The sequence below is a fragment of the Dermacentor andersoni genome, chromosome 7 (genome assembly GCF_023375885.2).
Source record: "Dermacentor andersoni chromosome 7, qqDerAnde1_hic_scaffold, whole genome shotgun sequence".
NCBI classification, from domain to species: domain Eukaryota; kingdom Metazoa; phylum Arthropoda; class Arachnida; order Ixodida; family Ixodidae; genus Dermacentor; species Dermacentor andersoni.
Genome location: NC_092820.1, coordinates 99,403,627 through 99,535,721, shown reverse-complemented (window position 1 = coordinate 99,535,721; position 132,095 = coordinate 99,403,627). Strand labels below are relative to the sequence as shown.

Below are 132,095 nucleotides of genomic sequence, written 5' to 3'. Positions count from 1 at the left end.
CGTTTCTTTCCATGTGGTGACAGCATATTTCATGATAGCGACGATGCCTAACAATTGTTGTGTACCTACGCGTCGGTCCAGTTGCAAGGCCGCCTACTGACCTAACTAACGCACCTTAAATAACTCAATACCTAATCGAATGTACTTATTTAGCCTAACTTAGAAACTGATTACCAACGTGACTCTCCTAACTAGACTACCTTAGCAAATATTGTTAACTATTGTATCTAAACATCTAACCTACTAAACTAGCAAAATAAACTAATGTAATTGCTAACTATCAGAAACAACTACCTCTAACTAAAGAAATTAAATATTTATCTTTGTAAGCACTAATTAAACGAATGACTAGCATTAAGGCGCCCTGAAGCCCTTTTTGGATCGGACTTGCATGAACGGACTTACTTTAAAGGACGTCTTCTCACGACGCTCATGCCGCAAATATATTGAGTACGTCAAAGCACCCGCCGAAAATTGAGTGTCGGGGCGGTGCAATGGCTCGTGGCGGCACCCCGTGGTGGCCGCGGTGGACTACGATACGCAGCAAGCCACTGCCAACTCCGAAGCAACGTGCAGCTGACTCAGCTACGCGCAGTGCAAAGATGAAATAACGTTTCTGCTTCGTTTACACCACAAACATGTACATGTTTCATTTATTTCACTTCAAGTTAGCAATTATGTATTTCTGGGAAAGATCTCGCGATTGCGAAATCTGCCAGAAGCAATGGTGGGTTGACCTACTTTCTGTGCCGCTCCATGACGGCATTGCGGAAGCGGAAGTAAGCAACATATAAGGCGAAATCCTTATATGCCCCACAAAGCGGGAAATCTGGCGAGCGTCCGGCGTTCAGATTCCTATGGCGAAAAACCCACGTTACCAAGTGATGACGCCACGTTCCCGGCACTGGACATGCTGCCGGTTGCACTGCGAAATCCCGCGGTGAAAACCCCCGGCGTCGGACGGACGCCATGACACAACTTCAAAAAAAAAAAAAAAAAAAAGTGCCCAGTTCGCAAATCGAGTTGACCCACGTTCAAAACCGACTTAATCTACTTCTAAAATTGACTTGGCCCAACCCCAAATTGACTTTTCCCAAGTCGAGCACATGCTCAAGCGGGAAGTTATTATTACCCTGTTATTAATTGACCTAGGTAAACGTGCTCCTTCACAGACTCTAGATGCTGACTCGCGATCTTGAACTCTTCCCTTGTCCGGCTATTCCTCATTATCTTTCTCTTCTGCAGATTAAAGGGGACACTAAAGCGAATCAACAAGTCAGTTTAGACTAATAAAGCATTGTTTGGGAACACTGCAGGCAGTCATTTCGAAATAATAGTTTGATTATTAGATGAGGAAATGAAGGCCGAAGTATCAGCATTTGAATTTCGCGCCGAAACCCCGACGCCGGTACGTCAGTATGACGTCAGGGATTCCAAAGTGTGTTTTCGCATTTGGGTCGCGTTGGCTGAGCAAAGGTTCCCGAAACTTGCCATGTTTAATATTTGGCTCCTTTAGGACACAATGTAGTCAATCTGTACCGCTATACAATTAATTAGGCCGTAGAAGATGCAATCAGAGTCCATGATGTTACAGCGACCAGGCGCGGGAACTTCAAGGAGGCGTCGCAACCCGTCTATCGTTCTTGCGCTTTTTTCTGGCTTACCAAGCGTCTTATCGTAGTAAGAGTGGTGTTTTTGGTCTCCTAGAGAGGTAATTTACTGATGCAGAAGAAATAATTTTTCTCTCTAGTGTCCCTTTAAGCTTCAACCCAACTCTTACATTTTCTCTGCTGAGGTCCTAAATCATTTGTTGTAACTCGTCTGGATTGCTGCTGAATAGAACAACGTCATCCACACACCGAAGGCTGCTGAGATATTCGCCGTTGATCTTTACTCCTAAGCCTTCCCAGTTTACTAGCTTGAATACTTCTTTCAAGCACGCAGTAAATAGCATTGCAGAGATTGTGTCTCCCTGCATGACCCCTTCCTTTATAGATATATTCGTGCTTTTCTTGTGTAGAATTAGGGTAGCCGTAGAACCTCTATAGATATTTTCCTAGGTATTTACGTAAGCGTTCTGTACTCCTTGATTAAGTAATGCTTCTATGAGTGCTGGTTTCTCGACTGAATCAAATCCCTTCTCGTAATCTGTGAAAGCCATATAGAGAGGCTGATGGTACTCTGCGGATTTCGGGATAACCTGAATAATGACATGGATGTGATCCATTTTAGAGCATCCCTTCCTGAAGCCAGCCTGTTCCCTTGGTTGACTAAAGTCCAGTGTTGCCCTTATTCTATTCGATATTTTTTTGGTAAATTTTTTTTATATAATCCTTACTCCTTAGGTATCCTTACTTCTCTGGGTACTGTACAGGTCAGTATAGAGTTTTTCCGCTTCTTTTACTATAGCTTCGAGATTGCTGATAGCATTACCCTGCTTAATTTTCAGTGCACACATCTTGGTTTGTCCTGTGCCAAGTTGCTTACTCACTGATTTAAGGCTGCGTCCATTTTGACGGGTTCTTCAGTCTTTCTCACGTTATAGTTTCAAATATCGCCTATTTTCGCCTTTTTGGTCAATTTTGATAGTTCCGCGAATTCTTGGACACTTTCATTCTTTGCCGTTTCTTTATTAGGCCCTTTGTTGCTTGCGAGAGCTTGCCTAGTGGTTGCCTTGATGCCTTGCCTCCCAGTTCAATTGCTGCCTCTGAAACCAGCCTATTTATGGTTTTATTCATTATCTCTATGTCATCTTCATCTCTCAGCTAAAAGCTGCATATTTGTTTGCAAGTACGAGCTTGAATTTGTCTACATTTACCCTTACTACCTCTAGGTTGACTTGTTTCTTCTTGACCAATTTTACTCTTTCTACCTTCAAACTGAGGTGAATCCTAGCCCTAGCTAACCTATGATCACTGTACTTTATCCTGTCTATCACTTTTACATCCTGCAGTATGCTGGGATCAGCAGAAAGTATGAAGTCAATTTCATTTCTTGTTCCACCATTTGGTCTTTTCCAGGTCCAGTTTCTGTTGCTACGCTTCATGGAAAAGGTGTTCATGATGAGAAGGTTATTCCTTTCTTCGAATTCTACCAGCATCTCTCTCCTAGCGTTGCTAAAATCGACGCTGTAGCTGCCAATTGCTTTTTCTACAGCCTGCCTTTTCCCCACTTTTGCATTGAAGTCATGCATTACCACAGTATAACGAGTTCGTACTTTTCTCATCGCTAATTCAACATCTTGATAAAACTGATCTACGTCCTCATCATCGTGACTGGATGTTGGAGCGTAGGCTTGTCCTAAGCCATACCTACTATTAAGTTTGAGTACGACTACCGCTACCCTCTGATTATAGCTGTAGAATTCGCCAATGTTGTCCGCTATATTCATATGGATTAGGAATCCTACCCCATGTTGCTTCTTATCTGGTAGAGCTCTATAGCAGTGGATATGGCCGTTATTAAGCAATGTATAAGCCCGACCAGTTCTAATCTCACTAAGGCCGACGATATCACGAACAATGTCTGATAGTTCCTCAAAGAGTCCTGCTAAGCTAGCCTCACTCTATAGAGTTCGGCAATTAAAGGATGACAGACTCAGTTTCCATTGGTGGCTTGTCCAGAGCCAATGATTTTTAGCACCCTCCCCTGCGTTATAGGTCTGACCGCCGCCTTGGTCAGGTGCTCCGCAGCTGCTGGGGACTGAGGGCCATAGGTTTATTGAATGAATTATTTGGGAGGTAGTGGGCGAATACTGCACCAGGGAGACCAATTCCTCTTCTGGTGAGGCAGTGTCTATGTCGAAGTTTGTGGGCCTTCTTAATTTGGTTGTACCTGGTTTAGTATAGCCCCACTCGCTCTCGGCATCTTTTCAGAGTGTCAGGCGTCACTACAAGCCTGCAGATGTAGTGTACTGGAGAAGGAGAAATTCACGCTCACCGTCGTCAGATTTAAAGCGAGGAACACCGAAGAGTTCACGGTCTCGGCTGCCTGTGTCATGCATCGGAAAAGTCTTACCGAACGATACGGACCTGGTAGTGATGCGCCGCGCAAAGCTGAGACGTTGGATGTGAGGAGGGTGCATTGACAGAGACTTTCGCTCAAAGGTGATTCCTCAGTGGTGAGACGGGCCGCCAAAGAATAATTCTAAGCAGCGCGTAAAATAGGCGGCCTTCGAAGCCGCCTTCCTCTATGGCTGGAAAGCGCTTATACGACGCCTCCTTAAAGCTGCATCATAAGCTTGTTCCTGTGATCAGTTCAACATTGTTTTTACAGTTCGCGCAGGAAACCCATTGACGCCCCTTTTGGCGCCCAACTTGCAATACATGCCATTTAGCAGTTGCGGATACACGCGCGTTATGAACAGGAGCACAAACAGAAACGGCTATATATATATATATATATATATATATATATATATATATATATATACACGCGCGGAAGCTGTCGCTCCCGAACGAACCGGAAGACTCCTCCACCGAGGTCTCTGTGACACAGAGCGCTTACCGTATCTCGCGTTTAAAATAATAATAACGTGTACGATGTGCTCGCTTCCATCACAAAAAGGGGGACATCTCAGTACGCACATATCAGCCGCGCGTCTCTGACATTTTCGCAGCCCATTTCGTAAATCTGACGTTCCCAAAAACTCATTGATGAATCCGCGATAGATGTTTTCCTGATCGGGATGGGTAACTCAATATAATCGATTTCTAAACGGTTCTGGCCTCGTAGTTCCGGTATCTTACGTGGCCAGATGGCCGTGAACTCGGCTAGGCGAACCCTACAGGCGTACCGATGACCTTTCAGAGTTGCGAATACACGCTCGTGATCTACAGGAGGGCAAAGGGAAAGGCGCCAAAATGAATATAAGTGCAAATGAAGAAATAACTGGATGCAATGCACGACTTTTTTTACTTGATGAAGATCCCTATGTGAACTTTGCAACTGTTGTCACTATGTTATTTTTTTATTGTTTGCGTGCTGCTGCAAACCTCCTCATCACTTTTCTTTCTCGTTTTTTTTTTCAGATATAAAGTGTAATTTCTATCATCTGCAAAACGTACTCTTGTTTATCCTAAACGGATGTTTCGAAGCAGGTATAATCCCGCAGGGTTTAAAGACCTCAGTAATTACACCAATTTAAAAGAAAGGTTGTAAATCAGATAAAAATAACTATAGCCGAGTTACAATAATAAACGTGTTAGCGCATGTAATGGAGAAATTTATTTACACTTGCATGGTATCCTTTCGCGATAAATTTGTTATTTTAAGTCCCTCCCAATACGGTTTTAGACGTAGGTTAAGTACAGTCGATCTGCTTGAAGAATGTAACGATTATATATGTAAAAATATTGATCAAAATAATGTTGTACTTAACCTTTTCTTAGATCTGAAAAGAGCTTTTGAAACCATAGAACACAACATCATGATGTACAAACTAGAAAATATTGGTCTCCATGGTCCTTATTCGAAATTCTTTTCCAATTATTTTTCAAACCGTATGCATGTAGTTTCTATAAAAAATACATATAGTGATTTTACATCAGTTAGATATGGTGTACCTCAAGGATCGGTCCTGGGACCTCTTTTATTTAACATTTAGGTAAATGGCATCGCCAACATACAAATGAATGCTGCAATATTTCAATACGCTGATGACACTGCGCTACTTATATCACAGGAATCGTATTCTGCAGCCGTAAAACTATTTCAAGAAGACGCAACACGTGTGATTGATTGGTTAAATGCTAATTAAATATATTTAAACAAAAACAAAACCACCATGATATGTTTCGGAAATCTTCATAAGACTGTTAGCCTAGACCTGTCCATTCAATTACATGGTTCTCAGTGTTTAAAATGTTGTTGCCTGTCTCTACCGCTATCCTCTTCTGTTAAGTACTTTGGTCTTCATTTTGACGACCGTATGTTGTGGGATGTCCACATTGACTACATAATGAAGCGTTTACGAACGGTAGCAGCTCAGTTATACACGCTTAAATTTAACACGCCTGTTATGTTGCGAAGGTTAGTTTTTAAGGCTCTAGGTCAGTCTGTGCTCAGATATGGTATTTCAGTTTTGGTTCCTGCTCACAACCGAAAATAGATCGAGTGGATAAGCTATTGCATAGGATAGCTGCGAGCATACTGTATGGTACCACTTATGATTGTTCAGGCAATGACGTAAGAAGTAATATTGCTGGTGTTGAGTTCTCTTCGGATCTGTTCTTACACATCATCTACTTACACCAACTCCTCTGGTACTACGTTCTATGAACTATGTATGTATGTATGTATGTATGTATGTATGTATGTATGTATGTATGTATGTATGTATGTATGTATGTATGTATGTATGTATGTAATCAGATTAGGCAACAGAGATAACCAACTAATTAGCTAAAATAGCGCACTGCACTAATTATCTTACCAATAAGAAACTAAGTTATTAAATTAACTAATTACTAACCTACCTCTAATGTGTACAGGAACATAATAGCTTACTTACCTGAATACAGAATGTTGCAAATAGAGAGAGTGGACACAAACTTTTGGTACGAAGAATGGTACTTGGGGGGCTGGGGGTAGGGTATGCCAACTATACGCGCTGCTCTGTATAGTTTAAGGAGAAACCCATCACACCTTACGTATTTTGCCAAAACCTCCTGTTGTATGCTCAGAAAACATGCTATTATAGATGTGGGAGAGGCGCCTTTCCTGGTAAATTTTTACACGATTGAGCTGCCCAGCCTTCATTCGTAGCAAACTCATCATCTACTTGCACCAACTCCTCTGGTACTACGTTCTATGAACTTTCGAGGATGTTTCGTGACCAGAAAGCATAGAAGGACCCTGTTCGAAGAAACGGGCTTTCATGAGTATTTAGAATAATAAAACAAAGTTGCCATACCTACACGGCCGATCCTGACCTCAGCCCTGTTACTTAAATCAAATCGTCCCAGCATTTGAATATTTGGCCTGTAAACAAAAAAGTGGATGTTTGCAAAGCACAAATAAAAATAAACAAATCTTACCTTTGTTCATGGCAGTCGTATGATCGGTTGAATCTCAGATACAATGTGGTGGCACGTCGCACAAGATCCACCTTGCAGGTTTTGTCTGTACGTTCCGTAGTGTTGTAGGTCCATATTGGTTGCCCCCTTGAGACAAACTGAAAGAGAAAAGTTGAGGCATATCAACACTGCGTCGGCATTTTATGGCCTGTAAACGTGGTTGACTATTTTTCAGGCACCAGAACAGCTGCGAAGTAATAAGATAGAGCAGAGGCCAAACTAAAGAATTATCTACTGTTAGTACAACTAGAGTGCATTGGAGAAATTTTGAAATTGTCCGCCAGAGAGGCACAGAATGATATCTCTTAATCATTCTAATGTTCCTGGCGTAATACAAAGGCCAAATAGCATCAATTTACTTAGTAAAAGCAACCTGGTGTCACCCTTTGTCTGGGTCCACTTACCGATCGCAAACCAGCGTATGAAAAACAGGCAGCGGATTGCAGCCACCGATTATATCGAGAATTTGAGCTAGCGGCTACACATCGTTTTTAGTGGCTGCGTTAAGTCTCCTATAACTGAGACATGTCAATGACTCATCCTTGTTATTAATCAGTGTTACTGGTGCTGCCTACGAATTGGAAGGCACTTTGGACATCACCTTAATGTAATTGGCCTGCTCAACGGTAACTGTCCTTTCTGTCAATGACACGCAATAAGACTTCTCCGATGGAGCAGGTAGATTAGGTAACAATTCTGTGATGAGCAGGAAAACGTGAGTGTCAAGCGAGCTGGTCACCTTGTGTGAAGTCGAATACAGAAGTACGTACGAGAACAGTTCTTGTGAGAGTTTGGCGCTCACTAGAGCAGAGATACTTGCTGATAATTTTGTTATTGGAAAAGCAATTATAGGAACACTCCAGGTGCATTCTTGCCGTCGCCTTCGTAATGAAGTTCTGTATAAAGTTCAAGGGCGACAACACCGTCCCTGTGAGCCGTATGCTATATGTGCGAGGCAAGCACGCGAGGGGAGCTGATGAGCGCGGCTCGGTTTGACGCACGTGCGGGAAGAAGAATGGATGCATGGATGCTATGAGCGTGCCCCTCGAACGAGGCGGTAGGTTGCGCCACGAAGCTCTTGTTATATCTCAATGCGTTACCTAGGCTAAAAATGAAAAAAATAATGAAAAGAATGCGCGATGAATTTTCATAACCAAACTTTCTTAACCCCGATTGTGAGCTTTGTTTTTGTACACCTCCGCAGTTTGTCGTTTTCCTACTTTTGTTCCATTAATCTTCCAATCGCCTTTTACTAATCACTACTGCGGGAATGCTTCTTTCGCCCTGCTCTCGCTGAACCGAGGGGCTTCAAGGTGGCCTGAGGTGCCTAAACCGACCGCTCGGCAGATATCTTCACATTGTAATAAAAGATTGCTCCATTATTTCCCTAGCTTTACCGCAGCAAGCACATGTTCCTTCTTATATCTCACTTTATAACAGCCCGTTCTAAGGCATCCCGATCTCGCCTCGAATAGTAATGAGATTCCCTTTGAGTTGGGATCAATGGTTTCTTTCCTGATGTCGTTTTTTCGTCCAAAGTATTTACTCATAGGGAGTTTCTTTTCCATTGTCGCCACCCATGGGATTATCTCAGCCTCTCTGACTTCCCGCTTGACTTTGTTTATTGCCATGTTACTCACCGTATAGACCACATACTTGCTGGTAAGCTTGCTAGTTATTTTCCTTTACTGAGAATCAATGTTTTCCTGTACCAATACCTGAACACTAACCCAGTCCATTTAATTTACTCCATATTCCCTCAGTCGTTCTTCATAATCAATTTTACTGTAAGCTTCCCTTACTTCAGACGTTGGCCAGCTCAGATCAACCTGCACAGCTGCATTTGTACTCTTCGCATGAGCGCCAAGCTCCAGGCGTCCCGCTGACCTTTGCTTGGCATTGAGTCCTGATTGTACGCCTGATTTCAAGCAAATATACGCAGTTCCAAAGAGAAGTACTAGAACCTATATAGCTTCCCACGTACCCCAGAGCATCTCGTACCTATTGTATCCGCATAGCGCACTGTATTTCATTATGGTCGCATTTCTCTGCCCCTTTACTGTTACCGTTTTTTCCTGTGTTTTCATGTATCTATTGCTTTCGTTTATTCATGTACCAAGGTATTGTTACTGTAATATTGCTCTAGAGGAAAATCGATGAAGAAGAAGCTTTTTATCTAGCGCGCACATTTGACCGCATGGTTCAGTACTTGCTCTCGGACGGACGGAAAAAACTTTAATGGACCTCCTTGTAAATATATTGTAAATACGTTTCCCTGTTGTGTGTGACTCCAGGTAACATCGCAGTGGAAGTGCTGAAGGTCTGACGTAAAAGTGAGCTCCGGAGCGATCGCGGATTCGCCACTCTCGGCGTGTCTTACGGGAGTGAAACTGCGTCAGCGGCGGCCGCCAGGCCAGCCACCACCCTTGCTCCACCCCGTGATCCTGAAAACTTTCCCGGCGCTGACGGCGACGATGTCGACGACTGGACTCCACTATGAGCGCGCAAGCGCACATTACAAGTGGGGCCCAACCTTGATGCTGGCGAACGTACTATTTTATTGAAACGGAACTGCGAAGGCCTGGTTTGATAAGAACGAAGGGGAGCTCACAAGCTGCAGCGAATGTAAGGTGAAACTTCGTGAGTTGTTTGGTCAAATTACAGGATGCCAGCGCATACAAAAGTTGCCTCGCGTGTGCAGAAGTGTACCGAACCGCACCTGACGCACAATAACGATGCGCTGACCTTGTGCCGAAAGGTTGCCGCTAGAATGACAGAAACCGATGAGGTCGCGCACGTACTTCCGAAAGGAACAGCCAACGTGATTACTGCTGCATGTCGACGCTTGGAAGATGCTAAAAGCCGACGCATCACCCGCAACTTCCCCCGATTTTCACACACGGCATCGACATGAAGGTGTGAGCACGTTCGTATAGCGACTCAGCCTTCAACGTCAGAGGCTATTGTTCGTCAGAGCCCGAATCGTTCGACGCGAAAGTCGCAGCCGCATCACCTCCACATTTCATGGGAGGGGAGCACAGTGATTCCAAACCGACTATATCGCTCATAGAATATGTTGTTCGCCAAGGAATGGCAAACGTGGCCTTTCAAACGATCTGTTCTGTGAACCATCCTGACATTTACCCTTCGGCTAGCTTCAATCTTCTCCAACGCCATTGTCCTACTCCCAATTATCGCGATCTGAATGCGTGGAGGACGCCTGACGACAGGCTCAGTGGCTTCCGATGTGGACATGTCGGACAAACTTCATGGCACTGTGGAAGTCCTTGGCCGGCGCCTTATCGAACAAACTTCTGCAACTTCCGCTATCCACGCCGATTCCAGCACCAGGTACCAACCCCGCTCGACCCAGAAATATTTACGACCGCCACGCAGTACAGCCGCTTGCCCTCATCACGACGCCGACCTTCTCGTTCATCTTCCCCACAAGCTCCCCGTCTATATACTCCCGGCGCTTTCCTTCAGAAAACTGGCGGCTGCATTTTATGGAGGCGACACTGCTATTACGAGCTGCCCTGAAATTACTCTGTTGACGCTCGGTACCAATCAGAACCTGATTGAAGTTGAAGTGCATGGCCTACGTGTTACAGCTTTGATCGACACCGGTGCCCATATTTCTGTTATGAGCTCTCACTTCCATCATGAGATGAAGAAAATTGCGACCCCTGTCGCATCACGTACTGTACGTGTCACTGACTGTGGTAGGTCTCCCGTTATACCAAGGGGAAAAGGGGGCTCTAGGCTGACACCACGCCACCTCCACGGGAGCATAGCTTTGTGTCTAAGCCTTTACGTGAATGAAAATTTCAGTTTGGTCTAGTTGGTGTTTACTGCATATCATATTGACCACAAATAAAGACGAGGACAGCGGAAGAGAGCACAAGAACAATACCGCCCGTGTTGTTCTTGTGTTCTCTTACGCTGTCGCCGTCTTTATTTGTGGTCAATATGATATGCTTTACGTGAATGCCCCGCTCAAGAGAAAAACCACTGCACCGGCGTCAAATTTTCGACAAGAAAACACAGACAACAAGCGCACACAGAAAAGCAGAAAAAGCTCACCAGCCTGATATCCCACGGACTGGGGTATGTTCTCGAGGAATTGTGTACTTGCGACTGTGAAAATAATGGAAATGAGAATGGCTGCGAAAATGTTTTCGTACGTCATGCTCTAGATCTTCATGCCAGAGGTCCCGTTGTGCTAAAGACAAAGCTTCAGCTGTGACTTTTTTCCATATGATACTTTTTGCTAATTTCGCGGGCGCGAGCTGAATTGCAAGCCGTTTCTTGAACAGTTCTCAGCCATTACTGTTGCGGTGCAACTTTCTTCAGTTGGCCTTTTTTATTTTTTGAATGACAGCTCTGAGCTAAGTATTGTAGAAGAAGAAAGGATGAGTGATGCGCTTTTGAAACGCATGATCGACTTGCGTTGTTCTCCACGTATCGGCCGCGTGTTCGTCAATGTTGGCAAGCACAAAGAATAAACAAGCACTTTATATTTGCATGAATGTGATGCAATTGACTTCAAGAGAAAAAATATGTTTAGGCTGTTGTTTGAAGACATAATTCTTCTGTCATTCTGAACCAAATGTATTTTGCGATGTCAGTGATATAAATATAGGCTTCACGATGACCGATGCATGGGCTGTCCATGGTTCGCTAAATTCTTGGGATGAAAGGAAGCTGCCATAAGATTTTGCTGGAGTGAGAGGTGTTTCCATGTGACGTCCTTTTCATGTTGTGCCCACCTGCTGCACGGCTGATAGGTGTGGCCATGGTCACTTTAATTCAGAGATCAGAGATAGCGTTGCACCAATGAAGAATTGACTGAGAAGCGCACATAAGAGTTATATCAGCAGCGAATGAGCATGTTAGCGAAGTCATGGAACCTTTCAAATCAGGTTTAAAAAGGCGATACTTGAAATAGCGTGGTTCGTATTGCAGTGCAAAATATACTTCAAACGCCGGTGCTTTCGGTAGCCTCTGGGCAAACATAAAATAAGTTCCAAGCACTGACAAAAGCAACCGTCGTTTTTGTATGAGTGGCTGGAATGTTTCCAAAGCACGTAATGAGCAAGACTTGCAATACTATGAGTTCTACCACTAAGGAAACAGAAGCTAATGAAGAGTGGAATACGGAATAAAATCGCCATATTGCCGGACCATAGGACGTGGTGTCTTAGCAGTGCAGAATGAGAAAACTAAGAAGTTTTGATAGGAGAATTTACCTTGCTCTTGACAGCAGCTGTACCAAAGGAAGAATACATAAGGCTGCCGCATCTATTTTAACGTAAAAATATTGCTTAACGTTCTTTTTTCTTAGCCAAGGTTATCAGCTTTATAAAGCTAGCAGTTCTAACTCGAGGGTACTCTCCAAAAAGCAGTTCATTTTGTCGGTCTAAGCGACGTTTAAGTGGTTGTTGCATCTCAGACCTTGATATCCGACTCTACATCAGTAGATGCGATGAGTTTGACAGATTTGGATGAAGGTACTGAACGATCTTCGATGGCAGATATGAATTCATGGTGCTCGTTACTATCAAATAAATGTATGCAACTAAGTATCCTATTTTATTTTTTGCAGGCAATGTCTCGTATTGCTTACGAAACAAGACTCAACGAAAGAAACTCCTCCCTGGGCCTTCATTTTACATGGAGGAGTTTTAGCATTGAACCTTCAAGTCTGAAAAATAACAATGCCGTAGGCCTATCACTCGTAGGTATGAGGCTCATGAAAACATGACAGCAGGTATATGTATGCGGACTGTCAACAATACGCAATGAAGCAATAGAAAATACAGAAGGTCTTGTATGGACAAATTTAACGTAAAAAATTAGCAAACAGTCAATGAAAGTAGAACACGCTGCACCAGTAACAAAAACAGGTGAGAAGAAAAAAAATTAGGCAAGGTGCTCCGGCTTATACAGAGTCGAGGAACGGTACTAGGACTTAAAGATTGCTGAAAAAATAGGCACATAATTTCCAATTTGACAAGCGGTGTATTTAAATAACAAGAACAAGCACCCTTGAAATTTCATGTAATTGGATTTTTTTATGAAGTGGATCATTATTTGGATATGTCATGCATAGTGACCTAATATGACTTTATTAGCGCAGACTGCTGCATACTTCTGGGCTAACTAATTTCTGATGATCCATGTTGCTATTCCAGAACTGAATCTTGCTCTACTCTGATGGCTGCAAACGCCCAAATTCGGGTTTGCCTTCTTCTTCAGTGCCGTCTATCCTTTCATTGCGTTACGCTGACGACGACATTTGTCACCAACGATGACACAAAACAGCAATTTCTGTGCATATCAGGTGGCCTAATCATCATGAGCGTCGCCTTTGACACAGCGTGCCGAAACAGAGAACTAGAAGCCTGGCTCCACGGGAATATGAACACGTCAATGAAGCAATGTGAATGGCGGGGTCTAATGCACTAATTGTGGAGATGCAGCGCAATAACTGTGCTGGACACTTAGTGCAAGGATTTTCGGCACACACAAACTCTGCGAGTAACCAGCATCTGCAAAAGTATTTTGGAGTCTAGCACGAGAAATACTGTAGTGCCCAAAACTGCAGTTGGTGTATAGCTCTGCCGGAGTGTTTGTGTGCAATTCTTCGTTGCCGTGTTCGTGTAAACACAATCGATGACACAATTGACGGTGTTTTACCATAAAATACCACCAACTCGCCCAAGTTTCTCTACTAGAACACAATTGAGGCTTATGTTACAATAATTACCGTAAACCCGAGACATAGGTCCCATACCTACAGTAGAGGATGTACATAGAATAAGGTGATTGCTGGAAAACGAAGTCGCAAGTGTCAACAATGTACTATGGTAGCAGCGACGTTGCAACGACGACACACAGTAGCTCAGAAGATTCACAGCTGAAATGCTCTCTAAATATCAGGACTACAAACGTACAGGAAAAATCTAATCGCTGAAATCCTAGAGCTGGCTTTGAATCAATTTACTCAAGACCTGAGTAATATTTTAAGGTAATGAACGCTTTTGTTGCCACTAGAAATTTGCTTATTTGCGGTGCTAGTATGTTTTGCCATATTATCTCACGCCCTACCGTAGCCGCAGTGTATACTTCCACACATAAAATTAAACCCTGATGACTGGTGTTCTGAATATATGTGTCAGAGTAACAATTGCTAAGACAATTTAAGTGAATTCTTCTGCAAAACGATATAGAAGCCACTTTATAGAACACGAATGAAATTAGCAATTTCCTACTTTTAGTATAAATATGCTGAGAAAAATTATCTGAATTATACAAAATATGCACTTGGTTTTCAGTACCCGGTTTTTCTAAGTCAGATTCCCCCCCAAAAAAGAAAACAAAATTTCCTGAAGATTTGTTGGCGTCAAAGCTGATCATAGAGATGCCCACGCTATGCGGGAAAGCAGTAGATTCGCATATGTGAAAACAGGTAAGTTGCTATTGTAAAGGCAGTGTTTGTTTTTGCTCGCGCAGTGAAGCACCTGGTTTGTGTTTCACTCCATTATTTAGGTTCGCGAAGCAATGGTTGTTAAATCAGGGAACATCCAGAGGCCTCTTCATGTTGGATTGTTGCATTCGATCAGCATTTCTGTGCAAGCAAGGTGGCCTAGTTTGCTTTCAACTGGCGCTTGAGCCTCCACATGCTTTGTTCAGGTCGAGTACAGTAAAGCGCAGCGTTCCACATTATTCTACATTATCGAATAAGGGCATTCGCAGAGGCTGTGTTCAAGATATAACAGATTAGACAGCTAGTCAAGCATAGGTATAAAGTGGGTCTGAAACCTACTGCGTGCTCCTCTGTGAGAGTGAAAACGCCACACGACGGGAACAATGCACTTAATATGCTCTAATATGCGCATATGCTGTCAAAGCGCTGAAGCATAAGGGCTGCTCACTATGGGGAAAATCGAGTTGCACTTTATATTAGCAGAACACAGTTACAAAAATGACACGGGCTCATTAGCATATACCGCTGCTTGAGACATCGCTAAATCAGCCCCTTGGTCCGATCAGAAACTTAACTGCCCAAAAGAAGCGTCTTTGTCGTAACTGTTGGCATCATCAAATAATTACGCTGCGCGTGGACAAAGCGCAATTTGTGCGCCTTTTTATTTGAAAAGTTCTAGGAGCACTAGGCGTTTGTTTCTACAATAGGTCCACTCAAAGTTTTATTTCCTTTCGGACTCTCCAATCGGCCAAGTTCTATCAAATCTCACAAATAGTTAAGGTTCAGTCGTTGTTTCAGACGGTACAATATGTTGCTAGTAGAAGAACTCCAACGGAAATGTTTAAAAAACACGCACAAAGGCTGTCGATCAAATAATCAAGTTCTATAGGCGGTACAACGAAAGCGGAAATCCTAAAAAGGGAGCTTGAAAACAAGAAATCCAGCCTGAAAACAAGACGTATTTAACACTGTAACTATGTATTCTCAGCTGCAACCTAAATATAGATTTGCACAAAAACTAGAAGTATATAAAGTGTAGGAGGACATCAACTGTGACGGTCATACCAAATGACACGCTGCAGTCACGTCTGAGAAGTAGTTGCTTGAACTTTCTATAGTGTATGGCGCAAAAATGGGGCTGTTTTACACAACTTCTCGAAAATTTTTGCACCAACCACAACAACTTATCATCATGATAGCACACAAAAGAAACGAAAATAAAGATGATGAACCAAGAGTATCTGAACCTAAATGCATTGAAATAGGAAAATGTCGAACCGCCTTTAAAGAAAAAAATTATACGCATCCATTTGGCACTTTCAGCCTTTGGACGAACCCCTCCGAATATTACGTATCATAAAGCTATAAATTTCATCTAAATAAATTGAACCTACTTAGACATGGGCAGTGCGAAAGTACTAGTCTTTTCATAGATGTAAATTGAGGTGCATAACACGTCATATGGGCAGGAAAATGTGTACATCACTAACAAAAAATATCGAAGCCTACTCAACTTATTCGTACTAACATTGTTCTGCTATCACACCAACATACTTATCTTCCATATGTTAACATAGGTATATAGTTATCGTGATTGAAATTACTACATTATTCTACGACAGCAACCCTACCCACTTACCAACAGCCCTATTACCACTTTGTTCTTGTCGACGCAGTAGGGACACGTGAGTTCATAGTTCATTTACTGCTGTGTAGCGAATGAATACAGAGCCGAAGAAATCGCTGAGATATGTTCTCCTTTCCATTACATTTGATTGCGATAGCAATTATATGAACACTTCAGGCGCATTTCTGCCGGCGCCGTACGCCATGTCCTGTACGTGCGAATGACAGCGTGCGAGGGTGAGCCGGCGATCGTGGCTCAATCCTGTGCACGCAAAGGAGAAAAGCGGGGAGGATGCGCGCCGTCTTCTATCGCGCGCAAGGATCCGAGGTGGAGGGTATGGAGGGGGTGCGTTCTACTGCAGGCAGCCCTGGCGGCGGTGTGAGCCCGTTCGGGCCGCTGCATCTTGAGAGCCATCTGCGACGGGAAGAGAGTCCGCCGCGCACTGTGTTTTCGCGGCTCAGTTCGCGGTGAGGCGAGACGCAGCTTGAAGGACAATTCGCTCGCAACGGCTGCCGCGCTTCCTCACTCCAGCGTTGTGACAGCATGTTTACACGGTCATCGAGTGAGATGTGTTGATGTTTGCTTTTGCTCGCATGACAACATGCTTGTTAATTTGGTTAGTATGCCTATGTTTACAAGTTTGTATGGCCGATAAAACTACTGTCCTTACCGCGCATAGCTAGCCGTCCAGTACTACACTATTGCAATGGATGATTCGCCTTTCGCGTGATACTGCGAAATTTTTATATATACTAGGTACACCGATTAATTCTTTAATATTCTATAAATAGGGGCAACTTTGTATGTTTTATCTTAAGAGGAAACTTTAGCTCGGATGCCCGTATCTAAATACACGTAAAAGGAGAATTCGTTTTTCTCGGCAACCACTGCACCAAATTTGACGAGGCTTGTTGCATTTAAAAGAAGAACTCAAAATCTAGTCATTGTTTGTTTCCTAATTTTTGAGTTAGGTTGGTAATTTTTTATTAAAAATTGGCAAAATCAAAAATCTTCAAAAAACGAAACAGTCAAGTTTACAACTCTGTAACTCAACAAAAAATGATAATACAATTGTGTGAATTGCATCTAATAGTACATCTAAAGCGGACAAAATTGATATGTCACACATGAATACAAAAAATTTACTAATAGGGAAATACAACGTTTGCAAAACCCTTGTAAACAATGTAACAAATTCACGTAAGATGTAAAATGACATATTGAATTTGTCCACTTTGAGTGGTCTAATGGACGCCTATTACAGAACCGCGATATAAGTTTTTGATGCAGAGCTATGAATTTGTAAACTTCGTGCTTCTATTTTTTTTCAGACGGTGAAATATTTGAAAATCGTTCTAAGAAAATTCAAGCCATATATAGAAATTCGGCTGCCAACAGTCACTAGAATTTAACTTTCTCTTTCAAATGCAACAAATTTCATTAAAATAGGTCCAGGGGTTATCTCATAAAAATGTTTTTGCGTTTTACATGTACTTGAATAGGCCGCGTCGGAGTTGGGCCCAAGCTAAAGCTTCCTCTTAAGGAACGTGTTTCTAGACACAGATACCCAAATATGCCTGTTGCTCGCCGCCCTAGCGGAAACATGACTTCAATATCAACAATAAAACGTGTACTCTAATCAGTGATGGGAGGATTCCAAGAGTAGTAATTTGGCAAGTAGGTGATTGTGGGGGACGCGGTCGAAGGCCTTCGAAAAGTCTACGAAGATGGCGTCAATTTGTAGATGATCGTCCATGTGTTGTGAGATTTCATCGGTGAATTCCGAGAGCTGAGTTTTGCAGGAAAATTGTTTTCTAAAACCATGCTGATATGAATAGAAGAAGTTATTGATTCAACGTAGTGTATTAGATTGGTTGCTATGATATGTTCCAGCAGTTTAGAGGGGATACTGGTTAGAGAAATTGGACGATAGTTACATGTTTTTGTTCGATCACCAGATTTATGGACGGGAATGGCTTCAGCCTTTTCCAATCGTGGGGAACTTCACCAGCACTGATTGATTGCTGGAAAAGTAAGCTGAGTATTCCGCTTGACAGGGAACTAGTGTTTTTAAGTAATTTGCTGCTGATTTGATTGCAACCAGCCGAGGAGGATAATTTTAGAGCCTGTATTAGCCCAGCTATTCCATCAGCGTTAATCTGGATATCGGGCATTGTGGTCAGCGAGTGGTACGGTAATTCGTCAGAAATGAAGTGTATAGCAGGAGAAAATACTGATGTGAAGAAATTGTTAAGGGCAGTAGCACATTTTTCAGTTTGAATTAGTACGTTGTCGTCGTCTGATAGCTGCGGCTGAGTTTGGCGCTTAGGCGGGCAGATAATCTGAAAGAATTTATGAGGGTTAGGCCGAAAGATTGATAAGAGGTCAGTTGAAAAAAATTTGTTTTTGGAAGCTTTCAATTCCTTGATGTATTTATTGACGATTAGTTCGTACCTATCCCAAGCTCTGTGGTTATTAGTTAACTTTGCTTTCCGATAATGGCGTTTTTTCTTATTAGGTAGACGTTTTAGGTGTTGCGTAAACCACTGGTTATTTTTGTCGGTATTTATAAGGATAGTAGCGATATATATGTTTTTTAAGCTTAGCATAGCGTTTTTATATAATTGGCGTTGACCGAGCGAGCAGTGTGACTGTGGAAAATCTTCGTAGAAAAGTGCAAATTCGCGCTTAAATGCGTCGAAGTTAGCTTTCTTGTAATCAGTGATTCATTTTTGCGTGGGGGCTTTCTTTTTTAATGACAATGAAATGTCGATATGAAGTACGTTGTTGTCGCTAAAGCCAGGGAGCGAAGTCAATTTTTTTATGTTTTCCGGGCTAGATGTTATTAAGAGATCGAGGGTGTTGTCGCCCCTAGTTGGGCATGTTATTGCTTGGTGGACGTTACAGCCTAGTGTTAATTCAAGAAACTCTTTGGGTTCACTACAGGGTGCTCTCTTGGGTACTGAAAGTAGTGGCCAATTGATGCTGGGATGATTAAAGTCTCCAAAAAGGAAGATAGGTGCAGCGGGCATATTTTTTTTTTGTTTGTTTTAAAGAGAGGCGTAAGAAATAGCATAATGAGGGGTTACTATCTGGTGGACAGCAGCAGATTCCAAACACTATTTTGCCAATTGTACTGTGCAGGCTTACCCATGTTAGTTCGATGTTGTCGTCGCGATTTATCAGGGATTATGGTAAACTGTCTTTAACGGCGATTAGTACACCTCCCCCTCCCCTATCATGCCGATCGCATCGGTAAACTGTAAAGTTAGGGTAAGATGGAAAAACTTCGTGGTCGCCGACGTCCATATTTAACCAGGTTTCCGTTAGTAAAATCATATCGTTCTGTTGTTATTGGGAAATAAGATTTAGGGCCAAACAATGAAATCTTCCTTGCCTCAGTAAGGAAGCCTCCATTGCGGTGAGGCCACCTTGTGTCACTCTGAAAGCTTCCTTACTGAGGGTCCCTCAATGAAGGCTTCATTGGTGCTTCCTCTGCGTAAGGTAGCTCCGAAGCTACCTTCGTGCTTCGTACGCCGCTCCTGGTCCTGAACGAGCGCTTCACCTAACTGCTTAGCCACGTGGTGTTTGCTTGCTCATGCGCGCTGTCGCACACTTGCAGAGAAGCGCGAACACGGTACGTCTTGCCTCGGCTTGAGTCCTAGACGTCGCCGGCGTGCCAGCGTTGCTGGAGCACATCAAATTTTAAACGCTCCAGCAATGGCCGCGATAGACGTATCTTTGTTGACAAAATGAGCCGAAGTGCACTTAGATTTCGCAAACCGCCACTACCATTTGCAATTCACAGAGATTTTAAAATATAGGTTATAGCTAAATTAGGCATAATTAGTACAAAGTTGGAATCTTTGCGAAGCTTTGCTGAAACTGTTAAAACTCCTGTTTAAGTAAATTAATGCAAACAATTGTGTTTGGCTTCATCCACTTAATGTGTACAGTATTGATGTTTATAAATGCGCTGGTACAGCTTTAGAGTCAAGCAATGTCAATACATTTGAACACTATAGCGTTCACAGTCTATGCCTAAGTGCAAACAGCAGTTCAGAATACAAGCTGTGACACAGGGGCGCAGCGATTTCATAGTGACAAAGGCAAAGTTTAGTGTCTGCCGAGAAAATAGTAAGGAGAGGTGTGTGACAGAGAAGTATGACCGATATTCAAATATACGCGTATTTAAGGCTTCTGTAACATTTCTGTCACATTGACGCTTACCCATTCCTGCGTATTCTGGAACTACTACATCGATTACGACTCGGTGTGGCATACACTAGCCGATACCTTCATAAGATTGGACGGAAAAGGGACTATGACTGTTGCGTCTGTCACACTCCCGAGACAATCAATCACTTTGCGTGCGCCCTCAGTATGCGTTTGAGCAAAGGACACAGAATATTAGTGTCCACTGTTTGGACTTCCATTTCTTCTCGCATAAAAAAGTTTGGAAACATGGAGACAAGTTGATAATACCCAACGCGTCACAACATCACTCCTGAATATTTTACGTGGCACTGGATTAGTCGCTAGTCTCTAGAATCTGCCTGGCGTGAAAACTGTGCAAAATGTGTTTAGCAATCAAGTTTTGTCTGGAACAGATTACGCCAATGTGCATAGCAGCTAAAGTGTACCTTCGCCTATTATACAGCCTGTGTGAATAGTAGCTCGTGGTACTATATCATAGTCACGTGCCATCGACGTCTCTCTTTCCATGTAGCTTCTACTTCCCCTTACGCCAGTAAGGAGCAGCTGGCTACAGACATGTTCTCCAGGCCAATCTCTCCTGCTTTCTCTTCCATAAAACCTCCTCTTCTGAAATCTTTAAAACAATAGTTCTCTTCAGATACTTTAGCCAATTTGGATGGTTGGGTAACAGCGACGATTAGGATGAAAAACTGGAGTAATCGGAGTAGATTTCCGCATGTGCGATACATATGTAGGTACTGTTGAAGTATCGAGATATCACGCTACAACACGCTTGTCACATCAACGTTAGAGCTCATTCCATCATGCTAGGCAGACATCGTGTCAGTGTTGCTTTCTGCACCAATATATTTATTTTCATCACTGCCTAAATAAAGACTCACCTCACGCTTGCTATGAATCTGTTGTCATTGGTACCATATGTTCGAGCTACTGGGTCTACCTTCATGTCTCGATCCCGCCCAGCTTTATGTTATTCTGTACATCAAATCAGTGCAGCAGATGTGAAAACAATAAAGGATCCCAGCCAATGGGCTAGACGGAGCGTTCTCGACAGGTAACTCCTTGTGCACTTGATTTAGGCAACCAAGTTTTAATTTTTCCACCTAAAAAGTGCAGTTGCGTGTAAACTCACATATTTCTTACAGATGTTCTCCACAGAAAGTGAAGTGAAAGGTAGTCGATAAGGCCTGAACAGAAGGTTGGTGCTGTAGTACAGGAAAATAAAATTGAGGTATGCTTCTTAATTAAATTCATCTTGCGTACTGAACTGTAGCCCTTTAAAGGCAATCTTGCGAAGGTGCAGGCGCATTTCCATGTTTGGTGGATTGGCTCTGCGTTCTCTAAGGTCCAAGACGCTAGATTTTGTGTATTACTAAGGTTGCGTCATAGTGGTGACATTTCAGTCGGCAATTGTGTCTTGCTGTTCTCACATTTCCTTCGTTTGTTTTTTGTTACATGTTTTTAAACCCAAGAAGGTAAGTTGCCTCATTGTAAAAAGGGACTCTGAATACGTCGGTGTTTCTGTGATGGCTAAATAGAATGAGCCCAGTGATAGTAAAGAACACGGTCATCCGAACGACACATTTGATATCGCATTGCCTTCTTATTGAGCACTTCAGGGAACAAAAACAGTGAGTTGAACGCGCACTATTAATTTAAGAATACCAGTGTAGGCGAAATTCATACCACTCTACTGCAACACGAAATTAGGCTTCGATCATCTGTAGCATCTGGACAAGCGGCGTGCATTGATGCGAAATGTTAGGTTCATCAGCTTATCACTGCAATAATCAGATAACCTGCATCAGATAACTGATTAATATGTCAGAAAAAAACGTAACATGCAGGATTCCAGATGTGGCCATGGTCATAGCATGACGCTTAACATTACAATAAATTGGCCACGTGATCAACAATTTACTAAAGTCCCTAAACAAAGCAAAACAGGCTGAAGCAAAGTTTCGTCAAATTCCCATTTTATAGGCTGAATCATTATATTGCCATACTAATTACAGGAAAAGGCCACTTATATAGAGAAGTGTTAAAGGCCTCACTATTATCATACTCAAAAGAAAGAGTCACTGACGTCTTTTATACTGAAGGAATGCGTAAACTGTCGAAATGTGTACTGGCAGCCAAGGGTCCGGGCTTAGAATCACAAGTACGGCTAATAATATTTTTTTGTGAATCATGCTCCGTCCTTAAGGTTAATAATATGAGTGCGCGCGAAATCTTACCATTGGCCTGTTCTATATTGCAGAAAATTTCTTTTCGATCCCCTAGGGAAATGATGACAGATGTGTAGTATCTTTGCAGAGTGTGCAACAGTAAAACGACGCTGTATAGCATTGTTCCCGTCATTTCTTTTCATGACGATATGCAATACACACAAGAGTTATAGAATATGTCTCTGTATTGTAAGTCAAAGATGACTGATGTCTTTCTGGCTATATTGAAGTGAATGTATTACTGACGGCTTGCTTCTGCCAGGTTAGTTCACTAGGCGAGACACGTAAACTAGAGAATAATATTTGAAAACTGAGGGTTTATCTTAATTTCTATGGCAGATTGTGAGTGGTAATATTGCCACGTAGTAGAGACGGTGAAGAAAGCGGAAAAACTGAGAATAATGAAACAAGCGTTTTATCGGGCGCACTTGTGCCCTCGAAAGCAGGGTCCACTCAAAGAACTGCGACAGCGGCCAACACAATCGGCGATTGTCGAAAATATGACCAGCGGGTCCAGCTCTGTCGGCTTTTATGCGTGAGCAACCAAACGTTCCAGAATAATTGCTGGTATACGCGTCTCTTCCAGAAAGTTCTACAGAAATCACGTACCACACGCAGAGTACACTAGCTTGGGTGACAACAGACGGCAGAAAGAACAATTGATTGCATTCGAGGAACCTCCAATACATGCGGGTGCGTCCCGCGCTCACTGATAACATTTGTTATACGGTGAAAAGCGGTCACCCGAAAAAGATTTACAAGTACACGCGTCAGTGCCCCCTTCTGAATAAGCATCGTCCCGATGCTACAAACATAACAGGAGAACGAAAAACACAAAAGCACACTTACTAAGAAAAAGTAACCAAACAACAAAAAAAGTCCAATGTAACAAAGTCCAAAGTAAGTCCGAAGCTCAGCTATACAAAGTCCTAAGGTTCGTTAGCGCTGGTAAAATGGCTTAAGTCGCACAGCATAAGCTATTTTAGATCGTGAGCAGCGGCGCTGTGATAGTGAAATGCCATCTGGCACGACCTCATCGTCGAGTGCACCCATGCGTCGGATGATCTTGCAGGGTCCGAAATAGCCACGTAAAAGCTTCTCGGTAAGTCCTTGTCGGCATATCAGGGACCAAACCGAAACCCGGCCACTGGGCTGGTATTCCATCTGGCGTCGTCAGAAATTGTAATGCCCGCTGTTGGTCCTCTTCTGGTTCTTCATGCACAGGCGGGTGAGCTGTGGGTCTTCTCGGCCTTTTGGCTAAGATCAAAGTGTAGTCGAGCAAGGTAACATGATATCACCAATAGAAGTGTACCGGTCTTGTGCAATCTAGGACAAGGCCGATCTAAATAGGTGGGGAATTATAGAACGGAAAGCGTGACCTACCTGGGCGAAATTGGTACTTGCCTTTTCCTATCTCTCTCTCCCTCCAGCCTTCGTTTTTCTCTCACTTTTCATCTTTCCTGTCTTCTCCGACCTTCCGCTTACTTCCAAATTTTCCAGGCAGCAAGGGTTAACCTTGTCTGAATAGCCAACCTAGGTTATCTCATATTTGGTTATAGGGACAACATACAGCTGGCGTTTGCAGGACCTGTTTTTCAGTCCCTGTAGCGTCCCCTTGTAGGGCTCCAAGGTGGGTGGCGCGCGTTATTGCCGAAAATTACATGATTCTATGGCAAGCTCCTTCCCTCCCCTCCCAGATCGCCCTCAGAAAAGAGGGCGCACCAAAGATTTATTTCAGTTCTTTGGACGACAAAGGCCCAACTTACCGCAATTTCACGTCATTCACTCGGAAAAGTAAGATTAACAGGCACGCACAATCTCCCCATTTCTAGTTTCGAAGTCTTTAACTGAGGCACTTGGTCCAGGTTACAAGGCATCAAGGATGGGAAGTGGAGATCTCCTTTTGGAGCTCCATGATCTGAAACAATTCGAAAAGTTACCCAATCTAGTGTCCTTTAGGGACGTTCAAGTGACGGTGACTCCGCACAGCAGTATGAACACTACCCGCGGCGTTGTCTCACATGATGATTTTCTGCAGCTGACAGAAGGAGAGCTCTTGGAGGGCTTCAGTGAGCAAAATGTTGTCAATCTGAAAATAATAAAGATGAGGCGGGATGGTAAAGAAATTGCGACCGAACACCCCATTCCCACCTTCAATTCAAGTGTCGTGCCCGAATCAATCGAGGCCGGGTACATCAAGCTCCGTGTAAGGCCGTACGTGCAAATCCGATCTGATGTTTCAAATGCCAGCGTTTCGGCCACAGTTCTCAGAGCTGTCCAGGCCGCCAAACTAGCGCGAAATGCAGTGCCCACGAACCCACCTCTGAAGCTTGTGAGAGCGCTCTCCACTGTGTAAACTGGGATGAGGAGCACACCGCGTACTCGCGGTCATGCCCATCCTGGAAAAAATAACAAGAAATTGTCACAATCAAAGTCAAAGAAAACATATGTTTCAATGAGGCGCGCAGGCGGGTATCTTACCTGCCCGAGAACACTTTTGCCGATGTGGCGCTTGAGGGGGCAGCGCCACAACGGCCTCCGAGGCTGTCCGGCCCACACACAGTGAGCCGGCAGTGACGTCATCCCCCCCCCCCCCCCCTCCCGGCTGTTGCAGCTAGCGCTGCTCCGCTAGCCCAGCAGAAGGGGCCATCCACCTCCGGGCAGGCGGCGTCAAAGGCCTCGTCCAACGTGCAGAGGCCTTCACGCCTAACCAAGCGTGTCCAGCGCGTGTCCGGCGCCTCGCAAGAGGCTGTGGACACAACCACAAGAGAGACGGTGCCTCCTGCGCCTAAGGAGAGGGGAGCTTCTCTCAACCGCTCCAAAAAAGAAAAAAACTCCCGTCACGGCGCCTGCAAAGCGCCCGTGAGCTAATCCCCGTCTCTTCAACACACAGCACCTAACACATATAGCATAACGGATACACAAATACTACAGTGGAATGTTAGAGGACTTCTCCATAACCTCGATTACATTAGAGAACTCCTTCACAAAGATAATCCAAAGTTGCTGTGTGTTTAGGAGACGCATCTAAAACGCACACAAACAAACTTTCTTCGCCAGTACATCATTTTCCGCAAGGACCATGATGAGGCTAACACCTCGTCCGGCGGTGTAGCAATCCTTGCAGACAAGTCCGTAGCTTGTCGCCAGGTAGCCTTACAGACGCACCTCGAGGCAGTGTCAATTAGAGGCATTCTTTTCAATAATTTGGTTACTGTCTGTACCATATCATCATCATCATCATCATCAGCCTGGTTACGCCCACTGCAGGGCAAAGGCCTCTCCCATACTTCTCCAATTGCCCCGGTCATGTGCTAATTGTGGCCATGTTGACCCTCCAAACTTCCTAATCTCATCTGCCCACCTAACTTTCTGTCGCCCCCTGCTACGCTTCCCTTCCCTCGGAATCCAGTCCGTAACCCTTAATGACCATCGGTTATCTTCCCTCCTCATTACATGTCCTGCCCATGCCCATTTCTTTTTCTTGATTTCAACTAAGATGTCATTAACGCGCGTTTGTTCCCTCACCCAATCTGCTCTTTTCTTATCCCTTAATGTTACACCTATCATTCTTCTTTCCATAGCCCGTTGCGTCGTCCTCAATTTAAGTAGAACCCTTTTCGTAAGCCTCCAGGTTTCTGCCCCGTACGTGAGTACTGGTAAGACACAGCTGTTATAAACTTTTCTCTTGAGGGATAATGGCAACCTGCTGTTCATGATCTCAGAATGCCTGCCAAACGCACCCCAGCCCATTCTTATTCTTCTGATTATTTCACTCTCATGATCCGGATCAGCAGTCACTACCTGTCCTAAGTAGATGTATTCCCTTACCACTTCCAGTGCCTCGCTACCTATCGTAAACTGCTGTTCCCTTCCGAGACTGTTAAACATTACTTTAGTTTTCTGCAGATTAATTTTTAGTCCCACCCTTCTGCTCTGCCTCTCCAGGTCAGTGAGCATGCATTGCAGTTGGTCCCCTGAGTTACTAAGCAAGGCAATATCATCAGCGAAGCGCAAGTTACTAAGGTATTCTCCATTTACTCTTATCCCCAATTCTTCCCAATCCAGGTCTCTGAATACCTCCTGTAAACATGCTGTGAATAGCATTGGAGAGATCGTATCTCCCTGCCTGACGCCTTTCTTTATAGGGATTTTGTTGCTTTCTTTATGGAGGACTACAGTGGCTGTGGAGCCGCTATAGATATCTTTCAGTATTTTTACGTACGGCTCGTCTACACCCTGATTCCGCAATGCCTCCATGACTGCTGAGGTTTCGACTGAATCAAACGCTTTCTCATAATCAATGAAAGCTACATATAGTGGTTGGTTATATTCCGCACATTTCTCTATCACCTGATTGATAGTGTGAATATGATCTATTGTTGAGTAGCCTTTACGGAATCCTGCCTGGTCCTTTGGTTGACGGAAGTCTAAGGTGTTCCTGATTCTATTTGCAATTACCTTAGTAAATACTTTGTAGGCAACGGACAGTAAGCTGATCGGTCTATAATTTTTCAAGTCTTTGGCGTCCCCTTTCTTATGGATTAGGATTATGTTAGCGTTCTTCCAAGATTCCGGTACGCTCGAGGTCATGAGGCATTGTGTATACAGAGTGGCCAGTTTTTCTAGAACAATCTGCCCACCGTCCTTCAACAAATCTGCTGTTACCTGATCCTCCCCAGCTGCCTTCCCCCTGCGATTACTATAACCTCATAAATCAGCTCCCGGAACCTTACATACTTGTGGGCGATTTCAACGCCCACAAGACGTTGTGGGGAGACGCGCGTTGCGACACAAGAGGCCGACTTATTGAAAATGTTATTTTCACCTCTAGTGCCTGCCTGTTTAATAAGAAGGAACCAACATATTACAGCCTTCAACACAATTCATATTCACCCGTAGATCTAGCAATAGGCTCTGCTTCCCTTATGCCTCATCTTGAATGGAATGTGATTAAGAATCCATTTGGAAGTGACCACTTCCCTATAACTTTAAAATTAATAACGCAGCATGACAGCCCTCCCCGATTTTCATTTCTAAATCAGCATCGGCTGACTGGGACCATTTTAAAGAGCATTCCCTGGTGGAATGATGACTGTAGAAATGCACGAAAGAGGCAGAATAGGGCATGGGCAATATTTCGTAGGTCGTCGAATGGAGAAAATCTTATTGAATTTAAACACATAAAGTCACAGGGAAGGCGCATACGGCGTCAGGCGAGGAGAGAAAGCTGGGTGAGTTTCCTCTCAGGTATCAGTTCTTACACACAGGAGGTGAAAGTTTGGAATGGCGTAAGGAAGCTAAAAGGGCCGCAAATAAATACGTTGCCTTTGGTGAATGATCAAGTAAATACCTTAGAAGAGCAGGCAGACACCCAAGGGGAGCACTTTGAGCGTGTGCCGAGCTCAATCCACTATTCCCAATTCTTCCCTAAACATAGAGAAATAGAGGAACGCATGCCAATCATACGAAAATGCAGACAGAATGAACCGTATAACCGGCCTTTTAGTATTGTCGAGTTGAGAGCTGCCTTGAACACATGCAAAAGCTCTGCACCGGGACCTGACAGAGTCATGTATGACATGATCAGAAACTTACATACTGACACACAAGTCACACTACTCGCACTGGTTAACACAATTTGGGCTGCGGGATACATCCCATCTACATGGAAGGAAGCGATCGTAGTTCCTGTTCTGAAGCTGGGCAAAGACCCTTCCTTGGCGGCAAGTTATCGTCCGATAGCTCTAAGAAATTGTCCGTGTAAGGTTTTTCAAAAGAATTATAAATCGCAGACTTATCCATTTCCTTGAGCTCAAGAATATGCTCGATCCTTATCAGTGTGGCTTCAGAGAAGGGCGGTCGACAACCGATCATCTTGTGCGCATTGAAGGAAATATCCGCCATGCATTTATACATAAACAGTTTTTCCTATCGATATTCCTCGACATGGAGAAAGCGTATGACACGGCATGGCGTTACGGGATCTTGCGAGACCTGTCGGAAATGGGCATCCGTAGAAATATGCTGAACATAATTGAAAGCTATTTGTCAAATCGTATCTTCCACGTAAAAATTGGCAACGTATTATCGCAACCTTTTATACAAGAAACAGGTGTACCCCAGCGAGCAGTACTCAGTTGCACTCTCTTTACCGTTAAGATGAACACACTTCGTTCTGCACTGCCACCAGCCATTTTTTATTCTGTGTACGTAGAAGATATACAGATAGGTTTCAAATCCTACAACCTTACAGTGTGTGAAAGACAGGTACGGAGGGCTTAAACAAAGTGTCCAAGTGGGCAGACTAAAATGGATCTAAAATCAACCCCCCCCCCAAAATTCTCTTCACAAGAAAGAGAGGTCTGGTCCCAGATCCTTGCGTAGAACTGGGCGGACAACAAATACCTGTGAACAACGAACACAAGTTCCTAGGTGTAGTACTTGACTCGAGGCTTACTTTCATCTCACATATAAAATGTCTTAAAACAAAATGTCTAAAAACAATGAACTTACTTAAAATCCTATCCCACACAGCATGGGGTAGCGACAGGCAGTGTTTACTGAATCTTTACAGGAGCCTAGTTCGATCAAGATTAGATTATGGTTCCGTAGTATATCACTCTGCCGCTCCGAGCGCACTAAATAAGTCTATACGTTGAGTCAGATGAGTGGTCACTCCATTTTCAGAGAACATACATCAGCTTAACGTATTTTCTCAAGTGTCGCTCTAATAAGGAACATCCGTGTTTCACGACCGTTAACGACTTGACGTGTGCAACACTTTTTCGGAATAGACCCTCTATGAGACTTCCTTTCTCGCTGCGTGCAAGGGAACTTAGCACGGAAATGGATGTCCCAGTTCTCGAACATCGCCTAATGCCTCCAGATAAGCCATTACCACCCTGGGAGTGGCAGGTGATAGACTGGGACATATCCTTTGTAGAGGTCACAAAGTATGCTCCTGACCTCGAAATCGCAATGCATTTCCGTGAGCTTCAATTCAAGTACTCCTGCTGTGAATTCTACACAGACGCGTCAAAATCACATGTTGGGGCATCTTACGCTGCTCTTGGTCCCTCTTTTTCTGAATTTCACGTGTTAAATCCCCAAAACAAGTATCTTCACTGCAGAAGCCTATGCAGTACTGTCTGCGGTAAAACACATAAAGAAACTTAAACTTGAAAGAGCAATCATATTCATAGACTCGTTAAGCCTTGTAAAAGCACTAATTTCTCTACAAAAGTACACAAATTCTGTCTTCAATGAACTTTACTCACTCTTATGCAACATTTATTTATCGCATAGTCATCTAGTAATATGCTGGGTTCCTGGCCATAGAGGAATCGAGGGAAATGTGCTTGCCGACTACATGACGAAATTAATGGCATCGCAGGGTACTCGTTCTGCTGCAGTCCCTGCCACAGACATGAAGCCTTTCCTAAGAAACTGCGAAGCCACTGGCAACGCTTGTGGGACGCAGAAACGAGTAATAAGCTTCACTTAGTTAAGCCGAAGTTAGGTTTCTGGTATCTAATAACGAAAACACGAAGAACAGACGTCCTATTCACTAGACTAAGAATAGGACACACATTTGGCACTCATAACTTTCTCTTCACTTGTAACGAGCCTCCAACCTGTGGTAGATGTGGCGACAGGCTGACCGTCCTCCATGTCTTGCTGGAGTGCCGGGAAGCCGAAAGGGAAAGGAGGAAACATTTTAACGCGACAGCGTTAAGGAGCTCGTGTCGCAGGAAAGCCGGTGTCGTCGGTGTCGGCGTCAGCAGCGTTGGCCGTGAGCGATAAATACCAGAAGGCACTTCATAAATAAAAAACATCTTGCAAGATGGGCTGGTGGGAATCGAACCAGGGTCTCCGGAGTGTGAAGCGGAGACGCTACCACACAGCCACGAGTTCGCTCCTTCAGAACGGGACAAAATCGCCTCTAGTGAATGCGGTGTTGCCCTAGAAACGTGCCGTAGAAAGTTCTACTGCGGTATATATCGGTAATTATGGCCATGTAACTTACAGAAGTCGCAGTTTCACGAATAGCGAAGTACGTTTCCGCTACATTTCTTCTGCGCTCTGCGCACACGCAGAGCCGTCTTGCGGCAAACACAGAAGACCCCCTCCTCGCAATATACGGTGCTGCCCCGACACGTGGCGCGCCACTAGCCCCATGATCGCGTCCGCCTTCATGGCGCGTCGGGGCCCGGCTATCTGTGCCGATCGCGACGTTTGGATGGCGTAGCGCGATTGAGTAGGCGGTGTGAACGGGGTGCGACAACGCTATCGCGTTCCACTCTTGAAGGCGAAGCTTAAGCGTCCTCCAAATATTCCTCTTGCATACCGCCATTGCGTTCCCCTGCATCCGGTTATGTTTCTTGGTGAAGAATCGCTTTTTCAGACCAAAGAAGTCCTCGCTTTCTTGAAAGATGCTGTGCTACATGTTACAAGCCCATTCATTTCGTAGCGCATCCTCCTTCCAGAGGATATCGCTAGGATAGATTCTTTGTATAGCACATGCCTCTGGGCCCTTGGGTTTCAAGGGCTCTAGTGAGGCTCTAGTGCTCTAGGCAATTTTAGCATCTCAGGTATTTTATATATTGCATCATTCTTTCTCAACGCATCCTAATGTTCATAGTACACGTCAATAGTCATTCCCATAATTTTATTACTCGTACATTTTATGGAATTTGAATAAACTTTTTTAGGCCCCCTTAGAGCGACGGCACATTAAGATCACAGAAACCATCAGTCCACTGCGAACTCATTAACCTTAGCATGACGCTCTGTGATCACACCTGGCCCTTGCGCCATTAAACATCAAATATTGATTCAAATAATTTTTTTTCGTTTTATGATTTATTACTTCGTCTTTAGTGACCCCTACGAACCAGTAATTCAGAGGTAAGTAATTAGCTGGCCTGTGCAACCCAGCTATTATATCGTGTGGAATGGCGGTGCTCACTTGAAGGCGGCGGTTTCGTGCGACTTTCTTTATTTCCTTGCCTGTTTGTTCAAAGTGTGGCGTGCGCTTCACGTCACTTTTTGCCTCATGTAGCGCATGCAATTTATTGGCGAAATGTTGGAGTGCAGCCTTTTTGTTATCGCGCAAGTTCCCGCTGTGGTACCCGACACGCAGTGCCTCGTCTTAACCATAAAGGGGGAGCTCTCCGCGTAGAAACGTCGCTTCGCTCTCCGTGACACCGGCCCTGAGTGTCTTCTGAGTGAGCGTGATCCATGAAAGGTACTTGAAAAGAGACTTGAAGCAGTCGAGAAAAAGCTGAACAGGGCCGCCATTGTGAACGAGAATGTGCGTCACAATGGAACGCAGACCCCCGATGCGGAAGGACAAGGAGTGTCAGCAAAGTACGTGGAATGCGTGCAGCGTGATGAAGGGTTAGCTGGAAGGAGCTGCACCTACCTTGAGGCCGCCACGCGGAAAAAGCAGGAGCCCAGGGGACAGTACTCCTTGTCGATCCGAATAACGCGGAAAAGGAGAAAGGGAAGCAGGGAGAGGTAGGAAATGGTGAAAGGGTGATTATCGCCGGCGACTGAAACCTGGCTAGGTGCTCAAAAGCTATTGTGGCCGGGGTGAAAGGCGATAAAAGAGTGGCGGTAGGGACATTAAATGAGCAAAAGAAAAGCTCGCGGAAAATTCCTACGTGCGCAACCTTGTCATAGTAGCAGGTGGTCTAAGCGACGTCCTAAACAGGAAAGGGACAGGACTTGCCCAGCGCTTGGCAAAGAGCGGGTAGACGATTTGCTAGGTATACTTTGTGGCGAAAAATACATTTCTTGAAAAGGGACAGAAGAAAGGGAGTCAGTGAAGCGCCAAACTACCAACTGCTTAATGACAGCCTGAACAAACGTATAGAAGAAAATACAACTTCCGCTCATGCACAGGGAGCCAAGGTGTGACAGAGCAACATGGTCATGATAACATACTTTGGGTGAAGCACATTTCTGCGGAATATAATACGATAGATGTATCGCTGACACAATCAGACCCTTTCTTTTTAATATAAAACGCTTCAACAGCTGGAAGCATTTTATATTAAAAAGAAAGGGTCTGATTGTGTCAGCTAGCTATACCTTCAGGTGCAGATCGTGGTGTGCACGGTGCCGGAGGGGCCTGTACGTGACAGTCACGTACAAAGAGCCGTAGTGGCTGCTAATGAGGCCATGTGGAAAATGAGCCGTAAGAAAGGCTTCGAGGTTGTCGAAGAAACAGGGAAGTGAGAAGGTGTTGTGGTTTTAAACGAGGCAGGATCAACTTCAATTACAGGCTGGCCAGAGAAGTTTGCAGGCCACTGGTGGTCGCGCTGTAGCATTTTTAGGGGGCCCGCGGGTGCTCAGGAGGCGAGAGTAGATAGTAATGAAGGTGGTCCCCTAGGGAAACCTCAGAAGAGCATCGCCGTCGATAACAGAAAAAGGAGGAAAGCAAGAAAGAAAGCTCGCCATGCAATAGGCAAGATAAACTTGCAGGGCGGCAGAAGAAAGGAAAAGTGGGCAGAGATTGAGGAGCAGTTAAATAGAGAACAAATAGGGTTGTATGCGGTTACAGAAACGCACCTTAGAGACTCAGAAGGGCCGCCAGTGATTGAGAATTATGTTTGGGAAGGGTGCAACAGAACTAAGCCGGAAAGAAAGGGAGGGGGAGTCGGAATGCTCATCCATCAGGCAGCCAAATAGAAAAGAGTAAATTCAAAATGTCAAGAGAAATTTTGGTTATCAGGTACAACGAGTGGGAAAAAAGCTTGGCTGGGCGTTACGTATTTGTGGATCGGAAATAATTGCACAAAAAAGAATAAAGAGTTAGTGGATTGCATAAGTGCTGATATTAAGGGTTTCGGGAATGGTGCTGAAATTGTCCTAGTAGGTGACATGAATGCCCACATACAGGATTTAGATGGCTATACCGACAACAACGGGAAGTCAATGCTAGACCTTTGTGAGCAACATAACCTCCTTATCATGAATACAGGGCCTAAGTGTGAAGGGCAGATCACGTGGGAAGTAGGAAACTAGCACTCGACCATTGATTACTGTCTGATGACAGATGGAATTCATGATAAGTTGAGAGAAATGGTCATTAATGAGGAAGGGTACAGCAGCATAGGGAGGGACCATAAACGCATCATTTTGAAAATGGGATATGTAGTTGGGAAAGAGAGCAAGGAGCACAATATGGCCAGTCCAAATTTTAACGCTGAATAAATAGCAAATATAATCACTAGAGTTGAGGAAGAACTTAGCAAATGGCCAAGAGTGGGAATATGGTGAGCTTCTAAGTGTAATAACGACAAAAATACAGAAAGAGAAACAACATGTTCGTTGGAACGGAAAAAAGGAACCGAAAATCTGGCGGAACTGGGAGATACGAGAAGCGATACGGGTGGGGTGAAAAAGCGCAATTTACATTGCTAGATTTATTCAACTAAAAGACACCAAATGAGGTGCTGTTGATGACGATTTCTTTCGAGATTCCAAGGGCCCTATAACGTAAAACTATTCCAATACGTTTTTATTCCAACCTCCTAACGTTAAATTTGCGTAACTGCCGACATAAGCATTGGGAGGACACCCGCCGGGTTGTCTGAACAGACCAATCAAACGCTCTCGTCGTTCATAGCAAGTCACTTTTGTTTGCTTGAAAAACGAATAACATTGCCTACACTGAGCGGTTTGTCTTGTCTAATTGGCTGACAAGAGACGAGGAGCACGCTCAGGCGGAGAGGGATACGATGGGCGAGCCAGTGCACTGAAAATCGATAACCGCATGAAGAGGATGGTACCAGCGTCTGGGATTGATCCGCTTTCCCTTACTTAGCTTGCGGTGGCTGGTCGAAAATCGCGGTGTCATGAACGGGAGCTTCACAATGACGCCAAAATGAATCCTTAGCAAAGAAGAATTCGGAGAACGAGGATGTAAACGCGCCGACAGTGCTCGAAAACATTACACGGCCACGCAAAAAGATTTATTATACCCAAATAAACCCATGCTCTCCGGCAGGTGCGAGTAGCCAGTGCCTGAGCGATCGGCGGCAGCCATCTTTTATTCCTTTCGGAACGGGGCAGCCTGCGGCTATTCAGAACACAATTCAATTTTGTTAGGCATATGAATGCATCTTTAACTCGTAAACGTCACTTTGACGCGGTGAGGTTTTGCGGTTTTGTGACGTCGTGTGACGTGCAGGTGAAGTGGGTGCAGGCCGAGAACGTTTGACCAATAGCCGAGGGCTAATGGCGAAAAGGCGCCGAATCTGAAATAGCTATTTTTATGTTGTTAGGTAAAATCATGCATAATCAGTGTGTACACATCATGTCACAAGGGGAGCTATTGCGCTTTTCGTGACGTCGCGTGACAGGCAGGTGAAGCGGGGGTGGTCCAAAAAGTGTGACTAATCGCTGAGGGCTGTTTGCAGAATTGTAATAGAAAAGCTTGGAACAGTTTTACGTTATAGCACCCCAAATGTGGCAAAACGTTTGCGATGGTCTGAATTGGCGATTCACTGAATAAAAGTATATGTACCGTATATAACAGGGCAGTATCAAATGTACCGAATACACCAGGGGCACTCCACGCATCGCGCTGTACAGGGGTGATGCTTGTAACAGCGAAAACTAATTAGTGGAGAGTGCTTCTTCAGGGTGTAGATTAACATGATTTCACTGTGGATTTGATAGGGGTGACTCGCAGTTGTTGCAATGCTGGCCCACATTGACATGTTGTGAAGAATTTGCGATATTGAGGGCCTGTTAGAAGGTGTACGTTGCTTTCGAAGAACCAGCATCGATCGGAGGTTGAAATGTTCGAGTCCGGAGACTAACGGTTTCGAGACACGATGTCAAGCCGTCTCATAATTTTAAGGAAGGAAGGAAAACTTTACTCTAGTTCGCTTTGTTAGCAAACGTTAGGCTCACTTTCTAGTTCCTTTAGCACAGTTACAAAGACCATAATGTCTTTGTCTGGCAGGAGGTTTTGACGCTTGAAGTAGCAAAACGCTGCAGTGACGAAATGTATGTGTGGGGAAATTTCGATGCAGAAGAAATACAGCCTACGGGAAAGGGGGTAGTAGTGCCAGTCTCTGTCTGGTGTGACCAACCAATACAATATAGCTCAAAGTAGGAGGGGGACGGCTAGATTACTTGCCTACCAGGCCAAATGGAAAGACGGGGAGAGAGCCACCGTGCGTTCTATGCGACCCACGCGACAACGGAAATCACTGTTGGCAGAACCGGCCCAGTTTGCCGTCTCTGTAGCACCTAATTTAGCCATTTGCTATCTCCGGCATGGGCCCTGCTTACCGGGCCCGACCAACTTTGCCTGGCAAGAAGCAAATCGAACAGATTCGTCAAAGTTCATGGGAGTACTCACTTTACCGCGTCCCTCGTCATAAGGTAAATTTTTTCACAGGCAGCAGCTAATTGCATCGGCTGTGGATGCGATCTTTCATTATAGGAAAGCGCTGCCACGAACTATTACTAACCCCAGTGGCATTACGCTGCGCTTCGGTTCTTTTTTTTATTTAAACGTATCAGTGCCAAGAACAGTTAGCATGCTCGCACATTGAAGGCTTGGTTTTCAACGCTGCACTCAAATATTCGTAAAGGTAATTCAATTATAGGGTCTAAGTCTTCTCTGACAAACTGGCTTATAAAGAACTGTTCCACGCTTTCTCAGCCGACAGAACTCCCTTCTGCAGTCCACGTGAGGTCCAGCTTCAACGGAGGAATTCATCACTCGGAGGTCGAAATATTGTCTTCCTACAAAAGAAGGAAGCCATTGCACATTACGGTTCAATTTTAATGTAATCAGCTTTTGTAACAGACGGTGTCATTAAAACCACCCGGCAAGTGCCCTTACGGAGACAAAAGTTTTTGCAAAGTTATTGCTACAACGTAAGACATTTGGTACTTTCATTACTGCAGTTATTGTATGCAGTGATGATTAATCGATAGTCATCGTTAGAGTAGGCGATCGTAAGCTGAGCTTCATGGAGCACTGTTTGAGGTCACTAGAGAAAAATATTATGGGGTCTTACGTATGAAAACCACTTTCTCATTATGAGGTACGCCGTAGTGGAGAACTCCGTAAATTTCGGCCACCTGGGGTTCTTTAACGTGCACTTAAATCTAAGTACACTGGTGTTTTCGCATGCGCGCCCCCATCGAAATGCGGCCGCCGTGGCCGGGATTCGATCCCGCAATCTCGTGCTCACCAGCCCAACACCATAGCCACTGACCAACCACGGCGGGTAGGTCACTGGAGAACATGAAATCCCGTGATGGTGGCGATGTCACAAAGATCGAGACATTTATTGAATGGTTTCAGAGTGGTTCTAAACTTTGATTAAATAGCACATTTCTGTTAAATTTAACACAAAATTGTTTTCATTGCTACTACAATAAATTGTGTGACACGTTTTACAAAATCGTGCCCGAAACTTGCTAGAAGTTTCTTGACCAGCTATGCGCAGGCTCTATACGATGCGCAATGGCGCCACAAAAATGAGCGTGGTTGGAGTAAGCTGGAACGACGTAGAAAAAAGGCCGCTTGTTTCTATCCTTCTGGACGCACTAATACCTGGGCGTTTACGACGCCACGTCACATGTCACGATAGCTAAAAATCTGGGTCAACTGCGGCATTGTAAACCACCTGGTCTCAAAAGTGTGTCTCATGAGTTTTGCCCTTGGCGAGCTATTTAGGCGATGTGGCGCTTTCAATAATCCTACATTATACTGCCGCGCATTGCTGGGTCGTTGTTTCTTCTCCCTAGATAAATAGGGATATTTAGTTGTCGGTCGGCATGAGGCGCGCCTAGGCATTCGTAGTTTCTCTTAGGTCATCGACAAGTCTTGAGCAAAAGATGCACGTCTGATAAGATTGCGGGTGCGTCGAGATTCTTGTTGCTTATTGTCTAATGTACTGTGGAAAATAAATGCGGCAGAACCCGAATACGTTGACTGCCTAACTTGGGCGACAGCGTTTGCACAGCACACATGCTTTATCCAACTTCCATTACGCGTAATTTAGTGAAGCACGAGCGTGCGTCCATTTGGCTTCGTCGCCTTAGCAACAAAGTGCACCGCGTGTCTGTCGAGACCTTCTAACCTGCGCATCACAAGGCGTTTAAATCGAATGGTAATGCTGTTCATTTTAGATACTGAAGTAGTTGTTAAAGAAGACATATTGCACTTTTTATGGTCGGGAACGGTACTTCATCGGCAGCACACTGCTCATGGAACAAATGTGCACGGTGGCTCGTCTTTTTTTCATGCTCTCAATGCCACCACAAATTGCATCACCGTAGAGCTATCGTGGCGAGTGTAAGGTTGGCAAACCTATCGAAGGAACTGTACTATTGCCGCGGTGCACCACGACCACAACCTATCGAAAATAGAACAGAAGCGCATAAATCAGCACATTGCCCACTTTGTGGCTTTGAGCCTTTGGTTTCTGGTTCGAAATATTAATTAGGGGTCTTCCTTCTTAGAACCACTATGTGATGATGAAGCACGTCATAGTGGGGAAACCGGGAATTTGGACCACCAGGGGTTCTTTAACGCGCATTTAAATCTCAGCACGCGTATGTTTTCGCATTTCGACACCATCTAAATGCGGCCACCGTGGCCGGATGTCGATCCCGCGACGTCGTGCTTAGCAGCCCAACACCATAGCCACTAAGCAACCACGGTGGGTGCTTTCTGGTAGCCGAGTTCGGAGGAAGAAAGGAGGTGAGCTTGCCCGCCAGGTAACGAGATCTCTTTATATTAGACACAATCAGAAGCCGTTTCTCAGTGACACCTCTGTAATGTTGCGAATGCAATAAAAAAAAAGACAATATAAAAGAATGTTGTTATTTCGCAGTTTGTTTGAATGACTACGATGCACTTTGCTACTTATACGTGCTCTCGGCGCTGCTGCCTTGCTTCTTTTTGTGTCTATTGTATGCTCTGCATAAACAATACTTGCGACTTAGGAGTCTTATGTCTAGCACATTTGATGCTGTCTAAGCTGTGCGTTTGTTGATTCTACACATGTCAAGTGGCGGTCAGCAACCTCGCTCACATAAGCAGTAATACTGAGGGCCATCTGAAGTGACGGACGAGGCGCATGGTAAAATTTGAGAAAAATAATGAAAACGGCATGAATCGTCAAGGAATGTAATATGAGTGCAGGTGTTTAGGAGTGCAGTATTATTTATGGCTGAATAATTCCACCACACTGCACGAAATTCGAAGCTGTTGATATTGGTCTACAGCCTACAGCCGGATCAGTTATTTAATTGTGGCGAAGCAATAATTTCTAACACTAGAGCAGGAAGAATGCATATTTGGGACACAAACGATTGTTGTGGATTATTTAAAGAAACAATAGTTACAAAATTTAAACGTAATTGGTGATTTCTTCTGCAACATCACTTCTAGGGTATTCTTACCTGTGGTGATGCAAATCTGTAAGACAGAATAGATGTCATTACGATTCTAAGAAATTATGTGGGGTAAGTGCTTGGCATTGCTGTCAGAAATCACGAATGAAGATATGTGAGATAAATGGAACCGCCACGCATGGCACATTAAAAATGCTGCTAAGCGGCATTGAGGCAAAGCACAGCGGCATCCCGAGTGCAGCTATACTAAACTATAAAGGTATCCATAAGAATATTGTTCGTGACGCACGCGTAGTGTGATGAGCACTAAATTTAAGACTTCTGCACTGTAGCTGCTTTCCCTTTTCTACTTTCTGTAATTTCGGATTTTTGTATTGTATATGTAGAAACAGTTGTATGTTGGTGCTTGCATTTTTAACCCTACGCTTCTGTATTAAGGAACAATGCAGTTAGGTTAACATATTTTTCTGGTTCTTGCCAAGAAAGAACGTCTACGTTTCGGAAGAAATTTGACGTGTAACTTCAGCGAACCAAGTGGATATTTCAAAGTGGTTGTGCGCGCGTTTTTAGTGAAATTGTTTTCATGCATTGCGGAAGGCGCATTTAGTAATGTAAAAGAAAGGAAGGATTAAACGTACTCATAACGAATGACGTGACCAAAATCAGTGCGCAGGTGCAGTCTCTGCTCATGTATATAATTCTTTCCTTAGAAGTCGGTTGCATGCCTGAAACAATAGAGACAAGAAAATAATTTTCGAGTAGCGATGGGACACAAACTCGATACTCAATGCCTTGTTTGAATAAATTGATAGAGGACCATTTCGCAACAGTGTTCTTTCCGTGCAGCTGCTGCTTAATAGGAAGCTTTAGCTCGGGTGCTCCTATCTAAACACATGTATGAGGAAAATTACTTTTTTTCGGCAACCACTGCACCAAACCTGACACGGTTTGTTGTATTTAAAAGAACAACTTAAAGTCTAGTGACTTTTGCTTTTCAGTTCTTGATTTAAATAGTCACTTGTTGTAAAAAAATTGGCGAAAATTGAAAATTTTCAGAAAACGAGACTATTAACTTCACAACTCTCTAACTCAGCAAGGAAAAACGATATCACTATTCTGAGAACTGCGTCTGATATCACATCTAAAGCGGAAAAAATTTACATGTTACACATGATCTAAAAAAAGTCAGCAATACTGAAATACAGGTTTTGCTGAACCCTTGTACACAACGTAAAAAATTCACGTAAGATTTAAATTAACATATCGAATTTGTCCGCTTTCAATGTTCTAATGGATGCTGTTTACACAATCACGATATTTGTTCTTGATGCAGAACAATTAATTTATAAACTTCGTGCTCCTATATTTTTCGAACTTTCGAATTTTTCAAAATTCTTTTCACGAAATTCAGGCCCTAAATCGAAATTCCGCTTCTAACAGTCAATAGAATTTAACTCTCTCTCTGAAATGCAAGAAATTCCTTCAAAGTGGGTCCAGATAGTTTCTCAGAAATGTGTTTGTGCGTTTTACAGGTATTTTAGTAGGCCGCGTTGGAGTTGGGCCGGAGCTAAACCTTCCTCTCAACATTTCTCATTGAACTCCTTGAGGAATCGCGGATGATCATTTGCTTTAAGCTGTGGAATAACCGAAAACCGGTTAGTCAGAGAAAGAAATATTTGCGAGAAAAAGAACGATGGTGGCTAGCAGAAAGCAACGTCGACAGAATTGACGGTGTTTGAAGGACAACAAAGAAGCAAATTTGGTAGGATGTTGTTCTCCCGTAACACGTGAATGCGTAAGCTTGCTGCGCAGTTGGTAGTGCGCCGTATGTCATCGTTCCGTTGCTGCTTTTGGAGTTCGGCTTTTTCTGCTTGCTTTCGACGCTTAGCTGCCGCTTCGCGCGCTCGTATAGCGAGGTCAGACTCGCGCGAGGGACATTTCACTTTGACTTTACGTTGCATACTTAGCAGGCGAGTGAAACGTATGCTGTTCTATGTGTTGTATGAATGAATTCAATGAATGTATGCAGTGCTCGTTTCCGTTTCCTGAGCGCTTGTTGCCTCTGCCTTAACCGGGTTATAAGCCTTTGCATTTATTACTTGCTTACGGGGGCGTCAGCCATTGAGAAGCTCACGTGGTTTTTCTGTACTACGCGACTAGACGCCGTGTTTCTTTACGTTGCATGCGTTGTTACAATGAATGTATGTACTGTACCCTTCCCTTTGATGATCGCTTGTAGCGTCTCCATTACGCGATGGATGAGCCATTGCATTTTTTGCTAGCTTAGGGGAGTACGAGCCATTGCTGGTGATGATAGCTTTTGTACCATTGGACCGGACGGCGCGCTTTCTTCGAAACCATCGGGGGTATGCGCCACTTAAGGCTCTCGCCTTAAATATAATTGTAATGCACCAACATGGTGATTGCAAACAGGTACATATCCCATACCGTACACCATTAATAAAATATATCCAGAGAGGGAGATTAAGATGGACTGCAACGATTGTAATGGCATCATTGGAATCAGACATATGCTGGCGGGGTGCCCCGCGATTCTCCCCAACCTCGTTGAAGAATGGACACAGTGGGAGAAAAGTATTTAAAGCCCATTGTTTCAGGACCAACTAAGGGCCGTCCAGAGGGCCCATGATGTCGCTGAAAGGCTTGGCCTGACAGTGCCAACGTGGGAGCGGCCCGCCTTGACTTAAGAAGTCGAGCCTCCGGACCTCATTCCAATAAATGTTTTCACACACACACACCAACATGGTGTGAATCAAATATATTTAAATAATAAGAAATGACTAATTTCACGCATATGTGAAAGCCTGTGATAAGTGAAGCATTCTGTGAGAGAGCGAGACAAACAAATGAAGGTAACGGACACAGGTTAAACAAAGCGAAAATCCGAGTTGCCACCCTGCACTGGGTGGGGGAGGGAGCGAGACGTTAAAGCTAAGAAGCTACTAAAAGGAGAGAGAGAAACATAGTGCATGCACGCAATAAGCTTTGTTCAAAGGACAGGAAAGCACTTAACACTTGCAAGTGCTAGAGTCGCCCATCCAGGTCGGTTCTCCTTAAGAACTGCAAGAATGTATTTCTAGCCCTCGGCTGCAACGGCTCATGAAGTCTTTATTCGGAGATGACTGCTTCTGACAATGCTGTGACGTCAATACGAGCCGGCACAGTCTCGTTTGTTTGCCTTTGTGAACTGTGTCAAAGACCACTGCAGCAAACGTTTACAATATATCTCGACTTTCTTTCTTCGGTTCAATGTAGGTCAAGGCTCCTGGCTCGACCCGCGTACTGGTATTATTTCGTCCGCATTAGTCCTTGTTGCATTTCAGAGAATTTCTTACCGGGCAAGTTGATATTGATTCATTATACCTAGTTTCATGGCGCCAAAAAAAAAAAAAACAGCACACAGCACACAAAACAGGACAACGGGACAAAGCGCCACGCAGGACTACTCACAACGAACGACGTCCTCTCTTGTGTCGTGTGTGTGTTTTTTCTTGCGCCTGAAAAATAGGTATAATCAATCCTTCCGGAACATTCGGTTGCTTCTGTTGCTGACTTTTTCACCTCTCCTTAGCGAACTCATTCAAAGTTGTGGTTAGCCGTGCGTGTTACGATGACGTGGTATCGCAAACAGCTCGAAAGCAGATCAAATATTAAGGGAACGCACCACACCAGCGTAGATTTCCTAAATCTTGTGCTGCTGTCGTGCTTCTTGCAATGTTATGTTGATTTTTTAAAATTCGCTTGTCGTCTCTTTTTCTCACTGCTTGCTTCTTGTTCCGCTGGTTTATTTGGGCACTTAAGGGCGGTGACATGTATCCCTTCTAAGGTATTCGCAAAGAATATTCCTTCTCAGCGGCACATGCCCGGTTGCTGATACCCTGTGACATAAGTTGTCTGTTGGGACACATATATCCAGTGGCCCAAGTTCTACACTCGGCAAGACAGCAATAGCTAGCACCACAAAAGAACAATGGGGAATGCGTAAAGAAAGCTTCGCTATAAAATATGCGGGTCCCATGCTTAGTGGCAATTTATTTAGGCGAAGCCTTCGTTGGCGTTTGTAAGGAAAGCTAGGGGTAATGATGTTGATGGTACGCAACAATCAAATGAACACAAAAATATTGGCGACGATGGAACGACCACGAAGTCATGACGACGGCGATATCATTGCGAAGATATGTGGATGGCGACACGACTGCGGTGGTTTAACTGTGACTCTATGACTGCGAGCTAATGTGGATGACAGCATGGCGGCAACAAAATTGGTGACGATGCAGTGACAACGACGACATGACGACGACAGTACAGACTGAAAAGCTCAATCAGAACCGTCGAACAAATTTTGGCGTTTTACCTGTCCAAACCACCATTTAATTGTAATGCGAGCCGTAATGGAGGGATGCGGATTAATGTTGAACAACTGGCGTTCTTTCAACGTGATTATCATCCTCCAGCTATTCCTTAAGTGCAATGCATGACGAAGGCTTCTCCTAACGTTATCAAATTTTGCTGTCTTGTTGATACAAAGGTGTGCCTGCGAAATTCTCAGCGTCATCACTCTACCCAGTTCTATGCAATCCTCGACTGCATTCCACATCTCTCGTCAGCCAATTTGTAATTCTAATGGATGATCACTTACCTAATCAACAGATTACTTGTCTATACCAGCTCCATTTTTTGTCACAATGCCAGCTAGAATATCGGCTGACCTCATTTTTCATTTTATCCGCACCGCTCGCATCGCGTCTTTCGAAATTACAGGTGTAAAGTAGCGTTAGCAAAAAATACGGGCTCTCGCGCAATAACGGCCTGGGTGCTTTTAGTTTTCCTTCTCAGCACGCCAGAACAACACAGCTAGATAATCTTTGCACAAGGCGTGTAGCGGAGCCATACTGGCGACTCAGGCAGCAGAGAAGGTGAGGGTTCGTAATATGGCTTTAGGTGGATAACATGCACTGTCTCATACCCACGCAGACGCAGATCTGGTGAAGCTGTCAGGGCTCATCGGTGTAGTTCACTGTCGCGATGTGGCGTCTAGAATTCTGGTACGGAACATGATATTGTGCGAGAAGTTCAAGAGAGGCCACAAACTTGAGGCGGTATCCATAACCATGTGAGAGAACCGGTAAAAAATATGGGCGCCGGCTGATGACGGCGGTCATGTCGTGCCTGCGGATGTAATTGGCGTCCTATTCAGAAGAATACTTATCCCAACCTGCACCACCTACACAGAATACACCCCACGAGGTTCACTGACAAGTGCCCGTGGTGCACAGACACACCTACATTAAAACACATCACATGGGATTGCCCCAGGAGGCCTGCGCACATGGACAGCCCCATATTACACCAACATCCACTAATGAGGAATAGGCAGTGGGAGGCATGGCTTGCGGACGAGGGTTGGGAGAGCCAGCTGGCTCTTCTCGACCAAGCCCAGTGAGCCGCTCGTGCCAGTGGGGCCCTGGAAGGGGGGCCCCAACCATCGTGCCTTGTTTTATTTATATTCAATAAAGTTTTACTCGCTCACTCGATGGTTATTGAACATGTCAGCTGATGGCAATCTTTACGGTACTGAGCCGCTTCTAAAATTATAGTGCCCTCAGAAGCGTCAGGGCGCTATGGAAGCAGAGTATTCAATAGACACGTAGAATCGCGTCCGTAGAAGAGAAAAAAAGGGGGCAAAGCCTGTAGTCACTAGCGTCGTGGTGTTGTAGGCTAACATAACGAACGGGAGTACGGTCGCCCAATTGGTGCTGTCGGACGGGACATACTTTCCGAACATGTCGCCGAGTGTGCTACGGAATGGCCAAGTCGAACTGTTCTCTTGTGGGTGATACGCGGCCGATCTCTTGTGAATGATTTTGGGCACTCAATGAGAATGGTGTAACGCTTCAGGACTAAGTTGAGCGGTAGACTAGGCTTAAGTAGGGTGAAGGACATTGCGCCCGAGGAGGCGAAAGCAGTGAGTCTTAAGCTGCCGTTTATTCCAGCAAGAAGACGAAGAACTCGATCACCGCACGTGGTTCTTTTTATTTTTGCTTGGGCTATTTCGTTCCTTTTGTTAACACACTCAGCCCACGAAATGAGGTGCCTTTTTAGGAAGCGCAAATGTTGTAAAGGCCGCATCACTACTTTGCCGTTTCCAAGGTTTAGGTGACACGTGCCCAATTCCGCCGTTTCCTGTAATGTTATACAGGAGACGTGCGTGTTTCCGCCACAGTCCGCGGACGGTGTCGTCGCGCACTATGACTATTTTCTTCAGCAATGCTAGTGATGTCTGACACTGGCATACTATGAGCACTTCTGACGAGTAATAAATATTCATTCCTAATAAATAAATAATAATAATAAATAAATATTCCTTGTGCCAGTGGTTGCAGAAATCGTTTTGCATCTCTTGACGCTGTATCCATTTTTAAGAAGCTCAGTATCGCAGCTAGGCACTACGGCTACAGTTTGTAAGTCAGGAAATGCCGTCATTCACTTGTCATGGAAGAAAGGGGCATGTGTGAAAACTTCTGGTTCCTGTGGCGCAGGGTACAGTCAACGGATGCCATTACCACAGGACAAGAATGTGAGCTGCCCTCAGCTTGGCTCCCACAACTGTTCTACTGCTCCACACACATTTCCCGCTCATGTAAGTTACACAACCGGTTTAACCTAACACTACGAACTGAGAACAGACGTACTTATGAAACACAGTGGTGTGCTTAGGAAACAGCGTAGAGAGAACGCATGCTAGGGCGTAGGCCTTCGAGCAGGAACGGCAACAATACGGCAGATGTAATGCAAAGTATAACGACAACCCATGTGGCCGGGAAAATAGACAATGCCAAAACGGGCAGTGCAATATTGAGCAGATGCAGAAGCAGCAGCAATATGTGGTGCAGACACCGCCGCGAAAGCCGACGTCTCTGAGATAAAACTTCCGACAAAAAGTAGCATACCTTATGAACAAGCTATAACATGAGATCAATCAACATACCGATCAGAAAATGAGACATATTATATACACAGCTGACTAAAAGATGAGTAACACTATGAAGTTGACAAGATGTTTAACTACGTCAATAAAACCACCACATAAATCGGTGAGACCCAGCACCACGACAGAGCAAATGGGGGACAACCTCAATGTGAAAATGGACAAGATGGGCAAGGTGCTGAGCACACATAATTCCGTCCTAGAGAAGAGGAGAAACAAGCTTAAAACAAGTCCATAACTTACTTAAGAAGAAACGCGTGAATAAACGAAACTCCCAGCACACAGAGCGGAGAAAAAAATTGGGAACGAGAAATGTGACCAATGTTCTCAAAATCTGTAAGTGGAACTGTAGAGTGAGCAATCAGAAAAGACAAATATTATTTAAGTTTAGCATCTTTTATTAAGGGGATATCACTGCGCTACAGACAATATCAAGCTTGGCGGCTAGGAGACACGCACTCCTGAAGGAATAAGCTGGGCAGCTATGTTATGTTGAGAAACAAGCTCATACACCCCTTACACTCCGCTCCCCCCTCCCGCCCGAAAAAAGAAAGAAGCGTGGAGCACGAATACATGCGTTCATCTTTCAATGTAGTTTTAAGGTATTCTCGGATTGTTCTACACGGATGCTTTCCCGTGTTAACAACGGTGATTACATTCCGTTTTTCGGAAAAAAAGGAAATGTGTGGGTGGTAATGTGCATGGGACGTATTTGAACAATACCGTCTTAGCTCCTGCCTAGCGTTCTACCATGTCTTGCTATCAAATACTGTTTAAATGTGCTTTTAGTCACAAGAAAAAATAACAGCAACCTGCATGTGCACCTGTGTTAAGCGAGCATGGCAAGTTCAGCGAACTGCGCATTTAGGAGAGAGGATCTATGCGAGAATACCGAGCTAGAATAAATCTCGCCACTCAACGTTGAACTCTTCCCAGTCACAGAATTAACCCTGACTGATAAAGGTCCTAGTTTATGCTGGAATATTCTAGCGTGGGCCGAACCTACGTCAACTAGCACCTTGGCTTTACTGACTGTGAGCTTAACTGCAATTTTCATATCAATAACCAAAGGTTCTTTGCCGCCGTTTCCCATATTTTTGTAACATAGTTTGACCAACTTAAATTCGCGGATGTAGGTATGCCTAAGTATGTCGGTAAGCCAACCGTTGAAATAAACTGTGTAATTAAAATCGAAGATATGAATTGCCTTATTTCTTATGCTCAATGCGACAGTCTTATTCTAATTTGTTTTCATTTCCATTTGTTGCACCATTTTTCCACAGTCCTAAGACAGTCGCAAAGTAATTGCTAATCTTTCCTGCTATGAATTTTGTACTATATTAGATCATTATCGGCGAAAAGTCGCACAGTGATTATTTCGTCAATTGCAGGGCAGATGTCATTTATATAGACTAAAACAGGACTTAACACACACCCCTGTGGGGCACCGGAGCTCACGTTCAACGACTTTGAATTAATGTGCTAACCTTTTACGTATGGGTTTCTGCCCCTGAGGTATGCTGTTATTCATTTTATTATTACCCCTTTATTGACATATCCGTCAGTTACACAATGAATTATGCATGTAGCATTCTGTATAATGCTTTCGGAATATCAAAACAGATAGCATCTATCTGTTTCTTATTGTTTAATGTACTGGCAAAGTGATGCATTCTTTCAAGAAGTGTTGTGGAAACGTACGGTTGGAATCCGCTTTGGCTGGCAAAAATATGTTTGCGTTTTTGATGTACGTGTAAATTGACTTAACTATAACGTTATTCGAATTTCGCTGTATTTTTATATTGAATGTTGTTATGTGTTATATGAATATAACTTTATACAAATATCGTTAACGCAGGTCAACGATTCTGGACTATAATTTCCAACACTTTGTCTCCAGACCTGTGCACAGGTAGCCATTGCCGTAGGCCAGTCGCAGGACTGGCTTATGGTCTACAATTGAGGTGTCAAATATAATTTTTTAAATGATCCGCAAGCCCATTTCGCATACCTGCGTTGAAATGCGTTCGGTATCTCATTGGGACATTCCAGTTTTCGACGTCACTTTTCAGTAGTAGAACTGTAATTCCCTCATACGGGACATTTATGTCTGGTATTTTTTTCCGAGCGAATCAATGGAGAGAATATGGGTCCAATACTGAATTGTGACGGAACAGAAAACACCGACTGAAAGAACTCGTGTAAAGAAGTAATCACTGCAGGATCAGTAACCACGGGGTTACCTACTACAATGCTATGTGACTCGCACTTTTTGAACATGGGACGCCAAAAATTATTGCAAGACGACCTCACGAAATCTGGCAGTTTCTTTGTAATATCTACTTTTAGCTTCAGTAATCATAGAAGGCAATGGCGTGGACAACTCAGTTATTCTTGCGCGGTCTTTTGTTATTTTCCGTCTCTGGCGCCTCATTCTACGTTTTAGTTGGGCGATTTCCCTACTGATCCGAGGGTTCCTTTCAGTTCTCGTTCTTTTAAGAAACGACACCAAGTTGCTAATATAATGCAAAAGAACATGCTTGAACGATTTCCACATGGTATTGATGTCACCTCAAGAATAAGAACTGTCCGGTACAAATGAGAAGTAGTCAACGATATTTGTGTCATCTGCATTGAAAAAGTTTGGAACATATGTAATTGCCTCTTCACGTTTTGGCATTCTTTCGTTACGTGCTATGTGAACGAAGACAACTTCATGGTCTAGGATACCCTTCTTAACTGACATTTCAAATTGGTCAAGCGCCCGTCAAGGAATACGATATTCAGGATAGAGGTACTTTCCCCTGACTGCCGTTTACTTTGGCAAACAAATCTTGAAAGGTCATGGGTGGATGCAATGTCAAGGAGCCAATTGCACTCTGCAGCGACTCTGTCGCGATTATGTCCCGGGTAAATGCAGGTAAATTGAAACCACCGGCTACGAGTAGCCGGCAGCTGCGCTTTTTCTTTGCTTCTAAGTAACTCTGCATCGACTCTAAGAATGAGAGAGGTGTGTGTGGTGGTCGGAAACTGCACCGAGAAGGAATGATGACGTTCCAATGTTCATTTCAGTCCAAACACCTTTGTTTCCTGGAATACCGCCTAGTTTTATTGAATTCAATATTAAATTTATTACCGTAACGCCGCCTTCTCGAGACTGCCGATCCCGACGCACTACTTTGTATCCGGGAGGTACTAGCTCATAATCTTGAATCTATGAACGCGACCATGTCTCCCTGATCGTAACAACGTGCGGATTACATATGACTATAATGTACTCTAAGCCTGCAGTATTATTCATGGTACTGCTAACATTAACGTTAACTGCATAAAATGCCCTGGGTTACTGCTGACAGAGTACTTTTATTGAGCCTGACCGTGACTCGACGGATTGCTCGTCATGCCAACTGCGCATATCTGCATCGATGCACACTTTATCATCATAAGACGTATGCGCTATCCTCGTTTTCATTAATTCTGCGCATAATCCCAAAGAAGTTTGCGTTTGGCAGCTGTTTCCTTATTGTAGTTATGAGCAATACACGTACCAGTTCTCTCTAGTTTATTTTAAATTTCTTGCACACTTTTTACTTTTCTGGCATTGCAAAGCTTCTGAATAACAGTGCGCGGCTGTTTGTTCAACTGTGTGCACTGTTGCGTTCAGCTGTTTATCAAATAAATCGGTAAGCACTTTCATAGATAGTCCTGCTGTTTCTCTTTTACCCTCCGGAATTCCGAATACCACAAGATTATTTCGTCTGCGTCTTTCTCCCAGGGACACAAGCGTATCGATCAGCGTTTTTACAGTCGCGTTGCATGGTAATAATATTGGATTATAAGATGGCAACGAGAAACCGAAACAAATTCTAGCTGGTGGGCGACGCCGGAATACGATGCCGTCGGAGCGAAACGTCACGTGGCCTGCTGCTGGGAACGACGGCGCGTTTCGGTTATCACCTATAAAAGCGTGAACTATGCTTCCAATGGCCACACGTGCTGTAGACTGATGGCAAACATGATTATAGCAGTAGGGTTGGCGGCGATTTCTGTGAATGTGATTTGAGATGACGTGGGAGAAGAATTTTCGGTAGCGTTAGAAAAGATTGAGTCTTGGTTGACATTTCCACCTCACACGGGTGGGCGAATACTGCGAAAAAAAAGAGGAGGAGGAGAATCAAACATTTTTTTTTCGGACCAGTATCCCGGGGCAAGCACCTGTTCTACTCTAGGTGGGAGGTGTACTCATTCCAGGAACCCTATAGCCTTCACTGCCTCCTTGGTCCTGGCGACGAGGCGTCGTTGTTGTTCCCGGAGACGAGCTTCTCCTACCACGTTTCGATGAGGTCCTTGCTTTGTTGTATGGCGTCACAGTATTTCGGTGAGGGCGATGCGTCTGTGTCTAGACGCCATAGGCACTCGAGGATCAGGTGTGGCGAGGTGTCCGGTGCGCCGCACACTGGGAAGTGGTTGTGGCAGGGGTTTGCAGCGTTGCGTAGAGTCTGTGCATGAGTATTCCGTGGGTGTAAGTAAGGAACAACAACACTTTTGAAGCCTAGAAAGTGAGGGGCAGATGCAAGTGAGGACATTTAGTCCGAGCGATTGTGCTTCTGGTGTGTCGTGGCTGTTGCGCCGACGCGCACCAGTTCCTGAGAGAATTAACGCACCGGTGCCGATCGGTTCTTGTGAACAAGTTCCTAGCCGTCATCCAGTATAAACGCCCTGTGTTGGGACAGCCTGTAATTCTGTAAACTTGATTCAGGCAAGGAGAACATTTTTTTTTGCCAGTCCCACCATACCTGCAAGACTATATCCCATTAAGACTGGATGCCTAATGTAGTACCGCACTTATCTTCTTCAACGAACATGACAGCTCTACAAATATATTTACGTTTATATGATGCGTGCCGTTCCTTTAAATCCTACACTATTGTTCTTATAATAGCGCACCGGATAACTGGAAGCAGGCGTTTATTTTGCAGAAGCTGCTTAGTTGAGCACACGTACAGTCGCCAATGGCATTATATTGAAGGCACGAAACATAAGGTAAGTGTAACGTGTTTTTCTCAGTAATCACACTCGAGAATAATTAGTTTCGTTTACACCCCTAGAAAAATGCCGAAGGACGCAGCTATCTTCTTTTTATCTTGTTCTTCCTTGACTGAACAAAATCTAGCGTTTTGGGGGGGGGTCTATGCTTACGAGGCACCCTGTTCAGTTCTCACTACCTGGGCTTCTTTCACGTGCACCTAAACATAATTACAGATTGAATCCCGCGACATGTTGCAGTCTTTGATTTTCGAACCCTCGTCTGTATAGTGTCTCTTACTAATTAATTGTGCTTAAAGAATAATAAACTGAAACTGAAAAAAAAACTGACCTGGTTTGGACCCGTGAGCTCGACTTTAGCAGAGCAACGGCTTATCCACTTTACAGCGAACGGCTTATCTACTTTACTCTTAAAATTTTCACACCCTTATGGGTGTAATGCGGGTGTACTGATCTTTTCACCCTTGTAAACACCCTTGAAACATCCTTCTTAAACGGAAAAGGGTGTTCAACATGAAAACACCCTTGGAACACCCCAGTCTTTCTAATTTACACCCTAATTATAAGGGAGTAAGTGAACAAGCTTACAGTATATGATAAATGAACATTGCCAGTTAAGGCGTTGATATTGGCTATACATGAAACGCGCGGTACCTGCGCTTGAATCAGGTAGCTGGAATGATTAGATCGGGGCATCTAGGCAGCAGCGCACTGGCTCCGAACAGCGGTCAAAAATGAAGTTTCCCACGAATGTTGATATCGAACGGATGACACTAACGCGCAGACTTTGTATAGCCAGATATCTGCAAAAGGCTTCATATGATCAATGGCAAAATATTTACAATGCTATCACTGAATACTTAAAGGTGTGCAACCAGTTAGACTGGGAATGGTTAAGAGTGAGGGCTAACGGTAAATAGCTCACCAACTTACGGTTTGTAGATGACATTCGCATACTCAGCAACGCTGCAGACTATTTGCAACGAACTTTTGAGGACCTTGGATAAGAAAGTGTAAGAGTCTGATTGAGAGTTAGTGTGCAGAAGAGAAAAGTAATGTTCCGCAGCCTGGCGAGAGAACGAATGTCATGGTCGGCAGTCAGCCTCTAGAACCTGCGCAGAAATACGTTTATTGAGGTTAATTACTCGCAGGGGTCTCTGATCAAGGAAATTAACAAAAATAAAAAGTTAGCTGGAGAGCTTACGGCAGGCATTACTAAATCAAGACCAGGGAGCTTACTGCTAATCATTGCTTTCTACCGTTACTAACGTATGGGGCCGAAACTTGGAAGTTACCAAAGAAGCTTGGGAAGACGTTGAGGACCGCGCAACGAGCGATGGAATGAAAATTATTAGGCATGACGATAATAGACTGGAAGACAGCGATGTGGATTAGAGAGCGAATGGGGATAGCTGATATTCTGGTTGACATTAAGACGAAGAAGTCGTGCTGGGCATACATTGCAAAGCGTAAGAGGGAGAACTGCTGGTCTATTGGAGTTGCAGAATGGGCGCTAAGGGAAGGGAAGCACAGTCGAGGACGGCAGAGAATAATGTGGACGTGATGGAATTGGGAAACTTGAAGACACGTGGAACCAGTTAGCACAAGACAGGGGTAGTGGAGATCGCCGGAGAAGCTTTCGTCCTGCGATGGACGTCAAAATAAGCTGATGATGGTTATGTGACGACATCCATGCCAGCTTCGCGACATGTCATTCATGTTATCTCATGCATGCGTGTCATGCACGTTCTGATAGCTCGATTTACGTCGATTGCGGGAGGGGGGGCTAGTAGCGGCGTAGCCAAGTGGGGCACGCCGGGCACTTGTAACGCTCACTAACAGTAAATTTTTTGCTACTATGGCAATGGCCCCGCTCCTTCCTCCTCCACGGTCAATTGGGAACCCACCCCCCCCCTCACACGCAAAAATGTTCTGCCTACGCCACTGTGGGGAGGGGATTGTAAGATTGCTCTAGACCCCTCCCCCTAACTTGTCAACGGAAACGGGGGAGGGCAGGGCAGCTGCCGCCGGGCCGCAAACTCTAGGCAGCCCAATTACCGGCTGCATTTCCCTTTGGACGTGAATACTGCTCTAATGTCATTACACTGTAGGATTCGTGGCGGTTCGAGGGCATGCGACAATAAAAAAAAAACACATACAGCCATCAGCAAGTCTTAGCTTGAGTAGATCTTTGGGAGTTAGGCAAGACTCTCATAAAAAAAAAAAGCTTGGCACCCCTCTTACATGCATTGTCAACTCTGGGTCACCGCTGACTGCACATTTCCGGTAAAAAGAATCACACAGGAACTCCTCTCGGATTTGTCTAAGTATGCCTAAGCATTGTGACTCTTCCTCATCTACACGCAGTCCATGTCGTTATCAATCTTATGAGACTTGATCCGACGACTATAAGCGACAGCGCTGCGGCGACACGAGCTGCTGAGGTCGGCGGCGCCAAGTGAAGGGTGCAAGCAAAGTACTGCAGGTGGCGGGGCCAGGTGCGCTGGTGACGTTCCGTTCGTTTTGAGCCGTTATCGCTCTTTAGCACTTCTCATCCGCGTCGAACCATTATCAATCGTTCTCCGGCGGCGGCTGCTTGTAACACGGCCGCGCGAACCGTATCTTGAAAGCGAACAGCATTGTGGACAGAGTGGGCCCACTGCTGAAAACTTCACGCGCTGTGTTCTCACCGTTTACTTCGCTTTGAAAACAGACGCGTGTACACCTATCTTGAAAGTGATGTGCGAAAAGCGCACAGTGCGGCATGAGCTGAAAGCTTCGTGAGCGCAGTGTTCTCGCCGCTTCAGTCGCGTTGAAGCGAGAGCTAGCACGAAGGTGAATTCACTCGCTGCAGCGGGTTCTATTTTGAAAGATATCGTGCGGTACGGACTGACGGACGGATGGTTTTTCTTGTTGGGTAAGTATAGAAATGCTTACGTTATAAAAAAAATCGCAGGGTTCGCGAATTTCGCGATAACAACCAACACCAACCTACTCCCCCGCCCCCCGCTGAGCGATGCCGTCTTGATCGCCCCCTCCCAACCCTGGGAAAAGGGACACGACCGCTCTAACTCAGTTGAAGAAACGATGATGAAACGTTAACAACGACAAGAACGACATTTCCTAACGAGTTGTCTTATGGCCTCCGAGATTTGCGGGCGAAGCTGGCGCGCGCGAACCTGGGAGGCCATAATTGGCCGCTTAATAGCATAAAAAGACAAAAAGATAATGCCAAACGACACAATTAAAAATTCAAACAAGGAACTGATCTTAGCTGTACTGTTTGGGGAAAAGAAATTAAAAATTAGACAGCCGCAACACACGCCACTAAAGCCACCACCGCCGGCATAACGCGGAACCAACAGTTGGCAACATTCATTCGCGCTTCATTGCTTCGTCCCGCTTCGTCTCCGCAACGAGTGCCGCCATCCTTTCGCGCCGGCCGTTTTGTCATAGTTCTGTTTTTCTGCAAGTCCGTGCACGCAGCTCCTCGGTAGATGCACGGGTGCACGGCGTCGCATTGCGACCTGCGCCATATTCTCGTGTTCGCGCAATCGGTGTGAAACATGTCGCATGTGAAATATTTGATAGAAGTTCCTCACGTCCAAGTCAAGCCGCCGTACAAGTCTATGGCTGTGTGCCCCGTTCTCGGAAGCGTCGACGGGTTTCCGGCATGCGGATTTCAGGTACGTGCAAATGCGTTTCGCCCTCCTATTGAGCTCCGGAGCAAAGCGTGCAATATTTCATGTGAAAGATGCAGTGACCGTCACCATGGTGTGAATTTCGAGCGGCAAACGAGAACTGTGGCACTTAGCGCAAACCGCGGCTGCTAAGTCAGCGTGGAAATTTTTTACGTTACCGTAATATGTTGCTGTCAGTCTAATCTGTAGCTTGTGGACAGCTAGCCCATTGACTTTTGCTTGTGGCGGCGATAGGTATGTAAATGGAAGCGGTAGTAATTTTCGAGAGCAGACAGTTGTTTCGCTCGATGTTTGTCGAGTTCATGGCGTTATGAAGGCTAGAAAACTGGCTTGATCGTGCTTAGGTCCAACTCCAAGGGGCCTAACGTTGGCGTTGTATATGTTTGTTTTCCGTGCCGCGAGTACCACTTTCATCCTTTTGTTGCATGAGAGTGGTAGCTGCTACATGTCGTCTGGGCAGAATACAATAAAAGAGAGTTCCTCACTTTCATACGTATGCAGTGTGACGTAACAAAATTTCCAGCGTTTTATTCGGAGCGTAAATATCCAGTATAGTTTAGTAAGAAACTCAAATTCTTTCTTAGCTTAGTAGGTGTGAAACAAGTGAAACTCTCATTCCTTTTTCAATTGTTCGCCCAAACCGCACCGCCCGCAGATGCGTCATCGGGTAATTGACAGTAGCTTCGCTACGTGAGTTGTTTTATGCGCCAATATTGCCCGGTTAAGTATCCTGTTAATTTATGCCGACGCTCGTTCATCTTGATTTTAAGCGATTACTATCCCCGAGTACCGGACGATGCCAAACTTGTTGCGAGGTGTAGCAAACGCGGGAAATTCAAAGTGGCGTGGCTGCATGTTCCCATTTTTACGTTTCTTGCATTCAAAGCCAACAGACACAGTATCACTGATTTATTTCCATTTCTGCTGTACTTGATCAATCTAATGTGACAACTGCATTCGGTCTTTAATGTTCTCTATTTACTGTGTATTCAGCTTGGCTGCCAGAAAATGCTTGAATTTTTTGCAGTATCCAAGTGACGAAATATTTGACTGACGGCCGTGTGTGAAACATGCAAGATGACAAAACTGGTAGCGAAATGATGAGATGTTTTTTTATAGCGTTTGAACTCGACTTTTGGTGAAGATGTCGATCGACCTTCGGCCTGGTGACAGCACACCCCACATGGCCAAAGTGCAGCCTATCAGTTGAGTGCCCCCGAATGGACCATCAACATCGGAAAATGAAGCAGAGCCAGGTAGGGGCAATTTTTACTTTGGAACAGAATACTGACAGCTGCCTCTTTTTTTAAGAACTAAATAACTTATTTACAAACCAATCCTTTCTCTTTGTGCAGCCTACATAGAATTGTTTTTTGCTTGTTATACAGATCTTCAGAAAGCAGTTTTTCTGAACCCTTTTTGCATGCACAAATAAATAAAGAGGAGTGCACTTTCTGAAGAAATTGATGCACTGAAATGTGCATTCGACACACAATGAGATGCAAAATAACCAACAACTTTAAAGCGGTAAAAAAAAACAAGTTTGAGACATGTTATAACATCATAACCCGCATTGGCATACGGATCTAAATATAACAGCAACTGAGGTGCATGCAGAGAAGTGTTTGTAAATGTTTGCAAGATATGTACATTGTCTAACAAATTGTTTTTATTTACTCGGAGCTTCTTGGTGCCATGGCAGTGCAGTAAAAGCTCAAAATGATGCCCCTGCTCCTAATAAAGCACCTTTAGATTTTAAAATTACATTATGGGCTTTTACATTCCAAAGTCACAACCTGAAGTTCTGGGAACCTGGCCTTCTTTAATGTACACCTGAATCTATATGCATAAGCGTTATTGCATTTTACCCCCATTGGAGCGCAGCTGGCATCATAGTAAGTGGGCTATAACACCAGGTCAAAATGAGAAATACTGCTTAGAACTACCAACTTCTTGCCTCACAAGCACTTTGCACTAAGTTAAAGGAGTATGGAGTACTGACAGCGACCGTTTATGTACCAATTTCTTTTTAGGCTGGCTCCGTTATTAGGGTGCGAAGCTTCAATTAGTCAAAACCAGCCTAAATTACAGGACCAGCTCAAAACACTCACCATGTATAGCTGGATTTGGACATGAAAATGGAGTCAATTCATTTCGCCGAAAATGGAGCTGGCAGTCACACTATATCATGCATTTTGCTTAAAACATGATCAATAATAATTAATCAATTCCTAAAATATTCTTTTCAAAACGTTTTTTTCAAGCATGAAAGGAGGAGCCAAATGGTGTTCAGGTGCACGAGTGCTTAGTTGTACAGCACTTCTTGCATGTATTCACTGGCTTCTTTCAAGCTTGAAAAAAAAATTTGTTGCACCTATTGAGCAGCAGAAAGCTGGATTGGGAATTTTTCAGGATGCTCTACAATTTTCACACTGACACTTTTGCTTTGAATATAATATTTGAGCAGTTAAATAATCGTTAATAACTAATTATCTAATTAGGAAAAATTCAGGAATTGGTTTCACTTCCTCAAAACGATGGCAAACGTCATTACATTGGTGCTGTCCAGCTACGTGGCACTTGTACATATTTAAAGCTTTCACATGTCACACAGACCACCTGGTAATTACAAGGCATATATAGAAGTGGCTAAGTTGTGTGAGCCAGCCATGTGTAGCGAATCATGAGAAACAGCCATGTTTCTTGGACTTAAGGGCATGATAAGATTTACATGCTCAACACCTTGTATCAGTGTGTTCTAGACGTGTTCGTAGTTTAGCTGCTACATAAACAATATTTCTCCACGTGTAAGCTCATATGCATCTTTCAAGTACATTGCCTCGTGTGTCCAAAATAAACCATCCTCGCGCTTCCTTCATTATGACTTCATCTGTTGCTGTGCTAAATTTTTAACATGTAACTGCACAAATTTTCATCTAGTTTTCATATTTCCTCGTTGTTTGGTGGCTTTATTTCTGGACAAGTTGTTTTCGTTAAACCCTGTTACACACAGCAGTACACAGCATTTCTGCCTAGAGTGGGAATTGTTTTTTTTTTCAGATTGACATTAGTACACCTTGCCTGGGCAATGTAAGGCATCTACATAACACGGCCCTGCAATAATGTTTTATATTGCATTCCAGCATCATGCAAAAGCTGTTTACTTACCACATTAGAATATGTATAAGTGTTGGAAGTAACAGAACTGGAAGAAGCCAGTAGATAATGAGGCCAAGGAAAGTATACAGGAACATGTTTTAAGTTTTTTGTATGAAGTATAGAAATGATAAATTCTAGGTAAATAAAAGTGGATTAAAAGATATCCACCTGTGGGTGGGGAACGGACCCATAACCTTCACATTACGCATGTGATATACTAACCACTGTGGTACTACGGCCGCGTTCGAGCGTCAACAATCTGAGGGGCCATTGTGGTCGGTTGAATGCTGCCTCGGTGGCACAGAGGTTAGTGCATCGCATGCCTAATGCAAAGGCTGTAGGTTCGTTCTCCCCCCATGCCTGGTTGTTTTTTTTGACCATTTTCATTTCCCTTTATCATTTCTACATTTAAATACAAAATTACAAATAAGTTTCCACGTGCCTTCCCTGGCATCTTCCAGCTGTGATTCAGAAAAATTTTGACCCTCAGTATCCTTTCTTCTCGTTTGGAAGAACAGGAGCTTCATTTTAAAAATAATGAATTCACCTTGTACAGCATCTCAATGTGGTCTCAAATCTTATCACAGCATGTGTATTACTAAGTGAAGTTTTTCTTAAGATGATGATATAGCATGGGACCTAATTAGTAGCCTTTGTGTACAGATATATGAATAGTCTAATAAATAGGAGGATTTTAAGAAGCACTTCTAACATTGTCTGATCATGTGTTTAAAAAAGCTAATCTAGCATGATTTCAGGCATAACTGTTGCCCCTGAAGAATATTTGGATCATCTGCATTGGCATTGTTTTTAGAGAGCACCACTACTGCTTTGATTGAAGTAGCCTCGTGGAACATGAAGCATCGCTTCTTGCTGAATCAAGGAAATATTATCTGCATATCTGAGGTGCATGTGTCATATGCTCGAATGCTGTTTAAAGGCTGCTAATAAGAAAATTACTTCACTTGCCTTCCAGAGATTGCTTCAGTAGTCTATGCTACTCGATCATAAATAACTTACCAGAGTGAACATTCATCACAGTTGGCTTTGCAATGTTTATGCAAAATACCACAAATGCCTACTAGACATGTGACTGCACTAAAACTTGGAATTAATGACCAGTAATATATATGGGACAGAAAAGCTTAGTTTATAACTCCAGATCAAAATGCCAGGCACTTCGGTTATTTCTGCCAGAGTTTCTTACAGTAATTAGTAGAGGGAACTCTGGCGCTGCAGTCGTACCACCATGGGAATGATGGGAAGCACATGGATTTGTCTGATATTCGTGCTTGTGAATTCAGACGTTCTTGTGGCTTCGTATATTATACGCTATATAAATCTTATTGTCGATTTCAGCGCAGTCTATGCTCTTCGAAGTGCAGAAGACCGCCAACACGCACAATTGCTATTAATTGCAACGATTGAGCTTGTCCAGGTGGCCAAATCGAAAGGCGCCAAGCGTCTCAAGGCACTGGTATGCCCGCGATAAATTCATCAGGGCGTTGCACTCGCTTGTCGTTACATGCCTCCGTGGCTTAATGGTTTCAATATCAGACTTCTGTTCTAGAGTTCCTGTGTTTGAATCCTGTCATCGGACGATTTTAATGCTTATTTATTTATTACACAATATATTGTTGAAAATGACTAGTTTACAAAGTCACAAAGCTATTTGAAGCCAAACAGACGAAGTTTAGGCAAATCCATGTACTTCCCATAATTTCCATGCTGGTGCAGCCGTTCTTGTTTGATCTCTTGTAGACACTAACGTCAGAGTTCCCTCTAGCAATTATTGTATGAAACTCTGATTTCTGCACCTCGCTCGTGCAGAAGCGGCACCACACCTGCTGCGTAAACATGCACTACCTTTCGGCCAAGTGCGGGGAATGCTGTGGACTCGCCCTGTACAAAGCCTGCACTAAGTAAAACAAATCACAACGTGCAGTTGCTGCCACGTTGAACTGGTGTAATGAGTAGTGAAATGCAGCAACTCCTGAACTAGTTCAGAAAGTGCAGGTTAATCAAGTAGAGATTATATAGTAACAGAAGTTGAGTGATTCTGCATTACATTCACGAAATATACTTCATGATACTTTCCCATTTATTTCCTCAGGTATTAAGAATCCCTTTTGCATTGTTGGACGAAACTACAGAATGCCAACATATTTTCTAGCATTCACTGGTAGCAAACATGTGAAATCTTGTTCTAGTTTCTGGATTGCCGCTTTAACCGTTAACCCCCAAGTTAATTCCGGAAGAATGTACCAAATTTTCCAAATTTTTTACGTACTCAATTTTTGGATGTCGTTCTCATTCTAAAAATATATTACTTCATTGGTCTGGTTAGAAATAACACAAAAATAAGAGCTGCTCTTGAGGGCAGCTTTCCTTCAATGCCGACTGTAACTCATCTTTGACACTAAGAGCAGCATAACATCGGGCAGAAAGAGTGTGACTCGTCATTGGCGATATTGGTATTACCTCCAGTCACTAGTACAGCTTGGGATCAAGGGTTAAAGGTTGCGACTTCGTTGCTGCCCAATTTTAATTCTGCAGCTGTTAAACTTGGGTGTAGCGTGTGTATGTACGTGTGCATGCATTAAAATGACTTAACGCTAGAGCAAAGCAACTGTAGCACAGAGAGGCATTAGTCATATTTATATATTTGCTTTGTAAAGATGCGCTAAGTTTATCTTTTGCAGTATAGACTTCGCGCTCTTTGGCCAAAGATGCCCTTGTGCTATTAAAACCTATCAATTAATTAGCTTTTTGCAGTAGCAGGTGCTTATTCCTTTTTCAGGATCGGTGTGTGAGTTTTAATTTCTTTTTCTTGAATGTGCAATTCCCCACTCACAGGACTGCATGTCATCTGAGATGTTCCTTTTTCAATCAAGAATGTTGAGGTTTTGTTTGTGAAACTCGATTTCTTGCCTCAAACGAGCTTGTACAAACTGACCAAGCTGATAATTCTACCTGCTTATATATGAAATATGTTGCGGTTATGAATCCTCATAATAAATGACACATAGTATAAAAATTTTATCTATTAAAACAATTTAATGAAATTTTTCATGTTTTTCGTGTTCGTGTTCACTTCTCCACTCTCGTGTCCTGTCTGCATGCCTCACCTCCTTTTTAGCACATTAAATACCGTATAAACTTAACCATGCTTTTTTACCACAATGCAGGGGGAAAAGGTTCCGGTAACACCATGCATTCAGTATGGTGGCCCAGACGTGTATGCAAGCAACCTCCTTCATCTGGACCAAGAACTACTCTGCAGTGTCTCGCAGACTTCCATGCGAAGCTCTCAACGTTCTCGTCTCAGTGGAATGGCTGCTCATCTAGCTGCGTGTCCATCACCAAGACGGCCAGTTGTAAAGCTCCTGTACCCGTTTAAGATAGCTTAATGATTTTTTATTTAGTTTTCACGGTTGGCCGTCGAATCTTAACAATTTTGATGTTTCTAACATTTTTACCTGGCACAAAGTGGTGCAATAACTTTAAACCAGTGTAATGTATCTAAGTGACGCTCACTCTAATGCCTATCTGGTTTTGTTAGTGTTTAAGAAATTTGAATGTCTGATGAGGTAACAGCATTTGAATTTGTCATCGTGGCTCGTTTCAATGAGCTGCTAGGAAATAAGACGCAAAACTTATCACACGCCAGTTGTAGCATTTTTGTTTCCATGACTACAGTATACACGTTTCAAAAAATTTAAAGTGGGGAAGAAAGCCTCAAGAACAGAATCATCCTAGGATTGTCATGTCCTTACAACTGCAATGACTAATGCCTCATACATCTTGGGAGCACATTGGTCGCAATGCCTACAGGTATACTTGATAAGAGAATAGCTTGCACCCAGATTTGCCACACAGTTGATGGCTGATGGCTTTTGTTTGTCGACTTCATGTTACTACTATGTATTCAATATTCATTTAGATGTAAAGGACACTACAGGCACTGAAGTACCAAATGGCACTTGCATTTCAGGGGACAAAGTGCCCAGCATGCCTGTCACAGAACGTGTTCTAGGGGCTACCTTGCCTCTATAGGTAAATAGACACCAGATGCTCTGTGTACAGTGTAATCGGTCTACTTGTCTGGAGTGCTTGAAAGATGTGCTACGGGCTGTACTGGCACTGTCTGAAGATAATGCATGGTTCTAGAAAGCCTGCAGCTGAGCATCTGCCACCATACTGAAGGAACTGTCCTAATTTATGTTGTTGATGTTGAAATTTAGGAGCTGCAATGAATAGTTGTAAATGTGGCAGTGTTGCCAAACTAAAGCACAAATTACACACCTCGACTCACACAATGCACTCTGAAAGTTTTGCTACGTGGTATCTGTGTTTGCTGCGTGACCTTATGGCACCTTTACGAGCAATCGCAGGTGATTGCAGCTGCTGAAGCTTTATCAACTGGCAAGTTGAAAAAAGAATGCTGTGCCACCAGTGTGGCTGCACATTCTAAGATGCAAGCTATCATGAACCAAGTGTCCGGCAGACAGTACCTGTGCAGCCAAAACATGGTGTTTGAGCCCTATAGGCAACTAGGGTTCACAACTGCCCACAAGTGTGCTGTCACAACAGAAAGTTGAGAACAAGCAGCATTTTTACCGGTTTTCAAAACATCAGTGCAAGTCATTCTTTCACCAAGGCTGGTAATCATGCGTATGTAATGAGAACAGGGCGTTTGTTACACACAAGGGGTCATGTGTCAAGTTTAATTACATCAGTAATCTATGAGATGGAATTATAAAAAAGTATACCTTTTGTTCCTCAGTGGTCTCTTGGAGAGATGACCATTTTCGGCAGTTTAGTTTTGACTTTTTATGTCTAGATTTGGTGTGCATATTGCAACCATAGCTAACAGTCAGTGCTCTGTCCTGCCCAGTTTTTATGTTGTCTTTGTGATATTTGCAATATTTTGCAGTTCAGCTGCACAATATTGTCTATACTTATATATTGTCTATGCAAGTATATGTCTTTACTATTACTAGTTTTCATGTTCAACTTTTGTGCAGTGCTCATTAGTTATTACTTTACTAGCCATGTTTTGTTCATATATGCTCTTGGATTGTTGCGCGAAGTGACACGGACACAGTCTGCAAGCAGACAGGACGAGCGCTAACTCTCAACTAACTATATATATATATATATATATATATATATATATATATATATATTGGGTGTCGCTAGTCTACGATAAAGTGCGTATAAATGGTGAACTTTTTGCTTGGGATAGTGACCACGAAGATTTAATTGCAGTCCAAAAAAACGAAGAAAAGGATGTCTTACAAAAGAGAGTCACTCGAAGTCGACAGAAGTAACCCTGTTGAATGTGAACGCACGAAGTCTTGCAAATAAAATAGACCAATTCGAAGCTCTGGTTTTAGAAATTAAACCTGACAATATTGCTGTCACAGAAACATGGCTTCACTCGGATATCTTAGACCACGAAGTCTTGCCACCAGGATATGTGATTGTGCGCAGAGATAGGGGCACTAGAGGCGGGGGTGTCGCACTTTTCTTTAAGAAAGAACTACGATACACCGTTTTACGAGATAAGCCTGAAATTGAGGCGGTGTGGTGCAAAGTACAGCTGCAGAAAGGCTGCATATTTGTAGGCGCTATCTACAGACCACCTAACGCTGAGGCAAGTTATCTGGAACATCTTCTGGATTATATGCATGATCACATGACGAACGGCAAAATAATCATGGCTGGTGATTTTAACTTGCCTGAAGTGGAATGGTCGTCAAAAAAAGTGCGAGGTGCTGCGAATGACGCCATATTGGATATATTGTTCAACTTTAACCTCAAACAACTCGTACGCGTCCCCACACGTATCCAGGGCAAATCAAGCTCTATTCTAGACGTTGTTCTTGTTAGTGACCATTTCCTTAACGACCAGACATCCACCGAAATCTTAGACGGCATATCCGATCATAAATTAGTCCTATGCACACTGCCTCTACCTGGTCTTGTACGACACCACGGCCCTATAAAGCACGTTCTTGCATTCAACAGAGCAGACAACGATGCAATAATCACATATCTAACTCACGAATTCCTTGACTTTTCAGATCTTTGCTCGGACAAAAACTCGTCGATAGATCATGTATGGTTGCAATTCAAAGCACACGTCATGCATTGTATTGAAAACTTTGTCCCACTAAAGCGCAAACTTACAAGAAAATATAATCCATGGATCACCCGAGAAATAATTCATGTTAAACGTAAAATTAGTAGGCTGAGGAAAGGTAGGAGGTCTGGTTTAGCCGCTAATATCACCGCTCAGATTTCCGTGCTATCTAAAACATTGAAAAGCAAGATACGCGTTTCTAAAATGCATTACTATGGTAACACTCTATCCAAGTTCATGAAAACATCACCAGCAAAATTTTGGCGTTACGTAAATGGCAAACATAACGATAGAAAGGCTTCTCCTTCAATAGAAACAAAAGATAAGGCGGATCAGTTCAATCACTACTTCCAGTCGATTTTTACAATCGATAATGGACTAGTGCAACACTCCCAGATTACCCCATCTACCAAAAATAAATTACTAGAAACCCCAGAAATAACCGACAGCGGTATACTGTGTCTGCTATTAAAGCTTGATGACAGAAAGAGCTGTGGCCCAGAGGGGATACCGAACGCTTTTCTCAAACAGTATGCAGAACCAGTTAGTAAGTATCTACGCCTAATATTCACAAAATCTATCCAGGATTCACAGATTCCTTCTGAATGGAAAGTCGCAAAAATAATCCCAGTGCATAAATCCGGCGACAAAACGATCCCATCAAACTACAGGCCCATTTCCTTGACGTGTACCAGCTGTAAAATACTCGAGCATATTATCCTTAAGTTCATCACAAAATTTGTCGAAGACAATGATCTGCTACACCCCAACCAGCACGGATTCCGGAGAGGCCTATCGACCGTTACTCAACTCGTCGAAATAATGCACGACTTGGCCCAAGGCATTAACGAACACTCCCAAATAGACATAATTTTTATGGATTTCTCAAAGGCGTTTGACCGGGTTTCCCATGAAAAGCTAGTTATCCAGCTGGTCCGCAAACTTGGGGATGGGCCAATGACTCGATGGATGTCAAGCTATTTGTCAGGGCGTCAACAATTTGTGCAATGCAATGAGCACGTTTCTGACACATTAACTGTCACATCCGGTGTGCCCCAGGGATCTGTCTTGGCACCATTATTATTTTTGCTGTTTATAAATGACCTGGCAACCAACATTAACGCAAATATTAGGCTGTTCGCAGACGACTGCGTACTGTATAAAGAGGTCAAAAGCTACAGTGACCAAAATGAGCTGAACATTGCCCTGAATGAAGTAGTAAGATGGTGCTCTAACTGGCAAATGGTGATTAATACAGACAAAACAGTTGCAATGACAATAACAAAAAAGAAAACAAGCTTAGCATTCTCTTATAGTTTTAATAATGTCGTACTCCGAAATGTAACCCAGTACAAATATCTTGGTGTAATAATAACTTCTGATCTCACCTGGGCAGCTCACACGGAAGCTATAACCGCGAAAGCAATGAAAAAATTGTTTTTCCTTAAGCGGACGCTGCGGCACGCCGACCGTGACACTAAGCTTTTAGCATACACCACACTTGTCCGCCCAATTCTAGAATACGCCAATATAATCTGGTTCCCTTTCACAAGTAGCGGTATCGGCATGCTTGAAAATGTGCAGCGCAAAGCGATTAGATTTATTTCTAACTGCTATCGGCGCCTTGATTCCCCGACCGAATTGCTACGCAGCGCAGGTTTGCCCTCACTCCAAAGTCGTGCTAAAATCCACCGCCTGAAGTTCTTATATATGCTACTGCACAACTATTTTAAGATAGACCACACAATTTACGCTGAAACTAAACAAACAAGGCAACTACGTCACACACATGATCTCACACTACAAGAATATGCGTGCAACAACAATACATTCTATTATTCTTTTCTCCCTAGATCCATTCGGGAATGGAATACCATTGACCGACTTATAGTCGAACAACAAAGAATTGAAGATTTCCTTGAGATGTTACAAAACTCGCTTAATACGTACTCATCAACCTGATGTCATTTATTTTTACTCTCAATATGATAAGTTGTTTTTTCTATTAGCATGTTTGTCAATACTCGTATTCACAATTACTGTTGTATGTATATTTATCCTTCTTATCTGTGCTTGTTTAGCATACCTACGATGACAATTACTATTATTACTGTTTCTTTCTGTACCCCACTCCTGTAATAACCCTGTCAAAGGGTTGACAGTATGTTGAAATAAATATATATATATATATATATAGGCGGTGGCAAAAAACCGCAGCATAAGAACATGACAAGGTATGAAGACAGCAGTTAAACTTATCAGGATGTAGGGAAGTCAAAAAAGGAAACAACAAAAGGACACTACTTCAGATTAACACACGTATTGTGAAGATACTGAAATTCGCATTCTAACAGACAAAGATGCATGGCTAACGCAAGAACCGCGATATCTGTTCTTGATGTAGATCTGAGAATTTGTAAACTTCGTGCTTCTGTTCTTTTTTTGGATTTTTTGGAAACTTTCGCATTTTTGAAAATTCTTGTAACAAAATTCAGAACCGCAATCGAAATTCCGCTTTCAACCGTCCCTAGAATGTAACTTTCTCTCTAAAAAGCAATAGCTTTCACTAAAAAACGGTCCAGGGGTTATTTCAAGAAAAACATTTTTGCGTTTTACATGTGTTTGAATAGGCGGCGTCGGAGTTGGGCCCGAGCTAAAGCTTCCTCTTCATGGTTACTTTCCCCACTATCGCGTCCGCGTGCAGAAAAAAAAATCCTGAAGATGGTACAATGCCACGCTGACCCGCTGCGGAGATGACGCAGGCGTTAAGCACTCCCAAACGTGGGCCGGCCCCAAAGATGGTTCAATACCGGGCCGACCCGGGGCGCAGGGGCAGTTCGCCATTAAGGGGCCCACATATACAGCTTCGTTGTTCATCCTTCATGGAGTGGAAGGGCACTGAGTTGTTGTTGTTGTTGTTAAGCATGGACTGGACATCAAATTTCACATGGCTTACGGGCCAAAGATTAGCATATATAATCGCTACACAAAACTGTTTTTATCTCCCAAGTGCCGTCCGCAATAAAAAAGAACAGTGCCAATTACTCCGCTTTCTGTTACGCGAGGAAGACAAACACGAATGGCATGTTGCAATGCAGCTTTTTTTTTCATTATCTATGAGAGTGCTTCCCGTAAATATGAGTACAGGGCGCCAGATGGGCCCGGTATGTTTTATTTGTTTGAAGCAGCAAGCAGGAAGCTTACATGTGTTTTTTTCGGGCTGCGCTTCGCAAGACCTACTGATGAAAAACTATATGCGCAAAAAATACGCACGAGAGATACACACTGCTTGAAGAACAAGAAAACATTTGATCTCCAAAGAGAACCGTACAATAACATAGTAGAATGAAGGCCGGCACTGCGGTCGCAATGCACGCGCAGCCACCGAGCGGCATTCAAAATCAATAAAATGAAATAAAGAAGAGAAAGGAAGGCATCTATTCCTTAGGCACAAATACACCTCATATCCAATTATAAACACCATTTGGGCGGTCTAATCGTAAACAGCAGCGCTAAGCAGTACGAACGACCCCGCCGAGCAGAATCGCCAGCAGCTTCCAACGGCGCGACCTTGATGCGGCCCTACCCAGTTCGCTCGTAGCGCCGCCATAGCATTCTTCGTCGTCGTGCGCCTCACCGCTAAGCACGCGCCGCCCCAGCCGCTCGTCCCACTCAACCGTGTTCTAGTGCACTCTACTGTGAATCGCGCCCATGCGTCACTCACGCGACTCCTCTCGCGATCTCCCAATGAGCGAGGTAGTCGCACCATACCTCGATCCCTTTGCAACGTGCTGCACAAGTCACATTGTCCGTGCCAGCCAATATATCGCAGATTGAAAACGCGTGTACAGGTGCGCTCATATATTGTATTAGGGAGTATCGTAAGCGCCGGTGAATATTGTTTCGCTCTTTTTTACTACGAGCTTCTAAACGCCTTGCTACACGAACTGCAGAATATTTGGTTCATATATGAATGCGAAAGCGTGTTATGTACCATTAGGCTGAAAAGCTGACGTCATTAGTGTCTTGTATGACATCAGTCCTAATACATAAGACAGTAAATTGTACATCCTTAATTACTAGTAATTTCAGGCAGCTATGTGAAATAAACCAATTTGAAGTGAAATAAACTATATAAAAGTGAATTAAAGTTTTAACAAGTTAAAGATGACTGAAGGTGGGGTAAAGTTGGGGTGATTAAAGTTGATGGAGTTTGGTTAAGGTCGATTATTCTTTGATACAAATTAGAGAAAGGTGGACTAAAGCTGGCACAAATTAGAACAAGGTGGATTAAGTAATATTAACGTTGACTAAGGTGAATTAAAACTGGTACAAACTAGAGCAAGGTGGAATAAAGTTGGCTAAGGTAGGGCGGCGAAGAGCATTTGACAATATATGACGTCGTGTATCATAGTCGCAGCAAACTAGAGAAGTCACGCTTTCGTATTGAAATCACGCAAGGACATTTAAGTGACCATCAATTTTTCACAGCAGCCCCTACGACAGATGGGCCACGTTTTCTTACTATGGTCAAACAGTGGTGTAGGGCCCCTCCAAGAAACAAGCTAACTCCACTAATACCTACTTAGTTAAACCTAAACGCATTAAATAATAACTAACCACAGATAGCAACAAAATCAACTGAACTAATTAACTAATAGCTAATTTAACTAAGTAACGAACTAAAGGACATAACGCTAAGCCAGTAACCAACTACAACCATTAATAAGAAACTAAAATAGGTAATCTAACAAAACTAATGACTAATCAGATTAGGCAACATAGGTAAGCAACTAATTAGCTAAGTTAGCGCACTAATTATAAAAAAATTAGGTTATTAGAAACTAAATAATTAGATTAACTAATGACGAGCCTACATCTAATATCTACAGGAACATAAGAGCTAACTTACCCAATTAAAATAACTAAGCAAACATAAGTAACTTACCAACTAAAATAACCTAACTGTCTGAACGTTCTATGGAAATATAGCAAACTTAGCTGAATACAGGATACAGAGAGCTTACCCAAACTTTTGGTACGAAGAATGCTACTTGGGGCGAGGGGGGGTGGTATGTCAATTACAAAGCACTGCTGTGTACAGTTTAAGGACAAACGCACCACACGCTAAATTATTTTGCCAAAACCCCCTGTTGTATGCTAACTCTACAAACATGCTGTTATAAATGTGGGAGAGGCACCTTTCCTGGTAAAATTTTTTTATCATTGAGTAGCCCAGCCATCTTTCGTAGCAAATATTCATCTAGCTACACCAGCGCCTGTGGTACTACCTTCTCTGAACGTTCGAGGATGTTTCGTGACCAGAAAGAAAGTATAGAAGGACCCCGGTTGTGGAAACAAGTTTTCATGACTATTATAAAATATTAAAATAAAGTTTCCATACCTACACGGCCGACCCTCACCAAAGCCCTGTTAGTTAAATCAAATCGTCCCTGCATTGCAATATTTTCCCTGTAAGTAAAAAAAGTGCGTATTTGCAAAGAGAAGCACAAATAAAAATACAGAAACCTTACCTATGTCCATGGTAGTCGAATGATCTATTGAATTCCATAAACGCTGTGCCGATATATCGCACAACATCCACCTTGCAGGTTTTGCCTGTGCGTTCCGTAGTGTTGTAGGTCCATATTGGTTGCATTCGTGAAACAAACTGAAAGAGAAACGTTGAAGCTTATTACCATTGCGTTGGCATTTTATGGCCTGTAAGCCTAGTGACTACTTTTCAGCCACCAGAGCATTTGTGAAATAATAAGCACAGAGGGTTATAATAATAAGCACAGAGGGCTATACGAAAGAATTATGCGCTGTTAGTATTACTAGAGTTGATTGGAGAAACCTTGAAATTTGTACGCCACAGAGGCACAGAATGGTATCCCTTAATCCTTCGAATGTTCCTGGCGTATTACAAAGGCGAAATAGCAGCAGATTACTTAGTAAAAACAACTTGGTGTCGCTTTTTGCTGGTGCTGCCTAGGAATCGGTATGCTCATTGGACATCATATTATTGTATTTCGCGTGCTCAACGGTAACCCTACTTTCTGTCAATCACACGCAATAAGACTTCTCCGATGAAGCGGGTATATCAGATTCCGTGATGAGCAGGGGAACGTGAAGGTCAAGCCAGCTTGTCACCTTGCGTGAAGTCGAAAACAGAAATAGTTATGAGGACAGCTTTTGTGAGAGTTTGGCACTCACTAGGGGACAGAGACTTGCTGATAATTTTGTTTACTGCGACAGCAATTATAGGGGCACACCAGGTGCATTTTTCCTGTCGCCTTCGTCGTGATATTCCATATAAAGTCCCAGGGGGACAATACCGTCACCGTGCGCCGTATGCTATATGTGCGAGCTAACTACGCGAGGGGAGCCGATGAGCGCGGCTCGGTTTGACGCATGTTCGGATAGAAGAATGGATGGATGGATTCTATGAGCGTCCCCTTCGAACGAGGCGGTAGGTTGCGCCACGAAGCTCTTGATATAGCTCAATGTGTTACCCATGCTAAAAATAAAAAGTAATAAAGAAATGCGCGATGAATTTTCATAACCAAACTTTCTTAACCCCTATTGTGAACTTTGCTTTATAGACCTCCGTTGTTTGTCGTTTCCCTACTCTTCCCCAATAATCGTCCAATCGCCTTTTACTAATCACTACTGCGGGCCTGCTTATTTTCCCCCTGCTCTCGCTGAAACGAAGGGCTTCAAGGAGGCCAGAGGTGCCTAAGCCGACCGCTGGGCAGACACCTTCACATTCTAATAAAACATTGCTCTATCATTATGCTTGCTTTGCTGCAGCAAACACAGGCTCTTATATTTCACTTTATACCAGCGCATTCTAAATTAAAAAACTTATGGGGTTTTATGTGCCAAAACCACTTTCTGATTATGAGGCGCGCCGTAGTGGAGGACTCCGGAAGTTTCAACCACCTGGGCTTCTTTAACGTGCACCTAAATCTAAGTACACGGCTGTTTTCGCATTTCGCCCCCATCGAAATGCGGCCGCCGTGGCCGGGATTCGATCCCCCGACCTCGTGCTCAGCAGCCGAACGCCATAGCCACTGAGCAACCACGGCGGGTAACTGCGCGTTCTAAGGCACCCCAATCTCGCTTCGAAAAGTAATGAGCTTCCTTGGAGTTAGCATAAATTATTTCTGTCCGTCTCGACAGGCCGCCATTGGAATCTTAACCTGGCAACGTTTAACGCTAGAACGTTATCTGGTGAGGCGAGTCTAGCAGTGCTATTGGAGTAATTAGAGAGCAGTAAATGGGATATAATAGGGCTCAGTGAAGTTAGCAGGACAAAAGAAGCATATACAGTGCTCAAAAGCGGGCACGTTCTGTGCTACCGGGGCTTAGCGGAGAAACGAGAACTAGCAGTCGGATTCCTGATTAATAAGAATATAGCTGGTAACATTCAGGAATTCTAAAGCATTAAGGAGAGGGTGGCAGGTCTTGTTGTGAAACTTATTAATAGGTACAAATTCAGGTCGTACAGGTCTACGACCCTACATCCAGTTATGATGACCAGGAAATCGAAAGCTCCTATGAAGACGTAGAATCGGCGATGGGTAAAGTCGAAACAAAATGCACTATACTGATGGGCGACTTCAATGCCAAGGTAGGCAAGAAGCAGGCTGGAGACAAGTCAGTGGGGGAATATAACCTATGCACTAGGAATAGCAGGGGAGAGTTATTAGTAGACTTTGCAGAACAGAATAATATGCGGATAATGAATACCTTCTTCCGCAAGCGGGATAGCCGAAAGTGGGCGTGGAGGAGCCCAAATGACGAGACTAGGAATGAAATAGACTTTATACTCTGCGCTAATCCTGGCATCATACAAAATGTGGACGTACTCGGCAAGGTGCGCTGCAATGACAATAGGATGGTAAGAACTCGAATTAGCCTAGACTTGAGGAGGGAACGGAAGAAACTGGTACATAAGAAGCCGACCAGTGAGTTAGCGGTAAGAGGGAAAATAAAGGAATTCCTGATCAAGCTACAGAACAGGTATTCGGCTTTAACTCAGGAAGAGGACCTCAGTGTTGAAACGATGAACGACAATATTATGGGCATCATAAAGAAGTGTGCAGTAGAAATCGGTGGTCTCTGCATTAGACAGGATACCAGTAAGCTATCGCAGGAGAGTAAATATCTGATCAAGAAACGCCACTGTATGAAAGCTTCTAACCCTACAGCTAGAATAGAACTGGGAGAACTTTCCAAGTCAATCAACAAGCATAAGACAGCTGACACAAAGAAGTATAATACGGATAGAATTGAACATGCTCTCAGGAACGGAGGAAGCCTAAAAGCCGTGAAGAAGAAACTAGGAATAGGCAAGAATCGGATGTATGCGGTAAGAGACAAAACCGGCAATATCAATTCTAATATGGATGAGATAGTTCAAGTCGCTGAGGGGTTCTATAGAGATATATACAGTACCAGTGGTACCCATAACGATAATGGAAGCAAGAATTATCTTGATGAATTTGAAATCCCACAAGTAACGCCGGAAGAAGTCAAGAAAGCCTTGGGAGCTATGCAAAGGGAGAAGGCAGCTGGGGAGGAGCAGGTAACAGCAGATTTGTTGAAGGATCGTGGGCGAATTGTTCTAGAAAAACTGGCCAGCCTGTATAGGCAATGCCTCATGACCTCGAGCGTATCGGAATCTTGGAAGAACGCTAACATAATCCTAATCCATAAGAAAGGGGACGCCAAAGACTTGAAAAACTATAGACCGATTAGCTTACTGTCGGTTGCCTACAAAGTATTTACTGTGGTAATCGCATATAGGACCAGGAACACCTTAGACTTCTGTCAACCAAAGGAACAGGCAGGATTACTCAATAATAGACCATATTCACACTATCAATCAGGTGATAGAGAAACGTGCGGCATATAACCAACCCTTATATATAGCTTTCATTGATTACTAGGAGCGTTTGATTCAGTCGAAACCTCAGCAGTAATGGTGGCATTACGGAATCACGGTGTAGACGAGCCGTAGTAAAAATACTGAAAGATATCTATAGCGGCTCCACAGTCACCGTAGTCCTCCATAAAGAAAGCAACAAAATCCAAATAAAGAAAGGCGTCAGGCAGGCAGAGACAATCTCTCCAGTGCTATTTACAGCCTGTTTACAGGAGGTATTCAGAGACCTCGATTGGGAAGAATTGGGGATAAGCGTTAATGAAGAATACCTTAGTAACTTGCGATTCGCTGATGATATTGCCTTGCTTAGTAACTCAGGGTACCAACTGCAATGCATGCTCACTGACCTGGAGAGGCAAAGCCGAAGGGTGGGTCTAAAAATTAATCTGGAGGAAACTAATGTTTAACAGTCTCGGAAGGGAACAGCAGTTTACAATAGGTAGTGAGGCACTGGAAGTGGTAAGGGAATACATATTTATCCGCAGGTAGTGACTGCGGATCCGGATCATGCGACTAAAATAATAAGAAGAATAAGAATGGGCTAGGGTGTTTCTGGCAGGCTTTCTCAGATCATGAACAACAGGTTGCCGTTATCTCTCAAGAGAAAAGTGTATAACAGCTGTGTCTTACCAGTACTCACCTATGGTGCAGAAACCTAGAGGCTTGCGAAAGGGGTTCTACTTAAACTGAGGACGACGCAACGAGCTATGGAAGGACGAATGATGGATTTAACGCAAAGGGTGGAGGATAAGAATAGAGCAGATCGAGTGAGGGAGTAAAGGCGAGTTAGTGAGATCTTAGTTGAAATAAAGAAAAAGAAATGGGCAGGACATGTCATGAGGAGGCAAGATAACCGATTTTCATTAAGGGTTACGGATTCGATTCCAAGAGAGGAGAAGTGTAGTTGGGGCGGCAGAAAGTTAGGCTGGCGGATGAGATTAAGAAGTTTGCAGGGACAACATGGCCACAATTAATACATGACCGGGGTAGTTGGAGATGTATGGGAGAGGCCTTTGCTCTGCAGTGCGAGTAACCAGGATGATGATGATGATCATGATGAAATCATTTCTTTTCTGATGTCATTTTTTTCTCTTAATTATTTACTCATAGCAGGTTTCTTTTCCGTTGTCGCCACCCATGGCATTACCTCAGCCTTTCTGACTTGGCGCTTGACTTTTTTTGTTGCCATGTTACTCACCGTGGAGGTCATATAAAAGGTCGCATTGCTGGTAAGCTTCCTAGTTATTTTCCTTGATTGTGAATCAATGTTTTCCTGTACAATACCTGAACACTAAACCAGTCCGTTTAATTTGTTCCATATTCTTCAGTCGTTTTTTTATAATCAACTTTACTGTGAGCTTCCCTTACTTCAAAACTTGTCCAGCCCTCATCACCCTGCACAGCTTAATTTGCAGTCTTCCCGTGAGCACCAAGCGCGAGGCGTCCCACTGACCTTTGATTTCCATTGAGTCCTTTGTACGCCTGATTTCAAGCAAATAATCGCAGCTTCAAACCTATATAGCTTTCCAGATACGCCGGAGCACCTAATTCTTATTGTACACCCGTAGCGCTCTGTGTTTCATTATGGCCGCATTTCTCTTAACCTTTACTGTTATCGTATTTCCTTGTGTTTCCACATATCTATTGCCTTCGTTTATTCATATACGAAGGTATTGTTGCTGTTACATTCGTCTGGAGGAATGTCGATGAAGAAGCTTTTTATCTGGCACGCGCATTCGACCATGTGGTTCAGTTCTTGCTCGCCTTGTAAATATATTGTAAATACGTTTCCCTGTTGCGTCTGACTCCAGGTAACGTCGTAGTGGAAGTGCCGGTGGTCTGACGCAAGACGGAGCTCCGCAGCGATCGCGAAATCGCCAGTCACGTTGTGTTTTCCGGTGGTGAAACAGCGTCAGCGGAGGTCGCCATGCCAGCCACCATTCTGGCTTCACCCAGTGATCCTGGAATGCTTTCCGGCGTTGACGGCGACGATGTCGACGAGTGGACTCAACTCTGAGTGCGCAGGCGCAAATTACAGGTGAGACCCAACCTTGATGCTGGCGAACGTAAAGTTTTATCTAAACGAAACTGCGAAGGCCTGGTTTGATAAGAACGAAGAGGAGCTCAAAAGCTGGAGCGTATGTAAGGCGAAACTTCGCCAGTTGTTTGGTCAACTTACAGGCTGCCAGCGTGTAGAAAACCTGCCTCGCATGTGCAGATGTCTACTGAACCGTACCTGACGCACAATAACGATGTGCTGGCCTTGTGTCAAAAAGTGCCGCCAAAATGACTGAAACCGATGAGGTCGTGCACGTACTTCCGGAAAGAACAGCCAACGCGATTATTCCTGCATGCCGACGCTTGGAAGATGCTAAAAGCCGACGGATCACCCACATCTTCACCCACCTTCGGAACATGGCATCGACATCAACCTGTGAGGACGTTCGTATAGCGAGTAAGCCTTCAACGTCAGAGGCAATCACCCGAATCGTTCGACGGGAAAGTCGCAGCCGCATCGCCCCCACATTTCTTGCGAGGGAAGCCCAGTGATCCCCAACCACCATATCGCTTATAGAATATGTTGTTCGTCAAGAAATGGCAAACGTGGGCTTTCAAACCATCTGTTCTGTGAAATGTTCTGACATTTACTCTTCGGCTACCTTCAATCATCTCCAACGCCATTGTCCTAGTGCCAGTTATCGCGATCCGATTGCGTGGAGGACGCCTGACGACAGGCTCATTTGCTTCCGATGTGGACATGTCGGACAAGCTTCATGGCATTGTGGAAGTCATTCGCCGGCGCCTTATGGAAGAAGCTTCTCCAGCTTCCGCTATCCACGCCGACGCCAGCACCAGGTGGCAACCCCAGTTGAATTAGTAATATTTAGGACCGCCGCGTAGTACAGCCGCTCGTCCTCATTACAACGCCGACCTTCTCGTTCATCTTCCCCACAAGTTCTCCGTCTATATACTCCCGGCGTTTTATTTCAGAAAACTGACGGCTACAGTTTGTGCAGGTGACACTGCTATTACGAGCTGCCCTGAAACTACTCTGTTGACGCTCTTTACCTGTCAGAACCTGATCGACGTTGAAGGGGATAGCCTACGCGTTACAGCTTTGATCGACACCGACGCCCATATTTCTCTTATGAGCTCTTACCTCCATCAGGAGATGAAAAAAAATGGTGACCCCAGCCCCTTCACGTACTGTACGTGTAACTGACTGAGGTAGGTCTCCCGTAATACCAAGGGGAAAATGGTGCTCTAGGCTGACACGACGCCACCTACACGGGAGCGCAGCTTTGTGTCTGAGCCTTTACATGAAAAAGAACTTCAGTTTGGCCTAGTTGGTATTTACTGCACATCATAGTGGCCGCAAATAATGACGAGGACAGCGGAAGAGCACACAAGAACAATACCGCCCGTGTAGTTTTTGTGTTCTCTTCCGCTGGCCCCGTCTATATTTGCGGTCAATATGATGTGATTTATGTGAAAGCCCCGCTCAAGACAAAAATCACTGCACCGGCGTCAAGTTTTCGGCAAGAAAACAGACACAAGCACGCACATAAAAATAAAAAAATCTCACCTGCATGATATCCCAGGGAATGCGGTATGTTGGCGAGGAATAGCGTACTTGTGACTTCAGATCTGTGAAAATAATGGAAATGAGAACGGCTGCGAAAATTTTTTCACACGTCATGCTCTAGATCTTTATGCCAGAAGTCCGGCTGTGCTGAAGACAAAGCTTCAGCTGCGACTTTAAATTCGCGGGCGCGAGCTGAATTACAAGCCGTTTCTTGAACAGTCCTCAGCTATTACTGTTGTGGTGCAACTTTCCTCAGTTGCACTTTATTTTATTTTCTGAATGACAGGTCTGAGCTATGTATTGTACAAGAAGAAGAACGGATGAGTGATGCGCTTTTGAAACGCATGATCCACTTGCGTTGTTCTCCACATATCGCACACGTGTTCGTCCATGTTGGCAAGCACAAAGAATTGACAAGCAGTTTATTTTTGTATCAACGTGACGCAATTGACTTCAAGAGAAAAAAAAATATGGTTAGGCCGTCGTTTGAAGACATCATTCCTCTGTAATTATGAACCAGATGCATTTTACGACGTGAGCTTATAAATATTGGCTTCGCGATCACCGATGATTCTGTTGTCCAGGGTTCGCTAAATTCTTGGGATGAAAGCAAGCAACCATAAACCTTTGCTGGAGTGAGAAATGTTTTCATGTGACGCCCTTTTCATATCGTGCTCAGCTTCTGCACGGCTGATAGGTGTGGCCATGGTCACTCTAATTGAGACATCCGAGATAGCGTTGCACAAATGAAGCATTGACTGAGGAGCGCACATAAGAGTTATCAGGAACGAAGGAGCATGCTAGCGAACTCACGAAACCTTTTAAAGGTGGTTTAATAAGGCGAAACATGAAATAGCATGGTTTGTGTTGGAGTGTAAAATAGTTAATTTTCAAAATCCGGTGCTTTCGATAGCCTCTGTGCAAACATAAAATAAGTTCTAAGCACTGGGAGAAGCAACCTTCCAATTGGTATGAGCGGTTGGAAAGTTTCCAAAGCACGTAATGAGCAAGACTTGCCACCGAGAACTCACTACTGCGAGTTCTACAACTAAGGAAAGAGAAACTAATGAAGAGTGGACTAGATAATAAAATCGCCATATTCCCGGACTATAAGGATGTGGTGTCTTAGCAGTGCAGAATGAGAAAATTCAGATGTTTTGGTAGGAGAATTTACCTTACCCTTGACAATACCTGTACCGAAGGAAAAATACACGAGGCTGCCGCATCATTATTAACGTAAAAAATATTCCTTAACGTTCTTTTTTTTTATAGCCAAGATTATCAGGTTCACAAAGCTAGCAGTTTTAACTGGAGAGTACTCTCCAAAAAGCAGGTCATTTTGTAGGTGGAAGCGAAGTTTAAGTGGTTGTTCCATCTCAGACCTTGATATCCGACTCTACATCAGTAGATGCCATGAGTATGGCAGATTTGGATGAAGGTACTGAACAATCTTCGATGGCAGATATGAATTCATGGTGCTCGTTACTATCAAGTAAATGCAAGAACAAGAAAGGGGCTGACAGATGGAATAGCACACTGTGGTATAAAGTTTGTAAACCTTTGACGAAGATAGGTCCTCCTATCGAAACGTTGGCCAGCCTGTCTGAGGCACTTCATCCCTGTTTACAAACTTTATACGTCAAGTAAATGTGTGCAACTAAGTAGCCTATTTTATGCAGGCAATATTTCGTATTGCTTACGAAACAAGACTCAACAACCAAAGAAACTCCTAACTGGGTCTTCATTTTACATGGTGGAGTTTCAGCAATGAACCTTCAAGTCTAAAAATAACAATGCCGTAGGCCTATCACTCGTAGGTATGAGACACATGAAAACATGACAGCAAGTATATGTATGCGGACTGTAAACAATACGCTATGAAGGAATTTAAAATGCAGAAGGCTTTGTATGGACAAAATTAACGTAAAAAATTAACAGTCAATGAAAGTAGAACACGCTGCACAAGTAACAGAAATAGGTGAGAAGAAAAAAAATTAGGCACGGTGCTCCAGCTTATACAGAGTCGAGGAACGGTACTAGGACTTAAAGATTGCTGAAAAAATAGGCACATAATTTCCAATTTGACAAGCGGTATATTCAAATAAAGAGAACGAGCACCCTTGAAATTTCACACAATTGGATTTCTTATGAAACAGACCCTTACCTGAATAAGTCTTGCATAGTGACCTAATATGTCTTTATTAGCGAAGAAAGCTGCATACTTCTGCAGTAAATGATTCCTGATTATCCAAGTTAATATTCCAGAACTCAATCTTGCATTACTCCGGTGGCTGCAACGCACCCGAACTCGGGGTTGCCTTCTTCAGTGCCGTATATCCTTTCACTGCATTACGCGTACGACGACATTTGTCGCCAACGATGACACAGAACGCGAATTCTTGTCCTTATCAGGTGACCTAACCATCGTGAGCGTCGCCATTGCCACAGCATGCAGAAGCAGAGAATTAGAAGCCTGGCTCCACGGGAATCTGAACACGTGAGTGAAGCAATGTGAATGGCGGGGTCAAATGCACTAATTGTGGAGATGCAGCGCAATAATAGTGCTGGGCACTTAGTGCAAGGATTTTCGACCCAGACAAGCTCTTGGAGTAACCAGCGTCTGCGAATGTATTTCGGAGGCGAGCACGAGAAATACTGTAGTGACCAACACTGCAGTAGGTGTATAGCTCTGCCGGAGTGTTTGTGTGCAATTGATCGTTGTCGTGCTCGTGTATACACAATCGATGACACAATTGACGGCGTTTGACCATGAAATACCACCAACTTGCCCGTGGTTCGGTGCTAGGACACAATTGAGGCTTATGTTACAATAATTACGGTAAAACTGAGATATAGGTCCTATACCGACAGTAGAGGATGTGCATGGACTAAGGTGATTTGTGGAAAACAACATCGCAAGTGTCATCAATGTCAATTCTAGCAGCGACGTGGCAACGGCAACGCGACACAGTATAGCTCAGAAGATTCACAGCTGAAATGCTCTGTAAATATCAGGACTACAAACGTACAGGAAAAATCTAATCGCTCAAATCCCACTGCTGGGTTTGCATCAATTTACTGAAGACCTGAGTTATATTTTAAGGTAATGAACACTTTTGTTGCCATTAGAAATGCGCTTATTTGCGATGGTAGTATGTTTTACCATATTACCTCACACCGTACTAGCCGCAGTCTATACTGCTATACATAAAATGAAATCCTGATCACTGGTGTTTTAAATAGATCTAGCGGAGTAATAATTGCTAAGGCTATTTAGGTAATTCTTCTGGAAAACGACACAGAAGCCACTTAAAAGAACACGAATGAAATTAGCACTTTCCTATTTGTCGTATAAATATGGCGCGAAAGAATATCTGAATTATACAAAATATACACAGAGTTTTCAGTATCCGATTTTTCTAAGTCAGAATCCCCGCGAAAGAAAGAAGAAAACGAAATGTTCTGAAGATTTGTTAGCGTAAAAGCTGATCCTACAGATGCCCACGCTATGCGGGAAAGCAATAGATTCGCGAATGTGAAAGGATGTAAGTTGCTATTGTAAAGGAAGTGTTTGTTGTTGCTCACGCAGTGAAGCACCTGGTTTGTGTTTCACTCCATTATTTAGGCTCGCGAAGCAATGGTTGTCAGATCAGCGAACATCCAGAGGCCTCTTCATGTTCGATTGTTGCCTTCGATCAGGATTTCTGTGCAAGCAAGGTGGCCTAGTGTGCTTTCAAATGGCGATTGAGCCCCCACATGCTTGTTCAGGTCCTGTAGAGTAATGCGCAGCGTTTCACAATACTCTACATTAATGAATAAGGCCATTCACAGAGGCGGTGCTCAAAATGTAACAGATTAGACAGCTAGTCAAGCATAGGTCTAAGGTGGCTCGGAAAGCGACTGAAAAAGGCACACGACGGGAAGGATTGCTCGTAGTAACTTGCCCATATGCTGTCGAAGGGCTGACGCATAAAAGCTTCCCACCGTGGGGAAAATAGGGTTGCACTCTATATTAGCAGAACACAATGACAAACATGACACTAGTATATCCTGTTGTTTCAGACATCGTTAAATCAGCCTATTGGTCCGATCAGAAGCTTAACTGCCCAAGAGAAGCTTTTGTGTCTTAACTGTTCCTATCATCAAATAATTTTAATGAGAGTTGACCAAAACGCAATTAGCGCGCCTTCTTTATTTGAGAAATGCTAGCCGCACTAGGGGTTTATCTCGACGATAGGTCCACTTGAAGTTTTCTTTTTTTTCGGACTTTGCAATCAGTCAAGTTCTATGAAATTTTGCAAGTAGTTAAGGTTCAGTCGTCGTTTAAGACGGTACATGATGTTGCTAGGGGACGAACTCCAACTGAAATATTTAAAAAAACACGTTGAAAGGCTGTCGATCAAATTGATCAAGTTCTATAGGTGGGACAACGAAAGGGCTAATCCCAAGGAGCGAGCTTGAAGACAAGATATCGAGCCTGAAAAGGAATACCTATTTAATACTGTAACTATATATTCTCAGCTGCAATCTAACTAGTGATTTACATAAAAACTGGAAGAATATAAAGTGTAGGAGAACATCTACTGTGACGGCAATAGAGAAACTCCGAACCATGGAAGGGCGGTAAATCTCGGTGTAACCTAAAAGTCGCTGAGTAAGGATAAGGCTCGGTTATATCTATAACATTTAGAACACTAAGGAAGCGCATAGGCAGGGTGAAAACATGAACGCCAAGAGTAGTCCATACACGTAGAGAAGCAAAGCGTATACACACTGTGTAATGCGAGACGGTAATAAGAACTTCATGAGCCCAATTGATAGTAACAAGTCGCAAATGAATTCAATCGTGATACCTGCTAATATGACCACCGTAGGAGTGATCTCGGGGGCAAGCATTTTCTATATTTCACTATTAATGCGACATAATGGATTATGGGAGAATTTCTAGCATGCACTATTGCCTGTACAGGGCTCACTTTTATGACGTAAAAGCAGCGCGATGCGCTAATTCGAGGGCATCAAACTATGTGGGCGGGTAAAGGAAGCAACCGCAAAACAATATGCTGACAACCAACTAAATTTTATATAACCAGGAACGTATGACCAAACTGCGGGGTGCGGCACGAGTGCTCTCGTGTGTAGCGGAATGCCCTCAGTGCTTAGGAAAGAAGTGCATGGATCTACCAGCGAACAAAGTAAAATTTTAATATCAATTTATATTATTGTGCAGGAATCGAATGACACTTTTCTGTAAATTTTCTTCGTTATCAGGGCAGGTTACTTGTGGGGATGGTGATAAAGCGTGTCTGGTGACGTTTAGGCCCCTTGCACTTCGTATACGTCACTGTAGTATCTCATCTACAGCGCGTTTGCCATGCGGCAAAGACGCAGCTACGGCTAAGATGCAATTAAAAAAGCGCGAACGTGATGTGCATGACATATGTTGAAAGGTGGTGATGTGACATCAGTACATAGTTTTATTTCTCTAGGGTCACCAGATGGTAACACAAGTTTATTCGACAGATTCATCTAAGTAGAAACCCCTAAAGAAAGCGATAGCAACAATAACGGATAAAGAGACAGTGTCTGGAGAAGTGGCAGGTTCAGGGGTTCAATGCTTAAGAGGAAGCTTTAGCTCGGGCCCAACTCCGACGCGGCCTATTCAAATAGATGTAAAAACGCAAAAACGTTTTTCTGAGATAACCCCTGAACCGATTTTAATGAAATTTGTTGCTTTTGAGAAAGAAAGTTAAATTCTAGTGACTGTTGGAAGCGGAATTTTGATTTAGGGCTTGAATTTTGTTAAAGAGATTTACAAAATTTCAGAAGTTTGAAAAAAATAGAAGCACGAAGTTTACAAACTAATAGCTCTGCATCAAGAACAGATATCGCGGTGCTGTAAACGGCATCCATTAGATCATTCAAAGCGGACAAATTTCATATGTCATTTTACATCTTACGTGAGTTTGTTACGTTGTTTACGAGGGTTCTGCAAAAGTTGTAATTACATATTAATAAATTTTTTGCGATTCATGTATAAGATGTCAAATTTGTTCGCTTTAGATGTGCTATTAGGTACAATTCACAGAATTGCGATATCAGCTATTGCTGAGTTACAGAGTTGTAAACTTCATAGTTTCGTTTTCTGAAAATTTTCGATTTTTGCCAATTTTTAATAAAACATTGACGACTTAACTGAAAAATTCGAAACCAGCAGTCACTAGACTTTAAGTTTGCCTTTTAAATGCAACAAACCCCGTCAAATTTGGTGCTGTGGTTGCCGAGAAAAACGAATTCTCTTTTTACATGTATTTAGATAGGAGCACCCGAGCTAAAGCTTCCTCTTAAAATGAAATAGACTTGTCTCGTTTTGCCGACTATTAAAGTAACATATTTTTTTCTGGCATTTAGATGCACGCAGCGTTTATACAAATTGTTATGCACGTATTTATGCATATATGTGCTTGCACCTGTGTATTTCTTTGTAATATATATCGATAAGTATTGGTGTTAGTGTGCGGATGCACAGTATCATGTACGCTATTTGAATAAGTTGTGTGGACAGCACATTACTTGTCACTACTGCCGGCTACTCACCTCTTGACCTTCGTCAAACTGCACGCTTATAGCTTTCTTACAAGGTCTTCAAGGCCTTCATTGCGATTTCTGTGTCTAGAGAGCAAAATTTATATTTCGGTGGAGTGGCATCTGCTTACCAATATATCTTCATACAGACTATCGAGGCAGCTGCTGCGCCTTTTTATCAGAAGGGAAATATTAAGGTATGAACGCTGAACGCACACGTTATTGAAAGGTTATTGCGCAAGTAAACAAAAAGAAAAAAGAAGACTGACCGTAGAATACAAAGAGAAATAGAAAATGAATAGGAAAAGTTGCCTGCCAAGCCAAACGGCCAGAAATAGTATGCATCGCGCCGTACTTCATTCGAAGTCAGATATGCTTAACTCTCATTCGACGCTGCGGTTGGGAGGCCACGCCTACCATAACGTTGAGTTACTGGCATACTCTGCCTAGCTCTAAGCTTAGATTGACACAGCTTCGACCAATCACTGGAAGTGAAATTACCAACAAATCCTTCACGATGTGACCCAACACGACTCCCTTCTGGTGTATTATTGCACATTGCCGCCTCCGAAATGTGCGCATAGGCCTCCAATCAAAGAGCCGATGAGGTGAGCAAAACACCGCAACAATTACCAAGCGCCATGTGTATGCGACAGCTCAGTGGGGAGTGAGAATTGAGCTCCCCACTGCACATGAATGAAGGGACATTGATTAGGATTTGCCTGCCAGTGGTGGGCAAGGGTAAGGCATTATTGCGACAGCGATTATAAGAGCTCTCCAGGCAAATTCGTGTCGTCACTATCGCCGTATTCTCCCAAAGCGACGGAGCGTGGACACCTGCGCGGCTAGGTCATTCTATAGTTCGCTCTGGCTTCTGTGAACGTGAGGAGGAGCCAAAGGTGTTGGCGCCTTGATGGGCGCGGCCGTCTGTTCGCACATCGTGGTAAACGTTACATGTTCTCATGAGCATTACGTGAACGGCACAGGGAAATGCGTGGTGGGTCCTGATTCATCGGTCCGTTGGGAAACGAGAGGCAGCATGTAACATTCGTTTAGGGCGTGACTATCCGCGTGTTTAGTTAGTAAGCAAGCACATGTTTTCAGATATAGACGCCCCAAAAAAGCCATATGATTTTTTTTCGTGTAGTACTATACTACCATGTCGCCACTTACAATGCTGCGCCACTTCGACGAAACTGCGGCTTGCCTTTCGACAGCCTCAAGCGATGAGGAAGGTGCGGTTGAGTTAGAAGCCGGACGAGGAGTTTGCTATGACAGCGAAGAAAAACAGTCACAGACCTGCGCGGCACATGCAGCACTGTCGCAGTGCAAGCTAGAGGAGGGGCTACATAGGACCTCTGTTTTGGCACCACGCACTGCTGATCTTCGCAGCGAAGTACCTTCGCGTTGTTTTCACGAGAACAATCTGCACTCTCCGCCCGGGGTCGACTGCGAGCTGCGGCTTGTCCTGCTCTCTGCACAGCGGTTTGCTGAGCCTGATGTTGCCTGGCTGCAGCTGCGCGCGTAGCTCTACTAATCGCTGTTTCAGGTTCGTCCGTGGCGAGGAGGCACTATAACGTGTACCGAAGAGTAAACACTGGTATCCAGACTACGTGGCGCACATGTCACATCCCTTGACCTGTTGCATGGTACGCTGACGCTGTTGTTGTTGTTGTTGTTGTTGATGATGATGATCATGGCATCCTCTTGGAAACAGGATGGTGGCAAGTAGTCAGCCAGCCTGCTGCATCCAGGGTCAGCTACAAGCAGCATGCAACTGTTATATGCAACTGCGACATGTCGGGGGCGCTTTGTGGAATATAATGGAACTGCAATGCCAAGTTTGTACGTTTCGGCACTACGCGGTGGGAATGTAAAATGGCACAATACGATGGTACAGAATACGATGACATTCCATTTGTACCGGGAAGGGGAAAACAGTCCCCTAGCCTTCTTGAATTAAGCATGCCATACATGTTTTTCATTACATCAATATTTACACATATCCATAACCTACTTTTCTCTCATGTCTACTTTACTTACCTTGCACCGCTACTTATGCACCTGTTACATGGCGTGTCGCTTCGTGTGATAATATGCAACTTCAATGGAAAGGGCGCCCGTATAGACGCTACCCGGCGCGAATTTCACATTGCACGAAAACTGAGCCCTGGACTAGGCCACCCGACCATTAACGATTATTCTGATTATTCTTTTAATAACATCTATCTATCTATCTATCTATCTATCTATCTATCTATCTATCTATCTGTCTGTCTGTCTGTCTGTCTGTCTGTCTGTCTGTCTGTCTGTCTGTCTGTCTGTCTGTCTGTCTGTCTGTCTGTCTGTCTGTCTGTCTGTCTGTCTGTCTGTCTGTCTGTCTGTCTGTCTGTCTGTCTGTCTGTCTGTCTGTCTGTCTGTCTGTCTGTCTGTCTGTCTGTCTGTCTGTCTGTCTGTCTGTCTGTCTGTCTGTCTGTCTGTCTGTCTGTCTGTCTGTCTGTCTGTCTGTCTGTCTGTCTGTCTGTCTGTCTGTCTGTCTGTCTGTCTGTCTGTCTGTCTGTCTGTCTGTCTGTCTGTCTGTCTGTCTGTCTGTCTGTCTGTCTGTCTGTCTGTCTGTCTGTCTGTCTGTCTGTCTGTCTGTCTGTCTGTCTGTCTGTCTGTCTGTCTGTCTGTCTGTCTGTCTGTCTGTCTGTCTGTCTGTCTGTCTGTCTGTCTGTCTGTCTGTCTGTCTGTCTGTCTGTCTGTCTGTCTGTCTGTCTGTCTGTCTGTCTGTCTGTCTGTCTGTCTGTCTGTCTGTCTGTCTGTCTGTCTGTCTGTCTGTCTGTCTGTCTGTCTGTCTGTCTGTCTGTCTGTCTGTCTGTCTGTCTGTCTGTCTGTCTGTCTGTCTGTCTGTCTGTCTGTCTGTCTGTCTGTCTGTCTGTCTGTCTGTCTGTCTGTCTGTCTGTCTGTCTGTCTGTCTGTCTGTCTGTCTGTCTGTCTGTCTGTCTGTCTGTCTGTCTGTCTGTCTGTCTGTCTGTCTGTCTGTCTGTCTGTCTGTCTGTCTGTCTGTCTGTCTGTCTGTCTGTCTGTCTGTCTGTCTGTCTGTCTGTCTGTCTGTCTGTCTGTCTGTCTGTCTGTCTGTCTGTCTGTCTGTCTGTCTGTCTGTCTGTCTGTCTGTCTGTCTGTCTGTCTGTCTGTCTGTCTGTCTGTCTGTCTGTCTGTCTGTCTGTCTGTCTGTCTGTCTGTCTGTCTGTCTGTCTGTCTGTCTGTCTGTCTGTCTGTCTGTCTGTCTGTCTGTCTGTCTGTCTGTCTGTCTGTCTGTCTGTCTGTCTGTCTGTCTGTCTGTCTGTCTGTCTGTCTGTCTGTCTGTCTGTCTGTCTGTCTGTCTGTCTGTCTGTCTGTCTGTCTGTCTGTCTGTCTGTCTGTCTGTCTGTCTGTCTGTCTGTCTGTCTGTCTGTCTGTCTGTCTGTCTGTCTGTCTGTCTGTCTGTCTGTCTGTCTGTCTGTCTGTCTGTCTGTCTGTCTGTCTGTCTGTCTGTCTGTCTGTCTGTCTGTCTGTCTGTCTGTCTGTCTGTCTGTCTGTCTGTCTGTCTGTCTGTCTGTCTGTCTGTCTGTCTGTCTGTCTGTCTGTCTGTCTGTCTGTCTGTCTGTCTGTCTGTCTGTCTGTCTGTCTGTCTGTCTGTCTGTCTGTCTGTCTGTCTGTCTGTCTGTCTGTCTGTCTGTCTGTCTGTCTGTGCAACACAAGTGGAAGTCGAGGATGGTAATGATGTTGATGATTTATTGACATCGCCTTTGAAACGAGGTGGTCACACATTCACCTAGCCAGCTTGATTTAATCCGATACATATTGTATATTTTTTCTAGCATCCTTGTATACATACCCTTAGACTTCTCCTTGTTCCTAAAACCTTTTCTGTAACTCCCTTCTACCCCTACATTTGCATGTGCTACAATTGCGTTATACCTTGTGTAACAATATGTAAGTGCAATGCAAAACGTGCACGTGTCGACGCTACGCAGCATGCATGTCACATATCGCGTGTCTCCTCGGACGCTTGACCGCGTTTATATGACATTTTTCCTCTGCATGCTAGCGAGCGGCTCCGTGGTAGAGTAGCTGACTTCCACTTAGCGCGCCAGTGTTCGATCCCAGCGGGAACTGGGTCTTTTTATCATTCGTGGCGATAGCTGCTACGGACACCGCTGGAGCCGGGCGGCGGCGCACACCATCGCCACCCGAAACAGCCGTTGGAATGAGCCCATAGCAGCTTGCGCTGTAAAAGCCAAGACTGACTTTTTAATACGTCAATACACTTGGGACGTGCTGGGAAACGCTTCTCGAAGACAGTCTAACCAGCGTATACTTAGACACACCTGGCTTGAACTTGACCATTCCGCTCATTATTTCCGATACGCTGCCAAAACCGGCAATCTGCAAACGCATAAATAAAAGAAAAGAACACGTGCGTTTTTCTCGGTGCGCAGTCCAGTCTTATTGCCGAACAGATCTTTCAACTCTCTTCTCCCTTCACATCTGCTCCCTTTGACGTTTGGTATGCTGTGCGCGGCTTGCGACTATCGCCACACGTTCAACCTCGGCTTCCATTTTCCTCTGGAGTTCAAGAATAGGTTCTGCTACTGAGAACATGCTTCTGAGGGTCATGAGCTACGTTCGGATTTATAGAATAAAGTAGGAGAATACGCTAGGCCTTGTCTAAAGTATAGGCTCGGCTATTGATGCGATGAGCAGATTGCTCTGCGCCCTCTTATCGCTCTTGCAGTTATCTTCACTTTGCCACAACATTCCGCTCCTGAAACAACAGTTTGCTTCAGTTTCTCATGCCTTGGCGAGGCTATTTTGGCTGCGACCCTTTACAAGGCCCCAATGATATTTAAGCAATCACGGCCACTGATCTATGCGTGCCTACCGTGTAAGGCTGTGCTGTTTGGTACCCCGTAGCAAAGGAAATGAGTCGTTTTTACTCCTGGCTATGACTATCAGTGTATTCACCCTGGAAGCGTGAAGACAGCTCGGCGTTGTGTACTGCATTCCCACCGTAACATTGTATGCAGGGTCGGTACACCGAACCCAAGTACCATCAATGCTGATCAAAGAGAACATTTTAGAAATGTTCTCGCACCATGTATAAAACATTTAATCAAACATTGCAGATATGTCAATACGGCTTTTACCAGAAAACAGAAGTCCCAAAGAAATTTTAGCGGAAAGTTAAATATTTTTTTCTTCAGATGCCGTAAAACAGACCACAATGCTTGCTTCTCATCTGACGTTTACATTTTCTATGGGGAAAATATCACTGGTTGCCAGTGCTATTTTACAGAGACACAAAGGGGTTGATTCCTTTTCAGGTCACAAATGTGCCACCTCTTTATAATTGCTTCTTAGTGCTCGAGCGAACGAAGACCGGCTAGTGGGCACGGTACGTCTATGTAATTTAGGAGTTCGCACACCATATGCAGAATCATTACTGAGAAAATCTCTTCAACGGTTTTGCAGTATAGAAAATGTGAAAAAGAAAATGTTTATTTGCTTACCCTTGGCGTAGTGAAAGCTCGATTATATATCGGAGTCTATGTCTTAGCTTGAGAAGTGTGACTGTATTGAGTTAGTAGAGGCCGTTGGGCTGGGGCGCGTAAAGTCAGGACTGTTGAATATGCAGCGACGAAACCGCAGAAAAGCGGCAACTCCAGACACCATTGAGTGCCCGAGAAAGAAGACGATCTTGGCAGGTGGTAGCACGAGCTGTCGGACGAGGAAGAAAGAACGCCACCCAATCAGGGTTTGGCACGAAACCAGGGGTACGAGGAGCGAGCGGAGAGAACAGACCCGAACGCAGGCAGTACGAATCGATAGAACATTGTTAGTGTCGAGGTCAGTGTCGTTACGGTCCACACCCGAACCACAGAGCATGGAGAGAATCAGGACGACCCCGGCCGACCCCGGAGAGATCCGCTAAGCGCAGGACTGTGCCATTGCTGCTCTGCCTGCTGCTGGTTGGATTTCTGCTCCTGATCCTAAGCTGCCGTGCGGATAGCGGAAGTTGCCAGAAGCGACGCTGCTGAGTCGCCCGTACAGAACCGCGACCCAATGGACCAGTACAGGCGCAGCTCAGCCGTGGTGGTCGCACTTTGCCTTTGGCTGTGGCGTCCATAATTGGCTCCACCGTATGTCCGCGTCCCTCTTGTGCCACTGCCCGCCACACCCCTACCCCCATCAACGCAAGTTCAGTTGCTGTCAACGCACCGCCACCCGAGTAACTAACACTTCCGATGACTGAGTTTCTTGTTTGATTGATTGATTGATTGATTGATTGATTGATTGGTTGATTGATTGATTGATGAGAGTGGCTTGAACTCACATAGGCTGACGCGGCCAATTGCACTTTCTTTATGTAGTTTCTGGGTGGTTTTTGGTACTCGCTTGCTTTCTTTTTCTTGCAATGAATAGTAAGTTTCTTTTGGGTGAAAAATGGCTTCGTCTTTCCGGTACTGAAGTTCTGCCTTAATTCAACAACTCGCACCCTAGGAACTAGTCATCACAGTCACAGCGTGCTCACCTGTGCGGATGCAGCTCGGTGCAGCCATCTTGGCTCATTCGCAGTGAGTTGCAGGGTGCGGAGTAGTTTGCACATGTAAGTTCATTGCAGTCACGAAACGGACATTGCGCTCACATTGCGCCTTGTGTAATATTTGTATGGCATGAAGGACTAGGAAAAGTGATTTTATTTTTTTATTAGAAGTCTTACACTTTACGTGTACTTGACACTAGTAAACAGTTCCAGCAGAGTCAAATGAATGTTGACAGACAAATAATGAATTCTGCGAATGCTAATACAGAATCACTCCCGTGGCCGAAGTAAGCGCTCACAAATTCTATTATAGATGACTCTGCCGTGAGGCGCGACTTGAGTGAACCAGTTTTTACACGTTCGGTGAGGGCCTGCTGGGATTGCAGAATTTCTCACACGGAGATCATAATGGTCCAGGGCACCTAAAAAAAGAAACAGAAAATATGCAAGAACCCACAATTATGATAACTTGTAAAGCGTTCCTGAAGTCTGCATATACCAGCGATGAGGAAGAAGGAAGTCTGCAGTAAACCCAACGGTATTACCAGTGGTTGTTTCTATTGGTGGAAGTATACGCGGAATTTCTACCAATGAGATAGGACAGTGGGGTCAAGTGACGCAAAGCTCGGTTCCCTCCACAACTGGCGGATTGTGTGGCTCTACCCACGCCACAGGCGGCGGAGTGCCTCTAAATTCGCACGCCGCATCACAGCAATTATGGCACAGCATGGTCACGCCTCGCCGTTTCCTTCGCGAGTCGGTACCGGCACGGGTGTTTGCCGCGGCGTGGCGTGGCCGCACCAGTGTATGCCTAGAAAGCAGGTGAGCAACCGAACATCGGAAAGCAGCGTAGTCGTTTAAACCAGAACGCTATAACAAATTCGTTACACTAAAATATCATGGAGGTAGGAGGGCTTTCAGAACCACAGGAGACGCAGTGAGCTCGAGATCTAAGGTAAAAAGACTTACCGTGTTCCACAGATCATCATCATCATCATCATCATCACCATCATTGTCATCATCATTGTCATATTCTATGTCCACTGCAGGAAGAAGGCCTCTACCCGCGATCTCCAATTACCCCTGTCCTGCGATAGCTGATTCCACCTAGCACCCGCAAATTTCCTGATTTCGTCGCACCACCTTTTCTTCTGTGGTCCTCTGCTGCGCTTCCCTTCTCTTGGTACCCATTCTGTCACCCTAATGGTTCAACGGTTATCTAATCTGCGCATTACATGAGCTGCCCAATGCCATTTTTTTCTCTTAATGTCTATTACAATGTCGTCTTTACCATTAAGAGAAATAAGTGGCGCTGGGCAGGTCATGCGCTGGAGGGCGCTGGACATCTAACAATTAAACATTCACATCAGACACTCGTAACTAGTGTGAAATCCTATCGTGCACAAAGTATAAGGCTGTCACCTAATTAGCAAGAGAAGTCAAGTACAGTTTGTACAACGACCAATTCGCGTTTTTTAAAAAATATACGTTCATTGCGTGTATAAGTGCACGTTAATTCTTAATATATATGTTTGTACTAATGCCTAATATGTTGACGTTATACGTTACAATATTAAAGCCGCTACATAACAGCATGTAGACGCCAATGTTATGCTACATAGATGCTACGTTGTTGTCGTACTTATAATGAAGTTCTTTGTGTTGAAGCAATAAGCTAGGATGAATCAAATTGAGTTTATTTTGCGATTAATGTCGATGATCCTGAGTTTTTGGTATAGTAATGTACCCATACAGCTAAAGGCTTCCACCACACTCACAATATCATGACAATGTTGGTCTTCTGACGCAGCGAAAATCCCTGGACTGTTTCTCATTGTATCTTCAGATTATATAAAATATAGGACACCTAGCTATCACGTACAGAAAGTCAAGATACGCATAATAGTCACCACGCCTAGAGAGGACTTCTAAATGGTGAGCTTCAGCAATGCAACTTTTTGCCACGACTGTCAAAGAAGTTCTGTTTCTGTACATGCTTTGATGGGACAGCATTTGGTTTTTCCTAGCACTTAAGAATGCCAACACAGCTCAATATTCAGGTTGCACAAATGCTGCTGTGAGCTTAGCTTTTGTCTTAGTGAACGTGTCCAACAGCAAGTGCGAAGGAATTCAACCCGGTCATTTCGAATAACCCCCCTTGGTGACCGTCGTAATACAGGAAGTCGTAGCGGTCGTCAGTTTTTAATGACTCGTAGCAATAAGCACCGCCTTCGATCACTGGAAGAGACAGACAAAAGGCAGGGAAGAAACTAGATAATGCGCTTGGTGATTTCCACGTAACTGGCCCACAACTAATTGGTGAAAAGGAACGTCGACATAATAGTTCGTTTTTTTTTTAAATTGTGAGCATGCTCAATCTTTGCAAGACGGATGCAAGATTTCTCCAGTGGCAGTGATGACAATGAATTTGTGCCCTTATGTGATAGCTTCACCATTAGATACCCGAAACCAGCGCACCAGAACATAGCTTGTTTTTTTTAATGAACACCAGTTACATTAAGGGAACCGGGAATTCAGTGCACACATGAGTGGAAGTATTGAAAACTTTTTGGAGTTTTGTTGCCATGTGATGCCTTTCCTATCCCAAGATTATGAAAGTGTACCGGCAGTAGAAGACAACAGTGCTTTATGTTGTTTTAAACATGCTGAATAAGTGACATTTCCAAGTACGACACCATGTGATAATTTTCAGGGAGCTTCACGCTAAGATGAAATGAAAGAAAGCAGGCATAATTTGACGCATACGACCCTTTTCCTGGCTCGTTTGTGGAGGCGTTTCACAGATTTTTCTCACTCTGACTACGTCTTACGTCTGCTTCGATAAGGCGATCGTGCTATTCACCTGTGAAGTGCTGTTTTCCTTTAAGCCAAAACCAGCTGGAGCAAAAAGATTATACTCTATACACCCTGCGAATTTTTCCTTATAGTTCTATGACATAAAAAAATACATAGGTTCGCGTACACAATGTTCAGGAAGGGGTGAATCCCCAATTCTGAGGCTCATCGACACTCAGTCTCCAGGAAGAAATCTTTTACGTATTTGCAGGATAGTTAACATCTACGTCTTTTTTGGATGCACTAACGGATCGAGGAATCGCTGCCACAGCGACGCTAACAAACATTGCGATGACGAAGTGCTTGCAGGTTCAGAGCGGGAAAAGACAGAAACAGATGGTTTCATACCATAGCCGGATTCGAGCCAAGTACATCCTGCATACAAGGCGGATGCTCAACCACTAGGCCACGATTTTCTTCGTTGAGGTTAAGAAAGCTGACAGCCATTCTTAGTGGTTTGAAAAGGGTGGGGACGTCATTGGATCCCCGCACTAAGCACGGCGTTGCCATCCCTAAAACCCAAAGGATCCAGACTTTACACCAAGAAACGGTTAGTTTACGGGAAGTCATGTGTATTCCTTTATCAAATCGGAGAAAGCGAGAATGATAAGACGACGGACTCTTGTCTGTGACCTCTTAAAGACCAAACGAAATTCCTGAATGAGGGCGGTTTTCTGCTGGCATGTGCTGGAGAAAATGCCTGCACGAGTGAGTATGGTCAGTTGCACGAAAAGTCGCAATATACTTAAAGTATGACAACCAGGCAAAATCTGCAACCTGTGCTGAAGTAGGTACTTACTTACTAGCTAACGCTAACGTTCAGCACGTGGATCCCCTCGGTGTGTATTACAATGCAGAAAAACAGAAACACTTACAAAGTAAAGCAGCCATTTAGAAGCAGTGTGATGTATCAGTTTTTTTTCTTGTAATAAGGTGGTGTTTACAGGTCAAATTATGTACATTGTCCGGACGCATTCATAATAACAAACACGAAAAAATTCAGTAGGCATACAAGTGACGAGAGTAAAGTAATTTACGCACCTTTAAACGGTACGTACTTCGTTCTTTTTCTTTTCGGCATGTGATAAATACGAATGCTGTATTTTGGGTCACGGAGATGTTTTTTGCCGAAAATGTTGCGAAGAAATACTCGTATAGCATAAGCTCTACAGGATCCAATAAATGCACCGCGAGTTCGGGTGCTTAATAGAATTTATTCAGGAGTGCTTTGAAACACGCTGTTTGATGATTCTTCATACTAACTTACGTGCCAGCACTTCATTAAAAGCACAGACACGCAACACTGAACACCAACCTTATGATAGTGTGTCATGTCTTTTTTTAGTCATGTGCTAGTCCATAAATATGAGAAGTTTATTCCTTTCTACGTAAAAGGAAAAAAAACAATAATACATACGGCCGAAAGAAGACCGCCTTTTAATAACGGCGCACGAAGAATCCGGTGCCTTATAAAACAGGTATTCAACAGACGTTCGTGATCCACCTGAAATACAAAATGGAGACAATCTTCAGTAATTTTAGAGTTGTTTTTATAGCAAGGGAGAGATAAGATTGCTTTCCATTCGCGTTCTTTCAGTGGGCAGAAAATAAAATAAATGTACTAATTACAAGGCATCACACGGTGGCTCAAGGATGTAAATTCTTGAGTTAATCCGCGTGTAATTTTTGACATAGCTGATTAGGACTTGCGGGGTTTTGAGGGTTAGAATGTTCAGAAATTTGGCGATATGACTCTAGCATTTGCAGCATAATTCTAGCTGACTTGTCCCATTAATGCATGACATGTATGCAGGTATATCACGTATGCATTTTCTTCTTTAAGATTACTGTAACTTGAATACTCTGTTTTCCCGGCCACTACAGACTGCGGACGTCGCCTCCTGTTAGTATAGATCATATTTTGTTATCAACAATGAAATTGTTGTGTTCAGAATAACCCAGCCGTATTGAATACACTATTTGCGCACGCACGAGCTGTAATAATGCCGTGAATATTTTAATATAAGTAGACAATAAAACAATTTTTGATAGTTTGATAACCATTCCTGCTAGTCCTTTATGTTGTCCCACTAAAGTTTAAAAGTTATTCTAAGCATTATATCGCACGGGTATGATATCTACGACACTTAAGGAATGCAGGTGAGGAAGTAATTGGATAATAAATAGACTGGGGAGTTCTGTCTCTGCAAACTAGGTATCATTTAAAGAATTGTGCACTGGCTACATCGCCGAACACTTGTACGAGCAAGGTATGCTGTCCATCTTGGACAGTGTTTTTCTTCAGAGCACCGTTGTCGGTTCAAAAGTTATTGCGTAGATTAGAGACACTTTAGTGAAGCAGTCAGCCATAGCACTGAGGATTGCCACGTGAGCGCACCTACGCAGCAGTCATTAGACTCAAACGAGGTAAGCGGCTACGTACTCAGAATAATTTCAGCAACAATGGTGAGTATGGATTCCTTGATGAAATAGGCTTGGCACTAACTTCGACAAAATGGCATCGGGAGCACGCGAAACGGCAGTGATTCGTTCTTGCGCGATCGGGGAAAGCCAAGGGAGTGCAAAAACACAGTGCTGTCTAATGAATACAACATGCGGTGCAATTCAGATCATATTGTTTGTGCACAAACCGTTCTTTGATACATGAGCTGCTCTTGTTTTTATATTTTCTTTATCTTATATTACCTTGACCCGCTCCTTTCTGCAGTGTCTTAGTGCTCTGAGAGTAAAATACATGACTGGTTCTCTAACCAAGGTCTCAGCCGAAGGCTTTCACATAATAAAGGACCATTCAGCGGATGCGAGGAATAGGAGTGCTTGTCTCGTTAGGAAATATATTGAAGGAAGTTGTTGTAAGTGACGTTTCTATATTATTAAGTCATTAGCGCTCCACTTTTTTTAGTGGTCACCGACACATTATTCAAGGAAAACACGGTTCAAAAACGTGTTCTGCAATAAGAATATAAATGAATGAATTAGTGAATGAATGCATGATTGAATCAATCAATCAATCAATAAGCCAACCATGAAATTTCTTTAAGAGATTCATTGTTTTTGTTTTAAGAAGTCTCTGCTCAAGAGGCGTGCGCTAAGAGTTACGGATGTGGTTAGGCGAGCAGACAAATGTCGACGTGAAAGCCAAAGTCCTAGTAGGTACTGCATTTAGGGTTAGAAGAGTGACCTAATGAAGGAAAGTTACGGCAGAACGCATCTCACGATAGCAATCAAAGGTAATGCGATTAGCAATCGAGTAATGTAGTGACATACCATATACCTAAGGTCACGTTTATTTAACAGGTATTGCGGTAATCCTGAGACTCGTTGGTTCGGCTATATGTCACATACTCCTGTATCATCCTGCGTTGCTATAGCACTCGGTTGCCAAGGTCGTCGATGAGCATAAAAGCATGAAGAAGAGTGCATGATCCCTACGCAGCGACGATTGAGTGAAGAAGGAATAATATCAACGAACCGACAAAGACGTATAACGACGGCCGCATGACGACGATGAGATGTCGATTCTCAAGATGATGATATAACGACGACAAAGTGATGACAACGTGAGGACAATGACATGGCGACGATGACTCCACGACGACCATGGCCTAACGAAGATGGCGTGAGGATGGTGGCATGACGACAAGCAAATGAATAAGCGCAAATAACGATAGCACGGGCAAGATGTCCTGGTGACGACGGTATGAATATGTATGCATGACAGCGTCTGTGTGACGAAGATGCAATGACGAAGGTAGCATGACGATGACTACATAACTACTATTGAATATCGACAGCATGATTATGCAAGACGGACGAACAACGAATGACGTCGATGGATGGCCGAAGGTATTGTGATGACAATGGCATGGTGATATTGAAATGATGGCACGGGTGGAATAACAGAATGACGACGATAACCTTACGGTAACGGTATGAGGGTGATGGCGTGATGAATGCCGTATTTCGAAGTTACAATGATGACTATAGAATGACAGCAGCGGAATACCGACAACCGTATGAGAACGACAACGAAAACGATGGAATGACAACGGCATGACAAAAATGTCTTGATGATGAGTTAATGATGATAATAGCATAACGATGCTATGATTCCATATCAAGAAACCTGTAAGACGAAAATGGCGTTATGTACGTTACGTACGAGGACGAAGCAACGAACTATGGAAAGAAGAATTTTGGGTGTAACGTTAAGGGATAAGAAAAGAGCAGAATAAGTGAGGGAACAAACGCGAGGTATTGACATCTTAGTTGAAATCAAGAAAAAAAATGTGCACGGGCAGGACATGTAATGAGGATGGAAGATAACTGATGATCATTAAGGGTTACTAAGTAGATTCCAAGGGAATGGAAGCGTAGCAGGGGGCGGCAGAAAGTTAGGTGGGTGGATGAGATTAAGATGTTTGCAGGACTTAGTACAGGACAGGACCGGGGTAGTACAAAATTAGTACAAGACCGGGGTAGTTGGAGAAGTATGGTAGAGGCCTTTGCCCTGCAGTGGACGTAACCAGGCTGATGATGATGAATAGTTCGGAGTAGAAAGCATGGCGATGACAGCATGATCAGAGTGAGATCAGGCTGCTTGAATGACGAGTGAACGGCCACAATAGCGTCATTATGGCATTGTGACACGGAATGTATGATGAGTCTATGACTACGACGGCGCGACCATCACGGCATGACGAGAACAAGATAAAGAAGTTGGAATGACAACCATGGAATTACAATGAAGATGACTAGAAGCATATAGCTTGTGGAGGACCAACTGGAAGGCATATCTGGCCAAGGGTCGCCCTAAGAGTTTAGATAGATAGATAGATAGATAGATAGATAGATAGATAGATAGATAGATAGATAGATAGATAGATAGATAGATAGATAGATAGATAGATAGATAGATAGATAGATAGATGGGCTTAAAAGGCTGAAAGTAGGCAAATAATAACATTTGTAATAAAATAAACCATTGTTTCAGAGCTTCGAAGGACGACAGAAATGATCAGGTCAGGAGAACACCAAACGACAAGTCACCGTGTGAGATTGATTTACAGGTGTTTGCCGGACACGGTATCCAAATGGAAAACGTGCTGTAGAAGTCTTTGAAAGGTAGCCAGCCTCTAAATGCGGTGCCACACATACGGTAAAAGTTGTGCACAAATTTCATCCTATCCTGGACGCACTAACATTGTATTTTACAGAAACGAACACTTTGTACATTGAATTTCCCAAGGCATCATATAGTTAAATTATAGCATTCAATAATTGTCCCAACATTTCAATTATATTTTGTTGGTTTTCCAATATTGCATAATATTTTGCTGTAGAGCTTCATTATTGCGATTAGTATTTTTGCCAATTCTACCACATCTTTCTCTCTCGCTCTCATATATATATATATATATATGTATTTATACATGCCGCTTCACGCTACATCGCTAGGTAGTCTACCAACTTGAGCCACTAGGTATAAGCTTGTGCTCGTTATGCCGCCTTGCACATTCTATCGTTGTTATTCACGCTTCATAATCTCATCATGACGTTGTCGTCACGCCTTCTACGCCGACCCAGTGGCCCCAGTTATCGATAGCTTGGGCCAGCGTGTATGTGCTTGTGGTCGTTGCATCGTCGTCCTCCTAGTTTTCAGACTTCGTCATCCCATCATTGTTACGCCTTCGTCCTCAAGCCATCGTCTTTACACAGGCATCGTTTTTTGTTGTCACACCGCCTCCTTGATGTCGTCCTAGTCGTTCTATCACCCGCCGTGGTTGCTCAGTGGCTGTGGTGTTAGGCTGCTAAGCACGAGGTCGCCGGATTGAATTCCGGCCACGGCGGCCTAATTTAGATGGGGGCGAAATGCGAAAACACCCGTGTACTTAGATTTAGGTGCACGTTAAAGAAACCCAGGTGGTCGAAATAGCCGGAGTCCTCCACTACGGCGTGCCTCACAGACAGAAAGTGGTTTTGGCACGTAAAACCTCATAATAAAATTTTTTTAGTCATGCTGCCGTCAACACTTCAGCTTCGTCTTTCGACCCTCGTTCTGCCGTCGTCGTCACCCCACCGTTCCCATAAAGGCTTCGTATTACAATATTGTTCTAGATATAGCCATACAAGCGTCGTAATTCCGCTGTCCTCATAGCAATATCATGCCACCATCGTCCTTTTTTTGTCGTCATGCAGTTGTCGTCGCGCGTACCTTGTCATGCAATTGTGATGATGCCATGATGGTATTTCTACTGTTGTCATATTAACTTCATCATCTGACTCTCGCTCTACCATCTCGACATGCAGTCGCCGTCATACCATAGTCATCATGCCGTCGTCGTGCCTCTGTCGTTTTAGCAACGTCGTGCAATTATCGTCATGTGGTCGTCGTAACACTACTTTCGTGAATCTGTCGTAATGATGCTGTCGTCAGTCAATCATGCTATTGCCTTGTTGTCCTGCTTTCACTATGCTATTGTCATGAGACAGCTGATATGATGCATTCGTAATGATGCCATTGTCGTGCCGTAGTGGCCGTGCAATCGTCGCCATTCCAGCTTCGCCTTTCGGTCATCATCATGCAGTCGTCGTCATAGACTCGTTGTCGTCCCATTGAAACAATGTCGTGTTCGTCACGTTATCGTCCTTGCACCATCCTCATCTTATAAAGAATCGTCATGTTATTTTCATGCTGTCGTCGTCACACCGCCTTTGCCGTTCGATCGACAACATTTTTTCTTCATCTTTTTTTCTTCAGGACGTCGGTGTCATAAAACTCATTCAACCATGCTCAAGGTCGACCTTAGAAAATTGGTGCAATAGCTGAATGTGACGATACCGCAGTACGTTGCGTATAGCCCAAGCAAAGAAAGCCATAGAATGACCACAACAGACGTGAAATAAACGTGCCTTCCGGAATACAATGCACGACTATGTTGCTGCAATGCTAATCGCATTACTATCGGCAGTCGTCGTGAGATTTGTGCCATACATTTTTATTCCCTCCTTGCGTTGGCATTGTGCCCGCAGTATTGAATAAATTGAAACCAAGAAATATATCTACATATAATGAAAAATTGCGTTATGACGAGTATCATGAAGTTCTTGTGTTAGAGAGCAGGAGTAGATCAATGATCTATACCTATATCGGTGACAGTCATCCGTTCTGCCAACGTCGTACTAAACAGTCCCAGTTGTGCAAGCCGAACGCTGTTAATGAGGAATAAGGTTTACACTCCAGACGATACAGTCACGGAATTTAGGAATGTAAAAATCTTACACTCGGTTACGATACAAATGCGTTGTGTTGAATTCAATTAACGTTGGGTGCATGGAACGCATCTGATGTAACTGGCAACGTATTGGTGGTATCTGAGTAGTATTGTAGGTCCATATGGGCTCCGATGTGTTTACAAACTGAAAGCAAAAAAAAAGCAACGGCGAATCATAAACATTGCGTGGAGTAGCTTAGTGTTCAATAAGCATATACACTGCTATACGAGCTTGTTTTAGATGCCATAGGGAAAGATTTTTCACGACTTCGATGCAGCCCATGCCGAAAAGTGAGAACTTAAACGGCCCATCTTTGCATGTGAAGGTGAAAGGGCATTCTGCTTTGAAATATCAAACTTTTGCGGCAGAAAGAACGGGAATACCATGAGATATTGGTTCTTTCTTGCGAAGCGTTGGGATATGCCGGTTGTTTATTGCAGATAGGTCTATATTATTTGTCAACGCAACAGAAACGATCGAGATGATCAGCAGTAACCAAACGGGTGACAAGAAGTAAGCTTATCGAAACGTTGGCTTCCAGCTGTATTTTTGCGGCTTTGGCCACCATTGGTCACCACATGTCTTCATACGCCTGTGACACCTTTGCCTTGTCTATTTGTAACAGAAAATGGTGAGAACTGTTGCTGAAATATATTGCCGACAGGGTTGACGCGATTTGATCTCTCAAAGGAAAGCAAATTGGGTATTGCGTACTGTTTTCAGTCAGTCGGGGTGAAGCGAATGCACAGCACAAGAGCCTTTTCTTGCACTCAGCCGCTAAAGAAATGGCACCGCAGCCGCAGAGCCTTTCTACTCCAGGGTAAAGGGCCTTTCGACCAGGGGACTCCTGCCCCGCGCGACCTTTAGAGCAGGCAGCTTAAGCCTGCAGAAAATTGATCGATAGATTAAGTGGATACAATGGCTTTTAAAGCTACGTACCACGACAGTAGAAATACTAATGCATATTGGCCGTTATAGCTCGGCGCTAAAAATTCTCCAACTGGCAGCCGTCTGTTTGCAGCACCAGAGTTCAGAAACCTTTTCATAACATGTGCGTTTACATCGTCGAGAACAGTGTACAACTGGAAAGAATAAAACGCGCAGTTATTACACCGCGCAATATTTGTATCGCGACCACATCTTCAGCTCAACAGACTGGTCAGTTTTCAGGCTATGCAGAAACGTCTTTGCGCACCTTGAAAAAATGTGGAAAAAATGTACGCATTGTTTCGGAGACAATGTTCTTCAAGACGCATACATAAAGGTCCTTGAGAAATGATCAATTTTGCGACAACAAGCTGCTCTGTTCATCTGCAAGGTCTACCTATATCAATATTCTAGAGGACGACGCAAAAAGCCAGAAATTCTTGCAGAATGCTTGACCATGGACAATACGCCCAATGTTTCTTAGTATTTTTATCGTTCTCAGAACGTTAGTAGACATATTTACTTTGTCGGTGTACACACGTATGCTTATCTAGGCCATGGAATTGATGTAACTGGGGCTACGACGTCAACTACTGGAACTACTCCAGAAATGGCCCTCATAGCCGTATATTTGTTCACAAAATGAGCCGAAAAGCGCTTAGATGTCGCAAACCGCCACTACCATTTGCAATTCCCAGAGGTCTTAAAATATAGGTTATCACTAAATTAGGCATATTTAGCACAAAAGTTGAATCTTTGTGATGCTTTGCTGAAACTATTAAAACTCCTATTTAACTAAATTATTGCAAACAATTGTGTTTGGCTTCATCCACCTAATGTGTACAGTATTGATGCTTATAAATGCACTGATACAGCTTTAGAGTCAAGCAATGTTAATACACTTGAACACTAGCGTTCACAGTCTATGCCTAAATGCAAACAGCACTTCAGGAGAATACAAGCTGTGATACAGGGGCGCAGCGATTTCACAGGGACAAAGGCAAAGTTTAGTGTCTGCCGAGAAAATAGTAAGGAGAGGTGTGTGACAGAGAAATATGACCGATATTCAAATATACGCGTATTAAAGGCTTCTGTAACATTTGTGTCACATTGGCGCTTGGCCATTCCTGCGTATTCTGGAACCACTACAACGATTACGACTCGATGTGGCATACACCAGCCGGTGCCTTCATAAGATTGGACGGAAAAGGGACTATGACTGTTGCCTCTGTCACACTCCCGAGACAATCAATCACTTTGCGTGTGCCCTCAATATGCGCCCGAGCGAAGGACACGCAACATTAGTGTCCACCGTTTTTACTTCCATTCCTTTTCGCATGAATAAAGCTTGGGAACATGGAGACAAGTTGATAATACCCAACGCACCAGAAAATCACTCCTGAATATTTCACGTGAGCATGGATTAGACGCTAGTCTCTTGAATCTGCCTGGCATGAAAACTGTGCAAAATGTATTTGGCAATCAAGTTTTGTCTGGAAGAGATTACGCCGGTGTGCAGAGCAGCTAAAATGTACCTCCGCTTATTTTACAGCCTGTGTGAATAGTAGCTCGTGGTACTATACCATAGGCACGTGCCATCCGCGGCTCTCTTTCCATGCAGCTTCTACTCCTCCGTACGCCAGTAAGGAGCAGCTGGTTAGACAGACGTTCTCCAGGCCCAGTCTGTCCTGCTTTCTCTTGAATAAAACCTCCTCTTCTGAAATCTTTAAAACGACAGTTCTCTTAAGATACTTTAGCCACTTTGGATGGTTGGATAAGGCAAGTGATTTAGGATGAAAAACTTGGAGTAATTGGCGCGGATTTCCGCATTTGCAATACATATGTAGGTCCTGTTGAAGTATCGTGATGTCCCGCTACAGTACGCTTGTCACATCAACGTTAGAGCTCATTCCATCGTCCTCGCGAGATATGTTGTCATTTTTGCTTCTTATACCAATATATTTATGTTCATCACTGCCTAAATAAAGACTTTCACCTAAGGCTTGCTATGAATCTGTTGTCGTTGGTTCCGTACGTTCGAGCTACTGGGTCTACTGGCATGTGTCGATCCCACAAAGATTTATATCATTCCGCACATCATATCAGTGCAGCAGATCTGAAAACATTAAAGGATTCCAGCCAATGTGCTAAATGGAGCTTTCTTGACGGGTAGCTCATTGCGCACTTGATTAAGGTGACCAAGTTTTAATTTTTCCAACTTAAAGGTGCAGCTGCGTGTAGACCTGGATATTTCTTACAGTTGTTCTCCACAGAAAGTGAAATGCTGGCATTTCATAAGGGGGTGAACCGAAGGTTGGTGCTGTAGTATAGAAAAGAGCAAATTGAGGTATGCTTCTTAAGTAAATTCATTCTGCGTACTGAACTGTAGCACTTTAAATGCAATCTTGCGAAAGTGCAGGCGCATTTTCATGTTTGACGGATTGCCTCTGTGTTCTCTAAGGCCCAAGACGCTAGATTTTGTGTATTGCTAAGGTTGCGTCATAGTGGAGGCATTCCAGTTGGCAGTTGTGTCTTGTTGTTCTCATATTTTCTGTGTTTATGTTTTTGTTACATGTTTTGAAACCCAAGAAGGTTAGTTGCCTCATGGTAAAAAAGGACTCTGATTACGTCAGTGTTTCTTTGATGGCTAAATAGAATGAGCCCAGGGATTGTAAAGAATGCCTTCATCCGAACTACACATTTGATATCGCATTGCCTTATTATTGAACACTTCAGGGAACCTGTAACAGTGACTTGAACGCGCACTATTAATTTAAGAATACCTGTGCAGGCCACACGTATACCACACTAATGCAACGCGAAATTATGCTTCGATCATCTGTAGTATCTGGACAAGCAGCGTGCATTGATTCAAAACGTTAGATCCCTCAGCTTACCACTGCATTAATCAGATTTCCTTCATCAGAGAACTGATTGTTGGCTTCCGTAATCTTTGAGGAACAAGGGCGCATAGTTAGGCGTGTTGGTGGTGGGTTCCTTGAAATCTTGGTCTGCTGCGCTTTCGACGCTCAGCGAGCGAAGACTTTGGCTATATATGCCGGTAGAAAACGTAACATTAAGGCTTTCAGATGTGGCCATGGTCATAGCATGCCGTATAACATTACAATAAGTTGGCCACATGATCAACAATTTACCTAAATGCCTAAAACAAGCAAAACAGGCTAAATAAAAGGTTCGTCAAATTCCCGTTGTATTGGCTGAATCATTATGTTGCCATACTAATGACAAGAAAAGGCCACATATATAGAGAATTGTTAAAGGCCTCACTATTACCTAACTGAAAAGAAAGAATCACTGACCTCTTTTATACTGAAGGAATGCATGTGTACAACTGTGAAATGCGTACTGGCAGCCAAGGGTCTGGGCTTAATATCACAAGTACGGCTACTAATATTTTCTTGTGCATCATGCTCCGTCCTTAAACTTAAGGATATGAGTGCGCGCAAAATCTTACTATTGGCCTGTTCTACATCGCAGAAATTTTTTTTCTAATCCCCTAGGAAAGTGATGACATACGTGTAATACCTTTGCAGAGTAGGCAACAGTAAAATGACGCTGTATACCATTGTTCGTGTCATTTCTTTTCGTGCCCATATACGATACACACAAGCGTTATAGAATATGTCTGTGTATTGTATGTCAAAGAGGATTGATTACTTTCTGGCTATACTGAAGTGAATGTATTGCTGACGGCGTGCTTGTGGCAGGTTAGTTCAATAGGCGAGACGCGTAAAATAGAGAGTAATATTTGAAAACTGTGGGTTTATCCTAATTTCTGCGGCAGAATGTACTTGATAATATTGCCACGTGGTAGAGACGGTGAAGAAAGCGGCAAAACTGAGAATGATGAAACAAGCGTTTTATTGGGCGAACTTGTGCCCTCGAAAGCAGGGTCCAGCTCAAAGAACGGCGACAGCGGCCAACACAGTCGGCGATTGTTGAAAATCTGATCAGCGAGTCAAGCGCTGTCGGCTTTTATACGTGAGCAATTGAACGTTCCAGAGTAATTGCTAGTGTCCGCGTGTCTTCCAGAAAGTTCTACACAATTCGAATAGCACATGCAATCAGACTACAGAAGCTTGGGTGACAAGAGACAGCAGCAGGAAGAACGATCGATGACATTCGAGAAACCTCCAATACATGCGGGTGCGTCCCGCGCTGAGTGATGACATTTGTTAAACGGTGAAAAGCGTTCACCCGAAAAAGATATACAAGTGCACGCGTCAATGCCCCCTCTCAAAAAGCATCGTCCCGATGCTACAAACATAACAGGAGAACAAAAAAACGAAATCCCACCTGCTAAGAAAAAGTAACAAACCAAGAAAAAAAGTGCAAAGTAACAAAGTCCAAAGGAAGTCCAAAGCTCATCTATACAAAGTCCCAAGGTTCGTTAGCGCTGGTAAAATGGCTTAAGTCGAACAAGAACTATTTTATATCATGAGCAGCGGCGCTGTGATAGCGAAATGTCGTCTGGCACGACCTCATAGTCAAGTGCACCCATGCGTCGGATGATCTTGCAGGACCCGAAATAGCCGCGTAATAGATTCTCGGTAAGTCCTCGTCGGCATATCAGGGACCAAACCCAAACCCGCTCACTGGGCTGGTACTCCATCTGGCATCATCAGAGATTGTAATGCCCGCGGTTGGTCCTTTGCTGGTTCTTCATGCACAGGCGGGTTTCTTCGGCGCGCTGTAGATAGGCGGCGAAGTCGCATATTCTTCGTCGGAGAAGTGCGGCAACGTGGCGTCGAGAGTCGTCGTAGGCTTCTGCCATAAACCAGCTACAACGGCGTGATCTTTGTTGCTTCTTCCAACGCCGTGTTGTAAGCGAAGATTACGTTGGACAGGGCCGCATCTCCCGTCTTGTGCTCGACGTCGGTGTACACTGCTAGCATGTTGGCGAGGTTCTTGGTCAGGCGCTCCATAAGACCATTCGTCAGCGGGTGGCAGGCAGTTGTCCTCCCGTGGTTTGGCAAGCTATGGCGCCATAACGTAAAAGTATTCCAAACTTTTCTATTCGAATTCTAATATCAGCCCTCTGCGATTGGGCAAAAACATTTTTGGACCACTCCCACTTCACCTGTCTGTCACGCGACGTCACGAAAACCGCGATAGTTCCCCATCTATTAGGACGTGTACACACAGACTATACATGATTTGACCGAAAAAAAATTATGATTCGACGCCTTTTTGCCATAGCGCTCGGCTATTGGTCAAATGTTTCGGGCTCCACCCACTTCACCGGCCTTTCGCCCGACGCCACAAAACCGCTACAGCTCACCGCGTCAAAGTGACCTGTACGCGTTGAACATTCATTATTAAGCGGAACAAAACTGATTTTTTTCTTAATAGCCGCAGGCTGCCCCGTTCGGAAAGGAACAAAAGATGGCTGCCACCGATCACTCAGGCACTGGCTACTGGCAGCTGCCGGAGAGCCTGGGCTTATTTGCGTATAATAAAGCTTTTTGCGTAGCCGTGTAACGTTTTCGAGAACTTTCGGCACGTTTACGACCTCGTTATACCAACTCTTCTTTGTGGAGCGTCCGTTTTAGCGTCATTCTTAAGCTTTAGTTGCATGCCACCGCAATTTTCGACCAGCAACCGCAAGCTAAGTAAGGCAAAATTGACCAATTTCAGACACCGGCACCGCCCGCTTCATCCGGTTATCGATATTCAGTGCAGTGGCTCAGCCCCATCAAACCCCTCTCCACTTCAGCGTTCTGCCCGCCTCTTCTCAGCCAATTAGATAAGACATTGCAGTGACGAACGAAACATTGTGCTCATACTGCACCTTGTGCGATATTTGTTCGGCACGAGGAACTGGAAAAAGTGATTTCTTTTATTATAAGCATGACACTTTACGTTTATATGACACTAGTCATCCGTTCCAGCACATTCAAGTGAATTTTAACAGGCAAATGATGGATCGCACGAATGCTGATACGGAATCACTCTCGTGGCCGAAATAAGCTCTCACAATGTCTACGATAGATGACTCTGCCGTGAGGCGCGACTTGAGAGAACCACCTTTTACACCTTAGGCGAGGGCCGGCTGCAACTGAAGAATGTCTCACACGGAGATCGTGATGGTCGAGGACACCTAGAAAAAAAAAAGAATATACAAGTACGCACTATTAGGATCAAGTTGTCAAGCATTCCTGAAGGCTACATACAACAGCGTTGAGGAAGGAGAAAATCAGTAACAGACCCAACGGTATTGCCAGTGGGTCTTTGTAATAGTGGAAGCTCACGCGGCATTTCCGTCAATGATAGAAGACAGTTGGGTCGAGTGATGAAAAGCTCGTTTCCCTCCACAATTTTAAGAATTGTGTTGCCCTCGGCGCACCACGGGCGGTGGAGCCCCTCTGATTTCACGCGCCGTATCATGGCAGTTATGCCATGACATGGACACGCCTCGCCGTTCTCTTCGCGAGGCGGTGGCGGCGCGGCATGTTTTCTGCGGCGACGCGTCAACACAGTTGCAATTTCAGGTTGTAGACTCGCTGTTCTGAGCTTAGTTTTTGCCTAATTCGACGTTGGCGGTGCTGGCTCGCTCGATGCGCTGCAGTGAGTGTGGCCGCACCAGTGTGTGCGTAGAAAGGCGATGAGCAGTCGAACATTGGAAAGAAGCGTAGTCCTTTAAACCAGAGCGCCATAACAAATTCGTTACACTAAGCTGCCATGGAGGTATCAGGACCTTCAGAACCACAAGCGATGCGGTTAGCTCGAGATCCAGAGTAAAAACACCCACCATGCGCCACAGCTAACACTTAAAAAACACATCAGACACTCGTAGCTGTAGTGTGAAATCCCATCGTGCACAAAGTTTAATGATGAAGTAATCAGCTAATTAGAAATAAAAGTCGAGTAAACTTTAAACAACGATCAATACGCGTTTAAGAATTTATATGTGAATTTCATGCATTGGCAGCATAAGTGTATGTTAATTTTTAATATCTATGTTTGTGCTAATGCCTAATGGGTTGACGTTGTAGGTTATAACATCCAAGCTACTACATAACAACCTGTAGACGACAATTTTATCCGACGTAGAATGCTGCGTTGTTGTCATACTTATAATGATGTTCATTGTTTTGAAGCAATAACCTAGGATGAATCAAAACGAGTTTATTCTGGGACCAAAGGGAATGATCCTCACTTTTTGGCATTGTAACGTACTCATACAGGCAACGGTTTCGACCATACTCACAATACCGTGACAATGTTCGTCTTCTTATGCAGCGAAAATCCCTCGACGGTTGCTTATGGCACATTCAGCATATATGAAATATAGGACACCTAGATATCACGTCTAGAAAGGGCAGGTAAACATTGTTACGGGGATGTTGGAAGCATAGACACACTGTATTTACAATGTATATACAAGCAGAGTCAATGGTGTTAAGATGGCGGACTAGCAACAACACGCCGCAGCCAGCGTCTCGCGATCTTCATCTATCCTCTTTTATCCCTCCGTAAGAGGACCCCCGGGTGCTGAAACACCGTCTCGGCGCATGGTAGGCGAAGAACTGCGAGCGAAGTATGGATTCAGCCGTGAAACGTGCACGATATCAATGGGCCGCCGACTTAATGATGGATGAAACTCTAACGGCGCGATCTCGTAATTGACGTCGTTATCTTACGTAGGACGTCATAAGGCCCTGTGTAACGAGAGAAAGCTTCTGGGAGAGGCTGACTCTACGACATGGTGAAGAAAAGAAGCACCGAACCACCTGGGGCGAACTGTACATCGTGAGTGCACCGGTCGTAACACTCGTTTTACATACGCTGCGAGGCTAATAGACGAAATCGGGCGACTTGACGGGCCATGTGAGCGCGATCGATGACTTCACGAGCGTACTCAGTGGCAACGTGTAACACAGCAGGTAGGATGGCGTCAAACGGCAAAGTGGGGTCGCGACCATACAGAAGATAAAATGGTGAAGATCCTGCGGTGTCATGTCGGGACGTATTATACGTCAATGTCACGTAGGCCATCTTGGCGTCCCAGTCGCAGTGATCGTTGGAAACGTACATCGACAGCATCTCTGCAAGCGTTCGGCTGAGACGTTCCGTAAGACCGTTCGTTTTTGGGTGGTAGGCAGTGGTCAGCTTGTTCTAAGTCGCACAGGATCGGAGGAGGTCGTCCGCAACTCGAGACAAGAATGAGTGGCCGCGGTCTCTAATTAACTGTCGAGGTGCACCGTGCTTGAGAATGACGTCGTGAAGGAGAAAGTCGGCGAGGTCAGTTGCGCAACTAGTCGGCAACGCCTTTGTTATCGCGTAGCGTGTCGCGTATTCAGTAGCGGCAGCGATCCACTTATTCCTTCTAGTCGTCGTCGGAAAAGGGCCAAGCAGGTGAAGGCCTACATGAAAGAAAGGTGCAGAGGGAACTTCAATTGAGTCGTCCGATGAGTGGCAGGGGTAGTTTCTTCCGGCGCTAACAGAATTCGGAAGTTGCAACATAACGACGCACACAGCGGTAGAGACCCGATCAGAAGAACTGGCGCCGTACGCGGTCGTATGTGCGCAAACTCCAACGTGTTCAGCCATCGGTGCGTCGTAAAGTTCGTGAACGACGGGTCGCAGATGACGAAAAACGACAAGGAGCCACTTAGGGCCGTCAGAGTTGATGTTGCAGTGGTAGAGGCTGCCATCGTGCAGCACGAACATGCGGCACGTGCCGTCAGTGCGGCCAGATTGCACTCTGGCGATTATGGAGGATGCGTCTCGTTATTGTTCAGCGCGCACGTGGTCATGTCAGTTAATGCCATCATGCAGGTCACCGGATCACGCGCAGCAGGATCGGGAGGATTCAAAGGGTTTCGAGAGAGGCGTTTAGCGTCCTGGTGCAAACGTCCAGACTTATAGTTTACAACAAACGAAAATTCCTGGAGCCGCAAAGCCCAGTGACCAAGCCGTCCTTTGCGGTCCCTGAGGGAAGACCGCCAGCAGAGGGCGTGCTGGTCTGTAACGACCGAAAACGTGCGTCCGTACAAAGATGGCCGGAGCATGGCGACAGTCCAAACTAAAGCCATACACTACCGCTCGGTGATGGAGTATTATTTCCCGGGAGGCGATAGCAGGCGAATGGCGTAAGCTATCACGCACTAGGTACCTTTCTGTTGTTGGGCGAGAACCGCGCCGATGCCATGGCCGCTTGCGTCAGTGTGGACTTTGGTCGCTGCAGATGGATCAAAGTGGGCAAGTATGCGAGGGGCGGTCAGAAACCCGATGAGAGTGGAGAATGTGCGAGCTTGCTCAGGGCCCCATGAGAATGCCGTGTTCTTAAGAAGATCTGTCAAAGGCCAAGCAACGTCGGCGAAGTTTTTCACGAAACGACGAAAGTAAGAACACATGCCCACGATGCTGTGCACCTGAGAAGCATAACGTGGCATAGAAAAACTGCGAGTGAGTGAGTGAGAAAACTTTATTTCGAATCAGAATGATTCGCGCCCGGCGAGTTAGTGGGCTGGGGCGCCTGCCGAGATTACGGCCAAGAGCTCTTGCCTCTCGGCGGCTTCCTTAGCCCGCTGTACTGCCCAGAGTCTGTCATCCAGGTTCGAACTGAGCAGCGCGGCCTGCGATCGCGCGCGGAGGCTGTCGCTGGAGGCTTCACTTGCATTGTCCTGTCTTAGTTCCTGGCATTCGAATAGCATGTGCTCTAGAGTGGCTCTGGTGCCACACACTTTGCATCTATCTGTTGTGTATATGTCTGGAAAATATAGCGCATTAATACGGGGCTCTAGTAGGATTTGGTTTGTAGTTGTCGCCAGTGGACAGCTTGCACTCTGGCGAGTTGTGGATGGGGTGGCGCATAAGGGCATCTTTGCATCCTGCAGTGGTTGGTGATATCGTTAAACCTGGTCATTCTATCTTCCCATTCCCATACTTGGGAGAGCTCTGTCGAGGGGTCTACGTGCGTCGTAGTGCGGAAAGACAGTCCTCGAGCTAAGTGGTGTGCCGCCGCGTTAGGGTTGTCCTCTTCCGTTTAGTCGGTGGTGTGGGCTGGTATCCATAGGATTTGAACGCATTTGTCTTCCCTTGATGGTTTGCCTTTTCTGAGTATGTTTAGCGCCTCAGCTGAGATCCGGCCGTTCGCGAAGTTGCGTACTTCTGTCTGGGAATTGCTGATTATATAGTATGTGTTGGTTTGTGCTATAGCTAATGCTGTAGCCGCTTCCTCCGCCGTTTCGATGCGTGTCGTGTTTATATTCAAGCTTGTGCAGCATTGTCTGTTGTGGTTATGTACTGCTGCGACAGAGCTGCGTTTGTGCTTATAACGTGCAGCCTCAACAAAGACCGCGTCCTTGTTCCTTCTGTAGTTCTCTGCCATGTTGTTTGCTCTGCTTTTTCTCCTGCCCTCATGGTGTACAGGATGCATATTCTTTGGTAAGGGGGGGTACCGTGAGTTTGATTCTTATTTCCTTGGGTATGTCCCCTTTGTCTCCGTGTTGTGTGTAGTAGCGGTTCCCTAATTTATCTAGGATGTGTCAGCCCGCCGTTTTCTTGGAGAGGCGCTCGTATTGCGTTATACGTTACGGTTCTATTAGCTCCTCTAGCGTGTTGTGCAGTCCCAGCTCTAGGAGTTTCGCCCTGCTCGTGCTTAGCATGAGTCCAATAGCGTGTTTGTATATCTTCTTAATCAGGCCGTCTAGCTTCTTTTCTGCGGCGCACCATCTGTGGTATGCCGCCACATACGTGATCTGACTTATGAGGAACGCCTGAATGATTCTCACGACGCTTGCTTCTTTCATTCCCTCGTGCCTGTTGGTGATTCTCTTGCTCAAACGCATCGTCTCAAAAACTTTGGCTTCGATTTTGGGAATAGTTTCTCTGTTGGTGCCCTTGGCTTCTATGGTCATTCCCAAGCCCCTTACCTTCTCGACTTTGGGTATGGGTTGTCCATCTTGGGTCATGAGTTGCATATCTTTGTAAGTTCGTGTGTTGTAGTTCTTGGGAGGTCTCCCCTTTAGCGTTGGTCTGTACAGCAGCAGCGCAGATTTTTCGACCGAGCATGTTAGACCGGTGCCTTCTAGGTATTTCTCGACTGTTTCAACAGCTTCTTGTAGTCTCTGTTCAATCGATCCATCACTGCCATCGCTTACCCATAGCGTGATGTCGTCTGCATAGATTGTGTGGTTAAGTCCTTCGATTCTTTGTAATTTGCTAGGAAGACCAATCAGAGCCAGGTTAAAGAGCGTAGGCGATATAACCGATCTCTGCGGTGTGCCTGCACTGCCAATAGCACCTTCTCGAACGTCAGATCTCCTACCGTGATTTTTTCTTCCCTATCCATTAAGAAGTTTCGTATATAGTTGTACGTCCGCTCGCCCAAGCCAAGGTTGCTGATTTGGTGCAGTATGGTTTAGTGTGCCACATTGTCGAATGCCTTCTTGAGATCTAGCCCGAGGATGGCTCGAGTCGATCTCCCTGGTTCATCCATTAATTGATGCATCAGTTGCAGCAGGGCGACTTGTGTAGACATGTTTCTTCGGAATCCTGTTATCGTCTTTGGGAGTAAGTCATCGTCTTCTATGCAGTTGGTGAGCCTCGCGAGTAAGGCATGCTCCATTAGTTGGCCCACGCAGGAGTTAAAGATGTGTGTCTTAGATTCCTGAGTTGTAGTTGTTTGCCAGGCTTTGGTATTAGGTTGACTTGTGCCGTCTTGCACTCGTGCGGCATCTTTCCTTGTTTCTAGCATTCGTTGTTATATTCTGTTATTTTGTGAATGGATGCGTCGTCCAGGTTTCTGAGTTGTTTGTAAGGGCATCTGGACTTGGTGCCCACTTGGTGTTGAGTTTATGAAGGACTGCTGTTGATTCTGTTTCGCTAAGCTATTCATCGAGGTCGGAGTTCTGCTCCCCCTCGTAATCGGGATGAATACACGGCGATGCCTGTGATATGTATTTGAGTTCGACCTTTTTCAAAAATCCTTGTTGTGTTCCTTTATGCGCGTATAGGATCTTGTGCATGTTTTGCCTGTGCACCGTCCTTGTTTCCTCTCGGTTAAGGATATATTTGAGTAAGCTCTACGTCTTGCTCGTGCTACGTTGCTGATACATCTCCGTGCATAGTTCCTCCCATTGTCGTCTTTAGAGCTGTTGTGCATATTGTTATATTTTTTTGTTTAGTAAGGTTATCTTCTTGCTTAATCTCTCTTATGTTTTTGCGTTTTCCATTGTTTCTTCAGTCCTTGCTTGGCCTCCCACATGCGCAAGAGCCTGCGGTATATTGCTTCTAGCTGAGCGTCTTGTGGGATTACTTTCGTTGACTTGGAGATGTCTTCCTTTAGGTAGGCTGTCCACTGGTCAATGTCTGTAATAGTTTCTATGTTCCTCTCTTCCCTTATTTTCCTTAATTTGACCCAATGAACTAATTTGAGTTGATTACCCATGCATTTGTCGGAGCCTCCATTGAGCTGGATTTCGATTATGGAGTGTTCGCTCCCGAGGTCTTCCGGTGTATTTAGCAATCTAATGTGTATATTCTTAGCGAAGGTGAGGTCTGGTGTGGAGACGTCGCAGACGCTGTTGCCTTGCCTGGTGGGCTTTGCTAGGTCCGTGACGAGGGTTAGACCTTCCTGCTGGGAGTTGAGACATACATTTTTTGCCTTTGGTGTGGACGTACTTGTATCCCCGCATGGTGGTGGCGGCGTTAAAGTCTCCACCTATTATCACCTTCCGGTCACCTGCTTTGTTGAGCGTGCGTTTGAATAGTGTTAAGAATCTGTGCCCCTTGAATTTTCAACTGCTGTATACGTTTAGAATAAATAGACTATTATTTGTCTTCCTTGATGGTATAATTTCAATTATTATGCGGTCTATGTCTTTGACTGGTGTAATATGTTGTACAACCGTATGGCCTCTTCTGACTAGGGAAGTAAGGGCCTTGGTTTTTCTTATGGCATTGCCTATGGATTGGTGCCCTGCCAATCTGGCGAGACCATTTGTTTCACGTAAAATTATTACGTCTGCCTTTTCTCTCGTTTTTACGTAGTGATATAGATTCGATTTTTTATTTCAGTAACTTCTGCTATACCATTGCCATATGGCATATCTGTTTTTTCTTTGCCTCGCCATGACTATGCTGTGATATTAGAGACCGTCGGGTCTAGTATCGACGGCCTGAGCAGTAAGGAAGACATGTGAGTTGCCTTGACTGTTTCTAGTTCCTTTGGTGGGGCTACTGCGTCCATTCTTTCTTCGAACGTAGTTACTCTTGTGTTTATATTCTCAAGATGTTGCTGTACGGGTTGTAGTTGTTGTGTGACTATGCGGACTATGGCCACCTTAATTGATTCTTCCATCTGGTTCATGCGCTCTTCTATCTTTTTCTCAAGTCTGGGTTGAAATTTTTGTAGGAGTTCTTGTCTTATGTTTGCGGTTTTAGTTTTCTTGGGCTTGGTCCCTTGTCCTCAATAATATCTGCAGTGCTGCGTTTAAGTTGCGGAGCGTCGCTGTTTTCTTCCATGTTCCCATTCTCGCTCTCCATTGTGTTTGTTGAACTTTCGCTCTGTTTTCGTTTTTCAACTTGGTGTTTGTGAACTTCTTTTATTATCTTATTCTCCTCACTCAATATTGCCATTTGCTGTTTCATTGCTGCAACGACTTGTTTTAGCTGTGCAGCTCGTACTCTAGTTTATGATTAGCTACAGCCTTCACCTCCGCGCGCTTTCCCTTGAGCGCGCTTGCCCAGCTCATCGTTGGTGTTGGCGTGGTGCCTCCAGAACTCTGCCGTTCCTTGGCCTTGGACCTGGCTCTGCTCCTGGACCTGTATCTGCTCGACCTGGTTGTGGACCTCGACGTGCCTCTGGTGCTGGACCTGGATCTGCTACTCCCTTTCGAAAAATTCGGAGGAGGTTCCGGCCGATTCTTCAGGTTAGCTTAGGCAATGCGGCTCATCCTGCGTCGTGTAGTTTTCTTCTTTTTTGTCTCTTTCTTGTTGAATTCTTTCCCAGCGACGTTTCTTCACCAGGAATCGGATCTTGTATCTTGCCTTGTGCTCTCAATCTGCTGTAAGGTGATCCATGTAGCATAGCTGACACTTAGCCTTGCATTCAAGGTATTCGGTAGGGTCCGCCAACCCGCATCCTCGGCAAATCATGTCGTCGGGGTTTGGACACACGCCCGCTCTTTGTCCTAATTGTACACATTGGTAGCACACGTCCAGTTATTTTTGTATAGCGTGCAACGCAACAAGGCAGCACCGTATCTCACGTAGATCGAACAGTACAATCACGTTTGTTGTGTTGCCCAGTCTCTTGGCGGCGATTGCTGAAGGATTTCTTGGAGTTATTACTTTCCTCACGATGTCTTGTGCGCTGTCTTCCAGTCCTATGCCTCGGATCAGTCCTTTGGATGTATTGTCCAGGGCCGCTTCTTGAGCGCGGGCTTCATATTCCTTTGTGTTCGTGCTGATGCAGACGATATTCTTGTACTTGTCGGCATGTTCGTCTGTGGGACTACTGATCGCTATTATGTTCTGTTGATAGTCGATACATATCGTCTCTTGCTCTTGTTCCTCTTCGGGTAGGCTGGCCGCCTTGACGATGCTTTGAACAATGTGGGTGCTCGTGTAGTCGGAGACGCGAAAACCCCCTATTGGTCTTACTATTATCCTGTAATCCTCCTTGGGTAGATACGGCATTCGGCCCGCCTTCGTGATCTGTCGCATACGCCGCTTTATCTGTTTCTTGCCTTCTCCCGTGGACTGGGGTGGCACGTGTCGTCTTTGTGGCGTTGATTCCTTCTCTTTACGTCGTATAACTGGACGCTAGCCTGTGCTATCCGCGTAGTCGTCCTGCGTAACGTCTTTTCTTTCAACCGATACTTCCACCTTGCTAAAATTCCTGCCCACTAAGCGCGCGGTAAGCCACGTCCCCAGATATGCGGCGAAGCCGCCAACAGCTGCCGTGCAGGCGTTATTTGGTGAAAAATCAGTCCTCCCACCTGAATTAGGTGTCAGGGCGATCGCGGTGACTTGCTGCGTCGATCGATGGTGGCTTTTTCGATGAATCTGGTGATTTGCGGCAAGAATAACTCGAGAAACACCGAGCCGACGTGGGGTGCGTCCGCTCACCGTTGTCTTTTTTCGGATAAGGTTGTACACCGGATGCGTCAACCAGGTGTCCCAACACGTTTATCTGACGGTGCCCGAATTGACATTTCGTGGAGTTCAGCTGGAGGCCGGCTCTTCGGAAGACCGCAAGAATTTCAGCGCGTTGGGTAAGGTGGCTGCCCAACCGAGGCGAAAAAACAATAGCATCGTAAAGATCGAAAAGACAGGTGGTGCATTCGCAGCCTCGCAGAAGAGAGTCCATCATACGTGCAAATGTCGCAGGAGCATTGCATATGCTGAAGGGCATGACTTTGAACTGATATAAACCATCAGGTGATGAAGGCCGTCTTCTCGCGGTCCGTTTCATCAACTGGTATCTGCCAGTAGCCGGACCGAAGATCAATGGACGAGAAGTATTTAGGTCTGTGCAAGCAGCCCAAGGCGTCATCGATGCGTGGAAGTGGATAGACGTCGTTTCGGGTGATCTTGTTTAAATGGGAATAATCGACGGAAACACGCCAGGTACAACCTTTTTTTTTCAGAAGGACGACAGGTGAAGCCCAGGGTCCGGCTGATGCTTCCATGACTCCTTTGGGGAGCATTTTGTCCATTTCTGATTGGATGACGCTAAGTTCAGCATGCGATACCCGAAAGGGATCCGACGAATATGATTGGTGTCTCCAGCGTTGATACGGTGGTGAACAACAGATGTTTGTCCTAAAGGCCTGTCGCCAAAATCAAAGATGTCACTGTATGATCCGAGGAGGAGGCGTATGTTCGTGGCCTGTGCAGAGGTGAGTTCGGGTGCAATAATCTTCGCGACGTCATCCGTTAGGATACCGGATCTGTGAGTTGCCATTGGCGCCAAGAAACCACTCTCGGCATTCAGGCTTTCAATATCAAATTCGGAAGTATTAGAAACGCTGGCCAAGAACATGCCAGCTGGAAGAACTTGAGGGCACAGGCTGAAATTCAGAAGCGGAAGAACGACGCCGTTATTAGCAATGGTCACCAGCGTATGCGGAAGAACAACGTTTCGGTTCAAAAGCATGTCGATGATAGGCCGAACGGCATATTCACCGGCAGGAATCTATGGCTGTATGGTCAAAGTGACGTAAGTGACTGCCTTATGTGACTGACGGACATCTTGAAGCGAACACAAGTGCGGTGGAGCGGTGCTAGGGGAATCGGCGACTTGAGGCAGTTCCAACTGAAAGATGCCGGTTGCTCAGTCGATGAGAGTCGAATGATGGGAGAATAAGTCCAATCCAAGAATAAGGTTCATGAGGGCAGATGTCGATCACAACAAAGAGAACAGGAGTAGGGCGGCCGGCTGTACTTAAAAGTGCGGTACACATTCGAAGAACAACCAGCACGCAGCTGTAGGCCACACGAAGCACTCGGGCACCTTCTTTGAACGCGTACGTAGGCTAGCACTGATCACAGATGCGGGGGCTCCAGTATCGACGAGTGCTTGGACAGGTACGACGTGTATTGTAACGTCAATTACACTTCTCCTTGTGGGCACAGACAGAGGATTTGCTGCGGTGGTAGGCAATGCAGCAGAACCTCCAAGGGCTGCATTTCTTAGTTTTCCGGAAGGGTGCTGCCAAAAGCCACAGGTAACGAAAGGCGATATGGCTGCGGCGAACGGGAAGGTGGGCGACGTGTTTGGTGACTGGTGTCCGCGCGGCGATGATGAGCGGCATTGCCACGTGTTCCTAGCAGAGTTGTCGGCGCTGTTAGACTCGGTGGTTGGCGAAACATTTCTGGCCTTACCATGAAAACGATGCAGGCTTGTTGGCGTGCGAAGTGTTGAGGGCCACGAGTTTCGACAGTATCGGGCGACATGACCAATGCGGCGACAGGTGAAACCTATCGGCTGGTCGTTCGCAGTTCTCCACTCAGTCGCGTTGCGATAACGCGGAGACAAGCGTCGGGGTGTAGAGAAAATAGTAGAAGGGCTTTTGTTCGCTCTGGTGTTGGCGACAGCACAGACAGAATGTAAGCCAATGTTTTAACGTTCCTGGGGAAGGATGGTTTGTACGAGGGTAACGGAAAGAGGGGTAGCATCAGTGCTAGGCGAAAAGAAAGCTGCGGGCGCCATCGCATGCAGTTCACGTCGAACAATTCGGATCACATCGTCTGATGACGACGCATGCGGCTATGCGGGCTGATCTCCACACGTCGACGTCGTGGAAGTATTGGGAAGGCTGGCGAATGGTTGCAGCACGCGTCGGCTTTTGGCCAGCTCGAAATTTCCGTACTTTGACGATAGGATCAACTGTAGAGCAGCTTTTGCAGATGACCAGATTAAAGGCGTCGCCAGCAATTCCCTTCAGCACATGCCCTACTTTCTTAGCTTCTGTCATGTCGTGGTCTGCTTTATGACAAAGCGCCAGCACATCCTAGATGTACGAAACACAGGACTCCGTCGGGGATTGGGCATGAGAGGTCAGTTCCTGCTTAACGACAATTTTACGGAGGCTGGGTTGCCAAGCAACTGTGTTAACTTCTCTCTGCGTTGGTACCAGCTGGTCAGCTCCTTTTCATGGCTTGCGAACCACACCTTTGCCATGCTTCGTAGGTAGAACAACAGTTTAGCTAGCATAAGCGTAGGGTCCCATCTGTTGATTCCACTCACGCGCTCTTACATTGTCATTCAGTCATTGTCATACATTGCCATACATTGTCATACATTGTGATACATTGTCATACATTGTCATTCCACACACGCGTTCGTACAGTTTTGCCACTCACTCTTCAAGTTCTGAGATCCTTGGGTTTCACAACCACGACTGAAGGGGACAGCGACGTAGCTGGCGATGGTGACGTTGGAGGCGATAACGACGTTGATCCCGCGTGCCCACCGTCATTCATGGTGAGGACTGTGATGCGACGTCCACTGTGAAGCTCCGTTTGCCGCTGTGGTATTACGCACGTCCCACCAATATGTTGCAGGGATGTTGGGAGCATAGAGTGTATTTACAATGTATATACACGCAGAGTCAATGGGGTTAAGATGGCGGAATACCAACAACTCGCAGCAGCCAGCGTCTCGCGATCTTGTTCCTCTCTTTTTTTTATCCCTCCGTAGCAATATAATAGTGACCGCGCCTAGCGACGAATTCTGGATGGTGAGCTCCAGCTGTGCGACTTTTTACCACGACCGTCAAAGAAGTTCTGTTTTCGAACTCATGCATGCTTTGACGTGACAGCTTTTAGGTTTCTTATAGCGGTTAAAAAGGCCACTACAGCTCCATATTCAGGTTATACACACGCTGTTATCAGCTTAGTTTTTGCCTCGTTCGACGTGTCGAATACCAAGTGCGAAAGGATTCTGCTCGGTCATTTTTAATGAACCCACTTGGTGACCGTCGTAATGCAGGAAGCCATAGCGATCGTCAGCTTTTAGGGACTCGTTGCATTAAGCACCGTCTTCTATCACTGGAAGAGACAGACAAAAGGCAGTTGAAGAAAGGCGACAATGCGCGTGGCGATTTCCACCTAACTGCGCACAACAAATTGGTCAAACGAATGTCGACCCAATAATTAGTTGTTTTTTTTTTTATTGCCAGCCCGTTCGATATTTGCACGATGGATGCAAGATTTCTCCAGCGGCAGTGATGACTATGAATTCGTGCTCTTGAGGACTAGCTTTAACATTACATACCAGTAACCAGCGCGCCAGAATATGCCTTTTCTTGGCAATGAAAACCAGCTAAACTAAGGAAACTTGGAGTTCAGTACACACATGAGTGAAAGGATAGAAAAAAAAGTTTCGAGATTTGCTACCATTTCATGCCTTTCCTATCCACAGATAACGAAACTGTATCGGCTGTAGAAAAGAAGAGCGCTTTATGCGGTTTTAAACATGCTGAATTAGTGATATTTTCATCTACGGCACCGTGCGAGAATTTTCAGGGAGCCTCACGCTAACATGAAATGGAAGAAAGAAGACATAATTTGACGCGTACGACCATTTGTCCGCTTCGTTAGTGGAGTCGTGTTACAGACTTTCTCCCTCTGAGTACGTGTTACGTCTGCATCGATGAGACGATTGTGCAGTCCAGCTGTCAAACGCCGCTGAAGCAGTACAGTCTCTTTTAACCCAAAGCTGGCTGGAGCAACAACATTCTACTCTACACACCCTGCGAATTTGTCCTTCCAGGTCTGTCAAATAAAAACATAGGTTATCATCCATAATAATCAGGAATGGGTGTCACCAATTGTAGGGTTCAAAGGCACTCAGTCACCAGGAACAAATCTCTTACGTTTTTGCGGAAAGGTTAGTTACTAGGTCTCTTTTGGATACACTAACGAACCCAAGAATCGCTGCAGCTAACAACTAACATTGCGATGACGAAGGGCTTGAAGGTTTTGAGTGGGAAAAGACTGAAACCGGTGGGTTCATAGCGCAAGCCGGATTCGAGCCAAGTACATCCAGCATACAATGCTCATTCTCAACACCTAGGCCACGATTGTCTTCCTTGAGGTGAAGAAAGCTGATAACCATACTTCATGGTTTGAAAAGTGTGGGGCCGTCGTTCTCGCAGTCATATGCACAGCGTTGCCATTCTGCGAATCCAGGGGACCCAGACTTCACACCAAGAAAACAAATATTTTACGGGAAGGCGTGCGCGATCCAATATCACATAGAATAAAAAATTTGATAAGACGACGGGCCCTCGTCTGTGAAACTTTATAGACCTAACTAAATCCCTGAAGGAAAGCTGCTTGCTGCTTGCATATACTGGAGAAATAGCTTGGAGTGGCAATCTGAGGCTTCTGAGTGGCAATGTACATAAAATATAGCAACCAGGAAAAAAATCTACAAGCTGTGTTGAAGTAGGTGGTTACTCACTAGCTAACGCAAACATTCTGCATGTAAATAACTTCTCATGTGTGTTATGACGCAGAAAAACAAATTCCTTTACAAAGTAAACCAGTCATTTAAAAGTAGTTTGATGTATTTTCTTTCTAGTAATCAGTATATTGTCCCGACACATTCATAATAACAAATACAACAAAATTTCTGTAGGCATGAAAAGCACGAAAGACACCTTCACACTGTGCGTACTTTATTATCTTAGATTTCAGCACTTGAAAAATACGAATGGTATAGTTAGGGTGAAGGAGTTCTTTTGCCGAAAATGTCACGAAAACAAGCTCGTATAGCATTAGTTCCTCAGAATGCAGTAAGCACTCTGTGGGTTCGCGTGCTTGCTACAGTTTATTCAAGAGTCTACTGAAAGGCGCTCTTTGGTTGTTTTTCTTATTTACTTATGCGCTAGCAGTGTACTAAAAGCACAGACATGAAACGCTAATAAACTGTTGAGGGGGATCAACCTTATGGCTGTTCTTTTAATAAAGTGCTTGCGCATGAGCATGCGGAATTTAATCCCTCCTATATAAAAGAAAAAAAGACAATAATACTTACGACCGAAAGAATACCGCACTTTAATAACGGCGCACGAAGAATCCGGAGCCTTATATAATAAATATTCAACAGACAGTTGTAACCCACCTGAAATAGAAATTGGTGCCGACTTGAGATAATCTTTGAGTTTTTAATGCAAAGGCAAGATAAAATTGCTTCCAGTTGGCGTTCCTTAAGGACGCAAATATTTATAATAATAAAAAAGAAATAAGCACTAGGCATAACACGATGGCACAGGAAAATACATGACTGTTACTTTAACGAAGGGCTCAGCTGAGGACTATTACATAATAAAGGACCGCTCAGTATATCGGATGAATAGGAATGCGTTACTCTTCAGTTTGAGTTTGTGCTTCAGTTCATTATTCTTTAAATACAATGAATTCATAAGACACAATATACAGACGAGGGTCCCAAAGCCAAAAACAGCAACGGGACCCTCGGTTATTAATAACAATGCAGAGAAATATTGAAGAAGAGCAAGTTAACCAGAAGAAATGAATACAATCGTGAAAATACAACATAGAAAAATAAAATCTACGAAAACAAATTGTATGTATATAAGCCTATAGTGCATTAAAAAAAACTGTCAATACATAAAAATGGCAAATGTAGTGTACTGAATGACGTAAACTTAGTTACACATATAAAACAGCTTAAAAGCATGACTAAATGTATGAAAGAATGATGATTTAATGCTGACGGGTAAACCATTCGAGAGTTTTATGGAAGCGAATGATGCTGTCATTTTTCCATATTTAGAATGAACCATATTGGTAGTAGAAAATTGGAGTTACGTGTAAACCTGGTATTATTGTTATTGATGACGTGCTTGGAATCAATGCACTGGTATGAGAGCTGTTTATTAAGCAATTTATAAAACATAATTATTAGATGATAGTTGAACAACTTCGTTACAAAAAGGATGTTATTTTCACGAAGTAGTGGAGTAGCACTCGCGAAACCACAATATTAGTGATAATGCGCATTGCTTGGTTTTGTAAGTGCTGAATAGACGAGATAAGACAGTTATATGTGTTTCCCCAGGAAACAATGCCATAATTAATGCTACTGTGAATGAAGGCAAAGTATAATGCTAATAATACGTCTTTATACAAGTATGTTCTTGATTTGATTAATGCTCTAATACCGAAGGTATAATTTTGCTTACTGAAGGCAATGTGTTGAGAAAACGTAAGGTTTTAATCTAATCTGAGGCCCAAAAATGATACACAGTCGGAGACGGGAATGCGATGACTATCTAGAGTTATCTCAGGCAAGCCAGGTAGTATTCTTTGGCTAGATTGGAAAATCATGAATTGAGTTTTTGAAGCATTGATAATTAAATGATTGGACGAACACCAAGCAGCAATGTGGTCAAGCTTATTGGTTAGTTTAAGGATTAAGGTTGTTAATGAATTGTCATGCAACGAGATTATAGTATCGTCTGCGTATAGTACACAATGTGCCGACTTAAGACAATTGGGTAAATAATTAATATAAATAGAGAATAGTAAGGTACCTAGTATGGGGAGCCTTGTGGTACATCTTGGTTCATAACTTTAGCGTCAGAATAAGCACCTCCAAAACAACTGTTTGTTCTCTATCATGTAGGTAACCTTTTAAAAGTTTTAGCACTGGACCGGTAATTCGCATGGTTTCTAGCTTATTTATTTAATAATAATAATAATAATAATAATAATAATAATAATAATAATAATAATAATAATAATAATAATAATAATAATTTATGATTATTTATTTACTATTTTATTACTTATTAAATATTTATTTATTCAATATACCCTAAAGGCCCATTCGGGCTTTACATAGATGGGAGCCAGTTACAAATACAAAAGTGTAAAAAAGAACATTGGTAAGATACAGTGACATAATTATATACAGAAAGAATAACATACGCAAGTAAGCGCTCAACACAGAAATAATCACACATACAGGAAAACCTTCAACTCGTTAAAAAAAAAAAAAAACATCATGGTTGATGGCAGATACAATGTCCCTCGGTGGTTTATTCCAGTGATATATTGCCAAAAGTAATGGCGAATGATGGTACAGATTATTGCGAGCAAAAAGGTGTGCACTTTATATGGGTGATCAAAACTCTGAAAAATACTATGAGCTGCATTTATGTAAGATTCGCGGAACGGGGATCTACTATGATAAAGCGCGTGAAAATGTGATAACATTGTTATTAGTTGGCGGTTTTGAAGAGAGGGCAATGAAAGTGATTCCTTGATACCCGCAACACTGTAGTTTCGAGAGTATTTTTTTGTGATATATCTTGCTGCTATATCTTGTATTGTTTCGAGCTGATCGATCAGATAGGTTTGATGCGGATTCCAAATAATGGATGCGTTCTCTACGTTTGAACGAACAAGCGCAGTGTATGCTAATAACTTAGTAGCAGAGATCGCGAAGTATAGGTTACGTTTAATGAAGCCGAGTGTTTTGGATGCCTTACTGGTTATGGTATTAATGTGCTCGTTCCTAGATAAATCAAAGGATAAATGAACTCCGAGATATTTAAATGTGCATACATTCTCAACAGGGATTCCCTGAATCGTGTAGTACCTCAATTCCGGATTATGTGTTCTCGCGAATGTCATGGCCTCAGTTTTAGAAATATTAATTTCGATTTGCCACTGGCAACACCAAAATGCGAGTTTGTCGAGGTCTACCTGTAATGAGTTCTCGTTTTCGGCGTTACTGATTCGCCTGTAGATGATACAGTTGTCTGCGAATAACATTATAGAAGAAGATAAAGTGTTTATGTCGTTAATATGGATCAGAAGTAATATTCGACACAGGACCGAACCCTGTGGTACAGCGGATTTTACATGCGAAAGTGAAGATGAGTACGCATTCACGCAGACAGATTGACTTCGGTTGGCTACAAAATTAGCTATCCAATTTATGATCCTAGTGTTTATGTTAAGATTCGTTAGCTTCATTAATAAGCGGATGTGCGGAACTTTGTTCAATGGTTTTGCAAAATCAATAAATATAGCATCTATTTTTAGTCCACCATGAACTGCTTCGTGGAGGTCAGTTACCAATTCGAATAGTTGGGTTTCACAGGAACGACCACGAAGGAAACCATGCTGATTGCTAGAGAAGAAATTGTGATCTGATAGAAATTTCATGACGGTGGATGATATGATGTGCTCTAGTAATTTGAGACTAAGGAGGGATCACCAGATATAAAAATGGGAATCACGCGTGCACACCTCCTGGCGTGCACGCGTGAAGGAAATATCTTTAGAAAATGTGTTGAACCAAGTTGTTGGCAGTCATGTTTTCAAATCATTAGGTCATTAGCGGTCCACCTTATTCAGTGGTCACTAACATATGACTGAAGGAACCGAAGGTTCGGAGATATGTATTGCGCAATAGGAAAATCAATCAATCAATCAATCAATCAATCAATCAATCAATCAATCAATCCATCCATCAGTTTCTTTCAGTCAATGTCAATTCATTGTTTTTTCTTTTAAGAAGGCTCTACTCAAGAGGTGTGGGCTAAGAGTTACAGATGTGGTCAGTGGGATAGACAAAAAGTCAACGTGAAAGCCAAAGTTCTAGCAGGTAGTGCATTCAAGGGTTTAACAATGACGTTACGAAAGAACGTTGCAGCGTAACGCATCTCGCTATAGCTATCAAACATAATGTGATTAGCAATAGAGTATTCTAGCGACATACTTATATCTAAGGTCACGTTTATTTAACACGTATTGTGGCAAATATGAGACTCGTTGATTCGACTATATGCCATATACTCCTGTATCGTCCTACTTTGCTATGGCACTCTGTTGCCAAGGTCCTCCATGAGCATAAAGGTATGAAGAAGACTGCATGACCCTTACGCAGTGACGATGGAATGACGGAGGAATAATATCGATGAACCGACAAAAGCGTGTAACGACAAGTGCCTGACACCAATGACATGTCGATTCCTAATATGGCGATTGTATAACGACGACAAAGTTACGACGACGCGAGGACAATGAGGTGGCGACGACTCTCTGACAACGATGGCATCAAGATGACCTCACGAAGATGGCATGACGATGATGACATGACGACTACCATATGAAGATGTGGCTGATGGTATTATGGCCAAGATGGCGTGATGACGACGGCATGAAAATGAATGCATGATAGCGTCTGTGTGACGTGGATACAACGACGACGATAGCATGACCATGGCTGCATAATTGCCATTCAATGTTGACAGAACGATTACGCAAGACGGACGAAAAACAAATGACGTCCATGGACGGACGAAGGTGTTATTATGACAATGGCATGGCCACACTTAATGATTGCTGCGGTGAAGTAACAGCGTGACAATGATTGCGTGACTATAACGGTATGACGATGATCACATGACGAATGTCGGACGTCGAAGTTACAATGATGATGACAGAAGGACCACGACGGAATACCGATGATGGTATGAAAATGACTATACGACGACGATGGTATGACAACGGCATGACAAAACGTGTTGGCGACGAGTGAGCGATGACAGTTGCATCACGATGACTGAATCAAGAAACCTGGGAGACGTCAATGGCGTTTCGACAGCGGCATGAGAAAAGAGGAGTCACAAAGCTGGAGTGTCGCTGACGGCGTGATCACGATGGCATTAAGACGACTGTCTGATTGTAGAGGAACGATAGAGGCTGCCTGACGATGAATGCATAACAACGGCATCATAATCGCGACTGAATGACGACAGTATGATTGTGATATATTTAAGAAGCAATGGCGTCGATGCAGTGACGAAGTTGTCATGATGACGATGCCATGACGACATCCTGATGACGGCATGACGACAACTGTGTGACGGAGATGGCACGATGGCCACGACATCACAAGTCGTATGAGAAAGCCGAACAGATGAAAATGCAGATGCCGCGACGGTATCACGACTCCGATCGCATACCTACTGAGCCAAGCTACAGTGAAATCTTGCTATAACGAACTCCAATGGAGCGCGGTGAATTGTTCTTTATTCTGAACGATCGGTATATAGAAAGTCCCAAAATTAACCATTGCACCCATCAACCCATCAGTTCATAAATTGTCACCACATCAGCTGTCCACTAAAACGTCGCTGTTGGCTCTCGACACACGCTGTTGCTATTTTCCATAGATTCCGCCGCAGCGCGCCATCGAAGCACCGTTTATAGTAGTGACGTGAGCTACACATGCGCTGACTGCGAGAAAACTGCCGACAGAAAGATAGCTGCATGTCGCCCCCAAAGCAAAATATTTCCTGATTTTTGTTTACTGTTCCCATTTCTCGCAGATGACACCCCAACTGTCTCACTCAACGCAGACACCTGAACTATGTCAAAGCACTAGCGCACGTAAATGACACCGCCTGGAACGTGTGAAGTGCGACCGTGTGGCATCCTCGCGAGTACTGAAGTAACATTTGCCACCGCGCGCACGTAGTACGGCCGCAGAAAGTAGCTCGAACAGGCGTGCGCAGAAAGAAGGGTGAAAGAAGTAAGAGATGCGCCTCCATTGCTAGGCGACACTTTTCTGGGCCGAGCATGCCCTCACAAAACTTGATGCGCCTTTGTCTGTGATCGCCCGTGTTTTTTTTTTTTCTCGGGCGCCATCTCAGGTTTTCCGACGCCATGCCCCGCGTCGTCCGCATTCAGCCTTGTTGTGTGCTAGCCTACTGTTTAGGCTGCCGTAAAGGATGCACGGAAATTTAAGAATCACCAGATTTCGAACCATTAGTTCGTAGCACTGACGCGTTGGTAACATCACAGGGAAACGGAATAAGAATCGTTATTCCGAAAAATTCGTAGTAATAAAATATATGTACATGAAAACTATAAGACGTCAGCAGGGGATTTTTGGAAAGTTCGTTAATGTGATGTTTATAGTAGCGAGATTGCACTGCATTAGACAACTTGGACCACGCGGTCGGAGTAGAAGACATGACGATGACACCAAAACAAGAGTGGCGACGATGACTGAATGACAACAACGGCGCCACTATGGCAGTGTGACAATGAATGCATGATGACTCTATGAAGAAAATGGCGTGACGATGACGGCATGACAAAGCAAAATAACTAAGGTGGAAGGACGATTATGAAATTCCGGCAAATGTATCACTACCAGGAGCTGGTGGCTCAAGCAGGGCGACATATAGGGCCACAGGTTGTCCTAATAGCTTAGATGGATAAATAGATAGACAGAGATGCTAAAAAGGTCGAAGTAGGTGATTAATAATATCTGCATTAAAAATAAACCATTGTTTCAGAGCAGAGAAGGACGATAGAAATAGTCAGGTAAGGAGAACACCACACGACAAGTCACAATTTGAGACTAACTCACAGGTATTTGCAGGAGGAAGTATAATAGTAGTAATATATTATGCGATTAATAATATTAGGCAATTCAATCATGGTCCTAACATTATAAATATGTTTTGTTGGTTTTGAGATATTGTACTATATTGTATTCTAGTGCTTCTTTTCGTTGCCTTACTGCGATTAGTAGTTTTTGCCAATACTGCCACGTCTATCTATCTATCTATCTATCTATCTATCTATCTATCTATCTATCTATCTATCTATCTATCTATCTATCTATCTATCTATCTATCTATCTATCTATCTATCTATCTATCTATCTATCTATCTATCTATCTATCTATCTATCTATCTATCTATCTATCTATCTATCTATCTATCTATCTATCTATCTATCTATCTATCTATCTATCTATCTATCTATCTATCTATCTATCTATCTATCTATCTATCTATCTATCTATCTATCTATCTATCTATCTATCTATCTATCTATCTATCTATCTATCTATCTATCTATCTATCTATCTATCTATCTATCTATCTATCTATCTATCTATCTATCTATCTATCTATCTATCTATCTATCTATCTATCTATCTATCTATCTAATCTCGAGCCTTTACACTACAAAGCCAAGTAGACTGTACCAACTTATGCCTTTAGGTATAAGCTTGTGTTTCTGAAGCCGTCTTGGACGTTCTCTCATCGTTATTCCAGATTCGTGATCGAACTCTTGTCCTGACGTTGTCGTCACGCCTCCTACGCCGATACAGTGGCCCAACTTATCAACAGCTAGGACAAGCAGGTATGTGCTCGTGGTCGCTGCGTCGTCGTCCTTCTAGTTTTGTATTCAGACTTCGTCATGTCGTTCTTGTCACCTCACCGTCCTCATACCATCGCCTTCTTGCAGTCATGATGCATTTGTTGGCACACCACCTGTTTGATCTCGTACAGCTGGGGGCGGGGCATTCTGTAAGAGTCCACCTAGTGGACTGCCCCTTTCGGCCGCTACTGATTGGCTAGGGCCGCCCGTCTCCTCCTCTCTCATACAGTGGCATCTAATTAACAGCGGACGAAATGGACAGTCGACAGGTGGACTCATACAGAATAACCCCCCCCCCCCTGGTCGTTCCATCGTCGTAACTTCACCTTCGTTTTTCGTTGTCACGCCATCGTTGTCATACAGGCTTCGTATTACAATCGTATTCGTGCTATTGTCCTACAATAGTCGTAATCCCGCTCGCCTCATAGCAATGTCATGCCAACGTCGTCATCATGCAGCCATTGTAATGCATACCTTGTCACAGAATTGTGATGATGCCATGACGGTATTTCCACTGTCGTCATTTTAACTTCATCATCTGACTCTTGTTCTAGCGTCTCGATACACAGTCGTTATACCGCAGTCGTCATGCCGTTCCCGTGCCCCTGTCGTTTTGGCAACGTCATGCAATTCTCGTCATGCCGTCGTCGTAATACTGCTTTTGTCAATGTGTCGCAATGGTGCTGCTTTCAGTCAGTCATTATTATGCTCCATTGTCTTGCTATCGCCATCCTAGCGTTGTGAGATACTGCTATCCTGCCTTGGCAATGATGCCGTTGTCATCTCGTAGTGGCCGTGTAATCGTCGCCATTCCAGCTTCGTCTCCCGGTTGTCATCATACGGTTGTCGTCACTCACTCGTCATCGTCCTATAGAAATAATGTCGTCGTCGTTACGTTGTCGTCTTTGCACCATTCGCATCGTACGAAAAATCGTCATATCATTTTCAGCTGTTGCCGTACCGCCACACCGCTATTGCCGTTCGGTCAACGTAATTCCTTCTTCGTCATTTCATCATCATCACTACGTCGGTGTCATAAAAGTGGCATGTAACCGTGCTTAAGGGCGACCATAGAAAATTAGTGCCATAGCAAAATGAGACAATACCGCAGTATGTTGCATATAGCCCAAGCAATGAAAGCAATAGAATGAGCACTAGTGATATCAACTAAGCGTGACTTGAGGAATACGGTGTGTCCCTACGTTGTTCGAATTCTAATTGCATTACTGTTGGTAGTCATTGAGAAATTTGTGCCATTAATATTTGTACCCTCCTTGCTTGGACACTGTGCCCGCAGTATTGAAAAAATCAAAATCAAGGAATATATATCTACATAAGATGCAAAACGTCGTTATGGCGAGTATCATGGAATTTTTATGTTAGCCAATAGGAGTAGATAAATGAGCCATACCCACATCACTGACAGTCATCCGTTCTGCCAACGCCGTACTAAACTGTCCCCGTTGTGCCACGCGAACGCTGTTAATGAGAAATAAGAATTAGACTCCAGAAGGAAGAGTCAGTGAATGAAGGAACGTAAGAATCTTACACTTGGTTACGATACAAGTGCGTTCTGTTGAACTCAATGAACATTGGTTGTATGGAACGCATCAGATAACACTGGCAGCGTATGTGTGCTAGCCCAGTAGTGTTGTAGGTCCATATGGGTTCCGAGTTGTTTACAAACTGAAAGTTAAAAAAAAGCAAGAGCGAATCATAAACATCAAAGCACAATATATCTTAGTGTCCAATAAAGCTATACATTGGTATACGAGTTTGTTTTAGACAGCATAAGAAAGACTTTTTAATTTTTTTGATGAAGGTAATGACAAGCAGTCACAACTTTAATAGCAGTTCTGATGATGTTAAGGCGCAAGCGCATTCTTCTGTGAAATATCAAACTTTGGCCTCAGAACGAACCGGCAGACCTTGAGATATTTGTTATTTATTGAATAGCGTTGTGATATATCGCTAGTAAGTTGTAGAGAGGCATATAGTGCTTATATTTCAACGCAACAGAAACGATCCACATGCTCAGCAGTAACTAAAGAGATGACAAAAAGTAAGCTTGTCGAAACATCGGCTTCCGGCTAAATTTTTCCGTCTTTTGCCACCGCTGATCCCTACTTGTCCCTACTTGTGTCCATACACCTCTGACACCTTTGTCTTGTGTATTTGCAACAGAAAAGGCTGCACAGTGTTTGTCAACTAAATTGCTGACATGATTGGCCAGGCTTCACATAACTCCATAATTGGATATTATGGAATCTTTCCGGTCACCAGGGGTTCTGTAGAGTGAAGCAAATGTGAATGTATGAAGCGAATCTGCCATTTAAGAAAGGCAACCGCAACAGCTTGGAATCCCTACTGCAGGCTAAAGGACTGTTAGACCACAGATATCCTGTCGCGCTCGACCTCTAGAGCAGGCAGCTGAAGCCTGCAGAAAATTACTGGGGAGATTTGGCGATACAACGGTTTTTAGAGCTACGTACCGCGACAGTAGAAATACTAATGCCTATTCGTCGTCATGGCTCCGCGCTAAATATTTTCCAACTGAGGGTCAACTTTCTGAATCATCGGAAATTCCAAACCTTTGCATAAAATGTGTTTGTACATCGTAGAAAACGTGAACAACTGGAAAGAATAAAACGCACAGTTATTACAACGCGCAAAGTTAGTGTGGCGACCACATCTGCAGCTCAACAAAGTGGTGCGTCTTCAAGATACGCAGAAACGTCCTTGCGCACCCTGAACGAACGTTGAAAAAATGTACCCATTGTTTTGTAGACAATGCTCTTCAACACGCACATTTGTAGGTCCTTGAGAAATTATCTATTTCGCGATCTATTTCGCGATTTCGTGATCTATTTCCTGTAAAGGACGTTGTTGTGCAAGCGGTATGATGATAAGCCGCGCACGAGCGAGCGGGGTAAAACACCTGCAACTCCTTGAAGGTGCTCGATCAGCGGCAGCAGCTCAGGGTCAGCGCACTGGTCCTCAGCCATCTTTATGGCGTCAGTAACGCCGACAAATGGCAAGTCATGGTCAGGGTCCGATGACGTCGTAGGGAGTGGTGCACGTGACAAACAGTCAGCGTCGCTGTGCTTCTACCCAGATCGGTAGACAACAAGCTCCGCTGTTCCCCTGCGATGTCTACGCATATCAAATTATTGAAGGGCGACGCAAGCCGCTAGGAATTCTTGCAGACTGCTTCTGACCATGGACAACACGCCCAACGTTTCTTAGTATTCTTATCGTGATCACAACTTTAGTAGACATTTTCTTTGTGTGCACAAATCTGCTTATCTCGGCCAAGGAATTAACGTAACGAGTACTACAACTGCTACTATTGGGAGTTTAGACAACCTAAGACAGCAGATTTCGCAGTATGAATACGACCTTTATTCATCACGATAGCATTAGAACCGGTGGTGTTGCTGAAAAATCCTGCAACAATGGCCCTCATAGCCGTATACTTATTTATAAAATGAGCGGAAGTGCACTTAGATGTCG

At 44.1% G+C, this 132,095-nt stretch overlaps 1 protein-coding gene across 9 annotated transcripts; it reads right to left on the bottom strand.

The window, feature by feature from the left end:
- Positions 1 to 36,155: 36,155 nt before the first annotated feature.
- Positions 36,156 to 76,870, bottom strand: LOC126534061 (uncharacterized). 9 transcript variants are annotated; one of them, XR_008613170.2, is made up of 7 exons: positions 76,642 to 76,870; positions 69,637 to 69,773; positions 69,507 to 69,574; positions 44,152 to 44,229; positions 42,511 to 42,557; positions 39,678 to 39,764; positions 36,156 to 36,411 (listed from the first exon to the last, which is right to left on the bottom strand). XR_008613170.2 is itself a non-coding variant. In XM_055072613.2 (7 exons), exons 1-7 carry the CDS (start codon positions 76,753 to 76,755, stop codon positions 36,369 to 36,371), a joined length of 522 nt encoding a protein of 173 aa, XP_054928588.1. In that variant the 5' UTR covers positions 76,756 to 76,870; the 3' UTR covers positions 36,156 to 36,368. The 9 variants fall into 9 exon arrangements, 1 of the variants encoding a protein (XP_054928588.1); XM_055072613.2 differs by lacking the exon at positions 69,507 to 69,574 and adding an exon at positions 39,088 to 39,103; XR_008613171.2 differs by lacking the exon at positions 42,511 to 42,557.
- Positions 76,871 to 132,095: the final 55,225 nt, after the last annotated feature.

Bases quoted from the DNA above. Each gene is read 5' to 3' on its own strand.
- LOC126534061 (XM_055072613.2), bottom strand. From the start codon at position 76,755: ATGACGTGTGAAAAAATTTTCGCAGCCGTTCTCATTTCCATTATTTTC. The intron at 69,774-76,641 runs GTGAGATTTTTT...TTTCTCTTTCAG, and splicing joins TTCCCTGGGATATCATGCAG to TTTGTTTCACGAATGCAACC. The intron at 42,558-44,151 runs GTTTGTGGCCTC...CCTATTTTTCAG, and splicing joins GGTTATGGATACCGCCTCAA to GCGCAAGAAAAAACACACAC.